Source organism: Acartia tonsa, chromosome 4 (assembly GCF_053477335.1).
Source record: "Acartia tonsa isolate MP-2025a chromosome 4, ASM5347733v1, whole genome shotgun sequence".
Classification (NCBI taxonomy): domain Eukaryota; kingdom Metazoa; phylum Arthropoda; class Copepoda; order Calanoida; family Acartiidae; genus Acartia; species Acartia tonsa.
Genome location: NC_137263.1, coordinates 25,484,994 through 25,596,639, shown reverse-complemented (window position 1 = coordinate 25,596,639; position 111,646 = coordinate 25,484,994). Strand labels below are relative to the sequence as shown.

Sequence of the window (111,646 nt, the reverse complement as noted above, 5' to 3'; positions counted from 1 at the left end):
ACCGCTTTTTAGCAGGTTTTAGGCTATTTTTGTATTTTTCACATTTTTCTCCATATCTTCAGTGTTTATGGTGCGATTTTCAAAATTTTTTCAGTTATAGATATCAAAATTAAATTTCCAGTTGTTTAAAGAAAACAACTATGAAGGTTAGACTGCCTTTAAGCAGGTTTTAGGCTATTTTTGTATTTTTCACATTTTTCTCCATATCTTTAGTGTTTATGGTCCGATTTCCAAATTTTTGTTAGTTATAGATATCAAAATTAAATTTCCTGTCCTTTAAAGAAAACAACTATGACAGCCAGACTGCCTTTCAGCAGGTTTTAGGCTATTTTTGTATTTTTTTTACATTTTTCTCCATATCTTTGGTGTTTATGGTACGATTTTCAAAAATTTTTCAGTTATACATATCAAAATTAAATTTCCTGTTGTTTAAAGCAAACAACCATGATGGTTAGACTTCCTTTTTGCAGGTTTTTGGCTATTTTTGAATTTTTCTATATCTTTGATGTATATAGTCCGATTTTCCAAATTTTATTAAGTTAAGAATTTAAAAATTAAATTTCCTGCCGTTTTAAGAAAACAAGCATGGCGGTCAGACTGTCTTTTAGCAGGTTTTTGCTATTTTTATATTTGCTATTTTGCATATTTCCAATCCCCATATCTTTGGTGTTTTTGGTCCAATTTATAACATTTTTGGGATATCAGTATCAAAATAATTTTTTTCCATTGTTATGAGCATCTTTTATGTAATTTACTTTGACCGACATCATTATACAAAATAAACAGGGTTTCGTGTTTATTTTCTCCAATAAATCAATTAATGAATACACTTTAAATCTATGTATTACCATCCATGATTTTATTTTTTGTGCTTCGCTACTTATGGATGTTGTCATCCTTGTTAAAGTACTAAATGAAAACAAAAATAAAAGGGGCCTCCTTGACAATTATAATAAATAAATTGCGCATTGTTACCCAAAATAATGTACATAAAATCAGTCTTCCATAGAAGTTTACCATTTATTTACTTCATTTGTGATTCTCTATCATAGGAAGTTGAGAATGGTTAAGCTTGCATTAAATACAAAAATAAAATATTACTACTGATTCCTATCAATTCAATTTTACTTTTGAAATTCCTTTCAAACTCGGATTATGCAAAAAATATAGGTTAATAGTACCTGGTTCATAAGAGGTTCATTACCTTCTCTTATTTTACAACAGTCAAGGGGCTAGGAATATTCTCATCCGCTCAACTTGTAAGTTTATAAATTTGTAACTAGATAAAACCAACTAAAATGTAAACACGAGTTTCTTCTGTGCAAACTTGAAATTTGCCAACGATGAAAAAAACACAATTACGCGTCATTGCGTTTTCTTTTATTTATTTGTTTTAGGATTAATTTTCCTTTTATTTAGAATCATGTCTACTTTTTATAACACACACCATAGTAAGTTGTTAGGTTGTTTGACTTTTTTGTCCAATTAGCAATCCTTATTTTAAAGTAACAGGATGTTTGTTTGTCTGTACCTATCGGGTTCTTCTTAACAGGGTAGCTTCTCATAGGTCCCGGGAAGGTTTATGACTATTTAGGGGGAGGGTACCACCACTCTCCCAAGAGAAATCACAAAATTTAAAAAATATTCTCTTATTTTCGTAGAGACTTGAATGCAACATAGAAAAATTAAATAAAAATGGGGCTTGGCATTCACTCCTCCCTCCTCATGTGCCTCTAGAGGCTAGTAACTTAAATAAAGTAATAATGTCTTTCGAGCACGTTGTAAATGAAACTAAAAGTGATAGGTATTTGGTATAGAAAGCATTTTAGCTAGCTTTTGTTAGGTGAGCTGTGGCCGGAAAATTGCAGATAAAGCCCACCGCAACTGAAAGTTAATAATTAGCAATAGAGATAATTATTATAAATCAGCCAAAAAAAGAACAGAGGAGGTTAGAAAATGTAAAGATTTTAATGAAAAAGAGCGATTATTTTTTATTTCATTCGCATATGTATTATGAGTCAGTTATGGATAGTATAATTTCTTAGGATAGAGCTAGCTTATATTCTCGAAAAATTATTATTAATAGTAGAAAAAATCGTGTATAACAAACATAAATAAATGTGTTTGTCTGCTAGAATTCCCTTTTCAAGTTTGAAGAATTTGAAGATGGACCATCTAGTTATACTATGTCTATTCAATCAGCGTTCAATCAAAAGTAAGCAGTCCTTTTCCGACAATCCACAATCACCCTAATAATGAAAGGCTAAAGAACAGATAAAACAAACTGCATACATCACAGATATGTACAGCGGTTTCTTCTTTTAATTTGACGCCTTTTTGGCACTTTTTGTGGATAAAATTAGATTTATATTATATTCCAATACAGTATATAAAATATGCACACCTGTCCTTGTGAGAGAGACAAATTGATTGTGATCTAGTTAATCTTCTTGTCCGGCCAAAATCAGGAATAGAGGGATAAGAAAATGGAAATACTATTGGAATTTGGAATCCACCAAAATTTTATACTGTTTTGTAGTATTACAGGATATTTTAGTGTTTAATAATTTTCATGGTTTTGATGCAATCAAAAAATGCTTTTGCCTCACTTAGTTGCCCACTGACGGCTATATACTCGGTTGTGCATAATTGCATTATCCTGTGAAAACCCTCACAAATTGCTAATGCTTCATGCCATGGTTCAAAGCCCTTATTTATCAACCAGAGCTGGATCTTTAAATCATTTTAGTGGTTAGCCAGATCGGGGTAGAGCCAGATCGGTTCGGATCACCTCGATCTTGCTCACCACTAAATGATTTAAAGATCCAGCTCAGGTAAATTTTAACACAAAATGTGAGTATTAATAAAATAAAAATATAAAGCTGGACGTCCGTGGCATAAGGTTTAGAACTCTAATTATTAACTACACTCCCAATCTCCAAAACCTTACAAATTTAGAGATTAACACAAAATCAAAGGTCAATTTTCCTCCACACCAACATTTTAAAATATAATAGAAAAAAAGTTGTACAACCTTATTCATTACAAGAACCCAAGTATGATAAAAATTGGGGCTTTCCTTTTATAATGGTCTATTGCATGTAACCGACAAACTAAGAAACTTGTATTTTATTCTATCAATAATGAAGTAAATTAATCTGTCATAAACACAGTTTTATCAATCAGGAGACTATAACATCCTTTTTTGTTCTCTTGCAGTTCTATTTTTAACAATTAGTAAATACACCTGAGCAGTTTTTTTACCCCAAAAAGTCTGTGGCTTTGGGGAGAGGGGTCGAAAACAAAAACTTTGTGCAGTTTAAGTGAATACAATCTTTAAATTGTAAAAATTTAATGGTTTTTTCTTGGCGCTAATCGTGAAATAATGTTTTTTTATTTTTAACTATTTTATGCTGGATATCTGGATAATATGATCCTTGTTAATCAACAAATATATATTGCTTATAAAGATACAAGTTTTACACTGATGATGTGTGTAATCTGATTAAAACTTTTCTTCTCATTTTCATAAAGAATATTTATTTATTTTCTTTTTACATAATTTGTATAAACATCAAGGAAAATAAGAAACATTTTTAAATCACACACATATACTTTTTAGCTCAAATTTAATCAAGTCCACCAAAAGAAGATTAAAATTCTTTTCAATCAATCAAAAAATAAGACAAATGTTCATAAAAAGTTAAAATGACTTTGAATTTAATTTCTAAACAAGGATGACAACATCCATAAAAGCGAAGCTCTAAAACAATAGGAGAAACGAACATTAATACTTGTAGTGTTTCAGAACTGAAAAATAAGAACATAAATGTATAAATGTCAAATCAAAATTTTGATTTAATTTGTTGAAAAACAGTTTAAATACAGGATAATGTTTAAGGACATATTTACATTTTTAGAACTTGATTATAGAGATGCATCGCTTATAACATTGTACTTTGTTGTCCTAGGAATCAGTATTCCAAAAATCAAATCAGTCGGATAATTTTATCACATACAAATTTGTTGTTAAAAAGTTAAAAATCAACATGTTTAAAATAGACATACGGACTTTCTTGTAACGATTATAGAGTTGCTTCGATTTCTACCTCGTACCTAACTCCTATAGCAATCATCATGCAAAGTTTGAAAATGATAGGGCAATTCTAACCTATTTGAATTAAATAAAAGAGCTATCTCTTTGTGACGGACGGACGGACTGACCGACCCTAATTATAGAAAAGAGTCGCTTTTAAAAATTAGTTTTTTTAAATTCACAGGCCATAAAAAAGACATGAATGACATGTGAGCGAGGTGCTATGTATTTAAAAATTGAATCAAACGACAAAATTAGATAAAAAAAGTCTTTTAATGAAAAAGGATAAATACTGATAAAGAAGTTTTAATGTAAAAACTTTTGTAATTTGTATAAACTTACAACATGGTCAACCACCAAGCCTATTTCGCTATCAAGCTAGAAATGTGAAGTTATTTTAAAAACAACTTTAATTTTGCACAAAAATTGAAGCTACTTTGGTCAAGCAGTCATGAAAAGTTAAGATATAACACACTTTTACATTATTGGCTCAATCATTTTATTTTTAATCCAGGCTTTGCCGATTCTAATGACGTTTTAACTTTGACTATTTTGTCGTATGCTGTCTTCGAAGTGCCTAAAATGCATGCCTTAGTATTTCTGACTTGATCATATTTTAGGTCTCTATAGTGTTTAATTAAAACCAATTTTTTACATTGCTTTTTAAAAGCGAAACTTTTCTATAATTATTAAAAGCGAAGCTTTTCTATAATTAGGTTCGGTCCGTCCGTCCGTGACGGATAGCTTTTTTCGTAAAATTTAGGCATGTTAGAATTGTCCTATTTATTTCAAACTTTGCATGTTGATTCCTGTAGTAGTTAGGTACGATTTAGAAAGCGAATCAACTCTATAATCATTACCAGAATGTCTGTACGTCCATTTTAAACATATTGATTAATTACTTTTATAACAACAAATTTTTAAGTGATCTAATTAACCGATTGTTCTGATTTTTGGTATATTGATTCCTGGGACAACATAGTACAATGTTATAAGCAAAGCAACTCTATAATCAAGTCCTAAAAATGTAAGTATGCCTGTAAACATTATCCTGTATCAAGAAGTTTTTCAACAAGTTTACTCACAATTTTGCTTAGACTCTTATTCTGATTATTCAGTTCTGACACTCTACAAATGTTAATGTCCGTTTGTTCTACCATTTCAGAGCTTCGCTTTTATGGATGTTGTCATCCTTGTTAATATTTGAATTGCGGAAAAAATGGGCGCTTTCACCAAAGTACCCTGTTGATAACTGATACCACTCCCACAATTTATCTATTTTTTTAGACCGACAGGTTAGGGTACCGCAGGCAGGGGCGTCCAAGCTCTTTTTTTTTGGGGGGGGGGGGGGTAATCTTTATATCATAGAGGGAAGCTTTTTTATTTGGGGGGGGGGGGGTAAAATTTGAAAATCAAAAATTTTGGGGGTGCCTATGACCGCAGGAATAAGCCCAGCAGAGTTAGGGCCCTAACAATAAACAACAGGCACAACTTATTACTAAATAAAATGGAAATATAGAGCTTTAAATAAGTTTTGAAATTAAAGTGTAAGTAGTTTTAATTTTTATAGAACAAAGTTCACGCTAGGGTATGATAAATTGAAAAATAGAAGAACATATTAATTCTAGTGTGACCTAATATGAATGCAGTATTTCCAGCTATTACTTTCTACTAGTGTGCTTTTGATTTGACAAATATGATAGTTGCAGAGGCTTTTAATTTTTTGGTTTAACTGTGGAATTAAACGAACACCTTTATGTTTACGTCTGGGTAACAAATGGATGTCATTAAATCTAAGATCAAATAAACATCTACTAAGAAAACTAAACCTTTTACACGAAAAGGTACATTATTATTGTTTCACAGCTTTAGTGAAAATGTTTTATCATATAGCCAGTATTTTTCCATACGTATGAAATAATCGTAGTAAACTGGCAGCGGACAGACAAACAAAAGACAAAGCCTTGTTTAGACAGGTAAATAAACGAAGACATGTCCTATAATATAAAGTGCTAAGCTTTTTTTGTTTGTGGCGAAGGATCTCGCTCACCACTGAACCAATATGGTTCTTCTTTATAGGGAAGCTTCTTATAGGCCCTGAGATGGTTTTAGGCTATTTTATTTTTATAAATAAGTCTTGGTATTATTTTAAGCTATTTTTCTGCCCTTCCATATCCCTTCGAATATAGAGTCCCTAGTAAATAATACAACGTAATACCTTACTATATGTTGTATAAATTTTCTTCTGACTGATTGATTAAACTTCAATTAATTAATGTACATTGTACTGTACATAATATATACATTTTTGTTGAAAACGAAGCAACTTACAAGAAATTAAAAAAAAAAGAATAGATAGAGTCACTGATATAGCAGCACAAACAGACAGACAGCCAAAAACCTGAATTATAGAAAAGGCGCTAAACAGTAAAAATATCAATAGAAATCTTCTATGTTCTAATAGAATAAATATCATTGTTTATTTGGTTTACTTGATAATAATTGGTGTTTCCTGCATACTCAATACTCATAGCCTTATACGATCGTTCGGACAAAAGTAAGTTAAAGAGTAATTTTGCCAACAAAAAACATGATTTTCTTATATTGAAATTTTTTATTTCAATGCATTTCTTAGGACAAATAAAACGAAAATATTTTGAATTAAGTTGTAGGGTAGGGCCCTGATGCAATAAATGTAAAATGTGCACAATACAACCATTTTAAAATAAATTAAAAGTTATGACGTGTAGATGGAGGGGGGGGGGGGGGCTGGTGGAAATTTAAGTTACATAATATATTCAAATGTCTGTATTTAAAAACCAACAAGAACATTAATACGTTACACATTAAGAAATGTGGACAATTTCCCAGTATTGAAACTTTTTTTGTCTTATAATACTCAGTTGGAACTGGACTTAATGTTGGAATGTTTATTAAATGAAAAAAAAATACATGTATATCATTTCAGTCATTTTATGTTAAAAAAAACAATTTGTCGGATCAATTATCACATTTAAGAAGTATAGGTGATTTCAGTTCTGTAAATTTTAAACAAATAGAGGCAAAACTTTTGGAAATTGAACACAGGGAAAATCTAAGACTATTAGAAAACACAAATTATTTCAACTTATTAAACCATGAGAAAGGTACTAGAAGCTTTTCTGAACTTCTGAAAAATAAGAACTCTCATAAATCTTTATCTTCAATTAAAGACTATTCAGGGAAAGTAATTAATAATGATAATGAGAGACAAAATTTTATTGTTAATCGTTTTAAACAACTTTTCAGTACTTCTTTTGAACCTGAAATTTCTTTTGAAGAAGTTTTTGAAAAAAATGAAAATTATCCAATTTTGCACCCCTTTAAATTATCACAAGAAGATAAATTAAATCTTGAGTCGCCAATTAAAATGTCTGAACTGGAAACTGTGCTTAAAAATGCTAATCTAAATGCTGCTGTTGGTTTAGATGGCATACCTATGGCGTCAATTAAAAACTTTTGGAATTTGATTAAAGATACAATGTTACTTGGTTCTAACTATATGGCTAATAAAGGGGAGTTAAGAGGTATGATGAATATTAGTAGAAGCAATTTGATTCCAAAGGGCGGAGATAAGGATCCTCTCTCTTCACCCCCTTTACCCCATATTCTCTCCTGATGAACCAACTGACTAATAAATAACAGAGGAAATAGCAACCTAGATTGACGACAATTTTCCCATTTGTATTCTACACAAATTTTTGCAAATGATATTTACTTGTTACTGCTACGCTACTCCTAAACCTAATCATCCTAGTTTATTTAGTTTTGAAGAATTTTATTTTAAAAGTAAATGTAAAACAATAAATTGTGGTAATATTACAACCACAGTGGCTCATTATTAATGAACATATTGTTGGAAATTGGCGAAAATTTGTATATTTAATTACTTAATTAACTAAATCTATGGTCGAAGATTTTCCAAATATACAAATGCAATGTAATAAGTTTTCTGTCCGTGCGGTTGTTCGTTCGTCTTGCTAACTGCTGAACCAGGGGAGTAAGTCCCAAGAGGCTTGTGGCGAAACCACGAGTAAATATTTAAAGGACCAATGAGTGTTAAACCGATTTGTATCTCTCATAAAATGAAAGACGGAAGAATAAATGGGTGTGGCAAATTTTGGAAACATTTAAAGTTAAACACAGACGTTAGTGCATTCGGATAGTGCAACAGGGAGGAGGGGAGGGATGAGATGAGGGAAGGACTGAAAAATGATGTAAGAATATTCAGAGAAGGAGATACTAATGAAAGTAATATTAATCTGCACATTTTTATGTATTATTACATTTTAAATATAAGAAAAAGAGTTAAGTTCAACAATGTATACATATATTATATATGAAGAATTTGAAGATGAGCATCCAATATAATCCGTGTAAGTGTAACCAAACTTATGTGTGTGTATGTGTGTGTGGGCTTGTGGGTGGGTTGGTGCGCGCGTGCCATCTATTTGAAGTAATACTTACCACTTCCCCTTTCTTTATGAACCATTACTAAACACGGAGTATATCCTAAAATTATCCTTCCGTGCGCGTCTTCATTTCATCCAGTGATCCCCCATATTCCTCCCTTCCTTTTTTTTTTATACATACAACATGATTTTAAATAGGCATGATGGACTTTGTAAACCTTCCCTTCCAATATCCACAACATGTATAATGTACAACAACCATAAAAATAGCCCTTTCCCTATATCTACAACTGTTGAGCTTTGACTAGAAGAACTAACAGTGTGCAACAGTGTTGTTGCTGTTGTTTAGTACTATATTCATATTAGTGGTGTGAGCATTGGCATCATAATATTCATTGGAACAAGAATGAGTGTTGTTTAATAGCGAAGCAAAGTTAAATTTATTGTGATGATGAGGGCTGTGATTGTATTTCTTATTCTAGGTATAAGCTGATACTAAATTCATTTTCATTATTAATTCAAGAACGATTTATTAAACCAGATATTATAAAATAACATAAAAAAGGATAACAAAAAATATTTTTTTTATTAAAGTTATATTCAGTTGTGGATTATTGGATTATTCATCTTGTATATGAATAGATTATTTATGTATTACTGTCAAGATGAAATACAAGAAAATATTGGATTTTTAGCTGTAGGCGGCAAAACAATGATTTCAACAAGAACAATTATTTTCTTAAGTAACGCAGTAGTTAATGGATAACTACATACTATACTATACTATACTAAAAGAAGTATTTTTTACACGTTTTGTAAATATGTAACCATAACGCGAATTTCATTAGTTATTTTGACTATAAACAATGAAAACTGTCTGAACAAAAGGACTTAACTGTAAATTTTTCGCAGGTATTTTCAACAAATCAGTTATCTTGCTAAATATTAAGGTATGGAATATATTAGAAATAAATTGTCATTGTATGGTGGTTTATTGTCAGTCGGTCGGTCGTACATACCCTAAGTATAGAGGAGCTGTGCTACTACACCTAAAAAGTGGAAAGTTTTGTTTGTGTCCGCTCTTCTCCCAAGTTCTACTAGTATATCATATTGCTACAAAAAAATGTGGAGCTGCCGGTTATTTGAAGCAGCTCCATTTCGTCTACGGCTCCAGTGATAAACAGGCGTTTACTAGAGTAAAATTCCATATATTAAAATTGGAAAGAAGATTAAGTTAATGTCTCCGAATGCATTAAAAGTTCTTTATACAAAGTGGTGGTTTCCCTCCAAGTGTCTAGTCGAGAATATAACCCCCTTCCCCCTTATTAATAAATTAATAATAAGTGGAAGGTTTTTTTGTGTGTTTGATTTTCACTTTAGGGCTGGCATTTATAGTTTTATTGGTTTCAGGGTATCCCGCAAGGGTTAGGCAAAAAAAACTCACAACTTATTTCAATTAATCAAAGGTAATAGAGATAATTAATGAACTGATCGAATGCTCAATTTTAGGCAGGCTTCGAATTGTCATTAGAAGCAAATTTAGGCAATTTTATTTCAAGATTTGTTTCCTTTCATAATGAGGCAATTAACGCAGCAATTATGAAAATGCTGATTTTTTATGAAAAAAAGTTAATTTTTCTTTATTTATTTATCCTTGTTGAGAATATCTTTATTTTTACATGTTTTCATAATGATTTGATAGTTTTCTGACATATAGTCGAAGCTGCCAATATTCAATATTCTTTTTTCTCTCGCATATTTCGTATAATTAAATTTAGATTTTATACAAAAAAAATAATTGTGACAATAAGGCACATAAGTAGCGTGGCTAATAGTTATTTATCGCATCGTATTATAAACAGCTTTCCGCAGATATAAAAATATACAAGTTTTGTTAGACCCGAGATGCCGAAGGCACGAGCTTCGTATTTTACATATTGGTAGAAAGTGTAATAAACACACAAAAATATTGAAAGATGTTCAAAGTCAAGGAATGATTTATCTGTTGGAAATCTTTTCGCCTTTCAAATATATCAGTTTCTTTTGAAAGTTGCCTCCTTTTTTTATTGGTAACTAATTAACATGTGGTTAGTACGATATCAATATCATGCTGGCGACAATTTTTTATTTCGTCATTCAATATTTATATCTGGTGAAAAGATCTGAGAACAAATATATTTTCTACAGATGACCTATCCCTTGTCCTAGGGCGTCCAAGCTTTTATTTTTTATTCAAAATTTTGGGGGGATAATCAACCCTTCCCCCCGCCCCCCATTGGATGTCCTTTCTCTTGTCCCTGCAATTATTTAATAAACTTTTAAAGGGTATTATTGTCCTTTTTTATGATATTTACACGATGGACAGATCAACATAGAAATAGTAGCTAAGAGTAGCTGCGCTGCTAAAAGTATTTCAAAATTTTCATTTTAGCAAACTAAGCATAAAATATCATAGAGTTATAAAAGAATTAATAACTAAAAAATTATACCAAACAGATCCTAATCGATTCAGCTATTTAAGAGATCTTAGTAAACTAGGAGAAAATATTTTCTTATTTTCTGTACGGAAACGATATATTCTGTTTGTGTGAATCGTTATAGTTATTATACGTCAACATGCTAGTTTTGTACAAGTACATAAGACAGCTCAAAATGACACCAAAAAATGACGTCATACCATAAAGTTGTCCAATGGGAGACCAGTATACATTGTAATTGACCAATGGTAAAATATATACTCGCCTCTCATTGGTTATTTTGGTGAAATTTTGCGCTGTCATGTTGAAATATCACAAATGAAAGCTAGGCTTAACAATTTTACAAATAGACTTTTTTTTGTAAAATAAATTAATTTTGTAACGTTTCAACTTTCAAATCAGATTTATTTCACTTTATCCATTCCAAAGTTTGTAATTTCTTGTGAAATCCAATTAAGATAATTGTTTATCTTAAAAGCAGAGAGAAACTTAATTGAAACAAGGTTTATTCATTTTATACTATATAGGAGACTTTTTTTTATAAAAATTATATTTAGATTTCTTTTTAGATTTTTTATGTAAATGGATCAAGATATTTTCTAGTATTATATAGGGAATCCACGTTTATGGATTAAGCTCGATGTTTGAATAAATATTTGTTGTAATAAATTTGAATTTATCTTACTATCTGCTTAAATGAATACCATGATATTAACTTTTGACCCCCTACTACAGGCTTAAAAAATTTTTTTTAAAACTTGATAAACAGAAGATCTGAGTAGCTGACGGAAGTATACTGATGTAGAAATCTTATAAATTTCATCCAAATAAATTTCATAGTTAGCACAATAAATTTATAGAACTAGACAACTACATGGATCCCCATGTTAAGGACCATTTTCGTCTGCTAGCAAATTGCTTTCTCCTTTTTTGTAGCGACATGGTGGTGTTAATTTGTTAATTTTCAAAGATCCAATTGAAAGTCGGCACAGGGTCCTTGGGAAGGGGACATACAGTTATCTAACCCCTTCCCCCTCTATTGTTTTACTCTAATGTTAGCAAACAATATGAATATTAGTATCAGTTCTAGTTAGCTGCTGTAATTGCCAAGACAAACTAAACAATGATCAACAAAAATTATCAGGTAATAACAATTATATCATAACAAGGAAAACTATGTCCCAAGGTAGCTTACTAATATTAAGCAAATATCTTTATGAGGAATATCAGCAATACATAATACAGAAAAAAACGCTAAGATAATTTCTCGTATTCATTCGAATCCGGTGGATAGGAACCGGTTCTCATCCATACAAAAAACTATGTCTAGCATCGTATTATATCCAGCTTTCTAAGAATATAAAATTCTATATCCGCGGAAAGCTGTTTATAATACGATACAAGAAATAACTATTCTATATGCTATGTTTAGTAGATAGTTGTGTAAACTTTAAAAAAAACTTTTTAAACATTTTGTTACATAATAGTCCAGGCAGGATAATTTTTTTTCTTTAACAAATTAAGATTTTTATTTATGACAGACACAAACGCAAATAAAATTGTAGATTTGATTAGCTACTCCGGTAAGGGTTTTCCATTTTAAGTCATGTTGTTGCATAAAGTAAAATTAACTTAACCCTTAGTCATTTCTTTGAACCTCGTAAAAGTGTCGAACTATGACGTCAGAAAAAATTAACAATTAACCAATGAGAAGCAAGTATTCACTGTAATTGACCAATATATGGTAAAATATATAGCGGTCTCTCATTGGTTAATTGTTAATTTTTTCTGACGTCATAGTTCGACACTTTTACGAGGTTCCATTTCTTTTATTGGTGCTAAACACAAGAAAATTCATTTATTTGTAACAACAACTCTCCTGGCGTATACTTATTCTTTATTCCCTTTTTCCATTAACAGAAGATTTAATTTTTCCGTCTGATTTGGATTCATTAGACGGAGAATGGAGGAGACCTTTTCTTTAATCTTACTTAGTCTAATAAAATAGATGTAATAGATTTAGATATACATATATGAATAATTTTAAAACCCAATATCATAAACTTAAGACATTAAATCTTTTCCTTTAAAAAATGCATAGCGAGCAAATAATCCCCCCCCCCTTAATTCAAAATAAATTAGAAATAAAAGCAGTGGGGTAGTTTTTGTAGGGGGGGGGGGGGGGGTATCTGTGCTCTCTACACACTTAGAGTGAAAACTTTTTTTTCATAACGGGGAAGTTGTTCAACTTACAACTTGGAAGCGGGTAAGTTTATATGGTTTGATGTCGGTCATTCTCCTTTTCAATGAAAAATTGAAAGTTTTATATTACTTGAATTATTCATCTATTGTATTAAGTTTATTGTTTAATTATAGAGAAGAATAGCTCCGTGGAACCAGAAACAAGAGAAGGAGTGGAAAGACTAAAGTGTGGAGAGAGAGAATTTCAGGAATCAATTTTATCTTACTGACATCTCATTAACCACAGCATCACGTTGGTTTAATATTATCAATAATTACACTTCATATACATTTATCTTCCTTATAGAATAAAGATTTAATAATTAAAGATTATAGAGAAAATATTTATAGTTTTTAGTGAGAGAAAAACTATTAATTTTATTTTACGCTTATTTTCTTTCTATATTAATATATAAAATTAAATTTCTCCTTATAAAACCTAATTTCTATGCCCTTGGGACCTCCCAAACAGTAGTCACTAAAAAGTTACCTGTGTGTTTGTATTTGTTAATCACACTTTCCCGGGTCACCAAGGCACCGTAAAAATATCAGGAAGAAGTTTAAGATAAAGTTTCACTTCAATGCCTTTTTAAATAATTATTTCTACAAAAAAATAACAAAAGGTAAAAATTGACATTTAAACAGGAGACTCGAAGTAATTATGAGAAGTGTGCAAGTGAGAAGATAGGAAGTGTGACAGACTGGCTACAGAAGGTTGCCTCTGGAGAACAGGTTATTGCCACGCCATTTCTTCAAATATGACGCAATTTAAGATGTTATAAAATCTAAGAGTTAATAATTGTCAAATTTTATGATATGATATTCTACATACTTTATATGTATATTCGTCTGTATCTTTGTTTGTTAAATCATATAAACAAGAATTTATGCAAATGAACAAGAGTATAAAAATATTACAAGTGTGTTCCCATTTCCGAGATTTTCCAGATTATATAATATTTAGGGAGAACAACATGTTGTGATTGGACAAGTTTGTTCTCATGTTCGAGCTCTTCTAGAATATATAATATTTAGGGAGAACAACATGTTGTGATTGGACAAGTTTGTTCCCATGTTCAATATCTTCTAGAATATATAATTTTTAGGGAGAACAACATGTTGTGATTGGACAAGTTTGTTCCCATGTTCAATATCTTCTAGAATATATAATGTTTAGGGAGAGCAACATGTTGTAATTCGATAAGTGTGTTCCCATGTTCAAGATCTTCTAGATTATATAATATTTAGGAAGAACAACATGTTGTGATTGGACAAGTGCGTTCTCATGTTCGAGCTCTTCTAGAATATATAATATTTAGGGAGAACAACATGTTGTGATTGGACAAGTTTGTTCTTATGTTCAAGATCTTCTAGAATATATAATATTTAGGGAGAACAACATGTTGTAATTGGACAAGTTTGTTCCCATGTTCAAGATCTACTTCACTCTTGTGGTGATGAACTAGGATGGTGCTTCACTGCTGACCAGGTCAGTACCAGCTGTAGCCAGCATGCTATTTAATTTGAAAAACAACAAAAGGTTTCGGATCTACTGCAGTTCATGGTAAAATATTGCTGGTAACGAATGCTTCCTGTTTCCTGGCAATGTTAGAAGATTCCTGGATCTAGCATAACAAGAAATATTGCTGGAGCTACCAATGTTTTACTTTCCTGGTTGCCAGCAATTTATCCATATTCCTGGCTACTGCCATGTTTGAAACATTCCTGTTAAAAAGCAATATTTCCCTTTTTAATTCCCATTTCCCTTTTATTACACTTACCCCACAGTTAGAGGTTGATAAGATTCACACAACTCAAAAGTGGCTATTTTGGCATGTTTGTCTGATGTGGTGGGGGGGGGGGGGGACAGAGACAAATATCATATTTTTTATCAACAGTTAATAATACAACGTTTCCGTAGGTGTAAAAAGTAACAATATAAAATTAGCCAGGAAAAACTTTATGGTTAATAGGTCCTGGAAAGGTTTTTAACTATTTTAGTTGATTTGAGGGTATCATCCACAAGATAAATCGCCACTAGAAAAAAACATCATTCTAATTTTTTTGGTTTATCGGTTAGCAAGATCCCTCTGTGTACAAAGACAGTCAAACACACACAAAAGCGGACACCCTGTTACTTATAAATAAGTATGAAACTCATTATGTAATTGTAACTTACTTTTCCTAAATATTTTACGTTAAATTAAAATCCTTCGCTACTCTATATTGTAGATAATAGCAGTTGTGCCCCTAGCATAATGAGGCTCCGTTTTAAATTAATAGATAGGGGGCAGAAAATAGCCTAAAACTATCATGGGACCTTGTGAAGCTTCTCTAAAATGAAGAACTCAATCAATTAAGTGGTTAGTGAGATCTTAATGGAGAAACAAACAAATATTGCTATATTGTCAACCTTGCTTGCTTGAGTTTACAAAGCATAAAAAGGAGGGAAGATAATTTGAATTTAAAACACCCGCCAAAAGTATCAGAGATTTAAATTTAAAAATGGGTAATTAATTAGCTTTTTTGTCAAGAGGTTATGTTATATATCTTAACTTGAATACCCACCAATTAAAACCCCGTATTTTATTAGACGAAATAAAAATGCCATTCAAATTTTGGCGCGAAGGTGTTAAACTTTCCCGTAAATTTTATACAGCCTGAAAAGAGGAGGGGATGGCGTTAATTGAATTTTAAAACTCGCGCTACGAAATTTTGGCGCGAATTTAATCGTATGTGTGTAAAGGTTTATTGATTTAAATTTGAAAGTCTAAAAACGGGATGGAATAGAATAATTTGAAATAAAAATCTCCCGCCATAATCTAATTACTTACATGGTTTCATGGTCTGCACGTCACAGTTACGCCACTCTATTTGCTGATTTAGGCTAGAATTGTTGACATTATCCTCATAGAATTTTTTTTCAATTTTGATCCCTCCTCCCTGGCCGCAGCACTTTTTTATAATTAGGGTAGTTTAGTTTATAGGGGCTAGTATTTAGTTTTGGCATTCTATAGGCGTTCAAGTTCGTTGTTTTTACTGTTTGATTTCAGAGCCTCACTTAGAAAAAAAATAATTTATTAATACGATGAAAATTACGAATTTATCTCCCCCACTTTTCAATATATTATAAAAATAAAAAGCCGCGCCCAAATTTTGGCGCGAAATTGGATATGAAGTTAGAACAGTTAAATTTATAGGTAAAGATCCAACTCTCCTATATCCTTCCCCCACCTTTATTAATAAAATAACTGAAGCAACTGTCCCTTATTTACCCCCTAAGAAAATGTGATAAGGGGTATGGGGTAAAAACTCCTGTAAGCCAGTAATCTTCCCTCATTGCTGGTAACCTGGAAAATTTGCAGATTGCTAGCTAACAGGAACCTAGGATTTGGGGGAATATGCGTGCTGCTGGATCCAGGAATCTTGTAATATTGCCAGGAACCAGGAAGCATTCGTTACCAGCAATATTTTACCATGAACTGCAGTAGATCCAAGGTTTCCAATTAGTTAGAATTTATAGTCATGCACAGTTGGAACAATCAATGGATTCCCTTGGCAATCAAAGAAAATGTCACCCCTACTTTAAAAAGGCATCAGTGTTATCGACATAAACCCATCCAATTTAAAAAGCAATTATTGGGTCATTTAGCGTCACTAATACCTGGTTGCCCTTCATATCAATAATTATTTCTAGAAAAATAAATTTAGGTTGAAGAAACGAAGAATGTTCAGAAGGCTGGGATTAGAGATATTCTGTCTCGCCACCTGCCACAGGAAAAAGTCGAGTCCTGCCTTGAGAAAGCAGCTATAAATGCTAAAGGTATACTTGAATTAAATAAAATGTATTATAACCTGGTCGGCAAATGGGTTTGCTAGGGTTTGCAAACCTTGTTGAGTCAAAAATATGAAGGAATATGACTCCATTGTGGGCACTTCAAATGGAGTGAGATAGCCGGCTGTCAGCGAGATCTATTATTGCAACCATACAGCAGACATCCTGCCTTTATTTTATATGGATAAGAAAACATTTATGCCATCAATGTCATAATATAAATATATTTCTACAGACTGAATATTTTTTATTATAAGAAAGAAATACAATCATACAAATAATTAAATTTTTTTAATATTTACAAAATTACGAAAATAACCTAAACCAACCCAGGATGGTATGTTCCCTGAAAAGTAATCGGTTCAGTGGTCATCGAGAGCTTTAGCTTCAGACAAACATACTTTACTTATTATACATTATTATACTTTGTATCATAGATGGCCGTTACAGACATCTAAAGTAAGAAATAGACAAATATGAAATTTACAAATATATCTGGATAAATTATGTGTTTTCCAAAAAATATTTCGTACATTTTGGTCAATTCGAGCATCTTTTTATATCTTACACTTCATTAAATTTGCAACAGAAGAAAATGTACTTTTAGAATTACAAAAAACGCAGAGCTGGACAACTGCTGCAGAATGTTGGAGCCGTTGTTGTAAATTATCCGCGGCTTTAGCTTAAGTTTAAATTCAGTTGGTTTTCAGCTGCAGCTAATAGCAGCTTCAATTTTGACATAGAATATTGAAAACTTTGTATTTCTCGGCCACAGCTGTGAATTGTTAGTGTATGACAGTTTTTTTAACTAGCGGCTACGCACCTAGAGGCCTCTTTTTTTGGGGGGTGGGGGGGGGGCACTCGCCCAACCACCATTTTGAAGTTTAGTTCAAAAAAGGGTATTTTTTTCTAGTGGCGATTTCTCTTGGGAGGGTTTATGTTTGTATGGTAAAAGATTTCCTTAACCTCTGGACCTATATGAAGCTTTCCTTAAATTTGAAGCTTCTTATAGGTCACGGATTTTCTAGGGAAAAATAATTACAGATTAGTTTATATCCATTAAATTTACATCACAGCTGTTATAAGCTGAATATCACACACTTAATAGAAAAAAGTTTTGCATTTTTAAAAAATTATGTGATTAATTGCATAAAGTAATTTTTAAAAGTGCGAAATAGTCTACCAAGTTATAAAATAAATTTTGAAATTTCAGTTTTTTACAAGTCTAGCCAAACATTACATTTTGTTTTAAAAAAAAAACATACATGAAAATTGAAAATGTAAATACTTTTTATATAAAAACATTGTTTCTTCCCCAATTATTAACTTTCATGCTTTTGCCATCTGCAGGAAGTTATTAATAATTAAAGATTTTCACAAAACAATTCTAAATACTATCATATACATTTTAATTTTTTTAGCAATTTATCTTAGGAAATAAAAAAGAAGTAAATTTTTAGAAACTTCTTTCTGGAAGAGAGGGGATAAAGGGCTATATCTTTCTGGGAAAAACTGGTGACAGCCTAATTCCTGACCAGAACGAAGCTTTTATACTTATACATAAACATATAATGAACCTTGTATATACGGTTCAAGCCAAACTAATGTTTAATGATTTGAAATAGATTTGCTACAGACCAAAAATTTAAAGACACCCAGTAATTACAACAAAACTCTAAAATACCGCGTAACCAAGCCCTTGCAAACAAAAAAATGCATTTATCTTGGCAACACAAGTGAGTGTTTAATGTTGCTAATTTTATTATATCTCTCAATCAATGAGGTAACAAATAGGTTGTTAAAAATCAAAGAAAATTAAAAAGATAGATACATGTCCTATATAGTAAAGCAGGGTGCATACTTTTAATGAATATTGAAAAAAGTTATTTAAATGACTAAGCCAAGCAATGGTAAATAGTGGCTCAGGGCATCATGTTGGGCAATCCCCTGTAAAAAAAATCCTGAAAAACAATATACATATGATAAAAAAACCTATTCAAATGAAAAAAATATGAGTGAAACTAAATACAACTCCCACTCCTTGAGGTTAGAGAGGAAGCCGTTATTTTCTCAATAGGAAAAAAAACGAAATTTTTGTCAATAAAAAAACTTGGTGAATTTAATTTATACAAATTGCATGTCTGTTATGTTGAAACTTAAATAATGAATACTGATAATATTGTCCAAACAAGGTCTCTCTTCGCCCACGTTGAAGACGGATCGGCAGGGACTTGAGCGGATGCGGATTTTCAAAAAACCAATGAAAAATGAAATATATAATAATATATAGATAATATCTGTGAATTTGTACGGAATAAATAAAAACACATGAGCAGTAGCTGAACCTATTTTAATATTAGAATGTTGATCTCAAGATTATAGAGGATTTTTTCATCGTTTTTATTTATCTTCATTGGAATTTTGCAAAGCTAAATGTTGCATAACCGTGCATTATTTAACAACAAAAATATGCATTGTCCAGTTTCTCGTTTGAAAGATAGAAAGATATTGATTGCTTGGAATTTCTCCTTTTTTCTCGTCTTTTTAATCACGTATTTTTCCGCTGAACTGATGTTTGCATAAAGCAAAACATTTTTTTGCATTTCACTTGACAAAAATTTAAAATTTTCAACATTGTAATTTCAATTAATATCTTTCAGACCGACGGCGTAATTCATAGTTTTAGTTGAAAATACAGCCATGTAAGAATAAATCCAAGAATCATAGACGTCCAAGGGGGGGGGGGGGTAAAGGGGTGATTACCTCCCCAAACGAATTTGGGGGTGCCGTAGGCACCCCCAAAATATTTTTCATTTTACCCCTCCCATTTAAAATTTACCCCTACCTTGGGGGTGCCCTCGGCACCCCCAACCATTTAGGAGGGGGTATTTACCCCCCAAAATAAAAAATCCCTAACAAAAAAAAATTTTAGCGCGCTTTTTACTACTGAATACTAATACATTATCAAATTACCAACCCCCCCAAAATAAAATATCCCTAACAACAAAAATTTTTGGCGCGCTTCGCGCGAATTTTTAATTCTACATATTAATACATTATCAAATTACCACCCCGCCGCAAAATTTTTACCCCGGGGGTAAAATTTGCTTGGGGGGGAGTAAACAAAATTTACCCCTGCCAACAGATTTCACGGGGGGTAATTACCCCCCCCCCCCCAAGCAAATTTTACCCCCGGGGTAAAAATTTTGCGGCGGGGTGGTAATTTGATAATTTTTGTTGTTAGGGATATTTTATTTTGCGCGCCATTTTACCCCCCCCCCCACCAAAGCAAATTACCCCCTTCTTAAAAAAATTTAACCCCCCCCCCCCCCAAATAAAATAGCTTGGACGACCCTGCCAAGAATCAAAACTTTTATGAATATTCTATTCCTGAAATAAATGGGTATAATCAATACTCAACTATACATAATACATATATAGGAATTTCCCCATCCTCACTCTTGTGACGAAGCCACTTACGCTTATAAGTTTAGTGATATTGTGGTATCCGCCTAGGATAAATGGCAGACACCAGAGTTCAAATGACTACGGCAGTGTGAACAGACGTGGACACCTATACTATAGAGAAGCTACGCTTCTCTAGCAATCACTAAATAATAAACAGAATCTATTCAGTTGTTCCTTTATTGAAGGTCTAAGGATTACTAAAGTTATATACAACAAACAATAGCTACACAGATAGGAATAAATAATCATAAATAAACGCAACATAATACATATACAATAGTCAGTTTGGGCAATAATGATCCCCCATCCCTGGAAAGGGTGGGGGGAATTAACAATACAGCTTAACCATAATAAGGCTGTCAGAATCAGTCATTAATTTTAGGCATAGGGAGGGGGTCGGCAGACCCCTTCCCCAGGACTCGGGGGAGGGCCTTTGGCCCTTCCCCGAACCCCGGTCAGGGGTGCCATAGGCATGGCTCATGGTTGCCGAATACCACAACTCTCCCCTCGGAAGGCTGGGAGGGGGTCTCCCTGCCAGACTTCCGACAGTGGTTGAGGCCTTCGGCCCGCTCCTTAGGGCTAAGATATATACAAACAATAACGATTCAATGGAATCCTAGTGGTGATTTTCAGGGCTGATGGGCTCCCAACGTGGGATAGAAGGTAGAGGCTGGCTTCGGTTGGACATGTAGCTCGGCGCCAGCAGGTGTCAGGTTGGCGTGGGGCGCAGCCGCTGCGGGGCCGGTCAGTAACGGGGCATTCTGGTTGTTGTTGGCAGCGGCTGGGGCACTGGCTACCAAGTTGACCGTCTGAGCGACAGCCTGGCCTCCCGAGGGGCCGCGGGGCTTTCCAGAGGGTGGTCCAGGCCTGCCTGGGCGGTCATGCCCGCTATCGGCTGATTGCATGGACACCATTTCCTCGGCTGCTTCCCGGCCGATAGGAATGGCATCCCAGTCTACTGAAAAGTCCCGGGACTTGGCATGGGTGAGCCAGGCTCTGGCCAAGGCCTTCCTGTACAAGGTTGGATGGTACAGGAACACTTGTGACATCGCATTCATGGCAGCCCGTACACCTCCTTGTGCGGCTGCCAGGGAAATGATGGTTAAATCCCCCAGCAGTTTGAGGATCAACAACAGCAAACACAATATGGCTGCGCCATCTCCCCACTCGTGAATAGCTTGTCTAAACCCAGCCCAGACATCCAGGGCGGCCTCTCCTTCCTCTGCCAGTCGGTCGATATTGTAGGACACGATTCCATGGTCTCCGGTGGCCAAACAGCTACCTTGCTGAACGCATGAGCCATAAGACAGGCCGGTCAGCATGGCGGCTTTATACGCTGGGAACGCTAGCAGCTGCTGCCAGTCGTTCAGCTCAGCCTGCGAATACAAGCCTCCCGAACTAAAGTCATCCAAGGGTTCTGTCAGCAGCTGCTTGGGCGTATCCAGCGGGGGTGGCCTCTTCTTAGGTGCGGGGGTTAGCTCTATCCAGCCTTCCTCCGCGTGCACAGTGAGGGGGTAGGTGGAGGAGCAGGGAATCTTGGTGGCGTGGCCGCTATACACCCTTGTCACGGCGTCTACGAATCCTGTGGGTTCCACTGGTACTTTGTCCCAGCATTCATTGCTCTCACGGACAACATATTTGTTGCGTTGGCAGGTAAGCTGGAGCAGGACATCTCCCCTCAGCACAGAGAACGTGCTCCCCTGGACACGCACCGGGTGGGCCGGGTCTAGTTGCTGGAGCTTCCAGCAATTGGCCGCTACTTCTTCTGCCGCTGTGCTTTTCATGCGTGTCTCCAGGGTAAATCCAATGTAGCCTGCATGTATCTGGGCCTGCAGGGGGACATCCACATCCCTGGCCGATACTCTGGGCAGCGCTGCCGCGGCCGGGTCAGCTGCCACGAACAATGCTGGGTGGTTGGTGGCATGGGCCTCAAAGTCGCAGTTCACTATTGAGGTGGGTGTCATGTTGATGAAAAACTGGGCTTGATGGTCAACCAGGAACGCATCCATCACTAGGCTAGGCTGGAGGCTGCGGATCAGCCTCAAGGGGCAATCTCTCCCCAGGTGGTCCCACACGTAGGTGGCTTCCCCAGTAATGCAAGACAGCTCAGAATGGGGACATTCTAGGGTCAGGTGGTCAGATTGGGACTCCACCCGTCCTTCCTCTACTACATAGGTCTCTTCCTTGACCAGCAGCCGTCGTTCCTGGAGCACTAATTCATTGCGGTACAGCTGGCCCTCGAAATGGACGTCCTCCCCTTCACAACCCACCCCCTAGGGGCTGTTGACCAAGGCGCCCACCATGTCGAGGGTGAAGAACAGGGGATGGTTCAGCTGGAACGTCAGTGGCTGGGTCTTGCCTGGCAGCGTGTAGACTCGGTTCCTGGCCAGGTCTCGGCACGTTTCTGGATCAATCTTGGTTGGCCTCATGAGGGTGGGGACCGAGGTCACCTTGAGGTGACCCCATACCCCACACCTAAATGTCCACTGGGACACGGTGAGCTGACAACTGTATCCTGTTGTCTCCCTAATCTTGACTTGCTGCAGGACATGTACCTCATGGCCCAGGGGCACCTCCTGGTGTAGCGGTTCCGTGCTACACATCTTCTCCTTATTGTAGGCTGTGACGTGGGTGGGGTTGGCGCAGTCCCACCCTACCAGGACGTAGCTAGTTGTAGGCCACACGGCTGCGAGCAGTAGCCCCCACAGAACCATCCACCAGTGTGAGAAGCTACCAGACAGCCATCTACCTCGCACACGCGGCTGGGAATCTTCGGCTCGGGACACGGCTGCTTCTTGGGGCTGGACACGGCTGGGTTGCTCCTGGCTAGATATAAATTTCCATTGAGCGTTATCTCTGGGTGCCCGGGGCATCCCGATACCCTCCCCAATGACAGACTGACAGGCGACTGGCGCCTGCCTGGGTGTCGGCTCCCCTAGCCCCAAGGGGTCCCTTCCCTTGTCCATGGCATGCCCAGTGGCATGGGGCTGAAGTGCGTGTGGCACAGGCTTGCCCTGAATCACGTCCCTCCCCTGCCCTAGGAACTCAGGTGCATGTGGCACAGGCAAGTCCTTATATCCCCAAATTTCAATCTCCCCAGCCTCTGGTGCAGGAGGCACAGGCAAGGTTGGGGGTTTACAATAATTTGGATACAATACATTTGTCAAATTTAACTTATCCTGGCTCGACTGGAAGTGATGTGCAGCTGGGTTCCCTCGGCTGGCAGGGGGCGTTGGATGGTGTATGGCTGGGCTCTCCCTACGGGCTGGTGGCGCTGGCTGACTGGGGGTGACGGGTGTCACCCCTTCCTCTGGGACTGCTGGCTCGTTCCAGGATCCAGGTATCTCGGTGGCGGCGACGGTTGTCGCCCCAGGCACCAGGGTGGGGGCGCTGGATAGCACCCCCCAGTCATCGCAGGTGGCGGCGCCGGGTGGCGCCCCATACATCGACTCTGATGCGCTGGCTAGCGCCTCCTGCCTCTCTCGTTCAACGGCCGCCAGGGCCTCTCCGTACACCGTCTCAGTGACGCTGGGTAGCGCCCCTCCACTCTTGCTGGGTAGGCTCGGTCGGGCAGGCCCCATCATGTTTAGGCTGAAAGGCTGGGGCCTCAGGACTTCTGGCTCGGCAATGTTGTTGGGCTGCACAAACTCCGGCCCCAGGTGGTTGAGGCTGAAGCCCAGGCCAACCCGGTTGGGTTCAGCCGCTCCTCCCAGTACGTTGATTCTAGCTGGGACGGTTCCAAACTGCGGCATTCCGTCGGCTCGGCCTGCTGCGTTGGGGGCGGCTGCTTGCTGCGGTGTTGCTGGGGGCGCGCTCCCCTCCATGTTGGCTACTCTGCTGGGCTTTCCTGGGGGAGCGCCCTTGTCTGCAGTGCGCCTCCGGCCGGCTACCTGGTCCCAGTCAGCTCTGCACTCGGCCGCCGTATGGCCGGCATAGTGGCAACGCTCGCACTTGGCAGGACGGTCACGGCGTGGCTGGGTGCGTCTCTCCTCTTGGCTGACTTCCATAGGCGTCGGACAGTCTCGGGCTCGGTGGCCTTTCCCTTGGCAGCGGTAGCAGCGGCCTGAAGTCTTGTCATCTGGGGCGACCTTCCCCATCTGGTGGAGACCCGGAGCCAAGGCGCCAATCTCCATTGGCTCCGACTCGTCGTAGTGGGGCAACTGGACGCTGGCTGATCCCGTGAGCCCGTCGGTGGCGTCCACTAGGCACACACCCTCCTTCAGCTGCTTGGTAATCATTGTGACGGTGAACATGGCTCGCCTCGTGTACTCAGGTACAGAGGCGATCTCATGACTCATCATTTCACGTTTCACATTAGCGTTACGAATGCCACGATTTAATTCGTCTATCAAAAGTTCAAGGTCCTCATGGCTGTAGGCCTCCCTATACAAGGCACACTTTGTGGATATGTATGCTTGTATAGGTTCTGTCGAGTGTTGCCTGTAATCCCTGAAGGCTTGCTTCAAAGTCTGGGATTCAAAGGCTGGACGAAATAACATTTCACACTCGGCCTTGACTTGTTCGTATGTCAAGGCTTGGCCTGCCTCGCCAAACAGATGAGAGGCCATCTCCACCGCTTGCCCCACCAGTGACAGTAAAAGGGCGTTGCGGCGGTTTAGTGTGTCATGGGGCGGCACGCGGTAAGCCGCTCATGACATCTCGAGCCTGCGGATGTGGGAACTCCAGGATTGCTTGGGCGGTCCTCTATACTCCGGCAGGTTACTCAGCATCAGCTTGCGGTACTCGGCTGGAGCCGGTTGGGGGTCATCCTGGAGCCATCCTTGGGCTTGGTCGCCTCCTGGTGCTTGCGGCTGCTCCATCGGGTCAACGGTTCAGCGGCGGGACACAAAGTTTTAAGTCAATACTATAAATGGTTTGCACTTGAGGCTTTCTAGCCTAGCAGCCAACACTGTTTATCACTAGGTTGGTAGTTTAACTACAAAGATGTAACTTAGATGTACTTGTCACTAGTTTTTCTGAGTTGTAGAGTAGGCTGGTAGGGGTAGATAGCTGTTGAGGGTCTGAACTGCTGTCAGGAACTGATTGGGTTTTCACACTATAGATAGGAGGGAGAAGCTTGTAAGTCTTGTTTTCTAAAAATATCTCTGTTAGATGCTATGGAGTAGCTCCGCTCCTGTGTGTGTGTGTGTGCGTGAAATATCCTTTCCTTGCAGCGCGCTTACGCACCGTCAAATCCGCGCACACAGGTAAAACGCGCACTTATCCCTCAACTCGCTCTCTCATTGGTCCGCTTTGTCCGTTGAATTTTTGTGATATGTCCCGAACTCTGCTGCGCAACCCGTAAATGGCGCTCTGTTCTCCCGGTCGCTATCTCCACACCGTGGGCGGACTTAGTCAAGTGTGGGTAGGAGGGGGGAAGCGCGTGAGGGGACGGGGTAAAACCGTCCGTTCCCCCTGTGGAGAAGGGGGAGTGCTGTGGGTTTGAGGTAACTGTGTGGTGAGGTAATTGTGCCCTTTCTCCTTAATCCTGGGCTTATTGTTATGTCACCTTGATTGTATTTTCTTCAATGGATGGTGGGCCCCTCCCTTTCCTCTGGAATAAGGGGTGTATTTGTTGTGCTGGAGGCTTGGGTGGTTAGATTGTTTATCAATGCATTGTTATATTACATCTAGATTCTATTTTTGGCCTTATCACAATACACAACAGATTTGCTTACCAAGCCTGTTCTATTTTTAGTTTTATCACAATACACAACAAATTGTTTACCAATCCTTGCTCATAAATCTATTGTTCAGCCTTCACACTAGGGTGGTAATCCCTACAATGTGATATAATATCTGCTTTTCTAGATGGGTGGCTGCGCTGTAGCCTCTCAGGATACTTGGAGTTGACGTAGTTTCCTCTGCTTGGTACACTACACTCGTATGTTGGCTGGCAGCTCGCAGCTATTTGGCGTGTTTCAGCCTGTCGGCGGCAGGGAATGTCCCGTCCTGCAGCGCCGTATATCCGAATCCAGCTGGTGGCGGCAGGGAATGTCCCGTCCTGCAGCGCCGCTGGTTCGAATCCTTGGCTTGTTTCAGTCTGTCGGCGGCAGGGAATGTCCCGTCCTGCAGCGCCGTGTATCCGAATCCGGCTGGTGGCGGCAGGGGATGTCCCGTCCTGCAGCGCCGCTGGTTCGAATCCTGCTATCTCTTGCAGTAAATGTTGGCCTATTTTCAGCCGTTTACACTTAGTTGGCCTGTTTCAGCCCGTCCGCAGGCCTGTTTCAGCCCTTGAGCGCTCAATTCTCCGTTAGATGTCGGCGCTTCTCGCGGTTCTCCGTCAAGTTTCGCTGTGTCGCTTCCACAACTGCCGGATGCAGAGTTAGACCTTGCTATCCAGGGTGGGTAATTCAGGTTGCTTGTGTCAGTTTTGCCAGTTTCACTGCTGGGAGTACCTTAGCCTCAGCTGCGCGTCTGCTCTACACTTGTGGTTTGCCGTAATCTCACACAGCTGTCACCAAAAGTTGTGGTATCCGCCTAGGATAAATGGCAGACACCAGAGTTCAAATGACTACGGCAGTGTGAACAGACGTGGACACCTATACTATAGAGAAGCTACGCTAAGCTCTAGCAATCACTAAATAATAAACAGAATCTATTCAGTTGTTCCTTTATTGAAGGTCTAAGGATTACTAAAGTTATATACAACAAACAATAGCTACACAGATAGGAATAAATAATCATAAATAAACGCAACATAATACATATACAATAGTCAGTTTGGGCAATAATGATCCCCCATCCCTGGAAAGGGTGGGGGGGAATTAACAATACAGCTTAACCATAATAAGGCTGTCAGAATCAGTCATTAATTTTAGGCATAGGGAGGGGGTCGGCAGACCCCTTCCCCAGGACTCGGGGGAGGGCCTTTGGCCCTTCCCCGAACCCCGGTCAGGGGTGCCATAGGCATGGCTCACGGTTGCCGAATACCACAATATATCTTTCTATCTGAAAAACATCAAACACAAATTATTCTTCATTACATTTGTACTAATGAACTGCAAACAGAATTGTTTGCTTTCAACTTATATTAGAATCCTAATTACAATAAAATTCAAAATTAAAGATTTTTAAACAAAGTTTTTCTATAATTATAAAAGCTAAAATTCAAAGTCGGCCCATGACAGACAGCTTTTATCGTTGTTTAAGTTGCTACGATTTAGATAGCGTAGCAACTCTATAATTGTTACTGTATCCTGTAAATAATCATTTTGCAACCAATCTAAATACAATTTTAAAATTTATATTCTGCTTATTGAGTTATGATACTCTACTACAAGTGTTAATGTTTGTTTGTCCCACTATCTGTTTAGAGGAGCTTCGCTTTTATGGATGTTATCATTCTTGTTTTCAGTGCTTGTAGAGTTTGTACATGCCGATTGTATAATTATATACTTGCTTAGCAACAGCAGAATTTTTTTTTGTTCACATAATCTAAAATACAAAGTAGCAGGATGTCTTTCTGTCTGTCTGAAGCTTTAGGTCTTGGTAAACGCTGAAGTGATAAGGCTGGGCCTCTCGAGTTATTCATAGTGGCCCTGGGTTATTCCACTAGTTAAACAAAAACAAAACTGCTTTTTTCTAAACGTAAGACGAATGTTGTTTAATGAGACTGTACCAGCTTATAACTTAGCTAACTTGGTAAAATTGCAGACATTTACCCTTAGCTTTAAAAAATCTTATATCCCCTACAATTATCAAATGTATAGCATTACCAACAGACCGACAAACAAGCAAATGTATAGAATATATATGTATGCTCAATGCTCATAGATAAAAGGAATCTAATTCAAATTTGCATTTGGTTGAAGTAAAATAGTTAGGAATGTATTGTACGTAATATTACACAACTATATTGTCTCAATAATTTTGTCTTTGCTGTTTGAATAAGTATTACAGCGGCTAAAGTTGGCAAAAGCTGCTTGGTAAGGGCGTCTGCGGCAGAATGATGCCGAGGTTAGCTTCGGCTGACGTTGGCCAAGACTTGGGGTGGCTTGTAAGCATGTTAACCCTGAACAGTTGGGCCCCTTGCCGCTCCTTTATCGGTCGGGGGTAGTTTTAAAAAGATGATACGCATAGAGACGCATATGTTAAAAAATGTTAGGCAATAAACCAACATACGCCCCCCCCCCCCCATATTATCTCAGCTCCTATTAAAGCTAGAAGGCTAAAAAATTTTGTGGATGTCCTCTGTTTGATTATGAATTTCAGACTTATTGTGAGTCAAAGTCAATATTCGCTTCCTTCACCCTTTAATTGAACAACCTTTATTTTTAGGTCTTATTTACTTAAAAATTTTAAAGGGCTTTCATTTTCTTATTTTTGAAGCTAGAAATGCAATTTTTTCAGAAATGTTTATGTTTATGTAAATTTAATATTAGAAATCTCAAAACATAAATTTCGGGGACCGCAGCTGTACACGCAGCTGCCAGCCGCATACCTGGAACCTTAAATTAATTTGAACACCAATATTTTATACAAGGGTTTACTACTAGAGGATATTTTAGTATTTTGGTAAGATAAAATGCTTTGTTTAAGTCAAAAAAGTATTTTTGCTCCTTACCTAGATGACCCTGCCAGGTTTGCTGGCATCCTGTGCTCGCCAGAATGGAGATATTCAAAAATTCCAACTCTCAGTTATGTGTCATACCCATATTTAAAAAGTCACTCAGTTATAGCCCTCTATCTTTCACACCGACCGTTAAAAGTTAAATACACAAATATGTTGGTTATTGCCTACTTTTTTTAACATATGCGTCTCTCTTTTTAAAACTGTCTAAATTTAATTATTTTAAGGTACTGGGGACCCTGCAAATGAAAAACCTAGACCAGAACCCAGAGCCCTTCTGCTAGACAACATAGCTGCAAATACCACTACTACCACTACTCCTCTTCAGGAATAACAATTTATTTTCTAATCAATTTTTTAATCGAAGTTCCTTTTGACTCATCTACTCAGGGAAATAGGGATATTACAATAGATGATAAATTAATTTTCCGTTGGATTGTATATATGAAACCCTTTAAGTGATGAAATCATAAAGAAACGGAGTCGTACTCGTCATTATTAATATTCGTCGCACCACCATTCACTTCTTACTTCCCTAATTTGCCAAACAATAACAAATATGATTTGCTTTTTAATTAAGTAGGGCTTCGTTAATTATTTCCAATAAATATATTCTAATTAATCAATTTATATAAAAAATTATTTCTATTTCCTTTTTAGATTAGGTTTGATTGTTTGTTATATTGTTTACAAAATGAAAAATTTGGTCTAACACTTCCCAGAAAATAACCACTCTCCCAATGTGCATCCCTCTATAAATATTTTTAGAATTTTCTTTATAATTCACTTTAATTAGTAAAAAAATAGAGATAATTGATTTGAAAATATTTTGCCTAATATTTGTAGGAAACAACTGAAAACCATATTGAACATGTGTTCGACCTTCTTGATGACTCTAGTGAATCTGATGATAATGATACAACAGCTTCAGTTAAATATCAAACTGTTCGTAATACAAAAGAAGATGCTGCTGGCGCTCACCCAACAACATTGCGTGCTCTTTCAGACTCGACTGCTGTAACAGTAGAAAAGCAACAATCCACAACAACAACATTTAAACCAGTACAGACTGAAAGAACAACAGAGAAGCCGACTACACAGCCTAAAAAGCCTCATAATTTACCATCATCTACTCCTTCAACCCTTAAATATCCCACAGAGTGTGATAATCCAGCAACTTGTAGCGGATTTTCCCGTGTTATTGCAGACAGTTATGTCATGGCCACTTTGCTTATATTGTCTATCTTCATAAAAGGATTTTGATTCAACTATGGTTTTAAATACGAAAAAAAAATATTTTATTTTTTATTTTTGTTTCATTAGAAATTAATTTTTTAAAAGAAGTTTGTTTGGTTTATAGTGACACATAAATTTATATGTTAAAATTTTATTAAATATATATTTACAGATTGGAAATTTAATTATTAAATGTAACATGGTATGTCATGAAATTAACATAGCTATCATGATATGGCAGATGGAAAAGGGAATGTGATTCTGACAAACGGGGTGCTGCCACTTTTACCACTAGCAAAAGTACAGCCACTGTGTTTTTGACAAATATTGGGTGTGTTTTTGTCAATTTCGTTTTAGCTGTATTTTTGGCAATATTTTCACTTTTAGAATAATAATGTATCTTTATGTAATAGATGTATTAAATATTATGGATAAATAAGTAGGTATAATAGATGTATATTTGTCAATATGTAGGTGTATAATTGACAAATTATAAATTTAATAGATGTATTTTTGTCAATATGTAGGTGTATAATTGACAAATTATAAATTTAATAGATGTATTTTTGTCAATATGTAGGTGTATAATTGACAGCAAAACTGTGAATATGCCAGTGCAATAACTGTATTTTTGTCATACCCCCTATAAAAACGCAGGTGTGAATTTGACAGTAAAACTGTGTTTATGACAGCAAATCACTGTGTTTATGACAGTAATATCACTGTATTTTTGCTAGTGGTAAATCTGCCATGTACCCTGACAAACAATTCTAAAGGAAAATTTCCCCACAACTCCCTTCTCTTTTTCCTCCCCTTCTTACCCACTCCACTTCACTTAAGTAAGTCTTACTCCAACCTTACTCCAACAAAATATTAAATTTTGCGGTATTTTCAATTCGAATCAATTGGCTGAATAGCAGACCCTGAGTACTCAGATGTCTGTTAGTATGTGCTAGAGAAAATATAGACAGTCTGAGTTCCATATTCATAGAATGCTCCTATTGTTTTGTGGAGGTTTGAGGCCTAATGATTTACCACATCGTCGATCGGCAGCTTCATCCAGCTTTTACCAATCACAAAACATATACATGTTTTTCAGCTGTCGTTGGGGGGCAACACATCGTAAAATTGACGACCTCTCCATTTGCCCCCGAAATATTATTTTATATTTATTTTGCTTGTTGGTTATACCTAGTCCTGAGCTTCATCACCTACGAAATGCGGCTTTTTCGATGCTGAAGAAGCAGCACCTAGCTATGAAGATTTGACAAAACGTCAGTCGTACATAATGACAACAGCTTGATTCAAAGATATCTAGCTTCAAACTTTAACTCTTGTACTTTAAATATAAACTAAAGGCTTCGCCTCAATCATATAGGCGGATGCAGGGTAGGTCAGGAAAAAGCTTAAAAAGCACCACAATACACTTATACAGCTTCCCCTAAAAGTACAACCCAATTCGACCAGTATTTTCTGGGATCTTTAGCTTCAGAAAAAATAACCTTACTACTTTATATTAGAGAACCTATTTAGAAATCTTTTATCTATCCCTTGCCTTTCCCCTCCAATGGAGAGCCTCTCAGATTTAAATTAAAAACTTAACTCACGTTCCATATATGAAAAAAATTATTAAGTAAGACGACAATTATTTGAATAAAACTCACGCGGCATTAAATATTTTTTTGCGCACCTCAATGCATGATTCTTGAAATTCGTAATTTTGAGTTATATGTCAAATTAAAACAACGAGTAATAATAGAATTAAGTGAATAATCAAATGCTACAGCAATAAATGTGCAATATCGAATTGTTTTAAATAATTCTTTCTTTTATTCAAACGTCCCTGATATTTTGCATCAAATAAATAAATTCGCGCCAAAAAGAATTTCAATTCTCACATGTTTATTTGTGATTATAGAATAAAGTGTAATGCGTTATATCTCAAAATAAAAAAAAGATGTAGGTAATGAATTATATTTTAGATATTAATTGTTAAAATGTATCTTTGATTATTAAGTTTGATAAACTAGATATAGATACGTACAACGCAATTCGATCATGAAGGTAAATTATTAAACTACATATGTTGTTGTATTGGCTGTTCGTTGTCCGTTTCCAGTCCGGGTTGTCATTAGTAGGATGGTGGGGGCTCTGGAGGGGGGCGTTGGAGAGGAGGAAGGCTAGTGAAACTTGGATGGTGGAGAGGAAGGCAGCTACATGGGTGGGATTTTGCCAAATGTCCATAGGAGTGAGATTTGTGGGATTATTTGAGCATGAAAAAAGGTGTTGGACAGTTTCAACTTCTGGGGTAGGATTGGCGGGACAGGATGGGCAGTTGGGGGTAAGGAGAAGCGTTGATGGAATGGAGGTAGCTTTGGAGTTTAGGACAATAGTTGGATCTTAATTGGGAGAAGATGGTTCTGTAGTGCCTGGGAAGTTGGATCTCGGAAGGGTTGATGTCTGGGAGGGGGGGGGGGGGGCGTGGTTGAGGACAGGATTAGGGGGGTAGGAATTTATGGCTTGGGTGACAGCAGAGGTGTGGAGTCTGGAGAATAGATTGTGGATTTGTAGTTTGTAGGAAGGAGGGTGTTGTCGGGGGGAAAGAAAAGGTTGGAGGGTGGGAAGAAACATGGATTGAAGTGTGGAATTTTTGGATCTAGGGCCAGGGGGGGTTGTGACGTTGTGGGAGGGACGGAGGGGGAGGCTAGGTATTGGGAACATAAAAGGGAAAGGTGGTTCCGTACTGGTAGGATTTTGGTTTCTTGGTGGAGGTGGCTGATAGGAGATTTTTTAGTGCAACCAGTACAGATGCGGAGGGCTTGGTTTTGGAGGACTTGGAGTTTGTCAATGTTGTTTTTGTAGGTGTTAGGGTACCAAACAGGACAGGCATGGGTGGTGATGGGGTGGAGGAGGGTGTTGTAGGTGGTGAGGAGGGTCTCCTTCTTGTGGCCCCATTTGGTGCCAGCCAGACATTTGAGGATTCTAAGGCGGGAGGAAATTTTTGAGGAAATGGTGGAGACATGGGAACTAAAATAGAATAAGGTGTCAAAGGTAACTCCAAGGATTTAGGGGTTTTCTCAAGGGGAAGGGTGGAGCCGTTGATTTAGACTTGAGGATGTAGGTTGGATTGGTGCTTGCAGTCGGGAGTTAAAAGGGTGGATTTGTTGGGGGCGATGGAGAGGACGTTGGTGGAGGCCCAGTCAGCGATTGAGTCAGAGTGGGAGTTGATGGATTCAACTGACTGAGGGATGTTAGGAGAGAAGTGGAAGGAGTTAAGGTCGTCGGCATAGGAGGAGGTGAGGGCAGGGGGAATGTGGGGGGGGGGGGGCGAAAGTGACACTTTTTGAAACCAAAACTAAAAGTCAAAGGAACTTAACTAAAAGAAGTGTTACAGGTCTGACATTTTGCATGGCAGTTGCTTTATAGGGGTACAATATGGAACTGTGAAGAAACGGCGGCGCAACCGCCGAAAACCGCCGAGAAAAGGCAACAAAAATTACGGCGGTTTTCGGCGGTTGCGCCGCCGTTTCTTCACAGTTCCTATTGTACCCCTATAAAGCAACTGCCATGCAAAATCTCAGACCTGTAACCCTTTTTTTAGTTCAGTTCCTTTGTTGACTCTTAGTTTTGGTTTCAAAAAGTGTCACTTTTGCCCCCCCCCCCCCCCCTTTATGAAATATATTTTGGAGTGAAAGTTTTACGGCAACCCTGTTAAATGATGAAAAAAATATTTTTTAATACACACCATACTTTTACTAGTAAGTACCAATGTAATTTAATGTAAAAAGCGATTTTATTTTATTATAAAAACATTTAATTGGCAACCCAGCGTTGACAAATGTACGCGGCATTTTCGCGCACAGTAAATGTACAACTAGTTTGACAGCACGTTTACAGTTATAATTTAGTTTTTAATGTTGTGTGATTATTTGAAATCAAGGGACTTTAGAATTATATCATTTCACTTGAATATTCTACTTCGCTGGTCACAACAAACGGGTGTGCATACTGCCACACAAGTAGCAGGACAGCCATCTGATGATGTTGGGAGGAAGGTTGGAGGAGGAGATTTTTTGGAGAAGGAGGTGGATGGGGATGCAGTCAAATGCTTTGGATAGGTCGATGGAGGCAACAGTTGTGCGGCTGGGAGGGAGGTTTTGGTTGAAACCATTGGCAATGGTGGTGGAAAGGTTGAGGAGGGAGGAGGTGGTGGAATGGAGGGGTTTAAATCCGTGTTGTGAGGGGTGGGTGAAAAGGAATTGTTTTAGGTAGGGAAGGAGTAGTCGTTCAAGGACTTTTGCTGCAGGACAGAAGAGGAGGGAGATTGGGTGGTAGGAGGTGGAAAGGTCAGGGGCTTTACCAGGTTTTAGGAGGGCAATGATTTTGGATAGTTTCCAAATGGCATGGATGTTAGCAGCGGAGATGGAGAGGTTGAAAAGTTTAGTGAGATAGGAAATGCAATTTGGACCAAGGTGTTTGAGGTGAAGGATGTTAGGGTTGGCAGGGCCAAGTGCAGAGGAATTGGAGGATTTTTTTAAAAACTACATATCAACATAATTAATCGACTTTAACGTATATTTTTCAAGTCTAAAGATTTACTTACCAACTGAATTGTTAATTGTATAACTACGTTCCAGATGAAGAAAATTTTACTTAACCTTTTATTATTTCTATATTCGGCAAAACACTTTTTAAATTTATTTAAAGTCATTTAGGTAATTAAAGTTTTAATTCACGTAAAAATAGTCGAAGCAGGAGTGTAGATTTTCCATAGTAAGATATTCAGGGTAAGCTTTATGAACTATTTTTACTAAAAGGAGAAAATTTAACTTGGTTGCATATACCATGCAACCTTCTCTTTAGGTTATTAATTTACGGGATCTCCAATTTTAAGTGTTAATTAAAAAAATTTACTTTTTAGAACAAGGAAGAAAAGAAAGGTTCAACAAAGAGATACAAATATCCAAACAAAATGAGTGAATGCGACGTTTGTGGCAAAGTTCTTTATGACAAAAGTACACTTAATAAACACATGCGGGTACACACAGGGGAGAAGCCATACTCTTGTGATATATGTCACAAAGCTTTCTCCTTGAAAAATGTAATGAGAGATCACAAACGGCTACACACAGGAATATATTGTGCTATAATATAAATATATTTATAGGGGGGGGGGGGGGATTAATGCAACCATCTCGCAATCAATGTATAAAGGGCACTTAGAATTCGAATTTCGACCTGAAATTTTGCATGAGTAATCCTAGGTAGGTCTATTTTCCCTAAATCGAACAAAAAGATGGAAAAGTAAGTTCAGCCGTTTATTGTATCCTTTTACATGATTTAAAGCAAAAATATGTTTCAAAACGGCTAAACTGCTTAGCCGTTAGCCGTTTTTCAACTTTTAGTTCGATTTAGGGACAATAGACCTACCAAGGATTACTCGAATTCTAAATGCCATCTATACATTGATTACGAGATGGTTGCATTAACGCAATAAATAATTAAGATTTTTCATATCTTATCAAAAAAAGTATATGTTCGAAAAATCTTTTATTGTATTTTACTTTGTTCCATTTTTATATGTTTTGCAGAAAACATATTTAATCTGATAAAACCAACCTATTAGTTAAATCAATTATCGATAAAGAGAGGGGTAGTTTCTGGTAAATCCGTAAAGGTTATGTGTTAAAAGTAAAAAAACAGTAGTAGAACTTTAAGAAAAAAAATTTGTCTAATGTTCTTTTCAATAAGAAATACACATATTTAGCAAATATTATCGTTCTACTACAATTTTTAAGCCTTAAAACCAGTGTTTCGGAGCCGGGAGCAGCAACATTTATGGTGGATCCGGAGCCGGATTTTTCGTTAAAAACGGCTCCGGCTCCGGATTAGCTAAAAATGATTTTTTAAAGTAATATTACAATTTGGCAACGGTCTATTTCCATATAATAAACTGAAAAACTATTGTTACTTAACAAATAGACACACATCCTTCTACTTTTATATACCTTTAATCAAATAGAAGCAAAATATTTTATATTGATTTTAAGGTCGGAGCCGGAGCTGGAGCTGGAGCCTGTGCCGGAGCCGTATCAAAATTATACTGCTCCGACACCCTGCTTAAAACACACACCTTTACGGATTCTACCAGAAACCTACCCCTCTCTTGTTGCATTTTAAAGGTCAAAGACCTAACTAAGACAAAATCAGCTAAAACGTCTGACTTTTTTATAAATATTTTTTAACATTTATATCATAATATATATTTGACAGGAGAGAAGCCATTTAACTGTCCAATATGCAACAAAGGCTTCATACAAAAGTATGCTATGTATGCTCACATAGCTAATCATGATGGCGAAGAGAAACGGTATTCTTGTGAAGGTTGTGGAAAGGGTTTTCACATCAGAGGTAACTTAGTTAACCATCAAAGTGTAGCCACTAAACTTGACTCATATCCTTGTCCTAATTGTGACGAAGTGTTTAAATATAAGTGTGTACAAATGGAACACAGAAGACAAATCCACGGTTTCAAATCATCTGTTCAACCTAAAGATGGCAAAAAGGCTCTAAAGAAGAAAAAGAAGTCGAAACTTAAAGCAGCACCGTGTTCATGTCATATTTGTGGAAAGGAATTCATACGCAAAGGTGTTCTGGCGCGACATATTTCCAAATTTCACGATAATCCAGACATACCAGTGTTTAAAGAGGAGAATGAGGAGGATAGTATTGAAGAAAAAGTTGAAGACGAAGAAGATAATTCTGACGCAACAATTACTCCGGATGAATTTGTCGACAATGGAGATTATGATTCTATGGTAATTTATTTAGATTTATGATGGGGGATTTTGATTTCAACAGCATAAAAAAAACCTAGAAGCTAACTAATATAGAACTTTTATTTTATTACCATTTTTGTTGCACTGCACATTGGGGCAAATCAACCAAAAAGGGGATTTAATTATTTAGTACCCTTAAAATTCATCTCACAAAAATTTCATTTTATATTTTTTTGTATGTAATTTAACAACAAACAAAGGGGGGGGGGTAAAATGTGGTGACTCGTGCCACGACATACCAGCAATTTTATTTTGGGTGCTACTCCCTTAGTTTTAGAGATAATTGGATAAAATCTTTTGGGCTGGGTCAGTAATTACCCCAACTAGAGGTATCTTTCAAAAAAACGGCGGCGGGACCGCCGCTCCCGCCGCCCGCCGCCGTTTTCCGCCGCCACCAAAAAAATTTTTTTTTTTGCATTTCTCGCCGAATTAGGCAATTTGGAATCATTTGAGACCATGTTATTTTTTTCAAAAATTTTTCCCCTTACAAGCAGCCCTGCGGGGGGGACTTAGTCATTTTTTTCAAATTCTCGTATATCAAGGTATATCTTAAATACAGTACTTCTCCTGTGATTTTGAAGATATTGAAACAAAATCTTTTTAGGTTGGTAAGTAAAAAATATTTGAATTAAGAAAACGGCGGCGGGACCGCCGATCCCGCCGTCCGCCGCCGTTTTCCGCCGCCAACAAAAAATTATTTTTTTTGCATTTCTCGCCGAATTAGGCAATTTGGAATCATTTGAGACCATGTTATTTTTTTCAAAAATTTTTCCCCTTACAAGCAGCAGGGGGACTTTTTTGTACATTAAGGTATATCTTAAATTCAGTGGTAGGTACTCCTGTGATTTTTTATTCAAATATTTATTACTGACCCATCAAAAAAGATTTTGTTCCAATATCTTCAAAAGCACAGGAGAAGTACTGAATTTAAGATATACCTTGATATACGAGAATTTGAAAGGGCTGCTTGTAAGGGGAAAAATTTTTGAAAAAAATAACATGGTCTCAAATGATTCCAAATTGCCTAATTCGGCGAGAAATGCAAAAAAAAAAAATTTAGTTGGCGGCGGAAAACGGCGGCGGACGGCGGTGGCGGCGGTCCCGCCGCCGTTTTCTTGATTCAAATATTTTTTACTTACCAACCTAAAAAGATTTTGTTTCAATATCTTCAAAATCACAGGAGAAGTACTGTATTTAAGATATACCTTGATATACGAGAATTTGAAAAAAATGACTAAGTCCCCCCGCAGGGCTGCTTGTAAGGGGAAAAATTTTTGAAAAAAATAACATGGTCTTAAATGATTCCAAATTGCCTAATTCGGCGAGAAATGCAAAAAAAAAATTTTTTTTTGGTGGCGGCGGAAAACGGCGGCGGGCGGCGGTCCCGCCGCCGTTTTTTTTGAAAGATACCTCTAGTTGGGGTAATTACTGACCCAGCCCAAAAGATTTTATCCAATTATCTCTAAAACTAAGGGAGTAGCACCCAAAATAAAATTGCTGGTATGTCGTGGCACGAGTCACCACATTTTACCCCCCCCCTTTGCTTTTATGTTTTTTTTCTGTCATATGAAAGGAACATGGAGATAAAGGTCATTTTATGAAGGTAGATAGAAAATTACCAGATTAACCCCTCCCGAAAATAGCCCCCCCTTACCCTATCCATCTATCTATCCATCAATCTATCCATCTATCTATCCATATATCTATTCATCTGTCTATCCATCTATCTATCCATCTATCTATCCATCTATCTATCCATCTATCTATCCATCTATCTATCCATCTATCTATCCATCCATCTATCTATCTATCTATCTATCTATCTATCCATCTATCTATCTATCTATCCATCTATCTATCCATCTGTCTATCCATCTATCTATCGATCCATCTATCTATCCATCAACTATTCATCTCTTTATCCATCAACTATCAATTTATCCATCCATCAATCTATCCCTCTATCTACCCATCCATCTATCTATCTGTCTATCCATTTACTTATCCATCTATCTATCTGTCTATCCATTTACTTATCCATCTATCTATCCATATATCTATTCATCTACCTATTATTATGAAGGTAGATAGAAAATTACCAGATTAACCCCTCCCGAAAATAGTCACCCCTTACCCTATCCATCTATCTATCCATCAATCTATCCATCTATCTATCCATCAATCTATCCATATATCTATCCATATATCTATCCATCTATCTATCCATCTATCTATCCATCTATCTATCCATCTATCTATCCATCTATCTATCCATCTATCTATCTATCCATCTATCTATCCATCTATCTATCCATCTATCTATCCATCTATCTATCCATCTATCTATCCATCTATCTATCCATCTATCTATCCATCTATCTATTCATCTATATATCGATCCATTTATCTATCCCTCTATCTATTCATCTCTTTATCCATCAACTATCAATTTATCCATCCATCAATCAATCCCTCTATCTATTCATCTCTTTATCCATCAACTATCAATTTATCCATCCATCAATCTATCCCTCTATCTATCCATCCATCTATCAATCTGTCTATCTATTTACTTATCCATCTATCTATCCATATATCTATTCATATATCTATTCATCTACCTATCCATCTACAGGGCGACCACTGCATACTATATATACTATTTATACTATATAGGATGAATTTGGATACTATATCATACTATATGACCAAAATTTACTATATATACTATATATTTTAACCTTTACTTGACTAAAATTTACTATATATACTATATAATATTACATTTATATAACAAAAAAGGAATATTGTCAGTTTTGTGACAACGCCTCTTCAGGAGCGTTTTGTCTTATTTTCACAGTAGGTTTTCTCCTATTTCTAGCCCCTGCGGGGGGCTCATAAGATACTGTGATACGACTAAAATGCATAAAGATGAAGAAAATCCTATAAAATATATTTTTGTTTGTGATTATGATATAAATATCAGTTATTTTTCATAGAGTTAACTTAAGGGTGAGGGGTAAGTTTTGCCACTTTCGCTTACTTAGTGATTATTAGGCTAGGTATTAATGTGAGACTATAGGGTATTTATTTGGGACAAAAATTTACTTTTGGGTAGTAGTTCACTTGTATTCAATATTTTTTGGGTAAGTTTCCAGGTTCAGGTAGGAAAAAGGTGGTTTCTGGACAGGTAAAAAAATTGTAAAATTTAGAGATCAACTTATTAAACAAAATATGCATTTTTCAGGATGTTATTAACATATCTGAAGAAAAAAATTAAAATTGGCCTCAAAGTTCTGGTCCTGCAGGCCACCAGGTCAACTCTGGACTGGTTTATGTTTATGTTTATATAATTCTCATGGCCCCTACTGGAGCATATCGAGAATATTAGGGCATCATCAAAACATGTTAATTTTATCACAGATATAAGTACAACTAATAGAATATTCTTCACATTAACGGTTTTGTTAAAAGTCTTTAAAGTTTATCATATTCTTTCTTGAAAATGTACAGGTTTCTTGCAGATTTTACGTTATCTGGTAGATTGTTCCATAGGTCGATGACCCTATTGGAAAAAAAGTTTTTGTAGACATCTGTGTTTACCCGTTTTTTCTTCAGGTTGAGTGGGTTGGCAGCTAGTCTAGTGACTCTTCCCAAATTAACATTTGCTCTTGTAAACCAGATGTTTTCTTCAACTTTGTCAACTTTGTTGAGAATTTTGTAGACTTGGATCATGTCAAATCTGGTACGTCTGTCCTCCAATGATGTGATTTTTAGTTCCTTCAGTTTATCAGCATAATTTGAGCTATTTAAGCCACAGATAGAGTTTACAGCTCTCTTCTGGACTTGTTCTAGTATTTCAACATCTGCAGCAGTCCAGGGGTTCCAAGTTACTGTAGAAAATTCCAGGTGGGGCCGAATATAGCGTTTATACAGTTGAAGAAACACTGTTTTATCTCTGTAATGAAAAGCTTTCAGGGTCTGGTTGAGAACAAAGTTGGCTTTTCTTGCAGCTTCTTGACATTGTTGCGATGGTTTTAATGTGCTGGAGGTTAGAATACCAAGATCTTTTTCACTGTCAATTTTCTGGAGTTTAACATTGTCAATAAAGTACTCAAATTTAGGGTTTTTACGTCCAATATGCATAACTTTGCATTTACTTTTATTGAATTCCATGCCCCACTGAATACTCCAATTGAAAAGATTATCAAGTGTTGTTTGAATAATCTTTCTGTCCTTATCACTGGTTATTTTGTGGGCTCCTTTGGTGTCGTCTGCAAACTTTTTCATCAAATCTATAAGTATTTTACAATCAATATCATTGATGAAAATTATGAACAGGATTGGACCAAGGATACTTCCCTGTGGTACACCTGAAAGAACTTCAATCCATTCTGAGAACACACCATTTAGGACAACTCTCTGTCTGCGGCCAGAAATCCAGTTTTCAATCCATTTCAAAAGGTTGCCATTGATGCCATGAGCTTTAAGTATAACAATTAGCCTTTGGAAGGGAACTTTGTCAAATGCTTTGGCATAGTCAAGGTAGATAAGATCAACAGAATCACCTTCATCAAAAATTTGACAAACCTTTTCAAAAAATTCAAGAAGATTAGTTGCACAACTTCTATTCTTGGTAAATCCATGTTGACTAGATCTGATCAGGTTCTGTTCTTCAAGGTGGGCAACAATGTCGTCTTTTATAATAGATTCCATTATTTTACATGGAATTGGAGTCATTGCAAGAGGTCTGTGATTTGAAGGATTGCTTTTGGATCCTTTCTTGAAGACAGGTGTGATGTTAGAATCTTTCCAATCAGCAGGAATGTCGTTTGTTTGGAAAGATTTGGTATAAATCATAGTTAAAGGTTCAGCAATTTCAGATTTTACAGCCTTTAAAAGTACAACCTCAATTTTATCATTGCCAGGAGCAGAGCCATTTTTGAGTTTGTCTATCTTTGCCATCACCTTTTCTCGAGTAAAGTTTACAAATTCAAGTCTCTCATTAAATTCATGAGCTTCTGGTTCTGGGATGTTATTTGTGTCTTCTCTTGTGAATACACCACTAAAAAAGTTATTTAGTATTTCTGCCATTTGTTTTGGTTCTGAATGAGTTTCACTATTCTCATCTTTGAGTGGACCAATACTTGTCTTAACTTTAGTACGACTTTTAACGTAAGAGTAGAACTTTTTATCACTGCTGTTTGATGTTTTTGAGATGTGTTTCTCATAACTTTTTTTGGCCTTTCTCACTGCATTTCTTATTTGTTTTTCTTGCGCTACATAGTCATTATACTTAGTTTGGTCACTTTTACTGACTTTGTACAGTCTTCTTTTTTTTCTTATCATTGTAAGAATGTGCTTATTCATCCATGGAGGTTTCCCTGGAGACCTACGGTTTTTTCTGGGTACAAACTTTTCTTGCAGATTATCAATTTTACTTTTCAGGGTAGCCCACATTTCAGAGGCAGATTTATTATGAAATTCATTTTTCCAATTCACTTCGCTCATGCCATTTTTTATTCCATTGAAATCTGCTTTGTTCCAATCAAAAATCTTCTCGTTGGTAGTGTTTTTAGAGACATTGGTTTGAATTTCAAGTAATATCATATTGTGGTCACTTTTACTGAGGTTGTCCAATACACTCAAATCAACAATTAGCTCAGGGTTTTTTGTCAGAACAAGGTCTAAAATGTTACCTTTGATATGGGTTGGCTCTTCAACAGCTTGGTGGATGTTGTTCTCAATGATTGTGTTGAGAAATTTTCTGCCTTTACTATCCGCCATTTTATCATTCCACCTGATGCCAGGAAAGTTAAAGTCACCAATCATAAATGTATTATTATCCATTGTTTGGACTAGTTCACATAATTTGTCAATGTTTTCATTGTCACTGTTTGGGGATTTGTACACTGTAACAAATTTCACATGGCCTCCGTCATTACTGTAAAGTTTAAAAGAGTTGTATTGATTAAAATCACTATTAAAGTCATGTTCTAAAACTGTCAGGCCAATTTTAACGTACACAATTAATCCACCACCAATTCCATGAGCTGTATCTACTCTGTCTTTTCTCAATGAATTATCAATACAATAACCAGGAATGTTTAAAATATCACTAGAGGTAAAATTATTGCACCATGTTTCACATAATAATATAATGTCAGGTTTAAGTTCATATGCTTGGCAGCTAAGTTCTTGTAGTTTAGATTGTAAACCACGAACATTGGAATACAGTATTTTTATTGTTTCTTTGCTGGGGGAAGAATGTCCTCCTGGCTTTCTTCGCTCTCGTCCTTGTCTAGATTGGCTGTCCTTGTTGGCCTCTTTCTCTTTTGCCTTATCTGTGCTTTTTGTGGCTCTTGCTCCTTCTTCCGTTGTTTTATAAGCTTTTGTTCTCCACGTGGCCCCACTAGCCTCCATGTCCAGTTTTTTGCATCTTCAGGATCCATTTCTTCGTTTCTTTTATTGGCTTCAGTTCTGAGACGAGATTCTTCTTTTCTTTGTTTGGCAGTAAGATCAGGTGCAATAGATACATCACTCATTTCAGAATATTTAAGTTTATAGGCAGCTCCAATAATTTCGTTTTTTATTTCTTCAGTATCAAACCCTACTAATAGAGGTCTTGGTTCGTTGGTTTCCTCAGATACTTTACCCAGCCTTGTAGCAAATTTAACGTTGGTATCAATATCAACAGCACAATCAACTTCAGACAAAACTTCTAGGACTTCCAATTTATCCTGGCATTTTTTTATATGTCCTGGCAGTTCAGAATTAGCTTCAGGTATACCATAAAAGACAAGGTTTTTTTTCCTTGAATTTCGGTCAGTTATTTCTCTCAACACTTGATCAGCAGTGTTTTCAGAATATGATAGAGCTTCTTCTTTCCTTTCTTTCAGGTCATTTTTAATAGATGCAACATTTGCATTAGTGGCAGTAATGTCATCTTCGTTTTTCTTGGTCTTGGATTTAAGATCTTCCACGGTTTGTTTTAGTTCATTTATTTCTCTGGTATTGGCGGCACAAGCATTGCTCAGCTGTTTGTATGCACTTGTACAGCCTTCGCAGCTCCAGCAATGGAAACCAGACCTCTCAGTCATTGCAACAACAAGATTATAAGTTTCTGGACCAACACAGTCGCCATGGACCCATCTTTGGATTTTAGGGATTTTCAGGCCCCCGGGAGTATTCTTAGCCCCACAGCACAGCTTCACGTCACTGAGAAAAATTATAATGTCTTTATCCTGGGTCTATTTTAGCCTCCCCAGACAGCTATTAATCTTTATTCTCAGTCCGACCACAGCTCCTCTATGCTCAGCAGGATTGTTCCGACATTTTTTGCCTGTCCCTTGACATTTTAATCACAGTTTAAAAGATCACTTTTATTTATTTTCAGTGGGCTTACGGCTTCTGAAACATGAGAGGCTTGATCCACCTCTCTCTTGTAGAAGTGAATCAAGCAATATTAGCTTGGTCGTTAAAATTTTTTTGTTTGATGAGTTAGAGGTCAACCTATAAAACAGAATATGCATCTTTTTGGATGTTATTAACATATCTGAAAAAAATTGAAAATTAGCCCTTAGGGTCAAGCCCTGCAGGCCTCCAGGACCATTCTGGAAAGTAAAAAATCAAATTTCTTATTTTAAGAGTTAGAGGTAAACTTATAAAACAGAATATGTTTTTTTTTGATCTTATTAACATATGTGAAGAAAATATATAAATCGGCCTCCTAGTTCAGGTCCTGCAGGCCTTTAGGTCCACTCTGAACAGGTAAACAATCAAATTTCTTATATGAAGAGTTAGAGGTCTATTTATATAATCTAACATAATATGCATTTATTTGGATAATATTAACATATCAGGATCCAAGTTCAGGTTCATTCAGGACAGGTAAAAGACTCAAATTTTTTATTTGAAGAGTTCAAGTTCAGGCCTCCAGGTTTTCTCTGGACAGAGTCTACATGGAAGCCTGCAGCACCTTGACCTAGAGGTCAAGAGGGGGGGGGGGAGTTCTGACACATTTGCGTTAACCTGGTATATAGGCTTTATCTTTGGACTGAGAGGATAGGTTATTAAAGATAAAATCATTCCTATATGATTAATTTTCCCAAGTTTTAAGATTTTTTGGATAGGCCTCCAGGATCCGGAGCTCCAGGCCTCCAGGTGGTCTCTGTACAGGTAAAAATGAAAAAAAAATATTTAATAGTTAGAGGTCAACTTATAAAACAAAATATGCTTCTTTTTTAATGTTATTCACATATTTGAAGAAAAAACATGCACTTTCTTTCATATGCTGACCTCTAACTCTTCAAACTAATTTTTTTTTCATTTTTACCTGTACAGAGACCACCTTGAGGCCTGGAGCTCCGGAACCTGGAGGCCTATCCAAAAAATCTTACAACTTGGGAAAATTCATCATATAAGAATGATTTTATCTTTAATAACCTATCCTCTCACAAAGATAAAGCCAAAATACCAGGTTTACACAAATGTGTCAGAACTCCCCCCCCCCCCCTTGTATTTTTTCTTCAGATATGTAAATAACATCTAAAAAGATGCTTATGGTGTTTTATAAACTAACCTCTAACTACATAAATAAGAAATTTTGATTTTTTCCTGTCTATAGTCCACCTGGAGGCCTGCAGCATCAAACCTGGAGGTCGATTGTCATTTTTTCTTTAAACATATAAATAGCATCTATAGAAATGTTTATGTTGTTTAATAAACCTCTAACTCCTTAAATTTAAAATTTTTATTTTATTCATGTCCAGAGTCCACCTGGAGGCCTGCAGCTCCTAAACCTGAAGGCCAATTTTATTTTTTATTTCAAATATATAAAGAACATCCAAATATAAGCTCATTTTGTTTAATAAATATACCATTAACTGTTCAATTAGGGAAGTTTTATTTTTACCTGTCCAGAGTCTGCAGGAGCAGAACTTAGAGGTCGATTTTAATTTTTTTCTTCAGTTATGTTAATAACATCCAAAAAGATGCATATTCTTTTTATAAGTTGACCTCTAATTCTTCAAATAAGAAATTTTAATTTTTTACCTGTCCAGAGTGGACATGGAGGCCGATTTTAATTTTTTCTTCAGATATTTTAATAGCATTCAAAAAGATGCATATTCTGTTTTATTAGTTGGCCTCTAACTCTTCAAATAAAAAATATCTATAACCTGTCCAGAGTGGACCTGGAGGCCTGCAAGACAAGAACTTGGAGGACTATTTTAATTTTTTCTTCATTTATGTTAATAACATCCAAAAAGATGCATAGTTTGTTTTATAAGTTGATCTCTAACTCTTCAAACAGAAATCTAAATTTGTTTACCTTTCCAGCACCTGAACCTGAGACCTTTCCAAAAAATGATTTAATATATGTGAAATACTAACCAAAAGTAAACTTTTATCCTAAATAACCTATAATCTCACATTGATACCTTGCCTAATAATCACAGAGTAAGCCCCTTATATATGAAATTGCTTTGATAACAGCTATGCTTTAAGTTATTATTGATGATGTATATTGTATATACTATGTATTACTAAAGTCCGATACTATATCATACTATATGAGTTTTAAAAAATATACTATATATACTATATGGATTAAAAAATATATACTATAAAAATACTATATTTATTTGGTTTCGGAGTGGTCGCCCTGCATCTATCTATCCATCAACTATCTTGAATTTTGTGTTTAAAATGTCTAATTAGGGGTTTTGGTTATCAGAGCAATATGAGAATTTTTTAGTAGCGCAGCTACCCTATCACTAGCTTTTTGGGCCCTTTAAAGTGTAACTAGGTTAATTGTAGTCCGCAAAGTGTCAAATTTGGGGTCATGGAATTCATTTCAGTAGGAGGGGAGGGGATGGTGTAAATGGGGTTTTTTTATTTTTATTAACTAATATCTATATTTATAATGATATTATTATTCTTGTTTACTGTTTATATGTATACTAGCGGCTTCGCCCCTAGCCTCTAGGGGATTTGCCCCAAGAGGTAATTAAACAAGGATGACAACATCCATGAAAGAAGCGAAGCTCTGAAATTGAAGGACAAACGAACATTAAAACTTGTGAAGTGTCAGAACTGAATATTAATGCATGTCTATACAAAATTGTAATTAAAACTGATTAAATATATGTTACTGTTTAAGGACATACTTACGTTTTTAGGACTTGATTATAGAGATGCTTCGCTTATAACAATAGACATTATTGAAATAGGAATCAGTATTCAAAAGATCAGATGAATAGGATATTTTTAACATTCAAAACCATTATTTGTTGTCAAAAAAGTAAAAATCAGCTTGTTATAAATGGATGTATGGACTTTCTGGTAACGATTATAGAGTTGCTGTGCTTTCTAAGTCGTACCTAACTGTTGTAGAAATCAGCATGAAAAGTTTGAGATCAATAGGACAATTCTAGCCTGTTTAAGTTAAGTAAAAGAGCTAACTGTACCAGACGTACGGACGGACCGACCCTAATTATAGAAATATGAAAAAATTGAGGGGGATTTTTATTTTTGAAAAAGATCTTTAAACAACCACAGGACCAGTAGATATATTCCCTGAAGAGTAGAATTCAATCAGTTTAGTGGTTAGCGAGATCTTAAGGGATGGGCGGACAGACAAACAGACATCAAGCTACTTTGTATTATATATTAACACCTAGGGATCTAAGGAACAAAACAATAACCGATTAATATGTACATCCCCAATATTGATACATATTTAATAAATACATATTTAATAAATTATATTACAAAATTATTTGTCTGTAGATGACAATTAGTGATTGGAAAGTTTTGACACTCATCTTAATGAACCATCCAATAAAAAATCAATTAAAGGGGGGGGGGAAAATGTGGTGACTCGTCACACGACATACCAGCAATTTTATTTTGGATGCTACTCCCTTAGTTTTAGAGATAATTGGATGAAATCTTTTGGGCTGGGTCACTAATTACCCCAACTAGTGGTATCTTTAAAAAAAAACGGCGGCGGGACCGCCGCTCCCGCCGTCCGCCGCCGTTTTCCGCCGCCACCAAAAAAAAATTTTTTATTGCATTTCTCGCCGAATTAGGCAATTTGGAATCATTTGAGACCATGTTATTTTTTTCAAAAATTTTTCCCCTTACAAGCAACCCTGCGGGGGGACTTAGTCATTTTTTTCAAATTATCGTTTATCAAGGTATATCTTAAAATACAGTAATTCTCCTGTGATTTTGAAGATATTGAAACAAAATCTTTTCAGGTTGGTAAGTTTAAAATATTTGAATTAAGAAAACGGCGGCGGGACCGCCGCTCCCGCCGTCCGCCGCCGTTTTCCGCCGCCACCAAAAAAATTTTTTTTATTGCATTTCTCGCCGAATTAGGCAATTTGGAATCATTTGAGACCATGTTATTTTTTTCAAAAAATTTTCCCGTTACAAGCAACCCTGCTGGGGGGACTTAGTCATTTTTTCAAATTATCGTTTATCAAGGTATATCTTAAATACAGTAGGTAATTCTCCTGTGATTTTGAAGATATTGAAACAAAATCTTTTTAGGTTGGTAATTAAAAAATATTTGAATTAAGAAAACGGCGGCGGGACCGGCGGAACCGCCGCTCCCGCTGTCCGCCGCCAATTTCCGCCGCCAACAAAAAAAATTTTTGAAAAAAATAACATGGTCTCAAATGATTCCAAATTGCCTAATTCGGCGAGAAATGGAAAAAAAAATTGGCGGCGGAAAACGGCGTTTATTATTCAAATATTTATTACTGACCCATCAAAAAAGATTTTGTTCCAATATCTTCAAAAGCACAGGAGAAGTACTGAATTTAAGATATACCTTGATATACGAGAATTTGAAAAAAATATTTTGTTTAAATATCTTTTAAAGCACAGGAGTACCACTGATTTTAAGATATACCTTGAAAAAATGACGAAGTAGGGAGAAAAATTTTTGAAAAAAATAACATGGTCTCAAATGATTCTAAATTGCCTAATTCGGCGAGAAATGCAAAAAAAAAATTTTTTTGTTGGCGGCGGAAATTGGCGGCGGACGGCGGGAGCGGCGGTCCCGCCGCCGTTTTCTTAATTCAAATATTTTAAACTTACCAACCTGAAAAGATTTTGTTTCCCCGCAGGGTTGCTTGTAAGGGGAAAAATTTTTGAAAAAAAATAACATGGTCTCAAATGATTCTAAATTGCCTAATTCGGCGAGAAATGCAATAAAAAAATTTTTTTTGGTGGCGGCGGAAAACGGCGGCGGACGGCGGGAGCGGCGGTCCCGCCGCCGTTTTCTTAATTCAAATATTTTAAACTTACCAACCTAAAAAGATTTTGTTTCAATATCTTCAAAATCACAGGAGAATTACTGTATTTAAGATATACCTTGATAAACGATAATTTGAAAAAAATGACTAAGTCCCCCCGCAGGGTTGCTTGTAAGGGGAAAAATTTTTGAAAAAAATAACATGGTCTCAAATGATTCTAAATTGCCTAATTCGGCGAGAAATGAAATAAAAATTTTTTTTTTGGTGGCGGCGGAAAACGGCGGCGGACGGCGGGAGCGGCGGTCCCGCCGCCGTTTTTTTTTAAAGATACCACTAGTTGGGGTAATTAGTGACCCAGCCCAAAAGATTTCATCCAATTATCTCTAAAACTAAGGGAGTAGCATCCAAAATAAAATTGCTGGTATGTCGTGTGACGAGTCACCACATTTTCCCCCCCCCCTTTCCTGAAGTTCTTATGCTAACGAATATAAAAAGTTATTATAAAACTTTGAAGTTTGGGGACTAGTGTAATTAACAGTCCCCTTCCTTTCTAAATAAAACTGCTGACTTTAAACATGAATACCCTGTAACTACATAATTTAAAAACAAAGCATTACCAATAGACAGACAGATTTAAATGATTATAAGAAACTCACGTTATTTGCATATTAACTTTATCTTTCCGCAGTGAGGTAGGGGACATTGGGCTGTTTATAACACTAGTCCCCAAAGTTTTACAGTTGTGTGTTCAAACGTTTGAACTACTAACTTTAATCTACACAAGGGGTAATTTTGTGTATTATCATTGGGGATGTACAACAATTTATTGACCTTTGTCTTATCCCTTTAGATCCCTGATATTTGTAATAATCTATAGAAACGATTATTTAGTTACATTAAAACATCAAACATAAAGAGGTTTAGATTTAGGTTTGCCCCCCCCCCCCTCTCCTTCCCATCATTTAGTGCTATAGAACTTGAAAATATTTATTATTAACTTTAATTATAAGTAAGAATAAATATTTCCCAATATGTCTATGTTTTTGTGTCTTTTATTTATTTGAATTATATCTTAAGTTTTGACTTTAAAAGCGCATTTAAACGCCTTTTCTTACAAGCTTTTCGTGCACCCACGTTCAGAAAACGGGCTAAAAACTAGGGTTGGGCCGGATATCCGGTGTGGCCGGATATCCGGCCATTTTCAATATCCGGCCGGATACCAGATATTGAAACTATCCGGCCGGATATCCGGCTCTATAATTTTTTACACTTTACACCAAAAATCTCTGCTTTTTAAAATCTTAAATGGCTATAATTTTCTTATTATTGAAGCTAGAAGAACATTTTTTCTGAATAAGTTTAACTTTATGTAAATTTATACAAGATTTCTGAAGAAATTTTCTTTTTACTACTTTAATATCTGGTAATTTGGCCGGATAACCGGATATTTGCCGGATATCCGGCGTTAACCGGATATCCGACCGGTTACCGGATATCCGGCATTTGAAATTAGCCGGATATCCGATATCCGGCCAAAAAAGTATCCGGCCCAACCCTACTAAAAACCCCTACGGGGGCGCGGGGGGGTAAATGAAACCAGTAATGGCGATTAAAATATGTCTTTGGGTAATCAAATATCGTTTTTTTTAGCCGGCGACACCCGGCGAAAACATGTTTCCTCTTACTGTCTTCTTAAATGTTGATTAAAAAACAAACAAATAAAAACTAAAATCTTGACTTCAACTAGAATTATTTAGGATTAATTTCTTCAATTTGTGTTTTTTTCTTTTATACTGTCAAAATATATGTAATGCATGACTCATCAGAAGTTATTTTGTCTAATTATGTTAATTCTAAGAGATTTTATAATACTTTTAAAATTGTTGGTGAAACACAAAAAGTATGCCTTTTTCTGTAAGAAAATTTTTGCATTTCTTGACTTCCATGCATTAGAATGCTTACTTATAAAGCGTATTTTTACGATTCCTTTGAAATCTGATGTACATTGGGTATGATAATACTCATAGAATGTTTAAAACTTGATTTGGGGGTGGTGAATTGTTGCCCCTTGTTGCCCCTATGTGCACTGGTCAGAAACTAAATATTTTATCAATAAATAAGTCTAAAAATAGTAAAGAAAGAAATAGGTCCTACTTTACGTTAACAACATCTATTCGATAGGTATGCATATTTTAAATCATCCTTATACTAAAGTAACAGGATGTCTGTTTGTGTGTCTGTGTGTTTGTACCGAAGGATCTCGCTAACCGCTGAACCGATCGGGTTCTCCTTAACAGGGTAGCTTCTCATAGGTCCCGGAAAGGTTTATATCTATTTGGGGGGAAGGTACCACCACCATCACAAAAGAAATCGCCCCTAGAAAAAATTACCCCCCTCAAAAAAATTCTCATTTTTTAAAAGTGAAGATAAAAATAGGGAGGCGCCCCCCCCCCAACAAAAAAAAAATTTCCGTCCCCCCCCCTAAAATTTTATTTTATACTTATTCTTTTCATATCTAAAATAATAAATAAGGTTATCAAATTCGACTCTCCCCACCTCAAGTGCCCCTTGAGGCCTCTAGGGGCGTAGCCGCTAGTAATGATTTAAAGTATCTTACTTTCACGAATTGAAAAAATACCCAGCTGCTTTCGCTTTAAATCAACTCCTCTGCCATTTTTTGGTTCTCACTGTAATTCCTTTGGATTTAGTTTCTTCATTTTTTAGGCTTGGTTTACAAAAGTGTCTCATCCTCCCCTCCTCCTTTCAAAACATAAAATATATTTTCTAGAAATGTCGGCATTATAGATAAAATAATTACCTACCTACCTTACTACCTACTTAATTAAAGTTTTTTTTTTGTTCAGATGTCTGATTCTGCTTTGCTGAAGTACGAGCCCTTAGGGAATGATCAACAGGAGACAGAAATCTCAAAATCTCCAGGAGCAAGTCAGGATCTCTTTGATGACGTAATAGTTGCTTCCCCTCACATGTCCATCACCTCCTGTCTGCTGTACAAGTGTCCTGTTCAGACATGTGAAAAGTTCCTGCTTGACACTCAGTTACAGGCCGGGGAGGCTGATCAACATTTCAGACAAAGTCATCACCAACAGCTTCAAGAACTTCTTAGTGGGGGAGGTGATCCACAGCTCAGCTCTTGGCAGCTGATAGCAGTCTGTAGGTCTACTAGTGGTTGGAAAGGATAATATGAATGAATGGAAGACCGAAATAAAATTCGTATTTTATTTTAAAAACTAAAAACAGTGACATTTTAATACAAAATCTAATATAAGATAGAAATAAGTTGGTATAACATTAATTTTTAAAAATATTAGGTATATTTTATAATAAGATTAACCACAAATAAAAAAAAATATGTTTAACATTTACCTAATATTTTTTATGAAGTATTCAGGGGCATTTAAATATTTTTGGATAAATAGAATTTTAACCCATGTTTGACAAGTAAGGGGGGGGGGAAGTTTTGCCACTTTCGCTTACTCCGTGATTATTGGGCTAGGTATTAAAGTTAGACTATAGGTTATTGGGAATAAAAGTTTACTTTTGGGTAGTAGCTCACGTATTTTTAATCATTTTTTGGATAACCCCACCCCCTAGCCCCCCGGGGCTCAAAAACCCCCTAAAAATGAACCTAACCTTAATTTTCTTAGGAACAATTTGACCAACAGAGATGATTTTTTAAACTTAAGCTGTTATGCTTATAAACTAACTTCTAGTTTAGAAGTCACCCCCCTGCCGCCAACCCCTAGCCCTCCGGGGCTCCAAAAAACCCTAAAAATGAACCTAACCTTAATTTTCTCAGGAACTATTTGACCAATAGAGTAGATTTTTTAAACTTAAGCTTTTATGCTTAAAAACTAACTTCTAGTTTAGAAGTCACCCCCCTGCCGCCAACCCCTAGCCCTCCGGGGCTCCAAAAAACCCTAAAATGAACCTAACCTTAATTTCTCAGGAACCATTTGACCAATAGACATGATTTTTTAAACTTAAGCTTTTATGCTTATAAACTAACTTCTAGTTTACAAGTCAACCCCCTGCCGCCAACCCCTAGGACTCCGGGGCTCCAAAAAACCCTAAATATGAACCTAACCTTAATTTTCTCAGGAACCATTTGACCAATAGAGATGATTTTTAAAACTTAAGCTTTTATGCTTATAAACTAACTTCTAGTTTAGAAGTCATCCCCCTGCCGCCAACCCCTAGCCCTCCGGGACTCCAAAAACCCTAAACATGAACCTAACCTTAATTTTTTCAGGAACCACTTGAATAATAGAGATGATTTCTTAAACTTAAGCTTTTTTGGTTATAAACTAACTTTAAGTTTAGAAGTCGCCGCCAACCTCTAGCCCCCTGGGGCTAAAAAAAACCCTAAAAATGAACCTAACCTTAATTAAAATTTCTTATTTGAAGAGTTAGAGGTACATTTATTAAACCAAATATGCTTATTTTTGGATGTTATTAACATATTTGCTGAAAAAATTAGAATCAGCCTCCAGGTTCAGGTGCTGCAGGCCTCCAGGTCCACTCTGGAGACAGGTAAAATTAAAATTTCTTATTTGAAGAGTTAGAGGTACACTTATTAAACAAAATATGCATCTTTTTGGATCTTATTGACATATCTGCTGAAAAAATTAGAATCGGCCTCCAGGTTCAGATGCTGCAGGCCTCCAGGTCCACTGTGGAGACAGGTAAAAATTAAAATTTCTTTTTTGAAGAGTTAGAGGTACACTTATTAAACCAAATATGCATCTTTTTGGATTTTATTGACATATCTGATGAAAAAATTAGAATCAGTCTCCAGGTTCAGGTGCTGCAGGCCTCCAGGTCCACTCTCGACAGGTGAAAATTAAAATTTCTTATTTGAAGAGTTAGAGGTACACTTATTTAACCAAACATGCTTCTTTTTAGATGTTATTGACATATCTGCTTTAAAAAATTTAAATCGGCCTCCAGGTTTGGGTCCTACAGGCCTCCAGGTGGACACTGGATAGGTAAAAATAAAATTTCTTATTTGGAGAGTTAGAGGTTAACTTATAAAACAAATATGCATTGTTTTTGATGTTAATAACATACTTGAAGATAAAATTTAAATTGGCCTCCAAGTTCAGGTGCTGCAGGCCTCCAGGTCCACTCCTGAGACAGGTAAAAATTAAAATTTCTTATTTGAAGAGTTAGAGGGTAACTTATAAAACAGAATATGGATCTTTTGGCTGTTATTACTATTTCTGGAGAAAAATATTAATTTGGCTCCAAGTTCAGATATTCACTTGGCCAGCTGCAACTGAAAAAAAAAAACAGCGAAAATATCTGAAAATACCCCCAAAAAGCCATCTGGAAGCCTGCAGTACCTTGAGGCCGATTTTATTTTTTTCTTTAAATAGGTATGGTAATATTATCCAACAAGATGCTTATTTTCTTGTGAATTGACCTCTAACTCTTAAATTAAGAATTTAAATTTTTTCATGTCTAGTGTTGAACTGGAGGCCTGCAGCACCTGAACTTGGAGGCCGATTTGAATTTTATCTTCAAGTATGTTATAAACATCAAAAACAATGCATAGTTTGTTTTATAATTTAACCTCTAACTCTCCAAATAAGAAAATTTATGTTTACCTATCCAGTGTCCACCTGGAGGCCTGTAGGACCCGAACCTGGAGGCCGATTTAAATTTTTTCAGCAGATATGTCAATAACATCCAAAAAGAAGCATATTTGGTTAAATAAGTGTACCTCTAACTCTTCAGATAAGAAATTTTAATTTTCACCTGTCGAGAGTGGACCTGGAGGCCTGCAGCACCTGAACCTGGAGGCCGATTCTAATTTTTCATCAGATATGTCAATAAAATCCAAAAAGATGAATATTTGGTTTAATAAGTGTACCTCTAACTCTTCAAATAAGAAATTTTAATTTTTACCTGTCTCCACAGTGGACCTGGAGGCCTGCAGCATCTGAACCTGGAGGCCGATTCTAATTTTTTCAGCAGATATGTCAATAAGATCTAAAAAGATGCATATTTTGTTTAATAAGTGTACCTCTAACTCTTCAAATAAGAAATTTTAATTAAGGTTTTTTTTTAGCCTCGGGGGGCTAGAGGTTGGCGGCAGGGGGCGTCTTCTAAACTTAAAGTAAGTTTATAACCATAAAAGCTTAAGTTTAAGAAATCATCTCTATTGGTCAAATGGTTCCTGAGAAAATTAAGGTTAGGTTCATATTTAGGTTTTTTGGAGCCCCGGAGGACTAAGGGTTTGCGGCAGGGGGGTGACTTCTTAACTAGAAGTTGGTTTATAAGCATAAAAGCTTAAGTTTAAAAAATCATGTCTATTAGTCAAGTGGTTCCTGAGAAAATTAAGGTTAGGTTCATTTTTAGGGTTTTTTGGAGCCCCGGAGGGCTAGGGGTTGGCGGCAGGGGGCGTCTTCTAAACTTAAAGTTAGTTTAAAACCATAAAAGCTTAAGTTTAAGAAATCATCTCTATTGGTCAAATGGTTCCTGAGAAAATTAAGGTTAGGTTCATATTTAGGTTTTTTGGAGCCCCGGAGGACTAAGGGTTGGCGGCAGGGGGGTGACTTCTTAACTAGAAGTTGGTTTATAAGCATAAAAGCTTAAGTTTAAAAAATCATGTCTATTAGTCAAGTGGTTCCTGAGAAAATTAAGGTTAGGTTCATTTTTAGGGTTTTTTGGAGCCCCGGAGGGCTAGGGGTTGGCGGCAGGGGGGTGACTTCTAAACTAGAAGTTAGTTTATAAACATAAAAGCTTAACTTTAAAAACTCATCTCTATTGGTCAAATGGTTCCTGAGAAAATTAAGGTTAGGTTCATTTTTAGGGTTTTTTGGAGCCCTGGAGGGCTAGGGGTTGGCGGCAGGGGGGTGACTTCTAAACTAGAAGTTAGTTTATAAACATAAAAGCTTAAGTTTAAAAAATCATCTCTATTGTTCAAATGGTTCCTGAGAAAATTAAGGTTAGGTTCATTTTTAGGGTTTTTTGGAGCCCCGGAGGGCTAGTGGTTGGCGGCAGGGGGGTGACTTGTAAACTAGAAGTTAGTTTATAAGCATTATAGCTTAAGTTTAGAAAATCATCTCTATTGGTCAAATTGTTCCTGAGAAAATTAAGGTTAGGTTCATTTTTAGGGGGGTTATGAGCCCCGTGGGGCTAGGGGGTGGGGTTATCCAAAAAATGATTAAAAATACGTGAGCTACTACCCAAAAGTAAACTTTTATCCCAAATAACCTATAGTCTAACTTTAATACCTAGCCCAATAATCACGGAGTAAGCGAAAGTGGCAAAACTTCCCCCCCCCCCCTTGCTTTTAGCTGTAAAGAGTGTTTTATTACTTTTGTAGGGTTCGGGAGGGATTTAATATTTATTTTACTATGCTATGTTTAAAAAGAGATAGTTCCACGAATGTGATTTTTCCAATGAGTAGGTAATGTAAAAAAATTTAATTTAAAAGAGGAAATAGATTTTGATTTTTTAAGAAACACTTTTTCGTGTTACAATCTCTTATACCTAGTTAATATATTATTAGACAGACAGATGCATCTTGCCTTCTAAGTTGTGTTCACTAGCTTATTTTAAGATAATCTGCATATACACAGGGTAGGGCACATAAATCCGGACTTTTACTAATTTTTAAACAAATGAACATAAAATCGTCAATTTTAAAGATTTTATTGAATTTTAAAAACTGGGAGGCAGGTTAGGTATACGACTATTAGATTATTCAAAAAAAAAAGGCCGCCAGGATCAATCGCCGTCTCTACCCGCATCCTCAACCGCCGGCAGGCCCAGGTCAAAATGTACCTGTCCAAGCTGGCGAAGTTCTCCTTGATAGAGGCAATGAGGAAGGACTTTGTTGTATGGACACCTCTATTGGTGCATTCTTCAAAGTAGCCCTAGACCCAAAAGTCCATTGAATTAAGATAGGGCTGCTGGGAGGCCACATTTCCTTAGAAACGTTTGTAACCGCAGGATCCAAACTTACCCAACTTCCAAGTCACGGAGGCTCTTATTTAGACCACAGTTGAGCTAGAACGACGTTCTTTACCTTTTTGGAAATTGCATGACGTTTTAGCTAGGGTTGTCAATGCATCCCATACTCTAAAACGAGTTTTAAAGTTTTATATGGGTCCCTGAAGTCAAGAACCAAGAAATTTTAACGAATTTTTACGATTTTTTGCGTTTTTGACATTTCAAAATTTGCCACGTTTCACTTTGCTGGAGTACTACGACAAAGCCATTTCAGATAGAGAGCTCTAGTCTTTTCTAGTGTCTTTCTTATGTATCTAACAGTATCCTTAGCAATTTGCATAACTCTACCTCACCTACAGATGGGCTGAGGTTAGATTTAGTGGAACCTAGTCGAGAATCCAGATCAAACCAACCGGCGCATTTCGAATCTACCTTGTTTGAACATATGCGCGGCCAGCTCGTTGTACTCTTCCATCTTCATCCTAAGTTTTTTTTTTGTGCTAAAAGGTCAAACGTCCTGATTGGTCAAGTAGTTTTGACGCTATGGTCGTTTAAAAAAAGTCCGGATTTATGTGCCCCACCCTGTAATTAAGATTTTATTTATTAACCACCTAATCATTACCTAATATTTTATCAAATTACCTAAACATACCTTAATTAAATAATTTTATATTTTACATAGGGTAAAGCGGGGCGATCTCGGTATTAGGGCGAAGCCTTTATTTTTTTACACACCTTCATTAAATGACATTTTTCTCCATGTGCTGATCGACAGACAGATAAAAACATAAAATCAAATTTGTTCCTTATTAAATACAATAATTTTATACAAAAAAGTATAAAATGAAATTTTTGTTAGATGAATTTTTAGAGTACTTATTGGGTCTCAAAGTCTGACGAAAATTTTTTTTTTTTCGATTTTTGCTTTGGTCGGAAAAACGGTAAGTTGGACAAAAACTAGTAAGAGCTAGAGCTTAGACGTCTTCAGGGGACTTATTAAGAATCTAATGGGCTATCCATTTCCGTTTAAAATTTAAAAAAGCTTGTTTAGTTTTTTCTCAAATCGACTTTGTATGAGGCGGGGCGAACTCTGTTTTTTCACTTTTTATAGGGTGAGGCGGGGCATTACCGGTAATTTTTTCGGTTTTTTGAAAAAAAAATGGGGTAAATATTATTATTTTTAAATGGGACCAAGACCATTAGAAAGCTTACGGAAAGGACTATCAGGTCCTAATAGGACGTTATCCTAAGACTTTTAGAAGTTTGTCATAATTGGACTCAGAGAAATTACCGATAAATGCCCCATAGTGGGGCATTGTAGGTAACGTCTTTTCAACCTAAAAAAAATCGATGAAAAACGGCCAAACGGCCAGTCAAACATTAATAATCATAATTAGTATAGGTTATAGGGATTATCCACAAAAATTTTCATAAAGATCGGACTATTCCTTTTATGTCAAAAATATTTTTTTTAAAAGACGAGAAATTTCGATTTTTTTCCACAAAAATTTTCTTAAAAAATAAAAGGGGGGAGGCGGATGTGCCACTTTTTGAAACCAAAACCAAAAGTCAACAAAGGAACTCATCTAAAAAAAGAGTTACAGGTCTGAGATTTTGCATGGCAGTTGCTTTATAGGGGTACAATATGGAACTGTGAAGAAACGGCGGCGCAACCGCCGAAAACCGGCGTTTCCCGCCGATTTTTTTTTGCCTTTTCTCGGCGGTTTACGGCGGTTGCGCCGCCGTTTCTTTACAGTTCCATATTGTACCCCTATTAAGCAACTGCCATGCAAAATCTCAGACCTGTAACTCTTTTTTTAGTTGAGTTCCTTTGACTTTTAGTTTTGGTTTCAAAAAGTGGCACATCCGCCTCCCCCCTTTAAATTTTTTTATATAAAAAAACCTGTTCTATTCACTTTTTAGCCTAATTCTTAAAAAGCCCATATTTTGAATTTAGATTCTACCAAAGAAAACCTGAAAATTGATCTTAAAAATCGAATTTGAATTTTTTTTCATCGTTACCGAAAAATACCCCGCGCGAACTTTGGTCATTTTTGAAAAAAATATTAACTCTACATTTAAGCGATCAGCGGATTTGGAAAGAGCGGGCAATTCTTAGTTCAAAAGGTTTTTACGGATCAGTTCTAGGTCTTACAAATTTTTGTGTAGGTCGATCTTTATACACCTAGGTGAAAATATTTTTGGAAAAAAAAATTTTCGTCCGACTTTGAGACCCAAAAAGTACCCTTAAAATTCATCTCACAAAAATTTCATTTAATACTGTGTTGTAGGCAATTTAATAAGGAACAAATTTGGTTTTATGTTTTTTTCTGTCAGTCGATTAGAACATAAAAAAAAGTCATTTTCTGAATGTGGGTAAAAAATTACCGGTAATGCCCCTTACGGTTAATGCCCCGCTTGACCCTACTAACTTTTTCAATTTTATATAAAAAAGTGAAATTTTCGAGAGAAAAAAGTCAAATTTCTTGTACTTTGAAAAAAAAATTTTTTTGTAAAAAAAATTGTTTGGTCTTCACAATTTCTTTGTGAATGCTCTTTATTACATTTAGCAACTTTAACCTTTAGGGCATGCTTTAATTAAATCAATATGTCATAGGTTTTTTGAAGCTGGAAAATCGACCACAGATTTTGCCAAACTTTTCTTTTTTTCAACTTGAATTTTTCAGGAAATTTTGCTAATAGAACTAATTTTTATTTGGCCAAATCTATTCAAAATTGCCTGAATTTTAGGATCAGGTCTTAAAAGTCATAAAAAGTTATTTTTTTCTAGTAGTATTTTTATATTTTTATCAAAAAAGTTTTCGAAAAAAAAGTCAAATTTTGTGTACTTCGGAAAAACTATTTTTTTGGTAGAAAAAATTTACGTATCTTAATAAAAAATTTTGTGCATGTTTTTATTACATTAAGCCACTTTCACCTTTTGGGCATGCTGTAATAAAATCAATACGTCATCGATTTTTTGTAGCTTAAAAATGCCCTACCGACTTCGCCTCGAGGCGGGGCGAAGTCTGTGCCGTTTTTGAGATCAATTTTGACAAACTTCCCAAAGTCCTAGGTTTACGTCCATTTAGGACCTGGTCGACTTTTCCAAGATCTTTCTACTGGTCTTGGTCCCATATAAAAAAAATAATTTTTACGATTTGCAGGTTCAAAAAACCGAAAAAAGCACAGAGTTTGCCCCGCTTTACCCTACCTACCTTTATTATTTGAAAAAAAGTACAAAACGAACAGTCATAAAATGATAAAATCATGGATGGACAAACGGACAAAGTGAGTTAATCAGTAGATGTTCATTGTTCGGTTGTCACAAAAAAAACAGAATATGCATAAATCATAATATTCACGTAACCTTTAAAAAAAGGTTTGTCTTTTGATTGCAAGACTAAGTAAAAAATTGATATACAGGATGCTCGCCTATCTGTGTAATCCCAAAGTAACAGCTGAGAAAATTACTTTTCATTCATATCGTTGCGGACGGACTGACGGATAGACAGACAGTAGATCATAGAGTAGCTTCGCTACTTAAAAGAATTATACATAATGATGGGAAAGGTAGGGGTTTAGTTAAACTATATCAAAATCAGTGTACAGGTCTTTTATTAGATTATTTATAGAAAAGCTATTTTTCACGCTTTAAGACGTATATTCGATCAGTAGAAATTGGCTATTTAAAAAGTTTCCTATTTTATTTAACCCTTACCGATCGGGCCCCAATTCCCAACTTAATAGATCGGGGGGGGGGGGGCTCTAAGAGCCCCCCCCCCTCTATCTCGGCTCCTGTTACAGATAAAGACGTAAAAATTTTTTCTAGTGGCTCATGTGTATTTTTAGAGAAAATAATTACTTTTTCTGATCATCGCCGAAAAACAGCAAATAACGAAAACCGCCATTTTCGGCGGTTACGGCGGTAAAACGGCGGTTGGCGGCGGTTAGCGGCGTCAATTAATATTTTTATCTGTTTATTGTTGATCAAGGATTTACCAAAAAAATTTAAAGGTCTCTAGCTGTAATAGAAGCCACGATATTCATGATATATGTCTGCAGTAAAAGCCGGACAAAAATTGGTCATAAAGTCGGCCAGGGAGCGGTCAAACGGTCAAAACACCACTTTTCTCAGAAGGTCATTGATATCTAAGTATTCCCCCCAAAAAAATTTTAGGTTTCTACCTTATACACAAAAGTCATAATGTAGTAATTAAGATTTATTTATAATTTTTTCTAATTTTGGTGCTACCCAACCGACTTCGACCGACACAGCTCTTGCCGACGTATAATTACTAAACTTAAAAAGTCATGAAGTCACAGCTCTCCATCTTACCTACAAAAAAATTGAGATTGAAAAAACTAGAGGGGGGGGGGCTCTTGGAGCCCCCCTCCCCTCCGATCTGTAAGGGTTAACACTAGCGGCTACGCCCCTAGAGGCCTCTAGTGGCCTTTAAATGTTTTTTTTTTATTTTAAATATCTAATTTGAGAAAGAATTTATCTATGTTATCAGCTTTTAAATTCATTCTTCTACGCAGCGCAACTACACTAGCGAGACTTCGCTAGCGACACTCTGTGGCGGAAATATTTAAATTTTTTTCGATTTTATTGTAATTTCTCTTTGGAGGGTGGTGGTACCCTCCCCCAAAATAGTTAAAAACCTTCCCGGGACATAAGAGAATCTACCCTGTTAAGGAGAACCCAATCGGTTCAGCGGTTAGCGAGATCCTTCGGTACAGACATACACAGATACTGCAAACATCCTGTTACTTTAGTATAAGGATGATTTTGTAAAATACATGTTTTACAGGATTTTTACACAAGGTGTGATGTGTTGATAGGGTTTGTGAGTGACAAAAATAATACTCAACAATATCATCTAAGGTTGACCGAAGTTTATACTGATTATTTTATTCGCAAGCAAAAGTACCTATTCTCTATGTGTTTAGAAACCAAGATATCTCTGTTCACATTTTTATGCACATTCGGGTTCTGTGTGCTAGTTCCGTGTTTAGAATAAAAATACTCCCCAATAGTTAAAAAGAAATAAAAGGAGAGGTAGGTGTCGGGTAAAATCCGTAAAGGTGTGTGTTTAAAGGCTTAAAAATAGTAGTAGAACGATCATATTCAATAAATAGGGTGAGGTGGGGCTAAACCGGTAATTTTTTCGTTTTTAAAAAAAAAAAAATTGGGTAAATATAAATATTTTCAAATGAAACCAAGACCATTAGAAAGCTTACGGAAAAGACTATCAGGTCCTAAATGGACGTTATCCTAGGATTTTAAGAAGTTTGTCATAATTGGACTCAAAGAAATTACCGACCATTACCCCACGGGGAGGCTAATCCGGTAACGTCTTTTGAACCTAAAAAAATCGATGAAAAACGGCTAAACGGCCAGTCAAACATAAATAATCATAATTAGTATAGGTTATAGGGATTATCCACAAAAATTTTCATAAGAATTGGACTATTCCTTCTATGTCAAAAATAATTTTTTTTAAAGACGAGAAATTCCAATTTTTTTTCTCACAAAAAAATATTTAAAAAAGATAAAATTTAAATTTTTTTACAAAAAAAACCTGTTCTATTCACTTTTTGGCATAATTCTTAAAAAGCCCATATTGAATTTTAGATTTTACCAAAGAAAACCTGAAAATTAATCTTAGAAATCGGATTTTAATTTTTTTTCGACGTTACCGAAAATAGCCCCGCGCCAACTTTGGTCATTTTTGAAAAAAAAAATATTAATTCTACATTTAAGCTCTCAACGGATTTGGAAAGAGCGGGCAATTCTTAGTTCTAAAGGTTTTTCTGATCAGTTCTAGGTCTTACCAATTTTTGTGTAGGTCGATCTTAATACACCTAGGTGAAAAAAATTTTCGTCCGACTTTGAGACCCCAAAAGTACCCTTAAAATTTATCTCACAAAATTTTCATTTCATACTTTTTTTGTAGGCAATTTAATAAGGAACAAATTTGCTTTTATGTTTTTTTCTGTCATTTGAAAGGAACATGGAGATAAAGGTCATTTTCTGAAGGTGGGTAAAAAATTACCGGTTTAGCCCCTTACCGGTCTATGCCCCGCTTGACCCTATGTGTTTTTCTTATTGAAAAGAACTATAGACAATTTTTTTTAAAGTTAACATAAAATTCTGTCGTTCTACTACTGTTTTTAACTTAAAACACATAACCTTTACGGGTTTAAACCCGAAACCTACCTCTCCCTTTTTGATTAATTAAAGAACTTGTTCGTATACCTATTGATGTGAATGGAACTGATTTTAACATTTAAATCATTTCTATGTACCTTTCTACATTTAGTGAAATTGCTACCTATATATACTATTAATTTAAATGATGCATAATTTATAGGTATTTATCTGTTCTGCATGTATATTTTGATGCTGTTCTACAATTTCGTATAAAATCTGATAAATCTATAAAAATTATTTTATTATAAATTGAACGATATTCCTACAATAAATTAAATTATTTTTATGGAGTTTTTGTTTTTTGACGCAAATGTATTCTATTAAGAGAAAGGTTTCCTCACTAACAATACGCATTAGAATCCGTTGTTGAAAATGTAGTGTTTTCTTATCAATAATACAAAGTAGAATGATGTCTGAAGCCTAAGATCTCGCTAACCGTTGAACGTATTGGGATCTGCAGTGACACCCTACTCGCGAAAAAAACAGCCGGTAGTCTTCAACAAAGCAGGAGTTAATCTACCACAATGTTTCTTAGAATATTTATTTTAGAATGGTAAGATAGCACATGTGAACTGTGCATAAAATCCAGTAAAAAAAAACACCTTTTTGATTTAGAAATTGATATAATGAAAAATCATACGTTGCGTAAGTTTTATTCACTATTAAATTATCACAATTCAATATCACTAGAGTTCATTAATATACAAATAACATGACTAGAGTAAATTGAACAAACAAATAACTTGAAAACAAATTTATTGGATCAACTGCAATTCACGGTGAAATATTTTCTGGTAACGAATATTTCCAAAAAATCAATGAATTTTGAAGGCTGCTAGCTGCCAAACGGCTGAACGTACAGATCATATCCGCACACCATTTTAAGCGGCAAAAGAAGGCCTACAAATAATCTGGAATAGCCAAGATACAATGATGCACAGGGAAAGCTTCACTGAAGAAAAAACGCGTAAAATAGGTCTTTTTCGCGCATTTCTCTGCGCGGCGAGATAATTATGCATTGTTGATTTAATGCTATTCCAGATTATTTGTAGGCCTTCTTATGCTAGCAGCCTTTAAAATTCATAGATTTTTGGAAATATTCGTTACCAGGAATATTTTACCGTGAACTGCAGTTGATCCAATTTTTTTTTATAAAACTTGACAATGCACGAGCGAGAGCAAGTGATTTTAAGCATCTTCCAACATTAAATATTGAGAAAAATTATATAGCAAACCATTTAAAGGACACTATGCACTAACAGGAGCAAGTTATTATGTCTTATTTCAGTGATGTCAAGATTTCTTTGTCTATATGCTGTATAAAAGTTTTATCAGGGGTTGGGGGGTAAACACCTCCTTACCCCCCAACCCCTTGACATTAACTGATAATAGACTAAAAACCTTGACATATCTGAAGGTTATAAAAAATCACTTGCTCTTCTTCGTACATGATCCCCTTTCAACAGAATATGCAAATATATTTTATGAAATGTAAGTAAACTTTGTTTGAAAGAGGAAGGTATATTTCAAGAAAATAAATTGCCACAAGTTTTACGTCAGATAATAATATTATTTCAAAGTTTAGCTATATATTTTAGCCCGGCCCTATATTGCCTATATTTAACCGATCAAAAGATGGAAGCAAAATGATAGTTCCTTGATGAAAAACCCCTTGACTAAATTATTTGTTAGATGTCTTCACTTTTAACTTTGTCCTCATGATCTGTAAGATTCTTTGTCTTTCTTCCTTTGAAAGTGTTGAATACTTGTTTTCTCCCATCTTCAAACCAACTCTGAAAAAATAACAGAGTGACGTTTGTCTAATTCGAACCATCAGATAATTATAGGACGGAGACGAACGGAATGTTTTAGCTATCTTTTAAAGACACACTAGAACATCTTAATTGGAATATACCAAATCTCATAATTTGTACCTTCTCAAAATTACTTGCATCACCCTCTCTAACTATTTATTTCCCATAAACATTTTTTTTGTTCATTTCATAACAGTTTTAACGGTCGGGGGGGGGGGGGGGCGTTGAACGCCCCCCCTCCGGTTTTTTCTATCTCATTTTCTGTGTGTGAAAGATAAAGAGCCCAAACTGCGTGACTTTTTAAGTATGGGTATGACACATAATCTTTAAAAGGCCCCTGTGGCCGCAATTTTTGACTTTAAGGTTGTTAAATAAAAGGGTGAAGGAAGCGAAAATTGACTTAGACTTATAAAAGGTCGGAAATTCATTATCAAACAGGGGACTCGCACAAAAAAATTTAGCCCTCTAGCTGAACTGAGATAATAGGGGGGCGTTGAACGCCCCCCCCCCCCTTCCCCGATTGATTAAGGTGCAGCAAGGAGCCCGACTGTAAAGGGTTAGAAGAATATAAGATGTCTTGGATGGATTTCCTTGTCAATTTTTGCGAATGAAACTGTTACAATTTAAAAAATGTCATGCAATTACAGGGAAGGTTATCCGTGGCTATCAAAAAAAAAACGATTATCAGCTGAATCCTTATTATTTTATGGACTGAGTCGTAAAGAAATGTGTCACGAGAATCCAGGAATTAGCCATTGACCCCTTGTCCTAATTGTTCAGTGCATACCCTCCTCGGAATTTCTTTACGTGCCCACCCCTTCATCATAATGAGATGTTTTGTTGACGCTTCGCATCTCTGAATCCCTCAAAGATTATCCCCATGGTAGTTAAGCCATTCATTAAAAATTTTGTTTTGTCTTCTAAAATTTAGGGTGTATATACACCTGCCCCCCAAACCTTTTTTTCAGTTGTGAATAAAATGCAACGTAGACCTAGCTGCAATATAAAAATTTGTCTAATTTTTTCATACTTAATCATTTGTTTCTTTCTGATGAGAACCGAATAGCTGGGTTCACTACGAGCATATGATGAGCACCATGGTATTGTGGTGTTGATCACATATCCCTCCACACTGTTCACTGCCATCCTTAACAAAGATGTATTTTGACAATCGCTGATTATTTGAAGCCCACCAATATGAAATAAATTGAAAACAAGAGGGGGGTGTTTTTGTTTGTTCATTACTTTAGGTTTTTAATTAGGTTATCCGAACTTCCTGAATTTTAGAAAGGGAAAAGTAGGTTGCGGGTAAAATCCGTAAAGATTATGTGTTTTAAGTTAAAGACAGTAGTAGAACGATAAAAGATTATGTTAAATTAAAAAAAAAATGCTATAGTTCTTTTCAATAAGAAATACACATATTTAGTGAATATTATCGTTCTACTACTATTTTTAAGCCTTAAAACATACACCTTTACGGATTTTACCCGCAACCTACTTTTCCCTTTATACTTATATTTTCTTTTATAACTGGGAGGCATTTTTAGTTGATTGTTAAATAGTAAGAATGTTAGGTACCTTACATAATACCCGGCCCTGGGGTTAGGATAGAAAAAGAAATTATTGCTCCGGTTAGTTATCCTTTACGTTACAGTGTCATGCCTCGCCTCTGTAAGGGTTAAAATATAAATTTTAAAGGTAAACACCTGAATTCTCCCTTAAGTATTGAGTTATCACCGACCGCCAGAACACATTGCTTGCTCAGTTCTTCATTAAGTTTCTTCAGAGCAGCCACGTCTTTTTTCATTCGTTCTCTTCCGTAGCTACAATAAAAACAAGGATGATCTTACATGTATTCGTAGCGTAGCTAATAAATTTAGATTATGACATACGAACGAACAAAAGATGTTCAATGCTAAATTCTGCAATCTATCTTTAATAACAGCAGAGAAGAAAAGCATTCATTAGGGAGTGTAGCTAGGGTGTATTAAAAAAACTAAACCTGTCTATTCTCTTCTCAAATTTTTCTTTAAAATGATTGTACAGTTTGTAGTCTGCAGAAAGCCAGGCACTAAATAAGGTTATTTTATTTTTCATATAACCCCTGATGTTTGTCTAATAATGGACAGTATTTAACAATTACGCATATTTATTTAAGGCCATATCAGTAAAACTTAACTTTCTAATAAATTGAAAAGAATGAATTTTCTTTGTACACTTAAATATATTATCCTTGTTATTAATTTATACGAAATCATTTTATTCTGTAAATAAGGGGCCATATCAGGCGACAATAACAAGGAAGTTGACAATTTAAAAAAATATTTTTTTCATATTTATTGTTTAATTGTAAAGTCTTTACTTACAAAGAATGTTATTTTTTTGTAATAATAAAGGAAAAGTGTATTTATGTGTGCCAATATTGTAATCGCAAGTATGATTTTGGTACGATCGATAAGAATGGAAATTCTCCCACTATCTCATTGAAAAGCAAAATAAAAAGAAAACTTACGATAAGATTTCTCTGGAATCTGGTTTAATCTCGATTTTTCCCTCCTTTTTTCTTGCATTTTGTGTCAGGTACCTGAAATAGGGAAACTTGTTTTTATAAGAATGGATATATCTGCCCAAAAAGATCTAACTCTGCGCTAAATGTAATGTAGCCCGTTTTATTGAATGATAAGCAATTCACATCAGGGAACATATAAGTCCTAATTCTGAAAATGGTTTCGTCTCTAGCTTCTAGGACTTCGTCCTAAGAATAGTTGGGAAGTATTCCAGCATTTATATTTAAAAAAACTCTAACCTTTCCTCTGAAAAGACCAGTTATATATGTATATTTTTAATTGATAGTTAAGGTCTACTTTTCCGAAAGGAGGGATTTGCACAAATGTACAGACACCGTTTTACTTTGAACTCTACAATTAGATAAGGTCTTGCCTAATACTTTTCAAAGTATTAGAAGAATAAATTTAGACCTTTATTTTTTTAAATGCATAGAGAAAAAACTTTAAAAGTACATTTTTAAGTTGTTTTTTTGGCAAATAACTGTTACATGATATTTGCCTTTATAGATGAAAAAACTAGTAGGTATAGAATAAATTAGTACAATAAGTTCAGAAATACTAAACAGTAAACATTATTACCTAACATCTTCCAGTTTCCAGCACATAAGATCTGCTAATAGAACTGTACAACATAATCAATCATAATCAATTAATTTTTCTTATTAAGTCAGAACATATTGTAAAAAACTTAAATCTGTCTTCAGATATCTTTCGCTACAACTTTGTACAGCCGTTCAAAGACAGTTTGAAAGAGAATTTTTAATAGTCTATAATTTTTAATTAACAGTAAGTGATAAATATTCTAAAAAAAGCACCTCAACTTGGAAGCCGCACGTTAACAGCCACCATTAAGTCGATGAGAGTTTTTTACTTTGATAATTATAGCTTCATGTCTACATCTATCCTTATAATAAAGTAACAGGATATCTGTCTCTCTGTCTGTTTGTCTGTGTGTACCGAAGGATCTCGCTAAACCGATCAGGCTCTCCTATACAGGGTAGCTTCTCATAAGTCTCTGGAAGGTTTATAACTATTTTGGGGGAGGGTACCTCCACCCTCCCAAGAGAAATTACAATAATCAAATTTGTTTTTGACGCAAGAGACTTCAACACAACATACAGAGGTATCGTAGAGACTTGGACGCAACATAGGTAGGTATCGTTGAGACTTTAACCAAAAAAAAAACATTTAAGTGCCACGAGAGGCCTCTAGGGGCGTATCTGCTAGTCCCTAATATAGCAATATATTATTTCGATAAATGTTTTTCGATAATGTTCGATAAATGTTTACACGGTTAACTGTAGTTACAGTTAAGTGAATGGATGACTATGACGAAAAATCTTGTCATTGAAGACACTAATGAGACTATTAATCTTTTGTAATCAGTTAGTTCAGACATTAGATTTTTTGATAATGTAAGGTTCCTAAAGACTCGTCAAAGAACTCTGAAAACATCACCAAGTCAAATTGATCATCTACTTCAGCAATCTGAAATAAGAAAAATAATTGATTAATTATGGCACGAATTATCGGAAAACAGCCTGAAGTCCTACACAAATTAGCTAATAAAGATCTAAATTCTCATATGGGTTTAGACATTGAAAACCTAGTTGCGAATAATTTTCTAATTTGTTGTCTAGATATGCAGTTGCTGCGACTAGTATTTAAGCAAGGGGTTAAAAGGATAAAACGCTTCTGCAGTTTTAAAATGTACGACTGATTTTCACTTATAATATTTTGAAATTATAGGACGACTGGCTCCTGATGTTTGTTCTCTGGTGGCTGAAATCTGTTGTGGCCTCATACCCAAGAAATAAACAACAAAATTAAGGTGCAATATTTCTTTTCTTAAAGCATATTTATTATTTAAGTACCTTTTTATCCACCAGAGTCTTGTTTTCAAGTTCTCTCCAATTCATGCCCAGGTCCCATAATAACTGATCTTTACCTATAAATTTTTTAAAGAAATTAATAAGGGAAATGGAGATCATCCTGTAACCCACAAACTTAAGATGTTAACGCGTCTGGTATATGGGTTCTAGTTAAGTCTAGAAGACAAACGTAGTGCAGTAAAAGATTTGGAAGACTGAATGTGAAGATGATTAAAGTCCCTCCACAGATTATGACGGCATACGATAGAATAGCCAATGAGAGTTCTGTATACACTGTAATTGACCAATGGTAAAATTTATTCTGGCCTCTCATTGGTTATTCAATCATATTCTGTGGAGGGACTTTAATCATCTTCAAATTATGTCCTCGGTAAGCTTTCTATAATACGATGAGATAAATAACCATTACATTAATCTATATTGAATTAATTGCAAACGATAGCTTGTATTAGAACTAATTCTATCAATTTTCTTAGGCTAAACAAGGAAATAGGTTACCCTGACTCCCTGGATATCCTAAGAAAGATTGCTCTACTTGGCTAGTAGTCATTACTGAAACATATTATTACCTATGAAAGCATGAGATCTTCTGACTGGGTTGTGATACGCCTGTTAATAATATATTTTATTTTTATAAGTAGAATTATATGTATAAGTTTCGTAATCCTATCAAATTTTCCCTCCGTAGTCTTACATAACTTAAGCACACTTTTGTTTATAAATAGTTCCAATTTACAATACCACAGTGCGTATGCAGACAGGCATAGGGGAATGGACCAACAGACAACGGAAGTTATAAAGCAGATGTATTGTGCAGTTGAATAAAAAAAAAAAAGGAGATAATACCAAAAAACAGAAAGATAAACAAATTGCACATATTGCATAGGAATCTTCACTAAAATTTTCAAAAGCAGCTGAAATCATCTTATTTTTTTTATAGCTTTTAGACTGATGGACGGAGAAGTGAAATGTAGAGTATAGCTTTGCTCAAAATATGTATTGTTAAACGAGATGAAAGTAAAAAAATGTAGAAAAAAAATATTTTTATGAAACTGACATTCAAACAATCTTGATTATTTATTGCCGCATTATTCAATGCTTTGCAGCATTTTCGACTTAGTAGCGGTTTTGGCTGCCAATTGCCGTAAGATAGACCAGCAGGCATTTTTCCGACCTTTCGTCTTTAGACTTTTATAATAATATTTATAAATTCAAATATGTTTGTTTACCTTTAAATGAGCATACTCGTTTATATCCATCTTAAAGGCATTCTACACGGTTAATTAGTTTAGATTTAGCTGTCTTATATTGTTAGGAACTTGTAAAAAAAACAGGATGAAAGCGATCCCTTTATTTTTATGCTATATATGTATTATCTAACCTTTTATAAATTTTTAATTTATATAACGATCTTTGTAAGGCCTACAAGTAATCGGATAGTTGAGTCATCTCAAAATATGGCTACCTTAAGAAAATGGCCACTGCATTTATTTTAAAAAATAGGCCTTATTTCATTTCTGGCAATCAATAGATTAATAAGAATATATTTTTATGGTCAATTTTCTAAATAACCTGCCAGGTGCTCCTTGCTGATCATAGGAAATTTATATAGTGTAGATATTGCCGTTTGTAATGATTTCCTTTTTGCCATGTCTTGTCTATAGAAAGTTAAACAAACTTAATAGGTAGTAAAGACATTACAGAATTTTTATAGTGCTTGATGTAAAAATGACGTCATACAATACAAATGACAAGTGATAGGCCAAAATACATTGTAAATAATTTACTAATTTTATCATTTATATTGTATTACGTCATTTTTTATTTGGCACTATAAGCTGCTTCATTTTAATAAAACCAACCAATTTGTATCTAAACTTTCCTGAAGACCCATGTAAACATAATTTGATTCATAACAGTCCACAGGATCTCTAAAATAAAATTTTGCATTTACTCTTTATTTTTTCGTATTCAATGAACAGTCAATCGATTATTGAATTTCCTTATATTTTCTGCCTTTTCGGGGGCTAAATTAACGCAAATCCCCCCCACCTTCAAAGTATTCAATGAATAGTTAATCGATTATTGAATTTCCTTATATTTTCTGCCTTTTCGGGGGCTAAATCAACGCAAATCCCCCCCACCTCCACTCCCCTTCTTTTCTATATGGTTGCGCCCCCGCCTCACTGCAACGCTTTTACCTGAGTATTGTTATAAATTTGGCTTTCGGTAAAACTTTCTTTACTTCGTCATAATTCCAAACACTAAAATTTTGATAAAAGGTTTATTATAAATAAGAACGAATGACTGTCCGTAAGTCCGTAACGCTATGGAGAAAAATTTTCTTGGCGGCTATTTAAAATAGACTGCATATTTTTGTGCGAAAATTCTCCTTTCCAAAAAGCATCCAGTATACATCTTACTTGGTGCGTATGTCAGGCTACAAAAGACATACTTTATAAAGGTTTTATGATTTTATATTATTTTAATATGCTTCTTTCTTAGTTAACCTCTCGTTTATGTCCACTAAACATCTGCTTTATAACTCACTTTCCTATTTGTTTATCCAAACTTTTTGCGCTTTACTACTTATATATGGATGTTGTCATCTTTGTTAAAAGTTATATTTGATTTATTATGTGTATTATTGTTGTTTTGACTTCTAGATAGCATTTGATTTAAATTCATATTACTCAATACGGCACTTAAAAAGGAGGTATGGGAGTAGTTTTAATTAAAATTTTGGAGAAGAAAAAATGAAAAAATGTTTTGAAGGGGGTTCGTTTTTTTAGGGCGATTTCTTTTAGGATTGTGACCAATACGAATCTTTACTGTTAGGTTTCACAGAACCATATCGGTGTAGCGGTAAGCGAGATCCGTTGCTACAAACATACACACAGACATCCTACTATATTTTTAAAAGAATAATTAATAAGTTATATCAAGCAATTAAAATAAATTACCTATGAAATGCAAAAATATCATAGGGTCCAAGGGACGCTGCTGGTAAAGTTTCTACAAGGGAAGCATTCCATGGAGTCTAAATAAAAAATATTAGTTCTGAAAATTTTTGTGCATTAATTGTATCAACATAATACTTAAGGTATTATGACATAAATCAGTTCAAAAAAATATAATTAGATTTATTAAAGGTATTATGACATAAATCAGTTCAAAAAAATATAATTAGATTTATTAAAGGTATTATGACATAAATCAGTTCAAAAAAATATAATTAGATTTATTAAAGGTATTATGACATAAATCAGTTCAAAAAAATATAATTAGATTTATTAAAGGTATTATGACATAAATCAGTTCAAAAAATATAATTAGATTTATTAAAGGTATTATGACATAAATCAGTTCAAAAAAATATAATTAGATTTATTAAAGGTATTATGACATAAATCAGTTCAAAAAAATATAATTAGATTTATTATTTTACCTTGAGAGAAAACATCCAAGAATTTTCTGGAAGAGCAAAATTTAGATCATAATTATCTCCAAACCTAAATGGAACATTGTCCTAGTATTTTACATATTAATTTAAAAGTAGTCTCGGATGGATTATAAATCACGTGATACACCATTATGTTGATGTATCTCTGAACCAAATAATATAATCAAACACCATTCAGACGACTAACCCTTTCATTCCACGGCCTTTGTCTGCCAGTCCTAAATGTGCATCGTAACTGGTTCCACCTTTTTAGCAGCAATTATTTAGGAACAATTTTCAACATCTTTAGTCATGTTCAGTGAAATTCGATCCAAATACAATCATGACAACGAAAGAATGTGTTAAGTGTTGGGCCACAGTCGTGGGAATTTTTTTAAAAGTAGGGTTTCCGGCCATATTTACAAGAAAATGGATGATTATAATTGTGAAGATACCTAAATATTATATTTTGAAGTGTAGAGCTTCCAGTTTTGTGTGTCTTAGCAAAGGCTAATTTATGTATTGGCTCACATTTTTCTTCTTCAAGCATTGTTGCATCTATTCTGTTAAAAATCAAATGATGCAATTTAGTGGTAGCTTTCTATAGGGGGTGTAGGATAACCCCATAAGAAAATCAATTTGCTTAGTGCCAGGGTTGTAAGATCTTAGGATCATGTTTCCTCTGAACCATTTGGGTTTTAAATGAATAAACTGTTTATTGTCCCCAAAAAAGGTTTGTATAAAAGATATGCAAATTATTTTTTTTTATAAATTTAAGCTCTGCAGGACACTTTTTATTATTCATAAAATCAAATGTTAATCATAAATTTATTAATTTTAAATGACTTACTTTGCTAATCTATCATGTAGAAGGCCTAAACTACGAGCCATATCGGTGGTCTAAAATTAATAATGCATATTTTAATATTAATTAAGAATAAGGTTAAAATATGTATAAGGTAATTTTATGGAACTATTCGAGATGTTCGTTTGTCTGTCTGGTTATTTGGTTTTTGCCTGAATCCCGACTGAGATTCATCCAAGGACATGATACAAAAACTATTAAAACCTAAAATTTCTTTTGGTATACAAATTGCTTTTAAATCTTTCAGGGCTGATTTTAAATTTAATGCATTAGAGTTATTGATAATATTTATTAACTTTTATTTAATATCATTTTGTCGGTATAAAAATTTAAACGATTAGGTTTTATAAATAAAGGAAGACATTATACATTATGAAGTAGTGTGAAAGAACACGAACAGATAAACATTTTTTAAGGCAGATATTCAATTGTCATAAAAAAAGAAAAAAGGGAGAATATGTGGTAAATCACGAAACCTTCATAAAATTTGACATAACCGAGAGACCAAGTAGGTTGTATGCTGGATGCTCTTTGGTTAGGGGTATCTACACTAAAATACGGAGGGACTGACAAATAGAAAGACAAATTAAATTAAAAAGTAGCTTCGCCACTAAATTTGCACTAACCTGTACAATTGGAGCAAAATTGTTACTGTAGATCAGAAATAACAATGCAAATACTAAAAAAATAATCATAATATCATAAGTAAAGATAATCCACTTATGTTTCCAAAAAGTTTAATAGTTATTTATAGCATCGTTTAATAAAAAGCTTTCCGTGGATATAAAAATGTACAATTTTAAGATTAAAACCAAGTTTTTTTAATCCCGAGATGCCGAAGGCCCGGGCTTAAAAAAACTAGTTTTAATCTTATGATTGTACATTTTCATATGCGTAGAAAAATAGACATAATACGATGCTATATATAATTTTTCAGTATGGTTGAGAACCGGTTCTAATCCGCCGGATATTAATCAGTTTCAAGCGCATCTGGAAAAAATAATTCCTTGACAAAAAAAAATAATTTGCTACAGTAAAGTCTGTAATATATAAAACATTAATAAAAAGAATTTTCAGACTTACATACACATGAGACTTGAAGTGAAGATTCGCTTCTAAAAACTTACTAAAAGCTATTAAAATTGTGGGCCGAGGAATACTTCTGAAACTTATTTTCTTTTTTCCAGATTTCCACCAATTAAACAAGTCAAATCTGGACATTTTATCTTTCTTTTTAATAATGAACAAGGATAATTAAATCACTGCAGCGACTAAAGGTGAAAAAAGAAAAAAAGAGTAGTATAAACTGTAATACAGAAATAATATACAAAGGTGTCTTGTTAATGTTATATAAGTAAACATTAGCTCATTTAAGGAAATACAATATTACAAATAGAGCGATGTACTGTGTAAACAAGCTAGATATAGCCACCATGCTCATCTTAAGCGGACGACGGAATGACAAAAAATCAACAATCGTATTATCAAATGCTTGGGTAACATCTACAAATCTCACTTTAATAAGGATGACAACATCCATAAAAGCGAAGCACTGAAACTGTAGGACAAACGGACATTAACACTTATATAGTGTCAGAACTGAATAATCAGAATATAAATGTATAAGAGTTGAAGCAAAATTGTAAGTGTAAATTTGTTTAAAAACTGCTTGATACAGGATAATGTTTATGGACATACTTACATTTTTAGGACTTGATTATAAAGTTGCTTTGCTTGAAACATTATACTTTGTTGTCCCAGGAATAAACATACCAAAAATCAGATCAATCGGATGATTAGATCACAAAAACATTTGATGTTAAAAAAGTAAAAAAATCAACATGTTTAAAATGGACGTACGGACATTCTTGTAATGATTATAGAGTTGCTACGCTTTCTAAATCGTACCTAACTACTAAAGGAATCACCACGCAAAGTTTGAAATCGATAGGACAATTCTAACATGCCTAAATTAACTAAAAAAGCTATCCGTTTATGACGGACGGACGGAAGGACGTACGGACCGACCCTAATTATAGAAAAGCTTCGCTTTTAAATACTTATAAATGACGTATTTGTTTATACACAGCTAACTAACAATTAATATTCAAAGGTGTTTTTATTAAAGTGGAGGTTTTAATTGTCATTAATACAATATTATACACATATTGTAATTGCTGGGTGTTCAACAGAATATTTATTAAGTTCATTTATGGTTAATTTTATGAAGACAGAATTACGATGGGAGGCCTAATAAATCATAAACTATTATATAGAGCAGCATAGACGTCCAGGGGGGGGGGGGTAATGGGGCGATTACCCCCCCCCCCCCCCTTGGGAACCCCAAATTTTTTTTTCATTTTACCCCCCCCCCCCCCATTTAAAACTTACCCCTATTCTGGAGGTGCCGTAGGCACCTCCAACCATTTAGGAGGGGTATTTACCCCCCCCCCCAAACAATTTCGGAAGGGTAAATACCCTCCCCAACATAAAAAATAATTTTTGCGCGCTTCACGCGCATTTTTAATACTAAATATTTAATAAAATTTGAATTACCCCCCCCCAAAAAAAAAATTTTACCCCGGGGATAAATTTGGGGGGGGGGGGGGGTAAACTAAATTTACCCCCCCCCCCAACAGACTTCAGGGGGGTAATTACCCCCCCCCCCCCCAATCAAATTTTACCCCCGGGGTAAAAATTTTTTTGGGGGAAAAAAAATTTCGGCGCGCTTCGAGCGCCATTTTACCCCCACCCCCCCTCCAAATACGAATTACCCCCCCCCCTTAATATTCCCCCCCCCCCAAAAAAAAAAGCTTGGACGTCTATGTAGAGCAGTTACATTTTTAGTCCGTTAAAGTCTCAATAATAAGAGCTGAACAAAGCTCTTAAATAGTTTTGGCTATTTAATTTAAATTAAAGTCTTGGGGTAGGTGTAGGCTATTTTTCTGTCCTTTCCTATTCCATCGATCGAATACAGAGCCCCTTTTATTCTATTGGCGCTGCCTACAGTATTATTTAAAGTAGTATGATTATTTGTGTCTGTCCGATAAACTAATCAAATGAGTTTTCATTTAAGGGATTTTCACATATGTATATTAAGAGATATAAGTTTTCCGGAATTTTAATGTAGGGAGTAGATTTGAAATCTGCATCAAATTTTAAGGATTTTTTATAAAATTCGTTTTTTGTAAAATTCTTTATCTAAAAGCGGAAATACATTTTAAGTTAATTAAATTTGACCAATAGGATAGGTGGATTTTAAACTACCTGCGCTCTAATTGGTTGAATGATGTACGACATCCAATCAATGCGCAGATTTTTTAAATCCACCAATCACGGATGCCAAAATTAATTAACTTAATTTGTATTTCCGCTTTTAGATAAAGAATTATACAAAAAACGAATTTTATAAAAAATCCCTAAAATTTGATGCAGATTTCAAATCTACTCCCTACATTACAATTCCGGAAAACTTATATCTCTTAATGTATATCCAAGGATTGTTATTGTACATATATTCAATTTTAAATTTACCTTTTAAGATGATTTGGCATATTTTTTTCTATTGCTTCCCTCCTTACACGAATACAAAGCACCAAGATGCAAGGGTTGCATTATTCTATAAAGTAATTTTTTTGTCTGTCCGTTAAAAGCCCATTAACAACTGTACCGATAAAGTGCTCCGTTTGAGAGAACCTTCAGAAAATTCTAATTTTCAGTCTTAGGAAGTAATTGAGCTGTTTTTCTGCCCCATTGCCTACCCTCCTAAATACACGTCGAAAATTCTAGACTATGAATTTGCACTACTAATGAATAATCTTATCCCTATTTTCTAAATCAGTTTAATAAGGTTTTATTAATATTCAGTTCACATGTACATGCAACAGCTGTTTTAATTACAACCTGGCATATTATATTTATCTGTTTTAGTTAAATATAATTAACAACTAACTGAAAAATTATTTTTGTCACCAACGTTTTATATTTTTTTTTAATTAGGTTAGGTTAGGTTAAGATTGTTCCCCTTGTTAATGAAAGAGGGTCTTCCAGGGACTAGATTTGAGATTTTAAAAAAATTTAAAATTTGAAGTGAGGGGGGCATATCCCGATAAAAGCAATATTTTTTTTAGATTTAAGAATAAGTCCATAAGTAGGCAAGCAATAATAAGGAAACGCAATTTTAAAGGACATTTCAACAATGGTTAAACTAACATTAATAACAGTATAAAAAAGGAGAAGCTCGTAATCCCCATAAACAATTTTTTAAAACGATAGGCACTCTAACATGCCTAAATTAACGAAAAAAGCTATCCATTGGTGACGGACGGACCGAACCTAATTATAGAAAAGCTTCGCTTTTAAAAATATTAGCGTCTATCGTAGATCTGATTGAAATCACCCAAAAAAACCGTTTTCTTCAATTTAACTTTAACTATAAATTTAGCTTTTTTCGGATGTTGTTATCCTTGTTTAATGTTTAAGAATGCTTTATAACTGTGAAAGAAATTACACATAAATATATGTAGATTTTTTATAATTATCACTTTACTAAAATAAACGTTATATTGATGACGATTTTTGTTTAATTTGACCATAAGTTTGATACTATAGTATAGGACAGGCATTACACAGGTGCAACTTTATTTATAATTACACATCTACTATTACAGTGTATCAAACAATAATATTCACAAATAAATTTTTTAATGACTTTTTACAATAGTATCTTATCAAATCAGAATCTTTGTATAGACCTTAAAAGGATTCTCTAGAGTCTTAAGGCATAATTTATTCATGGAGGAGAAGGGTAGTATTTATTTCATAGGGGCCAAAAAATTCAGATGAATAGAATAATTATAACATACAATAAATTGTTAACAAAAAGTTCCTAAAATCATGTTTTAAATGGACGCACGGACTTTCTGGTAATCAATGGAGAGTTTCTACGCTTTTAAAATCGTACCATACTGTCACGGAATTATCGTCTAAAGTCTTGAATCGGTAGGCGATTCTAACATGCCTAAATAAACTTCACTTTTAATAATTATGGAAAAGTTTCGCTTTTAAAGACCATCTATACACGAATGAAGATTGAAAAGGACAACTCTTTAACCAAATAATAGTCCTAAATGAACAGTTTTGTTACATCTAGTTTTTGTTATTTTGGCTAAAAAGTACATTACCAGCTAAAGGGTGAGCAAAAAAATGCGTAGATTTTTAAAATTCAAATTGCGCGTCTTGTGTTAATAGTAGAAAAATGTTACGCATACCATTAGAACCGATAAGAAGTCTATTTTTTGGAAATATAAGAACGATTCCTCTGCTACGTATAGTTAGGGAGTTACATGTTAAAATGTCCCAACTGACTTAAAACTTAAGTTTTAGATTTAACCCACACGAGTAGTGCAAACAAAGTATAGGCCCTGCGAGGGTTAGGGCTCTCCCCAGGGGTTAGACATACGGGGAAAAAACTTCCCCTTCTTACCATCTTCAATTTGTTTCAAAAATAAGGGAGGGGGGACTCGGAGGTTCGATAGGCGCGAGACACGGAGAGCACCCAGTAAGTATTTTCTATCCAATTTGAATTGTGAAATAGTAACCTATACAGAAATTGCATAACAATATTATATGAACATATCCTAAATAAATGTTTTTTTTTGCACAAATGTAAATAATTTTCACCCTGTAGAAACAACATTAATTCATATTTGTTTTATAAAGAGACAGATGTGCATATTAATAATATCACATGTTATTATAATTAATTTCTGTTTCAATATTAAGTACAATAAAGGAAATCCTTTTTTACCCTATAGCATCTTTAGATTGTTATTTTAATGGCCTCGCTCACTTATTTTTTTATTAAACTGAAAAATCTCCTCAGAGGAAGGTTCAAACCTGTTTCCCCAAAGCAAGCGCGACGACCTCCTCCTGCCGAGGGTCATTACAGAGCGTCAAAAATTGTAGACAAAGGTTATTATTAGTAGCGAAGCTACTCTATAATTTTAAATGTCCATCCGTTCGTCCGTCTGTTAGAGACAAAATGGGGAAAAGTAATTTTCTCAGCTCCTATAAAAGACAGCTGAAATTTGTAGAGATTAAGCAAGTTCACATTTTACATATTTCAAGTAAGTTTCATCAAAATTAGCCTAATAATTGAGGTGCTAGATAAAAACCTAGATTTTTGGTTTTCAAGATTGACGGCTACATTTTTCAGGGGTGCTATATCGATTCCTAGATTTTCAAGTTTTTGTGAATTTAAAGGTTGCGTGATTTTAAAGGTTTTGTGATTTCCCTATTTTATTAAGTTTAATGTTTATTGAATGACACTGCTCTGTAGTAAATTTTTTCCCGATATCCATTCATAATTTTGAGCTTCGCTACTTATGGATGTTGTCATCCTTGTTGTTATTATTATTATTGTTATTACTAGTTATACCGTCAACTTTTTATCCTTTCCTACATCTTATTGTGAGGGGAATGGGCTTTTTTTCTATGGGTGATTTTTCTTGGAATGTGGAGGTACCCTGCTAAAAAAACAGGATATTGTTCAAGAAAATACTTACATTTTTAGGACTTTATCATAGAGATGCTTCGCTTATAACATTCTTCTTTGTTGTCCTAGAAATCAGCATTCCAAAAATCAGATGAAAAGAATAATTATATCACATTAAAAATTAATGTCAAAAAGGGAAAAATTAATGGAAGTACACGGACCTTCATGTTACATTTATAGAGTTGCTATGCTTACTAAATTGTTCCTAACTTCTAACAGTTACAGGAAAAATCATTTTAAGTTTGAACCAATTATAAGGTACATAAATTAGAATAAAGAGAGAGCCGTTACAGACGTACGGACGGACATAACCTAATTTTAGAAAGCTACACTTTCAAAGAGAAAAAGACTATATTAACACACACACATTTTGTTTCGATTGTGTTTATATTAATTTGCGCATAAATAATACTTAAACCAATAAATTATAGGAAATATGTCAATAATTACTTATTTTTAACTGTTTTTTTTAAATTGTAATCGAATTTAAGAAAATTTAGAATTAACCACATGAATTCATTTTGAATAACCAATTATTGTAAACTTAACCTATAATATTAATAATGATTGCTTTTTTATCGTAATTCATTATTTACACTTTGCTTGGTTTACACAAACTCGGCTTTCTAACTTTGTATTTAATAGAAAGTAAAGAGTAAAAGAAACTTATTTTTGCCTAAATAGACATGTAGTTTCCATTAATTTTAAATTAAGCTTTCAAACTCATGGTTGCTGCCCACTAATATTGAGTATTGGAAAACAAGGATGACAAAATCCATAAAAGCGAAAATCTAAAATGGCTGGACAAACGAACATGTACAATTTTAGAGTGTCATATCTTAGTAAGTAGAATATAAATTTATAAGTCGAAAGAAAATTGTAAATAGATTTGTTGGAAAACTGTTTAAATACAGGATACTGTTTAAAGACACTTACATTTTTGAGATGCTTTGCTTATAACATTCTACCTTGTTGTAATAGGAATCAGTATTCCAAAGGTATGCAAATTTATCCCTCCCCCAGAGATTTATTTTATGTGGAGTGAAGTGTAAAAAAATTTCTGCATTTTTCCAGATTTTAACCCTCCTGCAAAATAAAAATCGAGTAAGTCGATCATAAAATTAAAAAACGCAAACAGGACTCCCTCCACGACGTTATACACATATGTAAAGGTTTTACTTGTTTGTCTATTATTATTTCGCTAACCACTAAGCCGATGGATTTTTTTTTAATTTTAGGCTATTATTTATCAAATATAAGTCGTGTTATAGTTATAGTCTATTCTTATCCCCTTTTACCTTTGAAATAAAGTGTAGAAGCGTAGTAATATATCCATAATAAAAAGTTGAACGATGTCTATCTGTTCGTCTAAAGATCTCAGTAACTTCTTAACCGAAGGGTCTTAGTTATCAGGGAATATATCTACTTTTCCTGCGATGGTTCTAAGTGTTTTTTTGGCGACGCCTAGAGGCTTGGAGCGAAGCCACTAGGTTTATATAAAATAATAAACGTTAAAATAAAGACCGAGTTGAGAGAACAAAGCTTTTTATAGAACAAGTTTAGCATTAAAAAGACAAACTTATAACAAAAATTAAACTAATTTTTATTTTTAACAACAATAGATCACAGAAAAATAAGTAATAACAATAGCATAGGATGGAAAAGAACAATGGAGATTAAGATAACATTTAGCTACAAAGGTAGAATTTCTTAGATTATTGTGTAATAGGATTATAGATTTTTAATTTCCGAGTGGAAAGGGGATTTAGCGTCCATTGTCCTATCCCCGTGATGCGAATGACTATAATTTGCACAAAAATATAGAGCTGAGATAAGGCAATTAGAGGGATTTTTGGTAAGACGGGTATGTGTATAGTACTGTTCTACAGCTCTAGTACATTAAACCCAATTTATAAAACAATTTATTTTAAGACTAACAGTATGAGAATAATTTTTATTTTATGTATGATTTTTTGTAAATTACATGCTAAAAGTTACTTCATCATGGCTAAGATTTTATAAAACAATGAATTTAGTTCTTTTCAAGTTAAATATTATTATTATATAATACGTTATCGCATTGTTTTATAGACAGCTTTTATCCTGAAATAAGAAACTTTTAGGACTATTTTTTTTATAATAGCGAAAACTGTATATATTGCTATGCGATAAAAATATATTCTTTCATCTTTAAAATAAAAAAATATACTATTTAGGATATTTTTTTAAAGTTTTACTTTTTTATAAAATCAACGAAGAATAAAATAGTTTAAAACACGATAAAACATTAAATTGTATTTTAACAATAGTCTTAATTAGGTGTCTTAATTGTACATCTTCTACATAAAAGAAGAGAAATAAATGGTAAAAACATGAATGAAATATAAAAGTTTAATTGCAGTTCAATTTTGAAAGCCTTTTGTTAATAATAAATTGAAAACCATAGGTATTTTAGTATATAACAAAATCAGTTAATAATTTCCTTTTTTTGGGACGGTATTAATAACAAATTTGAAAGCTTGATTGTTCAAGTCAATTTTAAGATTGTCAAATTCTGGCACTCAAATCCAAGCGTCAGTCAGCTTTTAATTAAAACAAAAAAATATTACATTCTGCGAAATTGAAACAAATATGATTTTGAAGTTTTTAACTTAGAATCAAAAAGTGTTTTAAATATAGTACCTTACATGACTTCGCCTCTTAAGGGGCGTAGGGTTAGCCAATTGGCCCCAGCGTTAGATCCCCCCGCATTTGCTTGAAATAGTAGAAAAGCTACTGTGAAAATACGACAAAACACCCCTTAATAGGCGATGTCACGAAAGGGACTATACCCAGTGTGTTTTACTATGCATAATGGATATTTTTTGTTTGTGTAAATTATTTAAATGTTATGTAAATCAATCACTTTTTAATTGTTTATACATGTCTAATCTTCTTTTTTTGAGTCAGTCTCTACAGCCACCTCAGCTTTAGGTATCGCCTCCTTGACATAGGGCCAGATATAGACACTGGCTAGTGAGCCCAGGGAGGCTCCCACCCAGTACACTAGAAAGTGTTCAACAGGTGTGTGGCCGCGGCAACCAAACTTGAGAGCGGTGGCAAGAACTGGGTTAAGATATCCTCCGCTGGTATCAAAGGCTAGGACCACCATGGTTGTGGACACAAGGCTGTCTATCACACTACCATAGTGTGGCTCTTTCAATGCAATAAGCCTGGAACCTGAAAAAGTTTGAATATTTAGCATAAAGGGTTCATGAAGTGTAAAAAACGACAGATTTTACATGAGGATGGGAAGCAAAAAATGCAAAGTGTTAGAAATGGATGTAAAATAATCGTGGATATTATGCCAGGGGGGGGGGGGGATGTCATCAATTTAGTTTGCTAACATGAAACTCATTGGTTAGTTTGTTGATCCAGTGGGAGGGGATGGGGTAAAGGGGGGTTATCGTTTTTTAGCCCGCTGCAAGTTTCACTTTATTAGAGAACATGAAAATCTGGTCTAAGATCAAAGTAAGAATAGTATACTAAATCAGAGAAATTTTTAGCGTTGCATTGGCCGATAGTAAACTAATAACGTCCATTAACAGGCGTAACTAAATATTATGCGAAATTTTCTTTTTGAAAAATCGTATAATTAAAGGGTTATAAGTCTGTAGCATATCATATTGACCTATAATTAACTACCTAAATTCTAGAAATTAATTTAAATAAAATATCTCAAACGTTAAATGAAAAGCTTCAAATAACTTTTATCAGAATGCAAATCTTACTATAAAAAAACAGTTATGTCATCTTTTTTTGTTTTACTTAAGCACAAAAATACAAATATAAATGCATTTACATAGAAATTTGTAAAATGTAGCAATATTTTGCCTGATTAACCCATCAAGTTAAATTACATTTTTTATGTTTAAATTTAGCTCAGAAATTTGAGCAACTCTATAAATTGTCTCCCTGTAGGAAAAACAATAGTTATTGATAAAGGGACAAGTCCTATAAAATATCCTATGGTAGTCTGGGAGCAAGGGTTTCCCTAAATAAATTTAAATGAATTTATAATACTTGGAAATCCCTAACTCTAAAAGTTTAATAGGATTTGACCCAATGTCATCGAAATAATTTTGAGAATATAAAGGGATATTGGTGAATTTTAATATTGTCCTTTTTGTAAGGATGAGAAAATCATATGAAACTTTGTAGGATTTAGCCTATTAAGATTATTTTCAAAAATATGTGTGATATTAGATGTCATTTGTGTGATATAGCAAATTTTAAAACAATTTTAGTTACAATTGGCTCGTTATGGGCCGAAACTCGATCCCATATACCTTTCAATCCAATAGCTCTGACTTAAAGCTCACCTAATCTGCAGACCAGAGTGGCCACACCCTCAATGGCAGCACCGGTGAGCACGGGAACAGTGAGATCAGCTGTGCATACATCATACACGTGGCTGTGAGACCTACCAATATGCGTCTCTGTTATCTCTATACTCCATAACAACTGTACCAATCTGAAATCATGACAGAGTTATGTATTTCAATCATAAAAGAATAATATTATAAGTTTTTTATAAAGTTTTTGAAAAGCTCCTAATATTAGTATGAAATAAATTACCTAAAAACAGCTAATCCGCCCAATATTTCTACAACTGTCCGCACCAACATCTCTGTCTTGCTCATAAATCCCTGGGCACAATCCTCCAGGTGATTGTAGGGACACGCGGTGGCCTCCCCCCAGTGGTCAGAGAACCAGATAGTCAACAGGAAGAGACACACAGCGTAAGCAGTTACTCCATAGTTATCAGCAACTAAATTTTATATGCATTATTATTCTTTGATATTGAGTAGTAATTATATATAAAATGTATTCAGGTTTTTCAGGGAAGCCTATTTATTCATCGTTGTTCATATGCCACAAATATTTATTAATGCTTTATATATATACTAGTGAATGGGCGCCTAAAACCATCCCGGGAGAACTCAGCTTGTTTAGTAGTTATTTTTATCTTAAGCTAAAGACAAAAAAACTTTACTACTTTACATGATAAAAAATAGATTACTAAATTCAGACTTAAATTTGTCAATTAAAGTACTCGCATTGTGTTTTGTTGTCAAAGTCAAATCTACAATGAGACAATAGTAAATAAAAATAAAACAATTTAATAATTTTTAAAATCAAAGTCTAAAAAATATCCCAGCTAATAAATAAGATACCACATGTTAATGAACTGAATGATATGCCCTTTAAAATTGTAGCGCTACCAAAAACGTGTAAATCAAATCTTACCAATGATGAGCTCAAAGCCAGTGCTACACATTTCTGCAGCGGCTATGGCCTCTAGCAAGGCAGACTTGAGGAGGCAGGGGTTCAGCGGGTCCACCAACCTGCGCAGCAACTCTGCCACAAAGAGGTACAGGACAATGTACCCCAGAGAGACCAGGACGCATGGCACCAACGCCATCCTGCTGAGGTCTGAAAAAGTACAAATTCCAACAGACTAAAGACTTGTTAGTAACCTTCTTGGCAATGGCGTGCCCTGTAACAAAAATTTCCCTTAAAAATGGGGAACGTTCCTCTCCATCCTGTATATAATAAAGTCTTTGCTTATGACACGAATAGTGCCATTACTCGCACATATCACTAACCTGACGACTAGCTCACGTCTAAACGCTGATACAGATAGTTGTAAGTTTATAATAATTTGTTTCTCTCTTTACTATCTTTTAAAAATGCATCTTTGTAAATAAAATAATTAACGTGTATCAAAAAAGTATTAAAAATAATGGAACGTATTATGCATAAATAGGTAAAAAAAAATATGTTATTGGATACAATAAGGCCATTGATTTTCTGGGCAAATGTTAATTCAATGTCTTCAGTGGTGCTTGAAATGGGGTGTCCCTCTCAACACCCCTGGCAAATTTCTGTGCACGCCACTGATAGTCTTCAATTGTGTCAATATAAATGACATTTAGCCTGCAACAAATTTATAGAATTTTCAAATTCTTTGACATTGTACTGCGTGTCACTTTAAATAAATGTATTTTAATTGTATACAAATTTTGTATTATTGGAAAAGAGTAAAAACAAAAAAATTTGAAAATAGCCTGGCAGCCTACAATAAATCTTAAAATCAGAAAAAGTAAAAATATCACAGATGTTTATTTAGATAACGAAATGTGGTTTACTCAAAAGATTTTTTATTTTGATCACTACATATATAACTGCCTGAAACACATTTATTTATACACAAATATGAGGAAGACTTGTTACTACAAAACATATTTGATTCAAACTCTATCATATAATAAGTTCACAACAAACAGCATGCACACGTACACACACACACATATTTTTATAAAGGCACACACACAGCAAAAAGGCAGCGCTAAGCAGATTTTGAGATGTTTTGCCTAGCTACATCATATGCAGGAATTTTGAAAACTAGTTGGTTGGTTGTCTTACTCTGCTAAATAGACAGCTCACTACTAAATTTATAAATTATAAGCATGCATTTCATCATTTTTTTATCAAGATTCTATTTGGGCGTTTAATTTTTCTGTTACATACTACACAAAGCTTAGATTCCCCTATTATTTATGCGCGCAAGAACTAATCGAATCCAAACAATGCAATATTTAATTTTAAACTGCTTTTTATTTTCATACCTATGCAAAGGGTGTGATATAAAAATTATTTCTAATCCTGAATTTCTCTTATTTTAAAAAATTAGCCCTATATTCATCTTAATCTTTTTTTATTTTGAAGTTTCAGCTTTCCTAACAATATTCTTTGTTTATTTGTGATATTTTAAATGTTAATCTCACATATTGTAAGTGTAATCTTTAGAAAGTGACTGTCAAAAATCTTACAATAGATTTGGCTAGATATAATTTTTGCTGTGCTACTTAATGTTTGGTTGTCTAATATGATGAACAACATATTGTATATTTAGACATGCACCATTTAATAACATTTACAATCCAATAATGGGCCTTTTGTTTACAAAATACATAACAAATAAAAGTAAAAGTTTGTTTCTTTTATTCTAAGTCCGTCTAGATTTCTATTAGCATGGTGGTATCCTCAAGGTAATTCAGCAGCCGCCTTTTTGGTGACTCAGCTGCGAATTAATTCAACGTCCGAGACTAAAACGACTTGCTAGATAAAGATTTTTAAGAAATGCAGCTTATATAAAAGCATCTAAAGTTGCAATTATAATTTTTTGCTGCGTGCTTGTGTAAAAACATTGATGTAATTAACTTCCTATTTGCAGTTCATTTTTAGTTTTACTTTTTTGCAAACCAAAAATAATTGCATTGCTACAAAATACAATGATAACAAAAATTGAATTTTAAAAACATTTTGCACTGAAAGCCGAACATCGCACTATCATAGGTTGACAGAATACAAGTTAAAACACTTTTATGCTTGTCAAGTAATGTAACAAAACTAGATGTTACAAGCTGTTTGTAAGAAGCGGTCATCCCTAACATTTCTGCCTTTTACCTGCAGCCCAGCTTACATCCTCCATTTACAGTCATTCATATCACCCCCCATACACTTTCCCTTGAAATTTTGATTTCAGCTCATGTGTTGAGGGTAGAATTTTGTTTAGAAGCGAAGCTTTTATGAATATAGGCTGCTTCCGTCTTAACAGCATAATTCGAGAAGGCTAATTCCTATATCACTCTATAAACATAATAATCCTGTATCAATAAAGTATAATTAAGAAATTCATAGCATCTATATAAGAAAATATGATTGGGTATTTTTATTTCTAGCTATTTTGACATAATAGAATACTTCATTGTAAAAATAAATTATATAGCTAATATACATGTATAAGGAATAGTGTCAAAACGTTTAAACCTGAAGAGAAATTGTCGTTGAATATTAATAAAATTATTAGACTTAAAAGATCTATTTATTATTTTCACATTATTCGATGTTATAACCCCTGTTTTTTTTTAAATTATCATAATTATGTCAATATAGTCTGATAAACTTTTTGGCCAGGTCAGAGCTTGCGGCTTTTTGTTGATTTTCCTTTTATTTGTAATAAATGCATTTCTAATCAATTTTAGAAAGGAAATGCATAAAAAACAAGGATGACAACTTACATAAAATCGAAGCCTTGAAAAGGTAGGACAAACAAACATTAACACTTGTAGAGTATCAGAACTGATTCCTGAATAAGCAGAAATAAGTATATAAAATTAAATAAAATTTGAAGTGAATTTGTTTCAAAACTTCTGAAATGCAGAATACTTTTTAAGGAAATACTTATATTTAGGACTTAGTAAAGAGAAGCTTCACTTAAAATATTGTACTATGCTGTCTTAGGAATCAGTATTCCAGAAATTAGATGAATATGATGATTACATCACATGAAAAATTGTTTTCAACCCTAACATGTCTAAATTACCGAAAAGAGCTAACCGTTACGGACGGACCGACCATAATTATAGAAAAGCTTCGCGTTTAAAAACAAGAATGATCAAAGGCCAGATTTATGCAGCCTTATGGAATGTTGTAATAGTTATAACGATTGCGGTATCCAGCCACTTCTTTAACGGATTGTCCGAAATTAGCTTGACAAAGATTGTGTGTGTTAACCACGGCGTATCAAAATAAGAGTAGCCGGCTGCGGCCTGGTAATGAAAATTATTAAAGTCCCATTTTCCCAATAACGTTTATAAATTAATTGTGACTTCATTTCAAAATTTGTAAACATAAAAATGTCCTAAACATAAAATATTTGCTGACTCGAAATTAAATGAACTCAAAATATCTAATTTCAAATAGATAGGTAGAGACTAAAGGTAAAATGTCAAAGAAAGAGGATAGAAAGTTTAACATTAAAAGCATATTTTTCCTCAGAAAAAAATTACAAGATAAAATTTGTAGGCAAAGAAAAAACAGTTTGAAGTTCATGTTATTTTCAACTTTTTCAACAGATATTTCCAAAATAATAATTTTATAATTTCCTATTAAGTATTTAATTCTTGGGATAGTTTAAGGCTATTTTTTTTCTGTAAAAAAATTTTTTTTTTAGTCTAAAATGCCAAAAATTGGTTTGATCAAACCACTTTGGGCAAAGCCCCTAGAGGCTAGGGGCGGAGGATAACGAATTCTAAATGCAAAGGACATTTTACCCTGTTGATTTTTTCATTAAATAGTTTGTGTGCGATTGCAATGGAATTAATGGGGCTGTTTAAGGCGGCGATACCCACTCCAATTATTTTCAATTTGCACAGCTCCGATACTTTTGAATTTAATTTATTTTTATTGGATTAATGTGGTAAATAATTATTTCTTCTTTTTTACTTCACTTTATTTTTACTTTTGAGTGATTGAGAATCCTACGTTGTCTTTAAAATATCTTGTCACGGGAACAAGAAACTGCTGAGCACTTCAAACTTATAGAGTAGTTTACATTTACAAATAATAGAGATACATAAAATAAAATTTCAACTATTTCTACTGAAAAGTATTTTATAAAGCAATTGTAACTCGAAAGCAATCAAATAATTAAGTATGCAAGATGTATTAACACTGAAAGATGAGAAAATAAGAACTAACAAAATTTTTGTAGTCAAAGTTCCGCGCTCATAATATTAGTCCGCCAGCAGTCTCGCTATCTACACTACACCCAATCCTCCCTACCCCACCCAAACCTCGCCTTTGGGCCTCTGCCCAAACTTTTATACTTTCCCGTGGGTGTATATTTCAACAATAAAGGTACTAAGAAAGAGAGGGAATGTCTGATTGAGCCAATAGGAGAATCGCATCGGTACATACATTTAATTTCATTGGTTGAAATTTTGTACACATCTTGTCACGAATGCATGTTTTTTTTCATTTCATACATAGTTAAAAGTCAGCTGTAAACAGTATATTTTCTTAGTAGAAAGCTTTGCGGAATCAGAATTAATTGCCCAAAAATTTCGTTTAAATTTGAAAGCTTCGAAACGAGGTGGATTCTTAAAAAACAAGTTAGGCTGGCTACTCGCTGGTGAGGCAAAATTATTTTTGTGAAAAATCCTCCAAAATCGTATAAAATAATTTACAAAAATTAAATAAAATATTAAAGGGTTATTAACATATGATTTTGTTTAATTTTTGTAGATTTTTAATGTGCTTTTGGATGATTTTTCACAACAATAATTTTGCCTCACTATCGAGGAGCGAGTCTATATTTTTTTAAGAATCCACATCAGCTTGAGTCGAAAGTAAACAATACTTTTGTCTGCTAGAAATGTTCCTTCTTAGATTTGACGAAAAAGGGGTTCAGAATATGCTTCTATTCTTCTATTTCTATTATTTCAACCAAAAGTGTATTATAAAGTTATTTATATCTCTATAAATGTTCTTTTCCCTAAATGATAAATACTGATTCATTTGATAGTGTTAAACTATTTATTTCAAGCATAGATTTATTATTTCAAGCAAAGCTTTTCTATTTTTAGTATAGGTCTGTTCGAAATGGAAATTCATTATTATTTTTTTTAGGCATATTAGAATCGCTCTTTTGTTTTCAAACGGCAAGGTATTTAGCCCACACAGGACTCAACCCATGGAATTCAACCCACACGGGATTAACTCCTATATAAATATTATATATATATAATATTACATTTTATATTTAAAATCATATACCTTTTTTATAATATTTTTTCTACCTATATTTTTTTTCCTCAACATTTTTCAAATTTTTTCCCCTGCCATTCTTTTCATACAGAAGTTTTTCAAAAATACAATTTTCTAAAAGAAGGTGTATTAACTTTTATTTTTATGGCTAGCCGGTGCTTTTAGTAAGTAGTAGATGTAAAATTTTTCATAGAATTCAGATATGCAATCGGCTTTTTTGTAGACCTCTTATTTTTTAAGTAATTTAAGTTTTTAGAAAAAAATTCAGTTGTTTTTAAGGTACTAAAACGCAACAAAAAAAAAAAAAGGAAGAAAATGGCTATTATGAACAAAAATAGTAAGATCTTTAATTTGACACCTTACTTTTTGAATTCTGTAAGGTAATTATTAAAAATGGGAAGGGGGTAAAGAGGGGATAAAAGAAAGTGTTGCCTGTACAAAATAATATGTTAGGCCATTTTTTTTACTTTTTTTAAATTTTGCTTACAATGGATTTGTAATATTTTTCTGATTCTATAGGTATATATCAACCCATATTTTATGTCTGTGTAATGATATAATTAAGTTCAATGTTTTTATTCTCGTGGGTTTAAAAAAATCGATTTTTTCAATAATTACCTGACAGAATTGAAAAAGTAAGGTGTCAAACTAAAGATCTTACTGTTTTTGTTCATAATGGCCATTTTCTTCCTTTTTTTGTTGCATTATTGTACCTTAAAATCGACTTAATTTTTTAAAAAACTTAAATTACTTAAAAAATAAGAGGTCTACAAAAAAACCAATTACATATCTGAATTCTATGGAAAATTTTACATCTACTACGTACTAAAAGCACCGGCTAGCTATAAAAATAAAAGTTAATACACCTTCTTTTAAAATAAATATTTTTTCCCTATTTTTAGTACCGAAGCTACTCTATAATTCACTTTGTCTGTCCGTAATGCTATTTTGAAAACGTGATTTTCTTGGCTTCTATTCAAGACAGACAGCTGAAATTTTTAGTGAAGATTCCCATTATATTTGCCCATCTAATATATACATTGCTTTGTCCGTCTGTCTGTTATTTGGGGTGCTAGATCGATTCCTAGATTTTTACGTTTTCGTGATTTTCTCAACTCCCTTTCAAGATAGAGGTGCTGAAATTTTCAGGGATTGAATATGCTTATATTCTACATATGCGGTAATTTTTAAGTTTTCATGATATAAAGGTTGCGTGATTTCAAAGGTTTCGTGATTTCCCTATTTTATAATATTTAAATATATTGTATCACACTGTTCTATTTTTGAGCTTCGCTTCTTATGGATGTTGTCATCCTTGTTTTTTCTCAAATTGAATAAATATTTAGAAGAATTCCGTGAGATGAGTCCCATGTGGGCTGAATACTGTGGGTTGAGATCTGTGTATGCTGAATCCCGTGGGTTGAATCCCATATGAGCTGAATCCCGCAGGGCTGAATTTCGTGTGCTGAATCCCGTTTGGACTGAATTCCAATGGAACCATACCCTATAAATGAATTATTGAATGCTGAATGTGTTTGACCTTAGCAAAGTAATTGATAAAGATCTTTAGGTATCAAAGGAAACTTAATATTTTGAATCATTGCTTTTATTGGGAACTCCTAGTAGATAAAAAAAAGGGGGGGAGGGGGTATGGTGACTCGTAACAAGACATACCAGCAATTTTATTTTGGGTGCTTCTCCCTTAGTTTTAGAGATAATTAGGTAAAATCTTTTTTTTTTAGTTTTGGTATCTTAAAAAAAGGGCGGCGAGGCCGCGGATCCTGCCGTCAACCGCCATTTTCCGCTATCATATAATACCATGTTATTTTTTTCCTTATAAATCATTTTTTCAAATTCTCGTTTATCAAGGAATATCTTAAATTTAGTGCTTCTCCTGCGCTATTAAAAATATTGAAACAGAATCTTTTTTAATGGTCATTAAAAAAAAAAAAAAAAACGGCGGGGTGGCCGCCACTTCCGCCGCAGAAATATAAAACCAGTTGGTAATATGTCAAAAAAAATAATAGAAACGGACTGACACAGCATGTGATACAGAAGATTTTATCATAGGAATTTTCTAGAAGACAAGACAATTTTTTTTCTTTTGCATTCTGGACAATCTGACGGACAAATTTTGTTACAGATTAAACGCCTATTGGTTATAAGAATACTCACGATAAAAACTTTTTATCTTCAGAAATAGCCAAGTAACTAACAATTCACCTGTGAAAAAGAATCGACTCTCATACTATTACCATAAGACCGACGGATACAGCACTGTATACACTAGAGGTGATTTTGTTAAAGGAATCTTTGCAAAACATTCTGCTCTATATCTTTCATATTCCAAAAAATCACATTTCATAGATTAAAACTGAAATAGCATAGCGTTTCCAACAGACCGACGAACACAATAATGTTCGGATTTGAATAGGAATCTTCACAATAAAACCAGATTTAAACCTTTAATAGAAGCTGAGAAAATCATGTTTTCCCATAACGCACAGATAGACAAAGTGAATTACAGGGTAGCTTTGCTACAAATCAACTACAAATCGGTCCATAAAAAGCGATATCGTTCTATATGTAAAACTATAAAAAAATAAAAGCAGATGAAAAAAATACGTTTTATTTTTAAATAATTCCTAAAAATGTCTAAAAAATCACAAATTTACAATTGCATAGGCACAGATATTGTAGGATAGATCGGGGTAAGTTTGGCCGCTGAAGGGTAAACAACGAACAAAAAAAAGAATTTTGAAGTAAATTAGGACTAGGGTCCCATAAGCCTTTCTAATGTTTATACGGTATTTCAAGAAAACTGATATAGGAATTTTAGAGAAAAAACTAAATTTTTGTTGAATTTACCCTTAACCATGCTTACAAAATTTTAACACTGCTGAAATACTAGGTATAGAAAGTCCAAATCAGTAAGAGCGACAAGATCACCAATGTTAACTTGTTCATCATTAAGAGAATCCATTTCCTCAGAGGGAAGTATTACAACTGTTAAAACATCAACTCCTGGAGCATACCTGAAATATACTCGTGTTTATATTTGCATACAATTCTTATTACTAAACAAAATTTTCCCCTCTTTGCTTATTTCTAGGTGTTTGATCTAGATAACTTTAAATTCATCCTATTGCACTAAAAACGATATATACTAAAAAAGTCTGAAGTGAAAACTTTGAATAACAAAATACCTACCATAAATCATATTTGTATTTACCTTTGAAAATGCTCAACAGTTCCAAGCCTGTGCTGAATATGAAAATAGCCTGTTACATGAAGAGCCGTGTCCACCTGTATGAAAAAATACCTTTTAATTCTTTATAAAGCTTGTTTTGTTCTAAAAATATAATATAAAGGGGGGGGGGGGGGGGGGTAATGCAACCATCTCGTAATCATTGTGCAATTGGCACTTAGAATTCGAATATCGTTATGAGTAATCTATGGTAGGTCTATTTTCTCTAAATCAAACAAAATGTCCTCAGCCGTTTAGGCGATTTTTTGGCTAAAGAAATTAACTTTTTATACTTTAATTCATGTAAAATGATGCCAGAAACCAATTTTTAGATTTCTAGTACAAGCCTCTGCCGACTAAAATCGGTTGAAAAAGTGGCCAAGAGTATGATATGTAGATGGGGCTTATTACAGAATTGCCCTAAAATAGCTTTGAAAATGGTTAAACGGCCGCCAGCGTTAGCCGTTACTTTTCAAACTTTGTGTTAGATTTAGGGAAAATAGACCATCCAAGGATATATTACTAATGCCAAGTTTCATAACGAAATTTGGATTCTAAGTGCCATTTGCACACTGATAACGAGATGGTTGCATTATAAACCCCACCCTTGTAAAAATCTAGGCTTAATCTCCACTGTTTTAACTTTTAATCCTATGATATTTATTAATCGGGGGCGATTTTAAGGCGAAACTATGAAAAGGGTCGTTAACCGTCCTTTATACTTTTTTATAGCAAATAATCCTAAACTACAACACTCTTGCAGGTACGTTATCAATTTTAACTAGCCATGAAACGGTGAACTTACTCCATACTTATTATGGCGGGTTCATATCGGAATTAGACAAAGAGGGGATGTGCAACAGATAAAAATAACTTGAATAAAATTTCTGACTGGAAGAGAATTTTAAAAAATTGAGATTGAGAATGCGACCACTTAAAAATGTATTTCATTAATAATAAAAAATATGCAAAGACGACATTTAAGTCCTTTCCACTTCTTAAATCAGTTGCTATTAGTGCTAGAGGGCTAAATATTTTTGTGCATTTCCCAAGTTTAATAATGAATTTCCGACTATAAGTCAGTCAAAGTCATATTTCGCTTCCTTACCCTTTTTTACCAACCTTTTATCATCGACCAGACATACAATTGTAGAGCTATTTGTAAATAAGAGTAAAAAAATTATTGAATCAGAACTATGGCTTCATGTTGCTCCCAGGAAAGGCCTTGAGTAGTTGAATCAGGAACTTTTGTCCGTTTCAAAATATCTCGTTTCTAGCCTTAGAAATGATTAAAAACCGCCATTTTCAAAGTTTTATTGAGAATTATCCCATTTGTAGAGGTTTTTGAGGTTTTCTCAGGCTAGGAACGAGATCTTTTAAAACGGGCAAAAGTTCCTGATTCTACTTTTCAATGCCTTTGCTTGGAGCACCATGAAGCCATAGTTCTGATTCAATAAGTTTTCGACACCCATTTACAAATAGCTATACAATTGAATGCCTGGTCGTCAGCGGTTTTAAGACTTAAAATAAATTTTAAATCATCCAGATTTGTATTATACTCATAAAAATCATTTGCAGATCCCCGCTTTGGTCTCAGAAAAAAATGTCCAAAATCGACCCACCCTAATACTTATGGATTTAATAGACAGGAGTATGGGAAGATAAGCTACACTTAATGCCTAATCACTTTGATATAACAAGGTTCATTGGAAATTTACTCATAAAGTCAGATTATAAAAAAAAATTTTGTTGGTGAAATAAAACAAATATACCTGCTTGATAAATTCCGCCAAACTGTGCGCCATTGTCGCGTCCCATAGGGATTGTGCATCCAACATTTTTGTTGGAACATTTGGATTTGTGTTCCCCATCTTCTCCATTATTTGTATAAAATTTTGTGTGTACGCCTCACTTGCACCAGAGTAGGGTAGGGGAGGTAACAAGGATGATGCAGGTGTTGCAGCTAATTGATTTAGAAATTCTTTTCCATTTCTGCTAACCATTCTGTACACAAGGAATTAATTATTAATAAAATCATAAAATCTTCCCTGCCCTTAGTTTATGTTTAAGACTAGCATCCTTAAATATATAAAAAAAACATTCTTGTACAAGTATAAAGCTTTCTTAAAAAGCCGACCCTATTGATCCATAAATGTGAAAGATCTTTCGATGCATTAAAAATATCTTCCTAATAATACAGGACATACCTACCAAGTAATCTATTTTTCTTTACAAAATAAAGTGAAAAGGCAAATTGATTGCGAAGAAATTCAACTTTAACTGTTACTGCATTTATACCATATTATGTACATAATATCTTTTAAATGAATAAATAAAAAGGTCAATCAATGTCATTTTCTCCTTAAAATTTATATTATGATTACCCTCCTCCATCGAAAATGTCATAAATTAAATTGTAAATCCTTTCCTTGTATATCTCCGAGGACAGTTGGAAGACATAACAGGTAGACTTTCTACCTTGCAGTAATCTATCAAAGGTTGGTAGTCTAGATAATTAGCAGGAGGCCTGGCATCATTAACAAATGTCTCTAGATCAATAAGACCACCAAGATATTCATTAAGAACATTTTGCGACTCACGATCATAAAACTCTAAAGACAATCCAGTCTTGCGATCTTGTGTTTCAGATAACTTTTTCAAAATGTCAAATTCTAGCTTGTGTGCTTCTTTATCCTCGTGGTTTTCACCGAGCATTATGACGCGAGCTTTTGAGGCTGCAATATTGTTCAGAAATTCTTCTTTTTCTATCTTTGTACCATTTCCAAGAAAAAATGTTGTTTCTCTTGGAGTTGATGATACTGCAGACATGTTTTTGGTTAAAGTATTATTCACTGATAAACAAACTGTTTTAGTAATTGGATTAAAAGAACCAAGTCTATTGGCACAGGTTAATCCACCAAGAAACAACGGTAGAAGCATTCCAAGGAGATTACTTAGATTTTATTTATGAAGACACCTCTCAAAATCTTTTGATTTTGGTAACCAACCAGATGCTACAAGTTTCTCTTCAAAATTATCAACAATTTCAACTTGATGTTTAACATGGGAGGTGTAAGTATCATATACAAGGCTTATCACATTGTCATACAGTACACGAAACCTGAAAAAAAATTAACATTTTTTCATAAGTTTTGGATTTGATTAATTGTAAAAATTAATTTAATCGATCCTCTTATACAGATATATAATCAAAAAAGTTTAAACATTTATATTCAAGTTCCAGAAAACAAAATATACCTATTTCTTTTATTTAAAATTGTTGTTTTTATTTTTGTTTTCACAAGTTTAGGTATAAGATTCAACCTTAAAAGTTAGGAATGTCCCAATAACTAACTATATTCCTAACTTAAGATCACTTTATAATACCTAACCTAGTGCTAAATATTACTTTTTACCCAACATAATGCTGTGGGTAGATATTTCCCATCTAGATAATTCCAAAAAAAATTACCATTCTACCTAACCACTCACCCACTACACTGAAATAATATTGAATAAGTTACCTAGTAGGAAGAAACGCAAAGTTTAAGAACTGAGCAGGGGGCCAGATGACCCACTCAGCGAGATATAAACGTCCACCTAGTTGCAGGGTTTGTTGCAAAGCAGTTCTAAACAAAAAGAAATATTGATTGTGTCTTAATTTTTTTTAATGAAGCTTTTCTTTCATTTACAATAAACCAACGAAAATTTATAATTTTTATATTAGCAAGTCATAATAGAAGAAACAAAAACAAAATTTTTCAACAAGTCACTAAATAAAACGGGAAGATGTCGAGAGAGAAAGAAAAGGTAAAGGGGGAAGAGAAATGGACAAGACAATTTCATTAACAATAAATCAGATAAAGGGACACAAAAAATTGAAAACTCAGGTTGAAGACCTTTCTACTACAAACAGTTGCACTATGGGCAAATCAAAAACATTAACTTTTTTTCTCACATTTTCTCAAAAAAATTTTTACACCTTTTTGTAGCTTAGGTTATGAGGAATCAACTTTACTTAATGCATTTTTCTCGGTTTTGCCGACTAACAGAGGTATTGGCGTTTAAAAATACTCATTAAAATTATTATTTTGTAAGAAAAATAAAAGTAAGACGATGTATGTCGTAACATCTATGATTTGTGTAATACATTAATATATATATGTATATGTATGTATGTAGGTTATATGACCGTCATGTGTATATGGGGATTTAAAACCTGATAAGGATTATATCATGCTGAGAGGGAAAGGGGAAAACATCTGGATAGATGTTTCTTAAAATTGACAAATATTTTTAGTTTTTACATAAGATAAAGCAAGAATATTCTAATATGTACTTTGATATGTATTTTTAAATTATCATTTAAAAGCAAATACATATCAGTAAACATAACAATACTTAAACAAACTCTTATTTGTTAAATTAACTATTTTTACCATGTTTTAAAGCTTTTTTACTTTTATTTTCAAATTTAAGATAATGATTCTTATAACTTTTTTTGCAGATTATATTGAACACCTTATTACTTCCGTGTAATTCTATCTTTATCCTTTATTTCTTTTCCATTCTTAATCTCCTGAAATTCCTTTATATCATTTTACAACACAAGACAAGGTTATAAAGTCATAAATCTTTATTAAGTTCAATTCCCATTTCTTTGCTTACACATTGACATATACTGATAATTTTGAAATCAAGGTGACAAAGTTTTAAAAACAGCAATTGTTTTTAATAAAATTAAAAGACTTAATATTGTGAATAATCAATTTTCTTTTCCTATAACATATATAAAACATGAATATATAAAATGTAAAATGAGTTCGATTGTGAAACATATGATTAATGTTGTTTTTTATGTTACTTTGTTGGTGATTACTCAAGACTTCTACCCTATCTATGATAAATTACAAAATGCTGTTTTGCAAGAACACCGAAGATTCCTAGATAATGTTAACCGTAGTATAAGAGGTTATTATAGGTCTAAACTAGAGTTTAAAACTCCTCAATTAAAGGATTAATCCTAAGGAAGGGGAAGGGTTGAAAGGGTTAATATAGACTATCTTTATTCATGGATTCAAATAATGTTTTTTTTTTACTTCGAAGTTTTTCTACGTATAGGCTCCGTCCGTGTGTAATGGATAGCTCCTAGAATTAATTTAGGCCCTTAGAAATTAGAATTGTCCTATCCATTTAAAACTAAGCATGATGATTCCCATAGCAAATACAATTAAGAAAGTTTAGCAATGCCATAACTATTTTGTAATGTCTATTTTTATATTGATTTATTAAAGGCCCTTTGAAAAAACACTTTTTTATTGATATGCTATTGAGTTTAATGAAACTGACTTATACCCTAATAAATTTAATCTGTAATTCTGATAGGTTTAATGCATCCTTTTGTCCCTTCAGTCATTACTGTTTAAATTGCCGCCTTTGATATTTTATTACACATCTTAATTAAAGAACCCCCCCCCCCCCATAAAACCCGCCCATTATTCAGTAATTAGCGGCTCAATTTATGAATTAACACCTTTTAAGTATGAATAAATAATCCAAACTTGAGAAACTTTACGAGTCAAGTTCCATCCCAAATTTTCTTATATAATCCCCTGTTTCTTATTCTGTCTGTTACAAAGTTTGTCTGCTAGAAATAGTTGAAGCTGTTAATTTTCCCCCCAGACCCATAGGCAAGTATGGAATTTGAAATATCGTCGTCAATGGTCAAAACTTAAGAATTAAATAAAATTGATTTTTTTTATATAAATAAAGATATTTTTAAGTTTTTAAAAATGTTTGAATCATTCTAGAAGAAATGTGCTAACAAATAGTGCATATTTCATCCACTTAAGTATAACAGGAAAAAAATGACAAAAATCGCTATTTTTTGCCCATAGTGAGTTGCTTATGCAAAAAGTACGTACATATATCGAATTGTAGCAAACTTTTTCTGTAGAAAATAGTATAAGATTTCTAACCTTTGATCAACGTTTTCAATTTTTGCAGCAACTAGCATACACGCGGCAATACAGATAGGACTGAAAACAATCTGGTCCCAGACAACTTTTTTAACAACTATATTCAGACCTCTTCCAGGCAACACACGATCAAGATAGTTATACCTAAATACAATAAACAGTTCTGCTTTTTGATCAATAAATTTGTTTAAAATAATGATTTTAAGTAATCTAAATAATATCTATAGAAAATTTGTTGGTAGTTTTCGTAATCAACAAATACAGCATGGTACCTATTTATTTACATTAACAAACAGAAAGATATTAAAGTTATCGTCACTTTTGATTATGTAGGTATTTTGAAAAATTTCACATAAGTTTGAATTTCACATAATAAAAAATGAACTTCAATTTCTGTAGGATTAAATATTCAAAGCTCTATCTGCAGGGCTTTGGCATGTAACTAGTTTGGAGGATAATGTATTAATACTATTAATTAAAAAAAGTGTCGAAAAAACAATTTAGGAACAAAATTACAGCTGCATTTGTCTAAAAAACCATGGCACGACCGCTTATTGTCAGCTGGTTAGCATGATCTAAAAAAAATTAGGGAATATCCAGCTGTGACATTTCTCAACTTACCAATGATGGCACAAAAATCCGGAAGTTAGACCAAATGAGGTTGACATCTGAAGAGTTCGCAATTTGTTCCATTTTCCTTTCTTCTTAACATATAATAAATTTTATTATTACCTAAGTTTAGAAATATAAAAAAAAGATATAACTGAATTGTCTAGGTATATATTTTCTTTCTATCAAGATAGATCCATTTCAAGTCAATTTAAATTTGTTTTGACAAGCATCTTATTATAGATAATTTAAATTTGAATAAGTTATTCTTAAGGAATGTAGTTTAATATTAATTTAAACGAAAGAATTTAATTCAGTTGGAGGTAAAATTGTAACTTTAGGAGCATTTGATTCTCTATGACTAGGTAATAAATCTATGAAATATATTAATACAATTACCTGTTCAAGAGATTGTTCTAGAAAATCTCCGAGTCCAGACAAAACAAAGGAGATAGAAAGATTTGACACAAACAAATGTTTCTTGAACACTTTCTTTCCTAGAGATGCCGCGCTGGATAGTAATGCCATTCCCGCACTTCCATAATCATATATCTAAATGACTAGGTTATAAGTTCATCTGAAATAAATTACATTAAAGAGCATTAATAAAAATTTCTAATGACGCCAAGCTGACGACCAACTTTTATCTCTATCTGTTAGTCCGTTTTACCGAACTATTTACCAGTTCTCGTTGTAAAAAAATCAATTTAACTGTAATTTTATGTAAACGTTCAGACCTACATAAATACCATAAAAAAATTAATCCTATTATATAAAGTACTAAGCTTTTTTGTCTGTAGCAAAGGATCACGATAACCGCTGCACTGGTACTCCTTTACTATGAAGCTTTTTATATATATAGGTCCAGGGAAGGTTTTAAACTATTTTGAGTATTGATGGCAATCCGTCGAATTTTCGGGCCGGATTCGGATTCTTAAAGAATCTGTCAAAAAAAGTTGCGGATTCCTGCGGATTCCGGATTCTTAATTTTGGCGGATTCCGGATTCTAGCAATATTTTAAAAGGATTTTTTAAAAATATAAAAAATTAGGTGCTACATATGTCCTAAAAATCAATGTTCTTGACGTGTTCTCTATAATTCACTTCCGAGAATCGAACCAGATTTTAAAAGATATTATATATAATGATGAAAATCTTTGCCTTTCAAAGAGGAGGAGTTGAAAGAAAAAACTCAAGACGCTAATTAACTTTAGCCTACCAATTAAGAATCCGGAATCCGCTAATAAAAAACGGATTCTGGATCCGGATTCCAAAATTGGCCAAAAATTGGGCGGATTCCGGATACGGATTGCCTGCATCCCTAATTTTGAGGGAGAGTATTAATTTTTAACCTCCCAAGAAAATAACACCCATATCCACTCATTCAAAAAACAAACTATTTCTTATTATTTAATTTTAAATATCAAATATAAAATTTTAGTGGATTACCAATAGTTCATTAGAACGATAAAGTTCAGAAAATAATATGGTCAAATCAATTAAATAGGTATCTAGTTAACCTTTATTACGATCAAAATCTCACACATCCCTCGCTATTTTCACATAAATTAAAATAATTGATTTTAAAAATAATATACTTTATTACTCTTTTACATAATTCTAATTTTTTTCCAAATCGTACTTACTAATTTCTTTCCAATTACATAATATTTACATCCGATTCCATAAGCAGACGGGATTACATCTCGATCCATTTTGGTTTGGTTTGGCATGTTAGGTTTTAATTCACGAAACCTCTTTACAATATCGTCTTCCATATTTTCATAATATAAAAATTAATATGTTATAGCTTTACATTTTTCACGATTGTAAGCATTTGCTCTGCAACTCATTATGACTATCATCCTTTCCGTAAAAAAACGATATTGAGAAAGTGAGATTACAATGTAGAAAATGCAATTTACTCAACTGCTATCTAATCTAAAGGCTTCTTTAAAAAAATATATTTCATTCTATAATTTTTCTTATAAAAGTGTGCCAACGAATCATTACAGAACGAAAGAACGACACGAACTGATAAGAAGCTTCGCTACTGAAAACAATACAAAATATTGAACAAGGTTTATTAAGTTGAAATATAATCTTCAAATTTGTAATGCAATATATAAATAAATATTTAGAATTGAACTAAATGTTTTATTCACTACTTTTTTTCCTTCCATCTTCTGATAAACTCTTCTTCTTTCTGCAAAATTCAATAACAACATTTCAAACAATGGCGTGCACAGGGTTTGACACTCCAACACGATTTTTGGTATCCCTTTTTTTGCCAAAATCGAGGGTGTGTACACTGTAGGGAGGTGTGAGCTTTAGGGAGTATTATTTTATTGTCAGGGGGGTGGGTGGATAGTGGATACACCCCCATAAAGTCAAATTCCCTTTACATTATTAACATACTCAAAAGTCAAAAGAGATTTAACAAGTGGTAAATTGACGCGCGAAGCTCGCAAATTTTTTCACAACCCCTCTTGGCTGTATTAGGTGAGATGTATCAGGGGGAGTAATCTTTTAACAAGTGCGTTTTAGGGGTGCAATATTACGAAAATGCAATCATAATTTGTCGTATTTTAAAGGAAATGTATATTGTAAAAATTACAGTATAAAATATCATACTGTAAATGATACAATATCATTTAAAATACTATACAGTATGACCCTCGAAAAAGTATTTTTAAGCATCTGCAGCCCTTATTTCTCAATGAATTATTAAAAAATGCATATGTCCTTGTTCTCCATAGTATTCCACGTAAGTAGATATAAAAATATTTTTTTTACCTCCATTAACACCGGAGATTTTTAGTGCTAAAGTTTTGAAAAAGTGACTGAGGAAAAAGTAACTTTTAACATGAAACGACTTTTTTAGCAAAATTAAGCTAGAAATCCTTTTATTTTTGTTACTAGCAGAAACTTTATACAAAAATGAAATAAAAAATTTAGTTTTTGAGTAAAAAGCATTTTTTTACACATATTTTTTGAGTCTTTTTAGTTTAATGATATTTTGAAAAACTTACTTATTAGGCAAAATTGTTTAAGATTAAAAAACCAAATAAATCTCTATGAATATAGCAGGAAAATTGTTTTTGTTTCACAATCCTAACTTTAATAACAAAAAAGTTATAAAGAAAATAAAATTAGAACATAACGATTTTTTAGTCTAAAAAGCTTAATTTACCCCCTATTAAATAATTGAGATGTCAGAAAAGTAGGCGGAGCAACTGTCATAATTAATCCTTTTCTATAAATAAGGGTTAATAAATAACCTAAAATTTGCAAATAATCAATTCATTCAGTAGCATTTTTTACCATTAAAAATTTATATTTTTTGGTGGAATAAAAAAGAAATATTTAGTTAATTTGTTTTTCTTTGTGTCTCATTATTCAGTTGCCAGAAAAACATAATATAACAATCCAAAAAATAAGAGAAACAAAAAAAAATTCTTTTTCTCAGTCACTTTTTCAAAACTTTAGCTCTAAAAATCTCCGGTGTTAATGGAGGTAAAAAAGATATTTTTATATCTACTTACGTGGAATACTATGGAGAACAAGGACATATGCATTTTTTAATAATTCATTGAGAAATAAGGGCTGCAGATGCTTAAAAATACTTTTTCGAGGGTCATACTGTAGTAAAATTTACCTGTTATTCATCATTGCACAAAATTCTTTAAAATCCAACTAGAAATTTTGTAATTTTAAAAATCATAAGATGTTCTTTTAATTCTTAAACATGGATATTTTATTTTTTTAATCAAAGTGTTAAAGAAATGAATAAAAGGCCTTTTAAGACCATTTTTTTACCAAATACTTAATTTAATACAATAATTAAATTTGTACCTTGCCATCTTTGGAAACATCAAATTTCTTGATGGCTGCTGCCACTTGCTCATCAGATAAATTATGTGCCAACTTTGAAAATTCCTAATTACGTAAATATTAAATAATCATAGAGTTTTCTAACTTTAATTCATATATTATTAAGATTTTTTAAACAACAAAGCTTAAAATGAATATTTAATCAATGCTGCCGAGCCCCTGCTACAAGGCAACTGATACTAAAATTAACTTAAATAAATCTATTGCGAATGATACAAATCCATATTATGAAGATGTAAATAGAAAATTGTTACCTCCTTTGAAATTTTTCCATCACTGTTCAAATCAAGGGTTGCAAACGCCACTTCAATTTTAGTCTTCTCTCCTAAGTTTTTTAGATAAGGCTAAAGACAGGAATAAAGTATTGTTATTCGGGTCGCTTCAGGCATGAAACTTGTTTTTTTTGTTACGAAATATTATCGCCGGTTCTTTAGCCCAATTTCTGATTTCGATTTCTAAATGAAAGTATTTTTCTTCTTCTAGAAATCAAAAAGGTCATAGTAAACAAATTAAACAGTTTAGATATGATATATACTTTGTTGTATCTAGAATACATGCACTAGACAACTTTTTTTAAGCTAAAGAAAAGTGGATTTTTTAATAAGATCCGAGTCTTAAAAATTCCCTGGTCTAAAAATTTCCATGAACAATTAAATAGACCTGTAAATATTTCAATCCTACACGTTGTTTATTTACCAACAATGTTTTTCTGTATGTCTGTCCAAATTAAAAGATGTCTAAAATGACTTCTTTCCCTTTTTGATCCCTTATACATACTTATTTTCTTTTCCTGATTTCAAATTTTTCAAGTTTTATGAATGGGAGCAACAAAAATTATTGTAGAGTAGCTACACACATTTATTTTTTACTAACCTATGAATTCTTTCCAGGACAACTTTCCATCCAGGTCCTTATCATTCTCCTTGAACATTTCTTCTACATCTGACCTAAATGGATAAGATACAATTAATTTGTCACTAGAGCTACAATATTGCGAACATTTTTAAATTTATAATAAAAAGTAGAATGATGTCTGCCCGTCCGTTCATCCGTCCGTCCGTCTAATTTTGATTTTTGTGTATACAGCGAACAACCTTGGGTTAAAGATTTCATTATGAATTTAAATTTTTGTTTATACGGCAAACTACCTGGGTTTAATTTTGCCACAGAGTAGTTTGACAAAGAATAACTTTTTCGAAAATATCTATAGCTCTAAAAAAAATTCTATGTAGGAGGGTTGACTTTTAATTATCTCATAGGACGAAGGCACTATAAGGTTAGGGGCCAAGCTGCTAGTTTTTTTAAGATACAACAATAAAAAGCTAAAAATTTCAAAAAAATCAACAAGTATTTTACTTATATAAAAACCACAATCTTTAGTATCTATGGATTATTTGACTTAATTGGCCGCAGGCAGGTCTATATTATCAAATGTCTTGATGAAGTCAAACTTACGTTTTTTTATTCTGAATTTTTTTACAAATTGTAATATGATATTTTCTTATTTTTGTGTGTCTGAGAAGGGGTCGTATTCTCATCATATTACGAACAAAGACATAATAACTAACATATAGACATTTAAAAAAATATTAATAACCTCTCAACTTCCACACCAGACTTAGCAAGAACTTCCATCCAATCATCAACTGATATCTCACCATCTTTATCCTTGTCAGCTCTAAAAGGGTCAACAAGGATTTTAATTTATAAAAAGCTCTTTTAAAATATTTATGGTTGTAAATATTATAATTTAAGTATTTCTTTATTCTTTAAAAAGTTGTTAGTTCATATTACCTTTTAAAGTACTTCTGTAACCTTGTCATGGTTGTTTTATCAGCATCCTTCAGCTTTCTATTCTTTATTATGTAATATCCAGTACTCATCTTAGTCTAAATTTAAATAAATTTTTACCATAAATTAGATAGAGAATAGACTTCTTAGAGAATGCCAGATAATCTAAGTTTAATCAAAATTATCCTAAATTTGTCTTACTTAGTTATATAGCCAGATTGTATTTATTCTACAAACGATGTGGTATAGCAGAGTAATTTAGAATTGTTCTATGAAGTTCAACCTTGCTAAGAAAATTTTGAAACAACTAAATTTTATATGATTAAATTCGTCCTTTGATTTAATATTAGAAAAAATTATTATCATTCTATGCAGATTAGACACAGTTAACATTAATGGTTGTAAAAGATTTCTTAAATAAAATCCAACTTCTGAAATATCAAAAGCACTATCACCCTTAATCTATAATTTGCGGATCCCCGCTCTTATATTTGTTGTCAACTTTGGTTTGAAGGAGAATTGTAAACTGTTGTATAAACTTTAAATATAAAAATATATTAATATATTATAATGCAATGCAGTAAGGCAGAACTATCAAGTAGAAAGTAACTGGAAGTAACTAACACTAAACCAACATTAAAAAGGTATTTTTGTTCATATATAATGATTTATGTATTGTACGACACATTTGGTTATTAATGAATACTTTATGAATTCCTTACATTTAAATATTTGTACAAAATCGTTAAATATTTCATTAAAAATCTTTTTTGTTATTATTCTATTCTATATGTATAGTTCGTGTTTGCATAGAAGTTTCGAAAGATCTCTTAAACGGATGAACCGGTTTTTTAGGGGTTCAGGGAAGGATTAGGCTAATTTCATTAATTACCCAGTTAAAAAAAACTTTAAAAGTAAATTTCATTAATTTTGTGCTTATAGATAATTCGTAGCACCTTTACTCACTTACTGCGAATTTAATAAATGATATCAAGTTTTTAATGTTGCAATTGTGGTATCCGCCGAGGATAAATGACAGACACCAGAGTTCAATTAGACTACAGCAGTGTGAACAGACGTGGACACCTTACTATAGAGAAGCTACGCTTCTCTAACAATCACTAAATAACAAACAACATCTATTTCAGTTGTCCCTTTATTGAACAACAACTGCGGCATTCCGTCGGCTCGGCCCGCTGCGTTGGGGGCGGCTGCTTGCTGCGGTGGTGCTGGGGGCGCGCTCCCTTCCATGTGGGCTACTCTGCTGGGCTTTCCTGGGGGAGCACCCTTGTCTGCGGTGCGCCTACGGCCGGCTACCTGGTCCCAGTCGGCTCTGCACTCGGCCGCCGTATGGCCGGCATAGTGGCAACGCTCGCACTTGGCAGGACGGTCACGGCGTGGCTGGGTGCGTCTCTCCTCTAGGCTGACTTCCATAGGCGTCGGGCAGTCTCGAGCTCGGTGGCCTTTCCCTTGGCAGCGGAAACAGCGGCCTGGAATCTTGTCATCTGGAGCAACCTTCCCCATCTGGTGGAGACCCGGAGCCAAGGCGCCAATCTCCATTGGCTCCGACTCGTCGTAATGGGACAACTGGACGCTGGCTGATCCCGTGAGCCCGTCGGTGGCGTCCACTAGGCACACACCCTCCTTCAGCTGCTTGGTAATCATTGTGACGGTGAACATGGCTCGCCTCGTGTACTCAGGTACAGAGGCGATCTCATGACTCATCATTTCACGTTTCACATTAGCGTTACGAATGCCACGATTTAATTCGTCGACTAATAATTCGAGATCCTCATGGCTGTAGGCGTCCCTATACAAGGCACACTTTGTAGATATGTATGCTTGTATATAGCCGCCCATGACATCTCGAGTCTGCGGATGTGGGAACTCCAGGATTGCTTGGGCGGTCCTCTATACTCCGGCAGGTTACTCAGCATCAGCTTGCGGTACTCGGCTGGAGCCGGCTGAGGGTCATCCTGGAGCCATCCGGGGGCTTGGTCACCTCCTGGCGCTTGCGGCTGCTCCATCGGGTCAACGGTTCAACGGCGGGACACAAAGTTATAAGGCAATATTATAAATGGTTTGTCACTTGAGGCTTTCTAGCTTAACAGCCAACACTGTTTTATCACTAGGTTGGTAGGTTAGTTACAAAGATATAACTTAGCTGTACTTATCACTAGTTTTATTCTGAGGTTGTAGAGTAGGCTGGTAGGGGTAGATAGTTGTTGAGGGTCTGAACTGCTGTCAGGAACTGATTTGGTTTTCCTTTATCACACTATAGATAGGAGGAAGAAGCTTGTAATTCTTTATTTTCTAAAAATACCTCTGTTAGATGCTATGGAGTAGCTCCGCTCCTGTGTGTGTGTGTGTGCGTGAAATCTCCTGTCCTTGCAGCGCGCTTACGCACCGTCAAATCCGCGCACACAGGTAAAACGCGCACTTATCCCTCAACTCGCTCTCTCATTGGTCCGCTTTGTCCGTTGAATTTTATGATATTTCCGAACTCCGTTGCGCGACCCGTAAATGGCGCTCTGTGTTCCCGGTCGCTAGCTCCACACCGTGGGCGGACTTAGTCAAGTGTGGGTAGGAGGGGGGAAGCGCGTGAGGGGACGGGGTAAATCCGTCCGTTCCCCCTGTGAGGAAGGGGGAGTGCTGTGGGTTTGAGGTAACTGTGTGATGAGGTAATGGTGCCCTTTCTCCTTAATCCTAGGCTTATCTGTTATGTCACCTTGATTGTATTTCCTTCAATGGAGAGTGGGCCCCTCCCTTTCCTCTGGAATAAGGGGTGTATTTTTGTTGTGCTGTAGGCTTGGGTGGTTAGATTGTTTATCAAGGCATTGTTATATTACATCTAGATTCTATTTTTGGCCTTATCACAATACATAACAGATTTGCTTACCTTAACCTGTTCTATTTTTAGTTGTTATCACAATACACAACAAATCCAAGCCTGTGCTATTTTTTAGTTTTTATCACAATACACAACAAATTGTTTGCCAATCCTTGCTCATAAATCTATTATTTAACCATCACACTAGGGTGGTAATCCCTACAATGTGATATAATATCTGCTTTTCTAGATGGGTGGCTGCGCTGTAGCCTCTCAGGATACTTGGAGTTGACGTAGTTTTCTCTGCTTTGGTACACTACACTCGTATGTTGGCTCGCAGCTCGCAGCTATGTGGCGTGTTTCAGCCTATCGGCGGCAGGGAATGTCCCGTCCTGCTAGCGCCGCTTATCCGAATCCGGCTGATGGCGGCAGGGAATGTCCCGTCCTGCTAGCGCCGCTGGTTCGGATCCTGCTATCTCTTGCAGTAAATGTTGGCCTATTTTCAGCCGTTTGCACTTATTTGGCCTGTTTCAGCCAGTCCGCAGGCCTGTTTCAGCCCTTTGAGCGCTCAATTCTCCGTTAGATGTCGGCGCTTCTCGCGGTTCTCCGTCAAGTTTCGCTGTTTCACTTCCACAACTGCCGGATGCAGAGTTAGACCTTGCTATCCAGGGTGGGTAATTCAGGTTGCTTGTGTCAGTTTTGCCAGTTTCACTGCTGGGAGTACCTTAGACTCAGCTGCGCGTCTGCTCTACACTTGTGGTTTGCCGTAATCTCACACAGCTGTCACCAAAAGTTGTGGTATCCGCCGAGGATAAATGGCAGACACCAGAGTTCAATTAGACTACGGCAGTGTGAACAGACGTGGACACCTTACTATAGAGAAGCTACGCTTCTCTAACAATCACTAAATAACAAACAACATCTATTTCAGTTGTCCCTTTATTGAAGGTCTAAGGAATACTAAAGCTATATACAACAAACAATAGTTACACAGATAGGAATAAATAATCATAACATAAAAGCATTATAATACATATACAATAGTCAGTTTGGGCAATAATGATCCCCCATCCCTGGAAAGGGTGGGGGGAATTAACAATGCAGCTTAACCATAATAAAGCTTGTCAGATTCAATCATTAATTTTAGGCATAGGGAGGGGGTCGGCAGACCCCTTCCCCAGGACTCGGGGGAGGGCCGTTGGCCCTTCCCCGAACCCCGGTCAGGGGTGCCATAGGCATGGCTCACGGTTGCCGAATACCACACAATCATTGATTTATTTTCTTTAAATTATAAATAAAACATACCTACTAAAAAAGAAAGTGCCAACACTACAAGCTTCTTGAAGGGTGGAAGTTAATGTTGATTTGATTCATCTTGGGACCTATGTAAAGCTTCCCTGAAATAAGGGGCTCAATCAGTTTAGTGGTTAGTGAGATCTCTGTGGACAAACAAAAACCTCACAATGTTCTACAATGCAAAAAGTGAAACTCGATCGTTCCAGTGTTTTACGATTGATTTTGGTTTTGGTTTGTTATGTACTAAGTGTACATCACTTAAGTGAGTCATTACACAAACAAACATTTAACAAACAATTTTAGATAGAAGCCTGCTTCACAACCTGGTTCTCGGAACAGTCGCGCCCTTTAATCACACTACTATGACTAAGACGCAGCGCTCTCACCTCCTGTCACGGTCCAAGCTTGATTCAGTGAAACACTAATATCTGTCTGATTAGAAATACCATCCAATGAAATGACTAATTATATCCTAACCAAGTCACTAGATAATAGATTACTAAACAGTAGATATATAATTTACCTA

General features: G+C 34.6%; 7 protein-coding genes across 11 annotated transcripts; 2 read left to right on the top strand and 5 right to left on the bottom strand.

Moving 5' to 3' along the window:
• Positions 1 to 8,783: 8,783 nt before the first annotated feature.
• On the top strand, positions 8,784 to 30,556 carry LOC145316560 (uncharacterized). 3 transcript variants are annotated; one of them, XM_080157139.1, is made up of 8 exons: positions 8,784 to 9,029; positions 12,115 to 12,168; positions 13,401 to 13,476; positions 13,913 to 13,997; positions 14,656 to 14,754; positions 16,977 to 17,088; positions 29,368 to 29,471; positions 29,990 to 30,556. In XM_080157139.1, exons 1-8 carry the CDS (start codon positions 8,996 to 8,998, stop codon positions 30,401 to 30,403), a joined length of 978 nt encoding a protein of 325 aa, XP_080013265.1. In that variant the 5' UTR covers positions 8,784 to 8,995; the 3' UTR covers positions 30,404 to 30,556. The 3 variants fall into 3 exon arrangements, with proteins under 3 accessions (XP_080013265.1, XP_080013263.1, XP_080013264.1); XM_080157137.1 differs by having other exon boundaries at positions 12,103 to 12,168; XM_080157138.1 differs by having other exon boundaries at positions 8,787 to 9,029; positions 12,109 to 12,168.
• A 1,770-nt stretch (positions 30,557 to 32,326) lies between these two features.
• Positions 32,327 to 52,816, top strand: LOC145316566 (uncharacterized). Its single transcript, XM_080157151.1, has 4 exons — positions 32,327 to 32,440; positions 35,298 to 35,510; positions 36,652 to 37,194; positions 52,349 to 52,816. Exons 1-4 carry the CDS (start codon positions 32,435 to 32,437, stop codon positions 52,685 to 52,687), a joined length of 1,101 nt encoding a protein of 366 aa, XP_080013277.1. The 5' UTR covers positions 32,327 to 32,434; the 3' UTR covers positions 52,688 to 52,816.
• An 11,505-nt stretch (positions 52,817 to 64,321) lies between these two features.
• LOC145316565 (galactosylceramide sulfotransferase-like) lies at positions 64,322 to 75,507 on the bottom strand. Its single transcript, XM_080157150.1, has 18 exons — positions 75,392 to 75,507; positions 74,891 to 74,943; positions 74,250 to 74,299; positions 73,855 to 73,962; positions 73,406 to 73,469; positions 72,921 to 72,997; positions 72,159 to 72,221; positions 71,842 to 71,888; positions 71,187 to 71,230; positions 70,527 to 70,566; positions 69,940 to 70,013; positions 69,492 to 69,553; positions 68,645 to 68,689; positions 68,011 to 68,082; positions 67,501 to 67,569; positions 67,205 to 67,321; positions 66,529 to 66,645; positions 64,322 to 65,477 (listed from the first exon to the last, which is right to left on the bottom strand). Exons 1-18 carry the CDS (start codon positions 75,483 to 75,485, stop codon positions 65,366 to 65,368), a joined length of 1,308 nt encoding a protein of 435 aa, XP_080013276.1. The 5' UTR covers positions 75,486 to 75,507; the 3' UTR covers positions 64,322 to 65,365.
• A 6,892-nt stretch (positions 75,508 to 82,399) lies between these two features.
• LOC145316559 (aquaporin-11-like) lies at positions 82,400 to 87,132 on the bottom strand. Its single transcript, XM_080157136.1, has 4 exons — positions 86,110 to 87,132; positions 85,438 to 85,630; positions 85,182 to 85,333; positions 82,400 to 84,039 (listed from the first exon to the last, which is right to left on the bottom strand). The coding sequence occupies exons 1-4, from the start codon at positions 86,282 to 86,284 to the stop codon at positions 83,747 to 83,749; spliced, it is 813 nt and encodes a 270-aa protein (XP_080013262.1). The 5' UTR covers positions 86,285 to 87,132; the 3' UTR covers positions 82,400 to 83,746.
• A 6,957-nt stretch (positions 87,133 to 94,089) lies between these two features.
• LOC145316557 (uncharacterized) lies at positions 94,090 to 97,663 on the bottom strand. Of its 2 annotated transcripts, XM_080157133.1 has the most exons (5): positions 97,154 to 97,663; positions 96,496 to 96,729; positions 94,709 to 94,782; positions 94,345 to 94,511; positions 94,090 to 94,200 (listed from the first exon to the last, which is right to left on the bottom strand). In XM_080157133.1, the coding sequence occupies exons 1-4, from the start codon at positions 97,661 to 97,663 to the stop codon at positions 94,367 to 94,369; spliced, it is 963 nt and encodes a 320-aa protein (XP_080013259.1). In that variant the 3' UTR covers positions 94,090 to 94,200; positions 94,345 to 94,366. The 2 variants fall into 2 exon arrangements, with proteins under 2 accessions (XP_080013259.1, XP_080013258.1); XM_080157132.1 differs by having other exon boundaries at positions 94,090 to 94,511.
• Positions 97,664 to 97,684: 21 nt separating this feature from the next.
• Positions 97,685 to 101,908, bottom strand: LOC145316558 (mpv17-like protein 2). Of its 2 annotated transcripts, none has more exons than XM_080157134.1 (5): positions 101,710 to 101,908; positions 101,323 to 101,405; positions 100,702 to 100,845; positions 98,248 to 98,352; positions 97,685 to 97,844 (listed from the first exon to the last, which is right to left on the bottom strand). In XM_080157134.1, exons 1-5 carry the CDS (start codon positions 101,836 to 101,838, stop codon positions 97,685 to 97,687), a joined length of 621 nt encoding a protein of 206 aa, XP_080013260.1. In that variant the 5' UTR covers positions 101,839 to 101,908. The 2 variants fall into 2 exon arrangements, with proteins under 2 accessions (XP_080013260.1, XP_080013261.1); XM_080157135.1 differs by having other exon boundaries at positions 101,323 to 101,402.
• A 1,471-nt stretch (positions 101,909 to 103,379) lies between these two features.
• On the bottom strand, positions 103,380 to 111,216 carry LOC145316556 (uncharacterized). Its single transcript, XM_080157130.1, has 8 exons — positions 111,130 to 111,216; positions 106,998 to 107,092; positions 106,801 to 106,881; positions 106,077 to 106,150; positions 105,458 to 105,528; positions 105,165 to 105,248; positions 104,968 to 105,005; positions 103,380 to 103,515 (listed from the first exon to the last, which is right to left on the bottom strand). Exons 2-8 carry the CDS (start codon positions 107,084 to 107,086, stop codon positions 103,467 to 103,469), a joined length of 486 nt encoding a protein of 161 aa, XP_080013256.1. The 5' UTR covers positions 107,087 to 107,092; positions 111,130 to 111,216; the 3' UTR covers positions 103,380 to 103,466.
• Between the last annotated feature and the right edge of the window lie 430 nt (positions 111,217 to 111,646).

Coding starts and splice junctions, on each gene's coding strand:
- LOC145316566 (XM_080157151.1), top strand. Junction 35,511..36,651: donor ACAAACGGCTACACACAGGA/ATATATTGTGCT, acceptor TATTTGACAGGA/GAGAAGCCATTTAACTGTCC. Junction 37,195..52,348: donor ATGGAGATTATGATTCTATG/GTAATTTATTTA, acceptor TTTTTTGTTCAG/ATGTCTGATTCTGCTTTGCT.
- LOC145316560 (XM_080157137.1), top strand. CDS start 8,996: ATGATGAGGGCTGTGATTGTATTTCTTATTCTAG. Junction 13,477..13,912: donor GGAGAGAGAGAATTTCAGGA/ATCAATTTTATC, acceptor ATTTAAACAGGA/GACTCGAAGTAATTATGAGA. Junction 17,089..29,367: donor AGCAGCTATAAATGCTAAAG/GTATACTTGAAT, acceptor AATTATTTTAAG/GTACTGGGGACCCTGCAAAT.
- LOC145316558 (XM_080157134.1), bottom strand. CDS start 101,838: ATGGCATTACTATCCAGCGCGGCATCTCTAGGAAAGAAAGTGTTCAAG. Junction 101,406..101,709: donor TAGAACAATCTCTTGAACAG/GTAATTGTATTA, acceptor TTATATGTTAAG/AAGAAAGGAAAATGGAACAA. Junction 98,353..100,701: donor ATTGAAAACGTTGATCAAAG/GTTAGAAATCTT, acceptor CTTTTTGTTTAG/AACTGCTTTGCAACAAACCC.
- LOC145316557 (XM_080157132.1), bottom strand. CDS start 97,663: ATGCTTCTACCGTTGTTTCTTGGTGGATTAACCTGTGCCAATAGACTT. Junction 94,783..96,495: donor TGGCGGAATTTATCAAGCAG/GTATATTTGTTT, acceptor TTTTTCATACAG/GTGGACACGGCTCTTCATGT. Junction 94,512..94,708: donor ACTGTTGAGCATTTTCAAAG/GTAAATACAAAT, acceptor AGTATATTTCAG/GTATGCTCCAGGAGTTGATG.
- LOC145316556 (XM_080157130.1), bottom strand. CDS start 107,086: ATGAGTACTGGATATTACATAATAAAGAATAGAAAGCTGAAGGATGCT. Junction 105,529..106,076: donor GTCCTGGAAAGAATTCATAG/GTTAGTAAAAAA, acceptor TAAAAAACTTAG/GAGAGAAGACTAAAATTGAA. Junction 103,516..104,967: donor TGTGCAATGATGAATAACAG/GTAAATTTTACT, acceptor TGAATTTTGCAG/AAAGAAGAAGAGTTTATCAG.
- LOC145316559 (XM_080157136.1), bottom strand. CDS start 86,284: ATGGCGTTGGTGCCATGCGTCCTGGTCTCTCTGGGGTACATTGTCCTG. Junction 85,631..86,109: donor TGGCTTTGAGCTCATCATTG/GTAAGATTTGAT, acceptor TATAAAATTTAG/TTGCTGATAACTATGGAGTA. Junction 84,040..85,181: donor CACTCTGGTCTGCAGATTAG/GTGAGCTTTAAG, acceptor AAACTTTTTCAG/GTTCCAGGCTTATTGCATTG.
- LOC145316565 (XM_080157150.1), bottom strand. CDS start 75,485: ATGTCCAGATTTGACTTGTTTAATTGGTGGAAATCTGGAAAAAAGAAA. Junction 74,300..74,890: donor ATTTTGCTCCAATTGTACAG/GTTAGTGCAAAT, acceptor TATTAATTTTAG/ACCACCGATATGGCTCGTAG. Junction 73,963..74,249: donor CTACATGATAGATTAGCAAA/GTAAGTCATTTA, acceptor GATTTTTAACAG/AATAGATGCAACAATGCTTG.